The 112,969-nt window shown below is 38.4% G+C and overlaps 14 protein-coding genes and 1 long non-coding RNA gene across 33 annotated transcripts; 10 read left to right on the top strand and 5 right to left on the bottom strand.

Moving 5' to 3' along the window:
* Nucleotides 1–2,924: 2,924 nt before the first annotated feature.
* yellow-h (L-dopachrome tautomerase yellow-h) lies at nt 2,925–5,025 on the top strand. Its single transcript, XM_068296995.1, has 3 exons — nt 2,925–3,569; nt 3,787–4,453; nt 4,528–5,025. Exons 1-3 carry the CDS (start codon nt 3,328–3,330, stop codon nt 5,023–5,025), a joined length of 1,407 nt encoding a protein of 468 aa, XP_068153096.1. The 5' UTR covers nt 2,925–3,327.
* A 1,588-nt stretch (nt 5,026–6,613) lies between these two features.
* LOC137582327 (fibulin-1) lies at nt 6,614–10,419 on the top strand. The gene is made up of 13 exons (XM_068296815.1): nt 6,614–6,757; nt 6,873–7,796; nt 7,850–8,155; nt 8,215–8,297; nt 8,359–8,416; nt 8,476–8,730; nt 8,792–8,929; nt 8,988–9,191; nt 9,248–9,503; nt 9,568–9,700; nt 9,778–9,866; nt 9,938–10,168; nt 10,249–10,419. Exons 1-13 carry the CDS (start codon nt 6,664–6,666, stop codon nt 10,412–10,414), a joined length of 2,937 nt encoding a protein of 978 aa, XP_068152916.1. The 5' UTR covers nt 6,614–6,663; the 3' UTR covers nt 10,415–10,419.
* A 1,557-nt stretch (nt 10,420–11,976) lies between these two features.
* On the bottom strand, nt 11,977–16,088 carry Crk (Crk proto-oncogene, adaptor protein). The gene is made up of 6 exons (XM_068296853.1): nt 15,819–16,088; nt 15,250–15,372; nt 14,988–15,192; nt 14,796–14,924; nt 12,425–12,583; nt 11,977–12,358 (listed from the first exon to the last, which is right to left on the bottom strand). Exons 1-6 carry the CDS (start codon nt 15,848–15,850, stop codon nt 12,098–12,100), a joined length of 909 nt encoding a protein of 302 aa, XP_068152954.1. The 5' UTR covers nt 15,851–16,088; the 3' UTR covers nt 11,977–12,097.
* Nucleotides 16,069–16,418, top strand: LOC137582350 (uncharacterized). The gene is made up of 2 exons (XR_011033280.1): nt 16,069–16,153; nt 16,231–16,418. It is a non-coding gene; the product is annotated as an uncharacterized lncRNA (long non-coding RNA).
* A 2,283-nt stretch (nt 16,419–18,701) lies between these two features.
* Nucleotides 18,702–25,352, bottom strand: Abcd1 (ATP binding cassette subfamily D). Its single transcript, XM_068297690.1, has 10 exons — nt 25,194–25,352; nt 21,062–21,727; nt 20,908–21,006; nt 20,689–20,828; nt 20,453–20,625; nt 19,671–20,398; nt 19,471–19,608; nt 19,315–19,404; nt 19,127–19,252; nt 18,702–19,064 (listed from the first exon to the last, which is right to left on the bottom strand). The coding sequence occupies exons 2-10, from the start codon at nt 21,661–21,663 to the stop codon at nt 18,965–18,967; spliced, it is 2,196 nt and encodes a 731-aa protein (XP_068153791.1). The 5' UTR covers nt 21,664–21,727; nt 25,194–25,352; the 3' UTR covers nt 18,702–18,964.
* Nucleotides 25,353–25,970: 618 nt separating this feature from the next.
* On the top strand, nt 25,971–29,748 carry LOC137582914 (tetratricopeptide repeat protein 39B-like). Of its 3 annotated transcripts, XM_068297691.1 has the most exons (8): nt 25,971–26,105; nt 26,626–26,764; nt 26,826–27,152; nt 27,214–27,371; nt 27,432–27,615; nt 27,669–28,498; nt 28,560–28,697; nt 28,870–29,748. In XM_068297691.1, the coding sequence occupies exons 2-8, from the start codon at nt 26,711–26,713 to the stop codon at nt 28,964–28,966; spliced, it is 1,788 nt and encodes a 595-aa protein (XP_068153792.1). In that variant the 5' UTR covers nt 25,971–26,105; nt 26,626–26,710; the 3' UTR covers nt 28,967–29,748. The 3 variants fall into 3 exon arrangements, with proteins under 3 accessions (XP_068153792.1, XP_068153795.1, XP_068153793.1); XM_068297694.1 differs by lacking the exons at nt 28,560–28,697; nt 28,870–29,748 and having other exon boundaries at nt 27,697–27,836; XM_068297692.1 differs by lacking the exons at nt 25,971–26,105; nt 26,626–26,764; nt 26,826–27,152; nt 27,214–27,371 and having other exon boundaries at nt 27,474–27,615; nt 27,697–28,498.
* LOC137582912 (uncharacterized) lies at nt 29,028–41,219 on the bottom strand. The gene is made up of 4 exons (XM_068297689.1): nt 40,802–41,219; nt 35,417–36,041; nt 35,039–35,271; nt 29,028–34,970 (listed from the first exon to the last, which is right to left on the bottom strand). Exons 2-4 carry the CDS (start codon nt 35,755–35,757, stop codon nt 31,108–31,110), a joined length of 4,437 nt encoding a protein of 1,478 aa, XP_068153790.1. The 5' UTR covers nt 35,758–36,041; nt 40,802–41,219; the 3' UTR covers nt 29,028–31,107.
* Nucleotides 41,220–41,944: 725 nt separating this feature from the next.
* Arl4 (ADP ribosylation factor-like 4) lies at nt 41,945–44,157 on the top strand. Of its 2 annotated transcripts, XR_011033267.1 has the most exons (5): nt 41,945–42,193; nt 42,461–42,558; nt 42,621–42,723; nt 43,025–43,853; nt 43,941–44,157. XR_011033267.1 is itself a non-coding variant. In XM_068296744.1 (4 exons), the coding sequence occupies exons 1-4, from the start codon at nt 42,017–42,019 to the stop codon at nt 43,574–43,576; spliced, it is 930 nt and encodes a 309-aa protein (XP_068152845.1). In that variant the 5' UTR covers nt 41,945–42,016; the 3' UTR covers nt 43,577–44,157. The 2 variants fall into 2 exon arrangements, 1 of the variants encoding a protein (XP_068152845.1); XM_068296744.1 differs by having other exon boundaries at nt 43,025–44,157.
* A 649-nt stretch (nt 44,158–44,806) lies between these two features.
* LOC137582471 (uncharacterized) lies at nt 44,807–54,628 on the top strand. 9 transcript variants are annotated; one of them, XM_068297031.1, is made up of 13 exons: nt 44,808–44,967; nt 45,956–46,016; nt 46,285–46,839; nt 47,368–47,484; nt 47,563–47,643; nt 47,779–48,018; nt 49,388–49,472; nt 49,774–49,962; nt 51,453–51,683; nt 52,093–52,532; nt 52,594–52,690; nt 53,026–53,580; nt 53,736–54,628. In XM_068297031.1, the coding sequence occupies exons 2-13, from the start codon at nt 45,993–45,995 to the stop codon at nt 54,482–54,484; spliced, it is 3,363 nt and encodes a 1,120-aa protein (XP_068153132.1). In that variant the 5' UTR covers nt 44,808–44,967; nt 45,956–45,992; the 3' UTR covers nt 54,485–54,628. The 9 variants fall into 9 exon arrangements, with proteins under 9 accessions (XP_068153133.1, XP_068153132.1, XP_068153134.1 ...); XM_068297032.1 differs by lacking the exon at nt 49,774–49,962 and having other exon boundaries at nt 44,807–44,967; XM_068297033.1 differs by lacking the exon at nt 51,453–51,683 and having other exon boundaries at nt 52,186–52,532.
* A 2,801-nt stretch (nt 54,629–57,429) lies between these two features.
* Nucleotides 57,430–61,267, top strand: dpr7 (defective proboscis extension response 7). 2 transcript variants are annotated; one of them, XM_068297279.1, is made up of 9 exons: nt 57,430–57,694; nt 58,038–58,207; nt 58,277–58,392; nt 60,045–60,255; nt 60,325–60,378; nt 60,448–60,550; nt 60,613–60,800; nt 60,874–61,081; nt 61,145–61,267. In XM_068297279.1, the coding sequence occupies exons 2-8, from the start codon at nt 58,075–58,077 to the stop codon at nt 61,035–61,037; spliced, it is 969 nt and encodes a 322-aa protein (XP_068153380.1). In that variant the 5' UTR covers nt 57,430–57,694; nt 58,038–58,074; the 3' UTR covers nt 61,038–61,081; nt 61,145–61,267. The 2 variants fall into 2 exon arrangements, with proteins under 2 accessions (XP_068153380.1, XP_068153379.1); XM_068297278.1 differs by having other exon boundaries at nt 61,142–61,267.
* Nucleotides 61,268–62,060: 793 nt separating this feature from the next.
* RhoGAP102A (Rho GTPase activating protein at 102A) lies at nt 62,061–69,076 on the top strand. The gene is given in 14 exon segments (XM_068296918.1): nt 62,061–62,226; nt 62,521–64,249; nt 64,252–64,716; nt 64,945–65,111; nt 65,175–65,319; nt 65,393–65,491; nt 65,553–65,710; nt 66,926–67,225; nt 67,284–67,434; nt 67,502–67,787; nt 67,848–67,982; nt 68,042–68,134; nt 68,197–68,390; nt 68,457–69,076. Coding segments are annotated over 13 exon segments (4,131 nt in total). The 5' UTR covers nt 62,061–62,226; nt 62,521–62,526; the 3' UTR covers nt 68,672–69,076.
* Nucleotides 68,781–76,847, bottom strand: NfI (Nuclear factor I). Of its 3 annotated transcripts, none has more exons than XM_068296919.1 (9): nt 76,731–76,847; nt 76,082–76,233; nt 74,183–74,338; nt 73,509–74,115; nt 73,240–73,443; nt 72,956–73,183; nt 72,064–72,887; nt 71,688–71,895; nt 68,781–71,153 (listed from the first exon to the last, which is right to left on the bottom strand). In XM_068296919.1, exons 2-9 carry the CDS (start codon nt 76,160–76,162, stop codon nt 71,098–71,100), a joined length of 2,364 nt encoding a protein of 787 aa, XP_068153020.1. In that variant the 5' UTR covers nt 76,163–76,233; nt 76,731–76,847; the 3' UTR covers nt 68,781–71,097. The 3 variants fall into 3 exon arrangements, with proteins under 3 accessions (XP_068153020.1, XP_068153022.1, XP_068153021.1); XM_068296921.1 differs by lacking the exon at nt 76,731–76,847 and adding an exon at nt 75,745–75,893 and having other exon boundaries at nt 76,082–76,222; XM_068296920.1 differs by lacking the exon at nt 76,731–76,847 and adding an exon at nt 75,815–75,893 and having other exon boundaries at nt 76,082–76,222.
* Nucleotides 76,848–79,405: 2,558 nt separating this feature from the next.
* Nucleotides 79,406–82,768, top strand: LOC137582632 (fatty acyl-CoA reductase wat-like). Its single transcript, XM_068297244.1, has 11 exons — nt 79,406–79,637; nt 79,717–79,935; nt 80,002–80,111; nt 80,178–80,293; nt 80,351–80,409; nt 80,472–80,804; nt 80,861–81,056; nt 81,120–81,229; nt 81,364–81,624; nt 81,693–81,950; nt 82,005–82,768. The coding sequence occupies exons 3-11, from the start codon at nt 80,012–80,014 to the stop codon at nt 82,081–82,083; spliced, it is 1,512 nt and encodes a 503-aa protein (XP_068153345.1). The 5' UTR covers nt 79,406–79,637; nt 79,717–79,935; nt 80,002–80,011; the 3' UTR covers nt 82,084–82,768.
* Nucleotides 82,769–83,283: 515 nt separating this feature from the next.
* Nucleotides 83,284–88,393, top strand: Syt7 (Synaptotagmin 7). 5 transcript variants are annotated; one of them, XM_068296516.1, is made up of 9 exons: nt 83,284–83,295; nt 84,803–84,965; nt 85,042–85,185; nt 85,249–85,330; nt 85,404–85,706; nt 86,085–86,165; nt 86,242–86,410; nt 86,477–86,689; nt 86,754–88,393. In XM_068296516.1, the coding sequence occupies exons 2-9, from the start codon at nt 84,805–84,807 to the stop codon at nt 86,852–86,854; spliced, it is 1,254 nt and encodes a 417-aa protein (XP_068152617.1). In that variant the 5' UTR covers nt 83,284–83,295; nt 84,803–84,804; the 3' UTR covers nt 86,855–88,393. The 5 variants fall into 5 exon arrangements, with proteins under 5 accessions (XP_068152617.1, XP_068152613.1, XP_068152612.1 ...); XM_068296512.1 differs by lacking the exon at nt 83,284–83,295 and adding an exon at nt 83,573–83,668; XM_068296511.1 differs by lacking the exon at nt 83,284–83,295 and adding an exon at nt 83,578–83,646.
* Nucleotides 88,394–96,606: 8,213 nt separating this feature from the next.
* Nucleotides 96,607–101,014, bottom strand: fuss (fussel). The gene is made up of 3 exons (XM_068296784.1): nt 100,916–101,014; nt 98,504–100,531; nt 96,607–96,981 (listed from the first exon to the last, which is right to left on the bottom strand). Exons 1-3 carry the CDS (start codon nt 101,012–101,014, stop codon nt 96,607–96,609), a joined length of 2,502 nt encoding a protein of 833 aa, XP_068152885.1.
* Nucleotides 101,015–112,969: the final 11,955 nt, after the last annotated feature.

Raw genomic sequence — 112,969 nt, 5'->3', positions numbered from 1 at the left:
TGGAAATATTTACATTTATTTATTTATAGTCTGAATTGAACCGAAATTGCAAATTACGGACAATTCTTAGCTATAGCTACTAGGCCTTAAGCTAAAGAATTATGCTAACTAGTAAAAAATATATTTACAGGGTTATAGATGTTTTTTTTTTTTTTTTAATTCGTTTATTTGGTAAAAAAGGAATTACAAATAGGTTAACAAAAAAGAAAACAGTTGGCAACCAAGAAAGATAGGTTTAATCGAAAGAAGGAGAAGAAAGTGGGAGATTGAAGATATAGGAGACTGCGGGACCGCCTGGGGGTATTGCATCGCAGGGTGTGTGGGGGGAGGGGGGATGTGGGCTTCTCAGACCCCGCCTGTATTGCGCTGCCTTTCGCGCGCGCGAAGCTTGCTGATCACCTGTTTCGCAAAGGTGCAAATAGCTGTCCAATTTCGTTGGTTTAACGTCATCAGTGGAACCAGATTCTGTGAAGATAATGGCTCACCACACAGCAGGTTGGCCGCCTGCCTTTCTGTCGCAAACATAGTGCATGCGAAGAGAGCATGATCAGGACTCTCCGACTCACCGTTCCTGCACCAAGTGCATTCCGCACTCGCCTGGTGACCAAATCTGAAGAGATATTCCCCAAAGCATCCATGACCGCTGAGTATCTGTGTCAGCTCGAAAGTTACCTCGCCATGCTTCCGTTGCAGCCACATTTTCAGATCGGGAATAAGCCTGAATGTCCACCTGCCCTTGATCGAGTTCGTCCAGCGAAGTTGCCAAGCGTCCCAGCTTTCCTGACGTGCCGCAGCCTTGACAACCTTTAGCTCAGCAGGACTCGGCGCTGACTCCATCTTGGTGGCATAGATGCGTAGTGCTTCATGTGCTAGCAGGTCGATGGGCGTCATACCTGCTATAACAAGAGCTGCATCGTCTGATATTGTGCGGAAGCCGCAACAGACCCTCAGCGCCGCAAGACGGTATGTGGTCTCTAGGCGTCTCCTATATGTCTTGACCGTCATGGCATTAGCCCAGGCTGGTGCCCCATAGAGCATAGTGGACTTCATGACATTCATCAGGAGCAGGCGCCTACCCTGTTTTGGGCCTCTGCTGTTGAGCATGATGCGGCTAAGTGACCGTCCCAACTCAGCTGCCCTGGCTCCAACAAGCTCCAGATGCTCCTTGAAGGACAGGCGCGTGTCCAGGTGTATACCGAGATACCTGATGGCCCGTGAAGAGGTAATCGTGGTGGCGTCCACGATGATGTTGGCAACCTCAACCGTTTTACGACTACTTATTAGCACAGCTTCCGTCTTTTGTACTGCAAGCTCGAGACCTGCAGAAGCTAGCCAGTCTTTAGCCATTCCCATGGAACGCGCAGTTATTTCCTCGGCTTGTGCCAGATATTTAGCCACCACTACTATGGCAACATCGTCAGCGAAGCCCACCAGTCGCGCGCCACTCGTAAGTTGGATGCGCAAGATGGGTTATAGATGTATATACATATGTGTGTACATTGTTTAATATGTATTAATGAAAATTGATATTTTGGTAACTTTGATCCAGAAGATTATATGAGATGGGTTAGGTTTGGTTCTTGGAGGAATTGTTTAATGGAAAGGACGTTGGAGTTGTTAAGGGAATCGAGGGGATTAGAGGAGAGGTATTTCTTTCTTATTGTATTGTATTTGATACAATCTAAGAGGACTATGTTATGTCTGTTGCTCTGGGCACACTGTGGAGGAAGTTGTCTCTTAAAGAGAAACTCATGGGTGAGGCGGAGTCTTTGGAATTTGACGCAGTCGACCCGTGTGATGGGGTTTTCTATTTTTATTTGTGAGTCTTTCGCTGTGGTTTGACTTAGGTTGACTGACCTGTAATGGTCTGATGTTTTTAGCCATAGATCCCTACTGCTTCCTTTGAAGGTATTCTTAATGCAGTTTATTCCATGTTTGTAATTCATATTGTACATATTTGTAATGAGTCCGATGAATTTGATTTGGATAGTCAAAAAATTAAGAAGGCAATGGTTTTTTCCTAAATTAAGGAAGCGCATACTTACCAAATTTGGTGACTTTAACTTTGATAGTTTTCGAGAAAATCAGTTTAATTTTATTTACGGGGCGTGGTATCTGCGCGCTTATTGATCAAGTATAGATACTATACTATGAGAATCTACAAACCAAATTAGGTGGATCTATCTCTTATAGGTGTTCATACAGACGAACGGGTGGTCGGTTGGGCGGACTTGTTTAGATAGATGACTCCGCTATTGTTCCTGATGAAGACAATATATACTTTATAGGGTATGCCTGTAACATACACTTTGGCAACTGTAATATGCACATTTCACCCTATGGGAAATTTCAATTTGGGAAAACGTTGCTTTCGTCACTTACTGCAAGTAGAGTCCTAGTATAGGTAGTTTCTAAGTATAGTTGTAAAGATTCATCCATTAAGGCTAGTCCAGTATTTCAAGATTGTGCGCGGATGTTGCCGTCCATTGGGAATCTTGTGAGAATTCTACAATCTGTTCGCTGCAGCCCATAACGAAATTGGGGTATCGCCTGTTGCACCGGGATGTGCCTGTGTTCGTTTAATTTGTTTGTTTGCTTTTTCTTCTTGTTTGGCACGTAAGTATCGAAATGGCTAATAAACAGACCTGCACCCTGCAAAGGAGAATAGTTCGCAAGATTAAAATATTCTATTCACAACTGAACAACCAGCGACATTGACGTTTCAAATAGTATTCAGATTGTATTATTGTATCCTAAATTCCATTGTAATCATTACTGTAAATGTAAATCAATATTTCCTCCGTCTGTCAGTTTGGAACCATGTAGAAAATTTGAATTCAACCTTCGTTATTTGGTGCATGGTATAGAGAAGTCGACTACTCACTTATTTACACTGGCACGAATTTTTCAAAGTTCGAACAAAGTTATGGGTGATATTTTCTTATGGTAATCGCACTAACACAAAAGGTATTATTGTCATATAGAAATGATTCCTAGCCGATTGTTTCATAATATAAAACATGTTTGGAAAAATGTCTCACACATTCGTCTTACGAATGATTATCAAAAGTTAAGTGTGGTTACAATATGCGCAAAAACCAAATTATGAATAAAGCCATTATTGAACTGAGCCATATTTGATTTCGGCACCTTTCATTAAAACTACATTCGATCGCTTTGGTTTGCAACGATTAACTAGTTTCAGCTACCATTCAGTGCGATTTGGTTGTTGAGACTGGGAGGTGGTGTCCATCGATTGGTCGATTGCATTTATCCGCAGACTGTAAACGGGTTCGGCGGTTCACTTGAACAATTAATCCAATAATAATGAATCCATTATCTAATACCATTACGACTCTTTGGATCATTGGCCTTGGAATAAGTTTGGTTTGCTTAACCGATGGTACATTGGTTGAGAAAAACTTTGAGGAAACTTTTCCACATCGTCTAGGATTGCCATCCGAGCGAGGATACCCACAACAGCCTCTCTTCACGGTGGTAAATGAATGGAAATACTTGGACTTTGAGTATCCAACCTTCGTCAGAAGGCAACGTGCAATATCGAATGGGTATATTTTGAAAATACTTAATAAAAGTTAATGCTTTCCTCATCCAACGAGTTTAAGTCCGACAAGACTTCAACTTGGCCATTTTGTATCATACATGTGTATGTATACATACATATATGTGTGTGCATATATGTATGTGGTGGTACTGGCCTTGTCTTTCTATAGTTGTGCGTGCTGCTCACAATTTGATTTCGTTTCATTCCCATTCAATTTGCAGCGAATTCGTTCCGAAAAATAACCTGCCCTTAGGCATTGACATGTATCGAAATCGCCTCTTTATAACGACACCGCGTTGGCGTGATGGTGTTCCTGCCAGTCTGAGCACTGTGCCGTATCCAGCAATAGAGACGTCTCCGAACTTGCATCCATACCCCAATTGGGAGGCGCATGGAGATCCCTTCAACCCAGACTGCTCGAAGCTTATCTCCGTGTACCGGACTGCAATAGATTCATGCCAACGCCTCTGGCTCATTGACTCCGGCATTGTAAATGCCACCATCAGCCTTCGACAAATATGTCCCCCGAAAATAGTTGCCTTTGATTTGACTACTGACCAAATGATTGTTAGCTACACGCTACCTCCATCCCAGGTCAAGGAGGAATCGTTGCACTCTAACATCGTGGTAGATGTGCGCGACAGCTGCGAGGACACACACGCTCTTGTCACCGATGTCTGGCGGTTCGGCATTGTGGTCTACAGCTTAAAGAAAGACAGAAGCTGGCGTGTAACCAATTTTAACTTCTCACCTAACCCAGTTGCGTCCGACTTCAAAGTCTACGGGCTGAACTTTCAATGGCTAGATGGAGTCTTTGGAATGAGTTTGTCATTTGATCCGATAAGTAGACAACGTGTACTGTACTTCCACCCCATGGCTAGCTTTAAGGTGGGTGGAGTTCCATTCATATATATTTTATACATATGTATGTGTCTATTACATATACAATGTTACATTTGTAGGAATTCATGGTATCCACCGATCTTCTGTTGAACGAGTCCTTATGGGTGAATGGCACTCAGGATGTTGCCCAATATTTTTTCCCTATCGGCGATCGTGGGTTCAATGGGCAATCCTCAACATCTGGTATTGCGCGTAATGGCGTGATGTTTTACACACAAGTTCACCGGGACAACATCGGTTGCTGGGACACTGCCAAGCCCTACATACGGTCCAACCTGGGATTACTCCTCGATGCGCAAAACTCTTCGACTGTGATTCAGTTCCCAAATGACTTAAAGGTCGACAACGAGGAAGATCAAGGTGTTTGGATAATGAGCAATCGCCTTCCTATTTACCTATACAGTCAGCTTGATTATAGCGATATTAATTTCCGGATTCTGAGAACTGGAGTCGCCCCACAAGGTGGCCTTCCAGCCATATGCGATCCAAACAATAAGCTCATTAGCGGATCATCAAAATCAGCAATTGTTTCCATAGAGGAGGGTCAATGCTATTAGAGAATAAACCAATAAAATGTATTCATAAGGCTGATCCTTTAAAAGGGTTCGTTTTTGTGAATAGGCTTTTAAACCTGAAATCCTTTATTTTACTGACTCTATTACAATTTGGAAACATGCGCCACTTTCAACCGAACTCTTCATTACCCATATTGACAGTATTATGGTGGGTTAAGTTCAGCTTTATACATTTTTTATTTATTTATTATATACACAATATTAGATTATATGTAACGACCAGCTTGATCCGTGTTCGATCCGATTCCGGCATATCACGCAGCAAACAAAACATGCCGGATGGCAAACAGTCTTACACCGACAAATCTACAAATTGAATTTAGTGATGTTACCCTATAGCCTTTTATATTATAAACTCAATTTTAGTTACGGAGGGGTGGCTAGAATTAACCGCACACCAAGCGATTCTAACAAAAACCGGAAGCCTGTGGCGGAGTTTGCATCATGTCATGAACCAAGTGAAATAGTCTCTGCGGGCGGACAGAAGGACTTGGCTAGATCGACTCGGGTGTAAATGTTCATTCATTCATGTTCATTTAGAGAAAGTACGTACATATTTAGATATATAGAAACTTTATGTGTTTTATATCCTTGGTCAGACGTTTGTACCGCAGAGAAGGAGACGTTTTCCAAGTGGATCTAGTCATGACACCCTCAATTGGAAAGCTACTAGAGGAATACTTGGTATCTAACCTCTTTATTGCCTAGTGGAGATCAAGTGATACAACTAGTCGGATAGGACCACTTCCCTAGAGGTCGGCCTACTGTGTTTAGAAATTTCTTAAATTTCCACACAATTCTATACATTGCAAGTACGTCACTGAAGTTTTTGCCAAGTTACACTGAAATTCAATGTACCCAAGTATAGGGAATCTGAACGTTTGGATCACATCTATGTACACATATCTCGTTCGGGATGTCCCTGTCTGTTTCATAATAAATATACAAATGTTCCTTGTGCATACAAATGTATGTCAAATAGTTTATGTACTTTTTTGATAAAAGATTATAGGTAATTATCAAGACAGCAACGTAGTTTATCTTGTTTGTTTGCTTACATGCTAGCCAAGAGCTCATTGCTGTGGCATTTATCTTTTAGTTTTTTTTTTTAAAATCTTAGGAATCGACTTCAGCCTTGAACCCCATTTACCTTTCGCTTCGCTTACCTTCAGAGGTTTAGCGCGTGACGCTTTTATAATCACAAATGTTTATGTAATGTTTATGATAACATATACATACATACATACATATGTGTTACAGATACACACATATCCAAATTTCAAACCATTAGATCGTCTAAAACATAACCGATTTTCTGTAGGGTGTACAGCCAAGCCCAAGTCCTAACTGTTCTTTGTTTTTGTTCTACAATTTTATCTTTCAGCTTTGCTTAGCAGTCTATGTATGTATGTATGTACATACATGCTTATACAGATGCATTTGTATGTATGTATATGTATGTATGTACATAGTATGTACGAGATATCTGTATCTTTTGACAGTGTCTGCGGATGATTGTAGAAAGGCTGATCACTAAAGAATCATTCATAGTTCTTGCGCTGCACGCTTTTGTAGTGGGCTGAATATTGCGCTCCGGGTTTTATTTCCGTTCCCCGCAAAATGCGATCGTCAACGCAGTGTAACGTAATTCACTTTATATTATTGATCGTCGTTGTCGTCGTCGTTCACAAAACCGGTGAAACCCTGGCAGATGGTGAGAATTCAATTAAGACTACAATTGAGAAATAGATTTTAAGCGTTCTCAAACCTACATAGTTAGGAGAAGCAGGGAAAAAAATCATTCCAGCGATAATAATTTTCATTTTTAGAAGAAAAAATTTCCGACTACATACGGAGATGCTGCATCAGTGGTCTCCGGCAAGCGCGAACCGCAAATTCCTGTGCAAACGTCTCGGAGGTCAATAGCATTCCTGCTCTCTGGCTCGGATTGTGCCACTCAACTTTCGAGGTATGCTGCTCCCGCGAGGTTGATCACTTAAACTGTGAACTGGGTCGCTTAGCTGCAATAGAGGGCACTCGTTGTAATAAATTTACGGCAGCTAATGCAAGCTCAACGACCGGAGCATATGCTGACTGCTGTCGAGCCTGCCAAGTTGGATTGGCTGTCAAGGCTAGTCAACAAAATTGCAGAGACCCGTTATTCTCCTTCCTTTCGGCTATTGAATCATATCGCCTCTGTTGTGACGACGCTGAGAGCTATTTTCCCAATTACTCCGGGTCCAAGCACAGGCATCACGATGAGAACATTGTTGTTGATGACGACTCCAGTAACCCCGACAACGACGACGAAGTTGAAGAGGATCTGGAAATCGAGAAGAAAACCCCAGGAGAGAGTACTCCCGATACTGAAAGTGGAGAGACAGGAGATGGAACAATTGTTCTCACAGGCGATAACAATGACATTTGTGGTGAAATTCCGAATCTCTGCGCACAAATCTGTGAGAATACGGTTGAAGCCTACGAATGCAAGTGCCATCCAGGATTTCAACTGGATGAAAATAACGTTACATGTTCGGCTATATCTGAGAAGAAGAATCTATGTCCAAACGGATATCGCCTGGATGAAATACAGGGCAAATGCGTTGACATAGACGAGTGTAAAGAGCAGTTGCATGAGTGCAAAACAACGCAATATTGTCACAACACTATTGGCGGATATCACTGCCTCAATGTGAAGACGAACGAATGCTCCTCCGGTTACCACTTCGATGAAAAGTCTGAAGAATGTGAAGGTGCGAAATTGGTTTTTCTACTTTAGCGTTTTATTGGTTTCCTCACTTCGCAGATGACAACGAGTGCGAGCAATCGCCGTCACCATGTGATGCTGGTCAGGAATGCACCAACTATCCTGGCGGGTACAAATGCATCAAAAGCTTACAACTATCCCCAAGTACTTTAGACAGCAGCCAGTGTGGTAGTGGCTTCTACCTAAAGGACGACGGGAGCTGTGTTGATATTGATGAGTGTGCGCAAAACACGACCAACAATTGTCATTTACATTTGCATAAGGAATGTCGAAATACGTTGGGCAGCTTCTTCTGCCATTGCCAAGCCGGCTACAGTCTGGATGTGACCCAAGATCGATGTGTCGGTATGTCCATTTTCTAATCCAATATTGATCAAAAACGTTCAACAATTCGCACCTTCCAGATATTAACGAGTGCTCCATTAACAATCACAACTGTCTACCAACTCAGAGATGTGATAACACGATCGGATCATACATTTGCACGGTAAGCATTGCGAATAATTTAACGGATACTAGTGTTCCTAATCATATCAATTACCTTATAGCGGCTCCAAAGCTGTGGCACGGGCTACACGTTGAACGCTGAAACTGGAATCTGCGACGGTATGATAGTGTCCTTCATTTTCTTACTCACTTACATTTATTGATTTTCTTCCATGGAGATGACGATGAGTGCGCCCTCGGTACCCATAACTGTCCATTGAGCTACGACTGCTACAATACCAAAGGCTCATTTCGATGTCACAGAAAAACGACAACGAGCACTACAACCACGACGACAACTACATCCACCACAATCCGGCCGCCGCTTGTTGAGAAGCCACCTAATTCGCGCTACCCATATGGAGGGCTGACCTCTCGTCAGCGACTACCATGTGCACCAGGGTTCAACCGAAACCACCTTGGGGCTTGTGTTGGTAAATATGAAATGGGATCGTTGAATTTTCGATACTCCGCTAGCGTGTTGGATTTTCGTAGATATCAATGAGTGCTATGAAGAAAAACCATGTGGCAGCCACGAACGTTGCATAAATACCAATGGCCACTATAGATGCGAGAGCCTACTGCAGTGCTCTGGGGGCTACAAATCAACCCCCGACGGAACGTCCTGTATTGGTGAGTGATATTCGCATATCAGACTAACGCAATTTAAACAATTCTTAATGAAATATAGACATTGACGAGTGCGAGACGGGAGAGCACAACTGTGGCGCCACGCAAAAATGCCTTAATCGCAATGGAGGCTATATCTGCGCTTGTCATACGGGTCATCAGATGTCCCGTCTATCCAACGGTGTTGATACCTGTGTCGACATCAACGAATGTCTGTCCGCCCAGCGTGTATGTCCGTCCAATGCAAACTGCTTTAATACTATAGGTGACTTACGATTGGAGACCTGACAAGAAAGCCTAAATAATATTTGCAACTCACAGGTTCATATTACTGCGAATGTAAATCTGGGTTCGAGAAGAAGACTGACAATAGTCAGGCTCTTGGGGACTCTACCTACCAATGCTTCGATGTTGATGAGTGCGAAGCAATTTCTGGCCTTTGTCAACAGAAGTGTGTCAACTTTTGGGGTGGCTATCGGTGCTCGTGCCACATGGGATATCAGCTGGGACACGATAACCGCACGTGCAACGACATAGACGAATGCGAAGTGCACAAGGACTACAAGCTATGCATGGGGTACATCGAAGATTTAAAGGATCGAAGTAGTCAATGCTAATCTTTTCACTCGGTACTTTTGCAGGTCTTGTGTGAACACTGCTGGATCTTATCAGTGTTCGTGTCCACGTGGATACACCTTGTCGGCAGACGAAAAAACTTGCCGCGACATTGATGAATGTGAGGGCAGCACCGAAAATCACGTGTGCACCGGTCGGGTAGGTCATTTAGCACATACCTATATACAACTAATACGGGATACTATGAATGTAATCTTCATATTTTATGCTTCAAGAATGATATATGTACAAATATACGAGGGAGCTTCAAATGCACAACCATCAACTGCCCCTATGGATATATGAATGATCCCGAACAGAAGAAGTAAGATTAGCGTTAACTATTCAACTTTAAGCCCAGCACTTACGCAATTTCTTGCTAATCCATATCCACAGCAGGTGCAGGCAGAAGGCCACATACTGTGAAGGAGAAGACTGCTACACAAAGCCTTCTGCGTACACCTATAATTTTATCACATTTGTATCCAAACTGATGGTTCCTCCAGATGGGCGCACTATATTCACTCTTCGTGGGCCAAAATGGTACAACAACATTGAATTCGACCTAAAGATCATACGAATTCAAGGCGCCCCCAACATTGAAAGGGCAACCGAAGGTCATTTCGAGTAAGTGTCAACAATGCCACCTGTTGATTGTCTTTCTCCCAATGAAATCACTTTTGATTTTTACCCTTGTTCACTTGCAGTATTTTGAAGAGCAATAACCAAATGAATCTCCTGCTGAAAAGGGCTTTGGACGGTCCGCAGGACATTGAGCTTGAGTTGAGCATGACGGTTTTCACGACAAACGCAATGCCCCGTGGAAAAAGCGTAGCCAAATTGTTTCTCTTTGTATCGCAATACACTTTCTAAAGGACCTTCCTGTGTGTCTTATTAATATTAGAGTCGACGAACAAAAATTCTTATTGGTTCTTTTCGCAAAGATTGGTCACAAAATGTTTTGTTGAGTTTTGTATTCTTAATTTAAAATATGTGATGGATGAATACCTTAAAAGCCTATTCAAGAAAAAAAATCAATTGTGTAAATGTATTTTTATTACCGAGGAGTGTTCCTTTCCGTATGCATGGAAGAGAGAAGGTTTTCACCAAGACATAAGATCGCTTAAAACAAAGTAAGTAAGTACAAAAAGGAAAACACCAAAATCCATGCTAAACAAGACCTAGGATGAGACGGTTACGTTTCAAGATTTCACCGAGGTAAAAGAAAACTTCACATTCGTCAAATTTCACACATCAGAGTTCTTCAAGCTACTTCTTCTTAGTGCCTTTAGTAAAATAAGTTCCTTGTAATTATTGCCGCTTATTTTAGTAAAACCTCTGAATTGTTCACTATCTACTAGTATGGTATAGTATGGTAATCTATTTATTGTTAGTATGGTATAGAGTTCTACTACATCCCCGCTAGGAGGCCCTACGTAAGCCTGGTATGGGGCATTCCAATTGTTCGGGGTATTGGACAATCTGTGCCGATAGTTTGTGGCTACCCGCAATATGCCTGATCTTAGCTAAGACAGGATTTTGACTGGATGGCCTTGATTGCGCCTTTCCACAAATTAGTTCATAGACGACATATGGGCAGAGATATTTTGTCAGAATGGCTTTGAGTTACTTGTGATAACGAGGCCTATCTATAGATCTATAGATCGCAGCCGTTATTGACAATTTTAAATCCTTTCCTCGAACTAGTTCACTGTTTCACAGAGCAAGTTATAAATATCTCTTACGGAAACCTTCTGATAGCAGAATGTGTGTGTGTGTAACGTAGAGCTGTTGGCAGCAGTGAAACAGAGCTCATTTATATTGACTATAACTTGTGCTCTATTTATAAAACTGTCTCATTACTAAACTTTACAATGATTCTCCAACTCCAACTATTTATAAAACTGTCTCATTACTAAACTTCACAATGATTCTCCAACTCCTTTACCAATTTGTCCTGTAGCACGACCCGAATAAATAGGAGGCGTTAAATGCATACGGACCGGTGAACGGAAAGAAGTGACTATATCGAATCAGCTCCTCATGCTCATAAAGAATACACATATATAAAAGGTTCATTCAGGGCATAGTTAGTACAGTAAAGGTGCAAGACATCTAAGAAAATTCATTATTAAACTGAGAAATATTAATTTTCGGCATTTGCTTTGTTGATCAAATTTACTGTTTTTGATCGATCGTTCCTATGGTATATCTGTTTGTAGTCTTAAATGTCTAGGAGTTCGCGTTGATCCAGACGGACGAACGTCCAAAAAAGGGGGTTTCTTTTTCTATTGTTAGATTGCAAGTTTGACAAAAACGAAGCTGCTAATTCAGTTTTTTGACAACAAGGTATAACTTCAATAGAAATTTAAACTTTTCACACCAGCAAATCGAAGTAAACCAATTTTTGTTATCTATAATTTTAGTCGAATATATTGGATAGATTAATCAATATGTTTAATATATTAACAATTGGTATGCACCACCTACTAGCAAGTTTTTGATACATTTGAACTTAATGTTAAATACAAATTACCCAGAGAAATGACATGCGTATTATTGTTCCACCCAATCGTTGCTGGAGGCCGTATTTATCCGAATGTCTGAACAGTTATTGCCTAAATCACAATCATCGACAAACTCAACATGGGTAAATGGAAAGTGACCTTTGCGTCCTTTCAGCTCGCCCTCCCATTGTCCATTGATGTTAGTTTTAGTGACTTTAATAATGTCACCAATTTCCAGTTTCAATGCAGTCTTGTCGTAGGCATTTGGGACCCTTGACTGTTTTACCCGAGCATAAGCCGGCAATTTACGCTAATAAAGGAATCAAAGAATTACAAATTTTACTTAAACTCTTACAGGATTATCTGAATTACTTACATTTAAATCTGTTCTTTTCAAAGTACTGGTAGTCGAGCTGGAAGGTACCATGGGCTGTTCGGAGCTGCCGCTGGACAATAAATTACAGCGCGTTAGAGTGGAGCTGCTACCTCCTAGAATTCCATTATCAAAGCCATCTTCTTCAATGGTGTCTTCATACTGTAATCAAACAAAAAGATTTTAATCAATGTTATAGCTGCCTTTAATTATTTATTATTAACAATTTAAACGCAATGAATATTCAATTTACTCAATTGAATGTTGATGTTGCTCAACAGTTTCCTATTTGAGACCGAAATCAAACACTATGATATAGATCTGGTTGAGAAAGGACACTGTTCGTGACAATGCCGTTTGTATTAGAGCTATATATATTTATAGTCATCCGATTTGGCTAAATCCGCGTTTAAAGTAACGAAGTTATTTTTTTTAATTGGGCACAGTCGTTTGTAGGCGTAATAAACTCTCTAATATGACTTTGGCGTTTGTATGGGAGCTATATGATATAGTGGTCTGATCCGGCAGAATCCGAGATATACAACCCCTGCAGTATATACAAGCCTACGAAATTTCAGCTCTGTAGCTTTTACGGTCTAGGAGGAGTTTGCGTTGATCCAGACGGAAGGACAGACATTGCTATTTGAACTCGTCTCGTCGTACTGATCAAGAATATATATACTTTGTATGGTCGGAGATGCTTCCTTCTATGCGTTGCATACTTCTGACCAAATTTAAATCAAATTCGGCACACTAGTACGTCTTATTCATATCTACCGATCTACAAAATTTCATTAAAATCGGACTAGAAACACGCAAAGTATACTTATAGGCGGTCCAAAAGGTTGGTGTTGGCCGTAGGCTAAGCGAGCGAGATAGCATTTGATACATGTAAATAAATTAATAAACTGCATTTGCCCTTCGAAATTTTATAAATTTGCTTCACATGATATACCAAAGTCGGCGAGACGACTTACTAAGTTTTTTAAAAACATTCTTCAAATATCTTTTAATTACAAAACAAATCTGTATAGCAGTCAGCTTTTTGGTCAGGCGCCTTAGTATCTTCTTTCCTATTGAACTAATCATCACGCTCTATCATTTCATATGCTGTGTATTGTACTATCTACCATAGACATATTTATACCCTTGCAAAGGGTATTATAAATTTGGTCAGATGTTTGTAACAAGGTTTTAAATAAAAAATATCAAAGAAGTTAAATTCGGCTATGCCGAAGTTTATATACCCTTGCAGTCCTTGACAATAATAATTTCACATGTTCAAAATTTGTTTTCTGCAACTCAATTCATTAATATACAAACAAAACAATTTTACTCTTCATACTATGTACAATTTGTTCTTCTTCTTCCCTCATTCCCTAAGCAAAGCAACGCACGCATACACATACAGTTTATGTAGCGTTGCGTCTGTGTGTGTATGCATGTGCTCTGTTGATTTGATGATGACGTAGTAGGCAGCAAGCAGAGCTGCCGGCAGCGATTGAACCGATTTATATAGACTGTAACTTGTGTTCTATTTATCCGATCAGGGTCAAATTTTGGGATCTGAGATTTTATATCAAATTCTATTATATTGGTAAATTTCATGGGGATACTCCAATTTTTGCAAAAATTTTTGTTCCAGAGTTATATGATATAGTAGTCCGATCCCAAAGATTTTCATACTTTATCTCACCCGGGTAAAAAAAAAGCTCCCAAAAAAAATTTCATCCCGATAGCTCTTAAGATGGCTGAGTAAAACGCGTACGCACCGACGGACAGGCGGACATGGCTATATCGACTTAGCTTCTCATGCTGATCAAGAATATATATACTTTATGGGGTCGGAAACGTCTCCTTCTGTGCGTTACAAACATCTGACCAATTTTATAATACCCTCTGCAAGGGTATAAAAATTAAGCCCAAACCTGAGCCCATTGAAAATCATTTGGTTTTCATGAAAAACGAATAAAAAATTTCGTAAGTATGGTATTTCATAGCTCCAGACTGTTCTGGAAAAATGCAATAAATACCACGAGCGATCAAATTTGAACAATCATTAATAAGACTTGCCATACCAAATAATAGTGAACACACTTTTTTCCTGGTATTGAGGTAATTTCATATAAATAAATGTATCGTGTTTCTTCGATATTAGCCTGGACCTGATATAGCCGAAGCCGCTGTACCTAACACGGCAGACCTAAGCTTTATATACATATTTTCTGGCCGCTGTGCTAAGGCATTTGAAATTTTAAAACATGAAATAACAATGTTATGAGACGGTACATAATAAATTGAATAATATTCAGTTCAGACAATGAAAACGACTCTTGTAATGTACGCAGGCATTTAAAAATTGTTTTAAACATACCCTTTGTACATAGGGGACCGGTATTTGTCCAACTTGGCCTGAAGAATTACGGGCTGTCCACCACTGATCTTCGTCTTTTCGGATTACAGTAAGAACCTCGCCCCTTTGAAAGGGCAAGTCGTCCTGATCCTGCAAATAGAAACTTTAATAGAAACAGTTTCTACTGACAAATGGAAAACATTAGGTGCTTACGCTTCCAACGAAATCAAATTTTCCTATCACTTTTTCCACCTTCTTCTGCGCAGGCCGTCTTAGCGGAGTGGTATCCAAATAATGCAGTGTATAAAACGTCAATAGTCGCGGTAGATTCTCAAAAGATTGATCCCCAATACGGTAAACAATTTGGTCCTGCTGCTGCACTTTGTTAATGATATAATTGCTGACCTTGGTATCTTCCCTGAATATAAAGATGTATTAGATGTGCTGGGGATTTTAAAATTATCAGTATACTCACCTAACACACAGAACATAGTCTCCAACTATTGAGTTGCTATCACGGACCAAGAAAACACCACGCTCGCGTTCGTTCATTAACACTTCAGTGGCATCTTGGCGGGACATGGAACCAAAGTACCAGCTAAAAAATAGATATTAGACTATTGTTAATGATCTTTGATCTATATGACAACCGATACATCTTAAACAGACGAAATCAAGTGCTAAGACATTATATAAAATTATCTCTAAGTTCTTTACATGTAAGTTATGAACGCATGTCAGGCGTTGGCCACTCTACTGGATACTCCGTAGGATAGGTAAGAGGAACTAACGGCTTACGTTTGAAGGCAAGTATTTAGATGTTGCTTGATGATGTATGCTTGTTGACACACAGAATTGTTGCACAGGGAATTATGCATACATTGGGTCAGTTTTAAATTGGCATATGTACATACTAGTACCTGTAGGTATGCATGTGTGTACATACATACATATGTATGTATGTATGGATGTAAATATGTACTCGAGACTTTTTTGGTTTAGGCGTCCAGCAAGTAAAGACGTACCGTCGTTGAATTGACTCACCTGCTCCTGTCGGACACATCAAAGGTATCCATTTTAAATTTGGAAGTTGTTTTGAAATGAGGTCCAAATCCAAGTCCAGGTCAGGTCAGCATGACACACATGCAAGCGGTTTGTCTGAATCATCAACCCAACTCCTTGCAAAACGGATTTTGTTATAAAGGATTCCTTAAATATTTTGTTTTCCGGTCATTCTGCTGCACGCTAATAATAAAATATTCAATTTTCTTTTTTTCTTTTTGTTTACGGATACAAGAATTGTAAAAACAATCGATTCTATATCGATAATGCTGCAATCGAGTACTTTCGCTAATTGTCGATTCCTTGTGTCGCTTCAGGTATGGGGCTGCAATCACTATCTCGCTTATCTTAATCAATTTGTTTATACACATTCTTTTTAATATTGCGCTACAAGGGACGGCTGCAGCCCACAGCCAGCACTCTTAATGTAAATGAATGTTGATCATGGAGGAGAATTAAGGTACCGACGACTTTCGTCGTTACATCCGGGAGACGTACTATGCTATAGAATCAGCTAAAATAATTTTTTTTTCGTTTTTGTTATGGTTGCGATATTCGTAATAAATTTTCGAATAACACAAATTATATTTTAAATCAAAACAAAAATATTATAAATTTTGTACTTGTGAAGATTCGCTTTGTAGATCGGCTCTCCTTTTTCAGGAGCATTGCTGGGGATACTACTGCGTTGCTAAGGCGACAGCTAAAAATAAGAGTGGTGATAGCGTAAAATCCTCTGTGCAGGTCCTTGGCACAAAAGATCACTGACAAATACACACACACATCTTAGTAACGCCTTTTGATGCTTACATTTTTTATACCATACACCCATAGGGTGAAATGGTATATTAAAGTCGCCAAAATGTATGTAACAGGCAGAAGGAAGCTTCTCCGACCCTATAAAGTATATATATTCTTGATCAGGATGAACAGCTGAGTCGATCTAGCCATGTCCGTCTGTCCGTCCGTCCGTCCGTATGAACACGCAGATCTCGGAGACTATAAGAGCTAGAGCCACCAAATTTGGTATGTATACTCGTGTATTATGTACATATATTTATAGAGTTAATTGGAATCACATAAAACAATTTTTCTTAAAAAGTATAACAGCTAGAGACATCAAATTTAGTTTGTATACCCGTTTAGTTAGCGCGCAGAAATTTATTGTTCAAACTTTTTGCCACGCCCCTTTACGCCCCCAGGAATCACATAAAACTGTTTTTCTTAAAAAGTATAATAGCTAGAGACATCAAATTTGGTATTCTGACTAGTTTAATAGATGCGCAGAAACCAGCTATTTTAAAATTTTGCCACGCCCACTTTCGCCCCCCGCAAAAAAACAAAACTGATTTTTTCAAAAACGAACAAAGCTAAAGTCACCAAATTTAGTATGTATACTGGCTTAGTATGCGCGCAGAGTATATATATTTTCATATTTTGCCACGCCCACTTCCGCCTCCATAATTAAGAAAAAACCGATTTTCTCCTGTAGTTTTTTGACTATCGCATTCAAATTCGGCAGACTAATTAATCTTATCTATTTCTACAAAACTACCAAATTTTATTGAAATCGGACTAGAAACATGCAAAATATTCGTATGAACGTATTTTACTACGCGGTCCACAAGGCCAGAATTGGCCGTTGGCTAGTAGCGGCGCTAGAGTGCTCGTGTGTTCGTAGAGTGAGCGAGATAGCACATACTATGAAACATGTAAAAACAATTTAATAGACATTGTATGTACATTTGGTTTTCGAAATTTGAAATATTTGTTTCACCTGATGTATGGTATACCCAAGTCGACGAGTCGACTTACTTGCTTCATTTAATTTAGTTTTTTATTTGGATTTTTTTTTTTTTTTGCAACGTCGTTATATTATCGGACCGGATTCTACTGTATGTACTTTATATGGTCATAGATGCTTCCTTCTATGCGTTGCACACTTCTGACCCAAATTTTTATACCCATTTTGTCACTTGGAAATGTTGTCACTGCTTGTAACTGAAACATTAAAGACCTTCACTTCCTTTATTCAAACCACGACAAGCAATTTAGTTATGATCGGATTCAAACTATTCCTTGAACACATTGTCATCCTATTCCTTTTCTTTTTTTGGCTGAAAAGATTTAAAAATTTTATCGTGTAATCTAAAACATTAAAAAAATATCAAAGAAGCTAACTTCGGTACAGCCAAAGTTTACATATATACCCTTGCAGTCCTTGGCCATAATATTTGTACATATTCCGAACTATTTTTCTGTGACTCCACAGACGAATCATTCCAAATATCGTATCTATTTCTTTTTGTTCTTCTTCTCCGTGCTGCAAGCTGCGATTGGCACGCATGCACATAGAGTTTATGTAGCGGTGCGTCTACGTTTGCTCAGCTGCTCTGTGGATTTCAAGCAGTAGGCTGGCTGCAGCGCTATCGTTTTATTTTGACTGTAACTTGTGTTCTATTTATCCGATCTGATTGAAATTTCGGGATCTGATGTTCTATATCCAAAACTATCACAATAGTGAATTTCATAGAGATTCATTTCATTTCTTCATCGATGTTTATTCTATAACTTTATGATATAGTGGTCCGATCCTGATAATTTGCATACTTTATCTGCATCGGGATATAAGTAGCTCAAATATCAAGGTTTATTCCGATAGCTCTTAAGATAGCGGCGTGAAGTTGATTTGCACAGACGGACAGGCGGACATGGCTATCGATTCAGCTACTTATGCTGATCAAGAGTATATATACTTTATGGGGTCTACTTTTAAGCGTTACAAACATCTGACCAATTTTATAATACCCTCCTCAAGGGTATACAAAAACATTGTAAATGCTCTCAAAACTTTCAAGACTAATATTCGTGTACAAAAAATATTTTTTTTTTTTAATAAGGAGCTCTTCTTAGATGTGCTAAAACAGTCCTTTGAATAAATGCATTAAAAAACTTGTTACTCGCAGCATTCTGTGATTTCAATATCCAGATAACAAAAAATAAATAAACTTATTTATATACACGTATATTTTTAGATTAAACTCTTGTCTCAACTTTGTTTAACTCCGGTCCTCAATCATTAAAAAACTTGTCTAACATATACACAGCTATAATACTCCAAACGGCTGTTATTGAAGGAACTGTTCTTTTTGTTGCTCATTGGCGTCCATTTTCCTAAATCTCCAGCTTCCCATCCCGTCAAATTCCAGTATGTGCGTATGATATTTCCTAGTGAGAAGAATTTGTTTTAATCTCGTACAGTTATGTTCCGGCAAAATATATATTCTTACCATAAAGTGGGTCGATGAGTTATTGTCAAAAGCGTAATGCCCATACTTTTGGCTGATTCATAGATCGAACTCTCCACGTCTATAGACACGGCGCTGGTGCATTCATCAAGAAGGGCATATTTCGGCCTATAACAAAAACGTTTTTTAGCATAAAGAGTGGTGAAGTAAAATACTCAGGCGATGCGTACTTATGGTAGAACAAACGTGCAACGGCCATCCTTTGTTTTTCACCTCCAGAAAGTATATCCTTCCAGTCGCGAACAACATCAAAGCTGTCTCTAAATGTAGTAAATGTAAAAGAAAATGTTAGCCAAATATTAAAATGAGGACCTTCTCAGGCTTACCGTTGAGCAATATGCTCCAGGCTGACCATTTTCAAGATGTCTCTCAACTGATTCTCATCGATGTCCTTTCGTTTCATGTCTTCCCTCGTATCTGGGTAGATAATCTGGTCGCACAGGCTTCCTATGGACATATATGGTCTATAATGTTAAAAAAATTAGCATAATGTCCGGACTCGCAATGGGGAAACTTGTAAATTTACCGTTGTGGTATGTAAAACATGCAGGGTTTGTCCTCCACTGGCCGCGGTATATGCAGCTCGCCCGCATATATCGGCCAAAGACCACTTAAAATGCGAAACAGGCTGGATTTGCCACATCCATTTGGACCTGTTATTAACAGGTGAACCCCGGGCTCAATACACAGCGTTAAGCTTGGCACAACGATATCACAGTTGGGAGTCACGACTGGTACTGCTTTCAGACTGATTGACATATATCCAGGATCGTCGGTGTAAATAATGCGGCCCTTGGCTATAGGCTTGCCGTCGCGGAACTCTATAATGCCATTCATGTCGTCGTTCTCGGCTACCGTGACTTTGCTATATATGCCTTGGGCGGTCTCCTCGAAAACGTCCATCATTCCGGCAACCCGGTATGTGTATCCAGCCAGCGCTACAACCTCCTTATAGGAGGACATTAAACGCTCAATGGCGTCCGCTGCCGAAATGAGCAGATTTCTCGCAGTTGTCAAGTACTGAGTACGCTCGCTCACATTAGACTCATTCGCTCCGGTTATCACACTGGAAGACTCAGTGGCACCAGCAGCTCCAGTTAATATGGGCAGTGAAACCATAATCATACCCGTACCGGACCACACATACTTCATGAAAAACTGCTCCAGCATGACAAACCACAGTTTTTGGCTGAATATGTTATTCATTTGGTTAACCAGGCGATTATAGGCTTGTCTCAACTGTTGCATCTCAACCTGTAGATATGAATACATGTTAGGGAGTTTAACATCTGCATTAGAATATCTTACTTTATGTCCGCCGTAGAAAGCAATCTCTTCCGCATTTGTGATTATACGAGAATGAATATGTCTAAGGTAACCATATCGATTGGCTTCCTCAGACACCAATTGACCGAATTTAGGTGACACAATCCTTAATATGTGTGCAGTTAGCGCAATAACGCTAACGGATAGGGCTGGACCTATGGAAAAACAAGAAAATTATGTCGTGTAAGCAGGGCAATCCATATAACTTTCCAACTTGCCTGTAAGAATATTGGCTTTCATTTTTCTAGACGACCGCATTAATGCTAGGCCGATCAGCATTAGATCAAAACAGGGTTTAGTCAAACTGCTGTACAAATGAGCCACGGAGCTTGCGAATACCGATATGTCTTCAGTGAGCCTTTATAGGAAAAATGTTTGTATACTTAATATATGTATGTACCATAGTTAATTTTATATTTAACATTTAACCAGCGTACCTGTGATCCGCATTCTCAATGCGTCCATCCAAATTTGAGACCCTGTAGTAGTTTTGGTTCTTGAAATAAAGCCGATACGAATGACGCACTAAGCGAGTTCTGCAAGTATTGAGTGATATAAACTTAACAATGTGTAAAGAAAATGAATCCTTACCGGAAAGCTAGGGCCAGTTTACTCTCTAGAAAGCGTATCATTGAATTAACAAACGTCGCTGGTATTGCGATTCCAAACCATTTTAGTAGGACAAGAGCAAATTGCTTCACGTCCTTTCGCACAATGAACTTCACGATTGCACCCTCCAAGGCGGCCACATAAATGCTAAGAAAGGTTCGAGATATCAGGCAAAATGTGTGCACAGTAAGCAATCCTGTTTCATAGCAAATGGCCTGCGGTATCATGATTTTGCCCAGCATTGTCAGCTGCTTCATGAACTCCTTATTAAGTCCTGGCTCAACCATTTGTTTGTTGCTTTTTTTCTTCTTCAATTGTTGCTCGACCAACAGCTTCTCGGCCTCCGCCAGTTTTAAGTCTTCATCGGATCCATCGATCTCAGAAGGCGTTAAAACGCCCTTGTTGTTCTTGGATTTTCCCTTCTGACTTTGGGACGGACTGTTTGATATATATGGAATGGTGACTTTTACAGTTAGTGCTAATATTGCACTAGTCACTAAGGCATAGCTGAAGGCGTGCTTGGAGAGCCCGTTCTGCTCGCATTTCTCCGCAATGCGGTCGACGTATTTTGAGAAGACAGTCATTTTAACATAGGTCTTGGTTCGAGCTCAGACAAATACGAGTAATCAGTTTCGGAAAGTGCTGATGCTAGAAAACCAAATGCACAGATAATTACTATTTATTACTAAGAAATCATGACATTTACTAATTAAAGTTCAAATTTCAACTTAAAACGTTAAGGATAAACGGAGCTGAGCTGAGCAATGCAAACCACTAATCGGTAATAGGGTCTGGACACCATTTATCTACATGCAGAACTTTAGGGAGTGTACAAGTCACAGATAGAATGTATTCAATACATAACGATTTCAATTTCGTTGGTAACCAATTTTATTTTATTTTTTAGACCAGACTTTAAAAAAACGGTTGAAAAGTTATTTGGAGAGTTGCCCCAAATACCTTCATTTATATATACATATTAGTCGGATCTTTTAACCGATTTTTAACTTATTTGATGATATTTTATCCATTTGTCCCACAATTCTTTGCATTGGTTTATTCTGTACAACATCAGAAGCTGTTTCATTTGTTAAGAGAAGTAATTTTGTACTTTGGTTTTTAATAATGATGAACAATACCTACATATGTATGTGTGTATGTATGTATGTATATCTGATCGACCACTGATCAATTTAATCACTTCCGGACGATAATATTTACTTGTGAAATCGGAACCGACCGACGAACTCGTTTAAATGTTTAGGTACAAATATGCCTCGTGGCCACGTTACGCGTCTAAATACATTTGTAGATACATATGTACATACATATATCACAAAGAGGTCATTTTTAAAATGAACAATTTAAAATTCAAGGATTGCCGTTACAGTTCAATGCTTCATTCGTGTTCGTCGCGGTTTGAGGCAGAACTAATCTACGTCCAATCCAAGTTGCTTGTTTAAAAACTAACGCACTCGACTAAAAATCGAAAACACGTTCGCTATTCTAACGCGCAGCCAAAATTTTTGATAACGTCGGCTCCAATAATTCACAATCGCAATAATCTCGGCCATTGTAAGCGATACGTCGAAAATTTAACTCTTAAGTGGGGTGCATTTTTTGTTTTTTACCATATCAACATCAATTTGTTAAAGTGTTTTATCTGTAGTGAGGGCAAGGGTTCAGTTCCTTAGTTAATCCAAATACATTCAAAAGTGCGAAATATTCTGAAATCCACACACTCTCACGCCCTAATAATATTGAGTAATCAGTCCACGCGATAAGAGTTTCGCTAATCTACAAGGTAATGTGATTACGGATAGGGTTGGATTAGATTTTAAGTTCTTATATTTTTATATGCTCTTTATTAAAAGTAATTTTGTAATTATAATACAATAAGGATTCTCTAAAAATGTAAGTACATCTGCGTTTGTATGTTCAAACGGCCGTAAACGCGCTTCTAAATCTAATTGAAAATGAACATAATTTACGAAGACAAACCGAATTGACTTTTATCTCTAAAGACCAGGTGTGTGCGGGCCTTTATTTGTATGTAGATACACAAAGTACATACAAATGTGAGTGTGCCGGCTTCATTGGCATTGGTGGCAGTTAAATGGTAACAAAGGTTGCTGAATAATACCCTCCACCAGAGCAAAGTTCACAAACATTGTGTGATGTCAACTTTCCACTCGAACTTCCATGTATTATATTTATTTACGTACATTAAATGTACATAGTATAGAGTGAATCAAGTGAGTATCAAGATACTCCGAATATCAGTCCAGACGACAAACGATTTGATACTTTGTGTGTACATTGTACATACTTATGTTTATATTAAAGTAGGTATGGATTATAATTAATTGCTTATTTGGTATAGATACGTATGTCTACGTCTGTGTTGACAATAACTGTTATAATCCTATTTTACAATCTGCTAGATAAGATTGATTCATGATTTGTCCTGATCTTGTTATTATGGAAAATACATAATTATCTAACGGATACGGAGAATTGATTGAAATTGAGAAATGTCAATATACATACATACATACATATGTTCAGTAGAATCCAGTTATAACGACACTCAAGGGGCCGGAGGCCCTTTCATATAAGTTTGTATTGGGACCAACCAATCACTCATCGAACTTTAGTCGCTATAACCGGACGAACGTTTTAAGCGGAGTCGTAGCCGGCAAGTCCGGTACATCAAGATGTATTTACGTACATAAACGTGTAGAACAAACTTGGTACGAAACCCCTGCTAAACGTTAGTTGTATTTAATCTAGCAGAAGAATTAGACATTTTTTTAAAAAAAGCCAGATATACATATGTATGTACATACTGCTTATAAAATGATTGATTATGGGCAAGCAAGAAATTATGTTTTGCAGGTGTTTATTAACCCACCTAATGGCTTTTGATCTTATCTTAAATTTAGAAAAAATATGAAACTAAGCTAGATTATGACTTCACTAACGTTCTATAATTAAAAAGATAGTACCGGGATAGTACGAAAATATACGTTTTTTTTGGCTTTCTAATTAAAAGTGGATAGCTGCTTTGTCTCGTTGTTGTAGCTCCAGAAATTTTAAGAAACCGCTAAAAACTTCTAAATTGCTGCAGACCTCCACAAGTGTCCCAAATGCGTGTGCGTAGCTGATTAGAAAATTCCGTACAAAACAAACGACTCTTGGGAAAGAATTTTTAATAGATTAACAATGGCGGAAGTCGATAGATTATCGTTTGCAAAGAGACTTTGAAACTTATGTAACAAATATGAGAAATGTTAAGTGCTCTGTTATAATTTCAGATTTAACTATGTGTACAGGTTTGTACATACATAAATACATACATATACATATATTAATTCAACAATTTCATTAATGGTTCTTGGAATATAAAATATTATCATTTTCATAATTATGTGTAACATATGTATGTATGTATGTAAAATGGATTTGTACCAAACTGGTAGAAATCTATTTGAATCTTGCGACTTGTTTTAACACTGTCACGAATCTGGACGTTTATTATTAAAGCATTACTTCAATAAATATTTAATCCTAACCCAGTGTTTATATATGCATCTGAATTAATCTCATTCCAGAATCACTAACAAGACCACACATACATACATACATATGTACATATCAAGTAAGTATCTTTTTTTTGTTTTGAAATTTCAATTGGAACAATAGCAGTTGCACCACGATTACAAAATGTATACACACACACACATATATACACTCACACGAGCAGTCAGACTGCACATTTATGTATTAGTTTTGTTGTTGAAAGCGAAAGCTTAGAGCGCCAAAGGTAGAATTATTAAAAAAAAGCTTTGATATGCACCCACACACATACATACAAACATATGTATGTGGTATTTATACATTTTGTTTATACCAACATTAACAAAGCCATATCCACATCCAAACAAAGGCACATAACTCTCAGGAAGCCTGGAGACGCAAGCCTCGTCCCGGAAATTTTAGAAGTTTGAATATACTTTAGCTGGAGCACTTGATTTCGCGATAATTTCTGCGAGCCCCAAATTGTTGGGTACATATAAATACATACGCAATACACTGACAACAAAGAACTTACACCGTCACAGGAAAAGAGCGCAGAAACCAATCTTCATCTTAAATAGCAAATTCAAAATTAGTCCTACTTTAGAAATACTTCACACACAACGAATTGTTATTAATTATTAAATTGAAATAAAAAAAAATATAAATAAAAAAGGCGACCGAACAACACAAGAGCTTAAAGCTTAATGTACTCATGTATTTCTACTACAAAACACTACACAACAAGTCAACACTTGCATATGCGCGTATCGAAGACTAACCACTAAACTAGTGTGGGATTGAAGGAAATTAATTACGCATGACAATATCAAAAATATCTATAAACATTTTAAGAAGAATCGATGGGAATTTCCTGATTAAACTTGTGTTCTTGAAAGTTTCTTTGGCACAAATACAAATGTTTGTAGAAGAAGGGAGCTTGCGAATAAAATTTTGTAGTGTTGTGTAAATATAACATTACTACTTATGCACCCACATATACCCACTCTATGTATGAGTACATAGGCGGAAAATAAAAAGTATTGTAAGTTGAGACACCGATTTAACTATACCCTGTACTTAAATCAAAGTTTTATTCTTTCCTGATAAAATATAAATCAAATAAAATATGTATGTGTTCACCTCTTTCATTGAATCGCAAAAGCAGATGGGAGGATAAAAAGAAAAAGTCTTCTTAAAGAAGAATATGTTTCAAATTAAGTGGCCACACATTGCTTCAAGAAACCCATTCACCCTTTGCAGGGTAGAAAAGCTTTACTTGTGATACACGTTGCGGCCATATGTTGTAACGAAAACATTCTCTGACAAACACACAAAACGGTTTCCGGAAAACTCGCGTATTTGATTTCGAAATTTTACGATTGATTTCTTATCAACAGATGCCCGAAACTAGTAGATTGGGTGCAGGTGCGGATTTACCACTGAGGTACGGAATATCGTGACTTGTGAATGTGCCTACTGTTACTCCAGTACAAATGCAGAACTACCAGGACTAATCAATTTGTATTTAATCTCTCATCTGCTAAAAACATTTGTGCTAGGGACAATATTTTTATGGTTTTAAATATCAACCTATACAGGTACATTGTATTATTATTTAGATCACTTGTTTCCAAACAGCTCCAAAGTTAAGTTAATTAAGCTTTTAATGTGAGTTAATAATGCAAAATATAATTTTGTATCTTTATTGAAGAGAGATCAATGCAAAACAACACATTCTGCCGGAATACGCGCATTTAAAACAAACTGAAAATCAAAGTTAACAATTATTTAGTTGGAAATTATAATTTTTATGAATTGTTGTTAATCACATACATACATACATATGTATCAAGTTATACACGGGTATATAATATATGTATATATTATACATATGTATGTATACATATATATGTATGTATATTGAAGTGAGCCTTGACCTTGGCCTTAACCTTTTTTTTTATTAGTTACCGGTTTTAACTTAAAGCTTGTTAAAAAGCTATAAAAATTAAATACGTGAACGCAATTTGCAAGTAATTGGATTACACAAACATGGCTGGAATTGACGCAAATTTGGATGTATCGGACAACTCAGATTCAGATGAGGTATGTGCAACCAATTTGTTGGGTTATTCCGTATCCTGTCAACTGAAGTTCTTTCTCGTAGTTTTATGATGCATTCTGTGATTTAGAAGATCAAAATTTCTCGTGCGAAAATGATATGGATTTAAAGACCTCTCTTCAGGATGCCGAGCGAGCCATTGACTATTTCTTCAACAATCAGTTTGAGGATGCACGGAATCTTCTGCATCCATTTGCTCATAAAAGTCTTTATCATTCCATGGGTAATGCAGTATTCGCATTCCTAGAAGCTGTTCTCACCTTTGAGGACATTGAACGGGCTTCAACAGAGCTGAAAAAATGTCTGGAACTGTGTCAAATGCTTCGCAAACGCAGCACCCTAACTGAATCAATTGGCAACACATTCAAAAGGGTGCGCATAATAATTATATAGATTCATTGCAACATCCTTCGAATGTTCAAGTCCTTCACAGAAAAACTTCAATCACTTCACTGACCTGGAATGCCACGCGGAGCTATGTATGGCGGAGGCACTCTTGATGAACGCCCTTCTAACATTCATTGAAGATGAGAATCTGAGTAGCTTGATACGGGGAAGCTTAAAAGTGCGGCAGTGCTACAATAGCTTTAGGTATGTTTTTATCCAGTTATTGGGAACCGCTGTTGTGTGAAATGCATTCTCGTTTTCCAGAGTCTGTGAGCAGATAATGAAGCACCGCATTTGGGAATCTCAGGATGACTCGGAAACGACAAATCTGAAAATGCATTTTAATAGCGGAGTACACATGGGCATTGGAACGTTCAATCTGATGATATCATTGCTACCCGGACGCATTGTGAAAATATTGCAGTTTATAGGATTCACGGCAAATAAGGTGGGCTTCTGATCGGTACCACTCCGTCATTTACTTATTAATTGCCATTCTAGACTGCTGGGTTAAATATGCTTCTTACAGGACATCGGGAAAATGGGTTACGACAAGTCCTCTGCTCACTCACTCTTTTGGGATATCACTTGATGGTGGCATCTATGATCAGCGATCGAAACCGAAACGTCCAACTGTGCGATGATATACTGGCAACGCAGTTAGCTAAATATCCAAAAGGTTTGTGGTTCCTTTTCTTTAAAGGTCGTCTAGAGCTGATCAAGGGCAATTTAGTGGAATCTGAGCTATGGTACCAAAAGTCACTGCGCTCTCAGCAAATTTGGCCCCAATTCCATCTTTTAAGCTTTTGGGAACTGCTATGGTTGAACAGCTTGTTGGGAAAATGGTCAGAGGCCGAACTTTATGCCACATACTTGCTGCAAAAGAGTAAGTGGTCCCGAACGATTTATGCATATCAGTTAGCCGCTGTAAAGATAACAGCCGACAAGGCCAAAAGAAAATCGGGTTACGACTCGCAGCCAGATCCGTCAATCGACGCTCTGATGCATGAGGTACCTGCATTTAAGCAGCGTATAGCTGGCAAATCTTTACCAATGGAAAAATTCATGATTAAACGGGCCGAGCGCTATGGCTGCCAAAACGGCAATCTTGTCCTCCCATTGATTGAACTTATGTACCTATGGAATTTGTTCAAATTTTTTAGTCGAAACTGTAACATAGCTGATGATATTTTACGAATGATTGACATGGAACTTGCTAGCCTCCCGCAGTCCCAATCCGATTCTCTTTATAGTGCGGATAATCGTGCGTTATGTTTGCTGCTGCGAGGATCTTGCTATCGTCAAATGGCAATGCCGGCCTTGGCCCTTCAGTGAGTTACATCTACCAATTTACATAAAAACTAAGACATTGTTACATATCGCATATTAAAGGGATCTTGAGGAATGCATAGCCATTGGTCAAAGCGGATCAGGACTTAAGGAGGACTTATTCTTGATTCCATATGCCCACTTTGAAGCTGCCCTTTGCCACGAAAAAAGCAAAGCTGCGGCTATGCTTCAAAATGTAAAGTAAGTACTAGTTTTCAAATGTTTGGGTTTCTAGCTCAGTACTTTTTAAAGCTTCTGACATACATAGCTTCCATATTATCCATATTAGCTGTTGTATAATGTTGGCTAAAATATGCTGGTGTAAATTAAGTTAAATTTCATAAGTTTACTTCTAATTTACATTTCCTTTTAGGAAAAAATTCTCGGGCTTTGCACTGGAGTCTCGGTTACATTTCAGAATACACGCTGCGCTTATGGACATAAGCGAACCAAATTATGGTAGCCCGTAACATTTTTGGCATGGTGAACAATTGGCTCCTTCTACAAGCACAAAAGAAAGCTGACGTCAAGTTAATATTTTGTCATTTTATTACTGTGGTAATTGTTGATATACATGTAATCTCATATATATATATACATATTTATATGTATATATATATATTCTCATATATATACATATATATGTATGTGTACATATTACGACAAAGGGGAATTAAGCATACAAATACAATCTTATTCAATAAGGGTGTGTTTTTTGTTTTTGTTGTTGTAGTGTTAAGTGCGCATCAATACTATTAATTGAAATATTTCTTCATAGATTTTATAATTAGATTGTTTTCTTAAAAGCATATGTTTATGTTATGTTTATTTTAATAAATTTAATTTAACGTTAAAAAATGCAGAAGCCTTATCTAATCAGTACTATGTATTCATCTTTCATCCATTAATTTATGTTTGAAATCATTTTGTATTTTGTTTCTTTTAATATTATTTTAATTTATGTGAAGCATTTCTGCATATCCGCTAAGTACATTGCTCCATTCGAGATGCAAATATATAGAACATATACATACATATATTTGTAACTATGCATAAAGGGCGGACACATTTGAAGATCCCATCCCAAATCTCTTTTTCTTCATGATTTCATTTCTTGATAGAGCACCTGTGGAACTGCGGATCTCTTTCTTTTTTTAAATCTATCCGTGTTTTTAAGTAATACCTATTGTACAATGTTTGTCTTGCTTTTTATTATTTTTATGATATATATAAATATATATTTATTCCTCAATTGGACTAAATCATTAATGGGGCAAATGGTTGAGTCTCCGTAAAAAAAATTGCTGATGAAAGCGGGTAAATGATGGGATAAGTTTTACAACACAGAGAATCGCGATCTGCTATTCCCCTTGATTGCAAGTCCAACCTTAATTCATCCTCTATATACAGTTGAAAATATAAAATATCGTAATGCTATCGAGAGCTTAATAAATGCGAACCAATTCGACAAATTTACATTTATATCTTAAGATAAATACGAAAATAAAATAGATAAAAGGCATTTCGGTCTACTCTGTTCCCCAGTTCCAGAGTAGAATGACAGACGATTAGGGAGTCGGAGAAAGCAGAGTATGTGGCAGTAATTGTTGAGCAAAATTATTTACACGAATAATATGTACGCATTGGATTAAATTTTGAGAACTTCGACATTGCCGTAGTTTAGATACTCTTACAAATTTTTGATTTGGTACTGAGAACATTGACAACATTGATTTATATATTTCCTAGGGCAATTTTAAAAAAGTAAAATCTATTTTCTGTTTGCTTTAAGGATCAGTTACAGTAAAATATACAGACAAGCACGTTCCATTGCTCAGCTCTACTTTCTCTACAGTTAGTATATAGCACATTTGTGTATGTATGCGGACCAACTATGTAATTAACTAAATGAAGTCATGAGCATTGTTCCTCTCCAGACCAAATTCAATATTATTTCATTGCAAGAGAGCTGTAAATTTAGTTAAATTCTCAATAATCTGAATATGGGTGAATGGGTAAGTTAATATCAAATGGAAGTGTGTAGGTATTGTATGAAATAAATAATTTGAATATGCTATAAATGCACACACATACTGTGGCGTATCTATGTATGTATGTATGTATGTACGTATGATGTGTATGTATATACAATATATGCATACGTTCTAACGAATTCAAACTTAAATTCGAGTATGCCAGATTACTTTTTCGTATTATTAATTTTGTGTATTCGTTATATGTATATCACAAGTTTGAAGAGAGTAGAAAGTGGCGAATTAACTACTATTGGCATAAATCGGCATCGGATATAGAAATTCGATTCATATCGGGGACTCGTGGTATAACAAATTTTAGTTGCAGTAGATATTCTAATGATTAATGAACCACATTTCAATGGATCTGCTTTACTTGTGAACTTCATTTATCACCGGTAGTGCATGCCGGTTACCGAAGGCATTAGAAGGACTTGTACAAAAGTGTTTAGGTTTCTTCTACCGAAGCTGAAATTTATTTTGGGAAAGATCCCTGAGTTCCCGCGATTCGATTCGATCTCAACTAGCTGTATTTAGATGATCTACTTGAAAATCCCTTTGTGTCACACATATTTTTCTTAACAATCGATGCCGTTTATAGTCGCATTGCGACTCTGATGACGCACAGACGACAATGAGGCAGCCGCACCCGGAATGGTTGGGGTACTGTTGGGGTCCTCTAGTGCGCGGAAGCGCAGGAAACCTTGCTCGGTCACCAGCATGCTGTCCGAAGCACTGTTGGAAGAGACCGAGGCCGCCGCAGATGTTGACGAGGATGCAGCAGTATTATTTTGTACATGCAGGTGATGGTGTGCCGAATGAGGATGCGATTGTGAGTGTGGATGGGGGCTGTGGCCAATTACCGATGCCATCAAAGCATTGCCGTTGCCTTCGTTTGGGATACAGGGACCGTTCTCATTGCTTATCAAATTTGTGCACTCTACATTGCTTCCTGATATCATATCGTCATCTTCGTCGTCATCATCATGATCAGTTCTGGGCTCCTCCTCATCTTCATTTTCAGCATCATGAGTGTATGGTTGTTGCTGATGCTGTTGTTGTTTATGATTGAGTGAAGTTGGCACGCAATTGACCGATTCTCTGGAAAATAGAGCTAAGTCATTGGATCGAACGTTGCGGCCTCCACCTCCACCTCTCTGATAGTAATGAGCTCTATCTCTATCTGAGATCCCCAAGGTTTGAACTCCATTGCCTACTAACCGCTGTCCTCCAGCAGAGGCTGATATAGGCACTGGTATGGCGCGTCCAGGACCTCCGCCAGCACCAGATCCATTGGCAATGCTATTAAGGGTGCCACTTTTGCGGACTCCATTAAAATAGCCACGCTCGCAAGTATTGTAACTGGCATATCGTCCTCCTCCGCCTCCATTAGAGGAGGAACATGAGTTGGTCGAGTTGGAGCTGCGCCGTTCTGGATTGTCAAATCCAGCACGCTCTAGTGTTCGCGTGTGACTGTTGTTATTGTTGTGCTTCCTATCACGGCTCTTAGTCAGCTTATGTCTAACATCTCCAGGCCAGCATTCATCATTAGAAAGGGGGCCTTGATTAAGGGTCTTTTCCTTGAATGTTGGACGCTCGAAATTGTTGAATTCATAGCTTGAATTTTCCTGATGCATGGGCTCAGAGTAGCAGCTGTCACTCTGCAATAGAAGCATTTGCTGTTGGGACGTTCCCGATGAACCGGATGCCGAACCTGAACCTGAACCAGAGGCTGAGGCGCCACTGCTTAAAGCGGTCGAGCTGCTGGCCGTATGAAGATTCTTGTTTAATTTTTGCATAGTTCCAGCACCAGGTCCTGTACCCATTCCAGTTGCGCTAGTACGCAAATCAAAATTGGGGTTCTCGTAATGATCGGTTGTGGCGTCTGTCATATAATCGGTGCTCATGTATGCACCCTGTTCATGCAATCGCATATGATGGGGATGGGGATGTGGGTACCGTTGTGATTGGGTCGACTGTGAAGCATAATCTGCTATATTGTGGTTTACAGCACTCCTGATTGATCCTGAACCCGTATCATATGGCCGTTGATACATTGGCTCTTGCAGCTGAAATTCGCTTGGAGTTCCGGCCGTTACTGCTGTAGTCGTTTGACCCAAAGGATTAAGGGCATAGCTATCGTCATATATTAGCTTCCCAGTGCGCATGGTGTAGGTGTGAAGATTTGTGTTGGTGTTACAAATAGCAGGATAGTCTGTCTCGAACTGTTCCTGACTGGAACTCGAGGTGCAAGGCAGAAAGAAATTATGATGGCCTCCACCTGCCCCAGGCTTTTCTCTAGGTATTCCATTGCCAGATCCTGGCGCGCCACTGCCGCCGCTTGATTGCCCGTAAGAGCCCATGCCCAAGCGTAGATCGCTACTGGCAGCAGGTCCAACTCCTCCCACATGACCTGAGGCGTTGTGGCCAACACTGGTCTTCAGACCAGTAACCCACGAAATCAGCGTAATGATGGCAATCTCAATTAACCGAAGCGAAAACTGATAGCCCCACTGTAACCAATCGATTTCGACTATAGTGGCCTGGCTTATCAGTGGCCGTGCCGATGAAATACATATTGCCCCGAAGATTTGGAGAGCAGCCATTAGAACAAAGAGCAGGGCCGTGGCAATGGTGATGTGAATGGCATATGACAAATTCTGATATCCATGTATATAGTTTTGCGATTTGCTGCGCAAAATCCTTTTCAAGATGCGGTACAGGTACAGATAGAGAAGTCCCAAAATCAAGCAAATAAATATGTAGATGATCTGACAGATAAGTGTAAGTACTCGTGGGGGTGGCGGTGGTCCCGACACACTCGCCGATTGCCCGGATTGCTGACTGGGTTGGCCTGGCTGACTTTGGCTCTGCTGCTGGCGGCGAAAATATTGATGCTGGTGTTGCTGCTGGTAGTATAAATGATGATTCTGTAGTGTATATGACTCGACATAATGCAGTGTAATGCAGAGCACAATATGCACACCACAACCTACGATCACAGTAAGGGGGCGTATCAAAGCGGAATAACGGTTGTTCTTGTGGTTCAGTGACTTCAGAAACAGGTAAAGCATTAGCACGGCAAAGGCCACTGTCAAGAATGTGGCTGGCAGATTCAGTAGCAACTCGGCAGCAAAAATGTGGAAAGTGCCGTGAATGTTATAGGCATCGAAGCATAGATAGGAAATGCGCATTATGCAAATGACAATGAGGATGAGATGTATGCAAACGAAGTAGGATTGGGCAAATAGATGAGTCAACTTATTGTAAGTGAGCAGTTTGTAGAGGGAATAAACCGATAAAATTGTAAAGAGTACCACAGACAAATAGATATGCACGTTCCATGCCCAGGTCCATGTGGTGTGAGCTGATGCTGCTGCAGCTACAGATGCACCGGATCCAGTGCCGGAAGTTGTAGTTTCTGCCGAACCGGTGGCTGGCACTCCCATGCTGGATGTGGGCCTGGCCTGGTTGTGATTAGTGGTTGCGTACGAATACGATGTGGCCGCCACATCACCTATAGCGGCAGCCGCCGCCGGCGTTGTCACTGAGGACGTAGACTGGTGATAGCTACTGATATTCTGTCCACCATAGGCAGCGACAGCGTGGTTTACATCGTCTTGTCCACCAGGAGTGTGTTTGCTTTGATTTATATTGGGACTGGCGGCACTTGATGGTGCTCCTACATCATCGCTCTCCCGCTCTGTTGGAGACGGCCGTCGTTCTGAGCCAGTCGCCACAGCGGATGTTCCATTCTCGATTAGAACAATGGGGGATGATGGTGGATGGTGATAGTTAGTGAGCGGACGTTGAGTAACCTGCTTCAATAATACTGCTGGAATGTCACCCTTGCCATTTGAGCCAAGGATGCGGCGTATGTTTGGTAACACTTCTTGTCGTTTCTTCGTATCTTTAGCGGTATCTTTGCCGGACAGATGGGTTCGCTGTTGCTCGCTGCTGCTGTTAGCATAGTCATCATTTCCGTAGGGAGATGATGGGCGCGCAGGTGTATTAAGCGCCTTCTTGCGATCAGCATCGAAAGCCGAAGCGGCACCCTGAGTGCTGGTGGAGACAATGGGATTCTTGGTATCCCCCACACCATTCACATAACTTACATTTGCCATGACATTTGGATCATTGGCCGCTGCCCCTGCGAGATCTGGCGGCCGATAGGGGATCCTCTCATGACCGGGCATCAGGCTAGGTGGTGGGATTGGCCGTCTGTTAATATAGGTCCCAGTGTTGGCCATGAGGCCGCCTCCGCCGCCTCCCTCGTTATTTGTACCACGCAACGTTGGCTTGTCGGCAAATGGGTTTTGATACTCTGGCGGCAACGGCGGAGTAAAAAATGATCTCGATGGCGGGGAGTATGAAGGAATATCTCCTGGGTACATGGGTATTGTCGGCGCCTGACCATTTGTCTTCTTTAGTAAATTTGGAACTGTAAATATGATAATGTGAAGAAAAAACTCAAAAATTAACATTAGGAGGACGGAATTGATAACCTACTTGACGGCATTGGTGTGGAACTGTACTGCATTGGGTGACGGTGACGATCCCTGTCATGCGAGTGATGTCGGTTCGGATTTGGGTAGGTCGGATTATTATTACTCTTTAAAATGTCGGCATTGGGCGCCGACGTTGGCAAGGCATGATCTCTTTCCAGGTCGAGCTCGTAGTTTCTGTGGCGGCCACCGCTGGCCCCACCGCCGTTGCTCTGTTGCTGATGTGACGACTGGTACCTAAAGAATTTGCAATAAAGAATAAAGAAAAAACAGTTATTATAATACCAATATGCATACGGTATGACCATATTGTTGCTTTATTTTGTTAAATGAAATAATTTAACATGTTATATCTTTAACCGTAATGCAATTAATATCTTACCTTTGAGTGGTCAGAAGAGGTGTTGCAACTGTTGTTAGGGCTAACGCATAGCTGCTGTCGGGTATGCTGCGTTTGGTTGTGGATGTCGTCCCATAAGCAACCTTTATTAACACGGCACCCACGCTTCTCTCCAGCTTTTCCATCGTGCCAATGGAAATGGCATTGCTCCGACTACTAGTAGCGTTAGTGTCCGAATTCCCTTTGGCTGTTGCAGCCACGTCATGGAGCTTTGTAGCTACCACATCGGTTTCCTCGACCAAAAGCGAGTTCGCGAAACATATCAATTGAGACGCAATGATTAGCAGAAACGCCCAGCAGATATGTCGCGGACGTCTACGCATAATTAGAGCCAAAAAGCTATAGTAATGCCGTAGAATAGGCTATTGCAGGTTTTGTTCCCTTTCTCCCGCAACTGTGGCTGGAGAAGGCACAAACTCGAGCGATTATACTAGTATCGTAATTGTAACAAAAACTAGCCTTCGATAAAATGATTTAATACTTGTAGGCGATTACGTCTCCGCAGCGTTAAAGTGGATGATGTTTCATTTGGAATTTCATTGATGGCCCTTGGCGCACTTTTAATTATCAAGTAAAACGCTCCTTGGGTTAAAGTTCAAGGAATCAGCTGTGGAGAAATTTAAATATTTTTGAGTGTTGCAATAGTTATAGTTTAATATTTATAAAAAGGCAATAATACAATAACAAATATTAATAAAATTAAATATATTTTTTTGCTATTCAGTATGAAGCTCTGCGTGATAGACTTTGACCTAAAGACAACTGAGAAAACCACTTTATTTTTCCTATAAAAACTTGACCTACTGACGGCATATCTAACTATATTGGTGGCACGGGTTTTCAATCCTTTTTAAAATGTTTCCGTTTAAATTTTTATCGAACTATGATAATTGGTTGGAGAAGTTATTGTCAGGACTAAAGCCATTCGATGGATTTTTAGCCAGGCTCAAGCCTTTTCACAGGACTATAGATAAACAAATCTACCACAAGTTGCGGATTTTGCAGGGTAATACAGAAGAGAAGAAATTACATATGGCCATTAAATGCATTACTGCTACACTTATCACTCCCAACAGCCCAAGTGCTTATAGTCTTAATTAGGAAGTAGAGATATTATCTACATACAGCTGCGAACTTAAAAATAGCACCACTTGCTGAGGTAATGTATTCAAAGGATTCCCTAGGCTTATTTTAAGGTTCTAGGAACATGTGAATATGTTTTTGAACGTAAAATACTTTCTACTAATGGAAGCAGAAAAAAAATTCTATCAAAATCCAACGTTTTCAAAGATTTTTACAAAAAACCTTGATATACTCAAAAAATACCCGAAACTAAAAATAGCACCACTTGCAGTATTTTGCAAAATTCCGTTAAATTTCGCAGAATTGCATAGCAAAAAACACATATTTAACAGTCCCTGGTTCAAAGTCGATTTTAAAAGCAACAGTACTACAAAATATCCGAGACTTTTAGATATAATGGGTCGGGGAAAACACTGCCCCGGGAAAAAAGCGAAACGTCATCCAAAACCAGGTTTTGGAGAAAAAATCGGATCTTGAAGATGGAAAACTGGTTGGTACTTCCAACAGAGTGATCCGAATAGCGATCTATTTGAAACAGAAGCCTTAAACTCGCAGACGAAAGCCAAGACTGAAGCAGCAAGAAGTCGGTCCCTTAATGCGAGAGAGCAATAAGGATTCTGTTAAGGCTGTAACAGATCTTAAAAAGGACTTCAAGCCCCAAACTAGGGTCCAAATTGTTCGCAACTACCTCCGGAAGATCAATTCAAAAGATTCCAGTCGAAGAAAGCCTCCACTTTTGAACGCTAGACATAATGCCAATCGCCTTAAGTTGGTCAAAGATCATGAGAATTGGCTTGTCCAAAACTGGAGGAACGTACAATGGACTGATGAAAATAAAATTGTAAAATATCGTAGAAAAGGCTATAGACCATACGTCTGGCGTCCACAGAACCTGGAATTCAACTCCAAATTCACCCTAGAGTCTAGAATCAGTGTCATTGGTATGGGGCTGTTAGTCTTATTATGGTGTCGGTCACATATCAGTCCACAAATCGATTATGGATCAGCAAGTTCATGTAAATATCTTATAGACGGTGTTGCCACTATACGCTGAGGATAATATACAGCTAATATGACCCTTTCAACAGGACATCAGCCCAAAGCACACCAGTAAGAAAGCCAGGAAGTGGTGCTCAGCGAATTATCTGAATTTAATTGAGTGGCTGGGACAGTCACCAGACCAAAATCTCATTGAAAATCTTTGGTCTGATATTAAAATACAGTTGCTGTTTCATTACCAACAAAAATTGAGAAGTTTTGGGAAGTAATCCAGAAGTCCTGGGCAAAAATAACGGTCAAATGCTGTCAAGACCTGGTTGACTCAATACCAGGACGATGTGCTGCGGTTATTGCCAATAAGGGCAATGCAACAAAGTATAAAGTTTATTATTTAATACTATTTTTAATATCTGATCATAACTTGTTAATGAATTTTGTTTTTTTCTGTTATTTTTTAATTTTGAGTAAATATTTGAAAAGTGGTGCTATTTTTAGTTTCGGGTATTTTTTGAGTATATCAAGGTTTTTTGTAAAAATCTTTGAAAACGTTGGATTTTGATAGAATTTTTTTTCTGCTTCCATTAGTAGAAAGTATTTTACGTTCAAAAACGTATTCACATGTTCCTAGAACCTTAATATAAGCCTAGGAATCTTTTGAACACATTACCTCAGCAAGTGGTGCTATTATTAAGTTCGCAACTGTATGTACATATGTACAAACGGTTGGTCGCATTTATTGTAGAATTCAATATTAACTCACAACTAATATTACTTAATTTGGATGCAGAATAGAAGCAAGAATTTCTGTGGCCCAAAGATTACCTAAACCCCTTGTTCCTGCAATAGATTGTACGAAGAATTCTAAGGTATTTTAAAACCAGAGGGCCGGAGATAACTTCGACCACGTCAAAGTTTGTATACCCTTGACAGTTTTTTGCAACTCTTTTTTTATACCAATGGATTTCAAAGTAGAAATATGTTTTATCTAAAAATTTTAGTGTTTGACAAAGAACGGCCTATAATATTAAGGCTATAGCAAAAAACGAATTTATTCATCAAAGTCACTGTTTTCAACATATCATTAATGTCGTTAATGATCAAATTTAGTCATTAAAAGCTGTTAAACTAAGAAATATAAATTATGACACGTGCATAAAAAGTAACGATGCTATTGACAAAAGTCAGTGTTTTCCTTCGATCGTTCCTATAGAAGCAATATGATATAAACATCCGATCGAATCAACACAGTCCTTTACTGGTGTAATAAACTCACTGATATTATATTTCACGACAATAGATCAGAGAAGAATGAAGTTATTGAGAAGTCACTGTTCGTGACTTTGTATAGGCTGATCCGGCTGAATCTGAGATATACAACCTGTGCAATATATGCAACCCTACATACAATTTCAGCTCTGTAGCTCTTACGGTCTAGGAGGAGTGTGCGCTGATTCAGACGGATGGACGGACATGACTTCTAAAGGAATTAACTTTTGATATATGTATGTATGTATGGTTTCTTCGTAAAATATCTTAGAATTCGTTCTAGAATCCGAGTATGAAGAACGATTGTGACTCTGCCTTTGATTAATACAAATTTACCTGCTTTAATAACCATACATATCCAATTTAAAGTAAACTTACATAGTCTAACACTAGTACAATTGAGCTATATATAGTCCTAGCGCCAATTATAAAAATGTCTAAGTGGGCTAAATATTTAGGCTAAACAACGACGACAACAAATATCACAAATTTATTTGCTTTAGAAAACAACAGCAATACCTCTACCGTTTAGAGATAACTACCAACCACATTTTCAATTTTTTTTTTTTTTTTTGTATATTGTATATTTAATTTTATAAGTTTTTTATACTCTTGAAACAAGGTTACACAAAATTTTGGTCAAAAATGTGCAATATATTCTTGATCAGCTAGGAGTGAAGAGTTTATATGGTCAAGTCCGTCCCTGCGTCCCTATATTATTTAGTCCCCAATCAATCGAAAGTAGTCACTTTTTCAATAAGTTCATTGTTTTCCAAGAGATTGACTTAAGATTTTAATAAACATCCATACTAATGATTGTTTTAAGTTTTATATAGACTAGCTAGTCATAATTACGTACGACATAATTAGTTTAGATATGATGTTTAAACAAAAAAAAAAAACTAGCAAGGAAAAGTTAGCGCATCCCTCTACGTATGTATGTATATCACTTCAAAATGTTATATTTTCGACAACTTCTCGCGGAAATACATATGTACATAGATATGTGCATTTGAAACACCATCGCCATTATTTTAAAAAATTTATATGCTTGTCAAATACATACATATGTATGTATTAATCAGCGATCAACTAAGAATGTGACTAAACGCCTTTAAAAGTCTAAAGTATTAACCTGGTTCTAGGAGTTTATACACAATTCCAATTTACAAACAATAATTTAATCGCGACAATCTATGTACCTCTTACTTAACTATGACTTTTTAGAAACAAACGTAAAAACAGGTGCTGCATACAAATGTAAATTACAACTTTTATGCTTTCTTGTTCTATTGGTAAATAGAGAAACTCATATATTACATAACCATAAAGCGGAAAAGTTTGATAAACCGTTTAGAATAAAGTGTCCACTTATGCATATGTACATATATGCATGTCTAACTAGGCTTCAAGGAGCAAGGCACTATAAGGACGAAAACTCTGTAGATTGGTCAGCCGGCATATGCACGAATACAAAACTTTTTGAAGCTCTCATTTCTTCAATACTCTTGAAAAAATGTTAAACAAAAAAATTAAAATAAAATAAAAAACTGTGGATAAATCATTTTCCTAAAACAAGCAAATACACATGTATTTTTTTAAGATAAATATGCGCACGTACATATGTATATGTACATGTGTATGTGCTAACCCACACACACATGTGTGAATTCACTTGAAGAAAACAAATACAGTGAAACCTCGATATAACGAACTTCGTTATAACGAAAAACCCAATATAACGAATTTTTTGTTAAGTCCCTTGAAAGGACTAAGGTTTTACATTTCAGTACCTATAGCGAATCAATAGATATAACGAATAATTTTGCGATCCCCCTCAGATTCGTTATATCGAGGTTTCACTGTATCGATCGATACCTTCGAAAAATGCACACACACTCACACAATGCACACTCAGAAAAACAATTGTGCCTACGTGATGTACATATGTACGTACATCTTCATTGAATGTATACATACATACGTATGTAAATGCAATTTATGTACATAAATACATACCACTGAGCTTAATATCAGTTGCTGGACGTTTTTCATATCGAATTTATATTCCTTTATTGATGGTTTGAAGCTATATTAAAAGCTGAGCGATTTTAGTGCAATTGTCAAATTTGTATCCATGTTTGTACATCAAACAAGTTATTTGTACTGTATGTACACTATTTAACACACACACACACATGTACACGAAGGTTTGTAGGCAGAGCCAGAGGCAGAGCACCTGGGCGTAGCGTAGATACGCTCATATCATAAATTAATTCGTTTTCACTTTGTTACTGTCCATAATACTAATGTCAAATGCCTCATTCACTTATTTCACTGCATTAGGTTTTATTAAATTAATTCATTTAAAAAATAGAAATCAAAAATGTTGATATTTTATGTATGTATACTCGATTTTTTTTCACAGCTACAACATGACTCGTCAGCACTCGACGTAATGCTTTACGTTATTGTAAATTATCGATAGCCTTACGCTGTTTTGTACTGGCGCAGTCGATTGTGAAATAGGACTCTGGCACTTTTTATAATCACATATAATTTATGATATATACATATTTCTATACTTGAAAATATTTTTCGTACAAAATTATACATTTGCACAATGTCCTCATTACATATTTTAATTTTAATTTAAGAAAGAATTTAAATTTTTAATTTATCGGTGATTTTATCGTTTGCACATACATACATCTGTCGCTGCTGGAACCAACTGAAATATTTGAAATCATTAAAAAGAAATTATGTATGTACATATGTACATATATGTGCCATAATGGTAGCACTTTAAACATTAAATATTTTAAATTAACTAGATCTTCTGGAAATATACATATTTGTACACAAAAAGTATTTACAAAGCTAAAATTCTAGCCGTTTCACGTTCTGAAATATGAAAATATTTTATTTGCAATGGACTAGTAAATACGAAATAATATATTTTTAAAGGATTTGCAAGCCATCAGCTATTTTGTGCAAAAAAATTAAGTCTGGAAAATACAGAACGAATATGAATAATTATTTTTGGAAATAAAGCTAAAAATTGGAATTTCAGTGTGTAGAGACAGACTGTCAAAAGGAATTTGTAAAATGTTTATGTGTAGATAAGAAGAATGTCATAAAAATATCGATGAAATTGTTCATTGACAATGGCCATATCTAGTTCGCGGAATGGGTAGTTTTGGTCAATAGAAAAAAACAATAAAATTTAGTACAATGGGGGCAACGATGGTCAAGAATGGAAATTTGCTGGATGCTCTTCCGTCTCAAGTCGGCACGTTGCACGTCGTGATGCTGGGATTAGACTCAGCTGGAAAAACCACAGCTCTCTACAGACTTAAGTTTGACCAGTATCTGAACACAGTGCCCACGATTGGATTCAATTGTGAAAAGGTAGAAAAAGGGGTCGGAAATGGGATCACCAACAGCTAGATCGAAGGAAATTTTGTAAAAAGTCAAAAGGATATTGAAAAAATAGAATAATTAAGTTTTAAGGAGTCAAATACATATATATGAAAATGCTTAGTCAATATATAAACAGATATACTTATACTAGACCTAGTTTTCATATTAGCGTAACATGGTTTTTAATCAGTCTCTTCTAATTGTCTAAACTAATTTTATATTAAATTTTCTCATAAACTTTTTATTTGTTTATAGGTACAAGGAACTCTCGGAAAAGCGAAGGGTGTACATTTCCTTGTTTGGGATGTCGGAGGGCAAGAGAAATTAAGGCCATTGTGGCGAAGTTATACAAGGTAAAATTGTCAGGTTAAATACTCTTGTTTTTTAACTCATACTATTCCTTCAACCGTTGCAGATGCACTGACGGCATCTTATTTGTTGTAGACTCTGTAGATACGGAGCGTATGGAGGAAGCAAAAATGGAACTAATGCGCACAGCAAAATGTCCAGATAACCAGGTGCGTGCACCTGTAAATTCATTTATACTAAAATTTGCGCAGATGTGTCAACTTGTGTGTGAATGTTGAATGTGATTGGTAGTTAAAATTTGTGTATTAAATATGGCCATTGTACTGTTTGTTAATAAGTCACAGAGGCCTATTTTCAAAAGACAGTATTGAAAACTTGCTAGTGTAGAAATTCTCGCAATTGCGATTTTGAAGGTATACGGGATTGAATGTTTTTTGCTGTTAACTCAAGAGTGTCTCGGGTTTATCTTTATTTCAACGTAATTTCTAAAATGAATTGGTTTCTTTACAGGGAGTGCCAGTGCTTATTTTGGCTAACAAACAAGATCTTCCAAATGCCTGTGGCCCAAAAGAACTTGAAAAGCTCCTGGGACTGCATGAGCTGCATATTTCACACATGCAAAGTCTTCCCCTCGTGAGCTCCGGCTCAACATCAACAGGGAACCTAATGGGCTATAATGCACCAAACCAAAGTTATATGGAGAGTGAAAAAGATCCCAGTAAAAATTCATCACAGATGTCACCAGCCCCCGACGAGGGAGGAACCGTATCATCACATTCATTACATTCCTGCCATGACGTCGATGGCAAAGACAAACCTCTACATAGTACACAGACATCGACATCGTCGTCATCGCCGCCGCTGACAACGACAAATAGCGGTTCCCATTTTACAGTGAAGACTCATAGTATAATAGAATCAAAGTCTGTGCAGCTAAAGGGATGGTACATACAACCAGCGTGCGCTATAACTGGAGAAGGATTGCAGGAGGGATTAGATGCATTATATGACATGATTTTAAGGCGACGGAAATTAAATAAAACGCATAAGAAAAAGCGGTAGTAGAAAAATCAGATAGTGCCTGTCTAAAAGCGTGTACCAATTAAGGATAATTTAGCACAGTTTAATAAACGCATGCACAAATATCGTATGTTCATACATTTATATACATGTATGTACATACATGTCAATGTTTAAAACGAGAGTGTCTCTTTTTTGGCAACTATTTCCGCGAGTGTCTATTCCTGACTGATTAGTCTGGATTAATTTATACTAGTCAAATATCAAAATTATGAACATATGCATGAATTTATCGAAATGTGGATATGTATGTCTTGCTGTAAGTTACAACATATCTAATATGTAAACAGATCATTACATACACACATTCATTAACTGATTTTTGGCAAAATTTTATTATAATCAGATAATAATTTAAATTTATTCATGAACGAGGAATTTAATGCTAAACCATCCATTGGAGAAGACGTCTGCTATCCGTTGAGGATCGTGATGATATCATTACATACATCAATTGTTTCTGTACGGTCAAAGGATGTTCATTTTTGTTAAGTATTTTAAGATACTATCTTGCCTAGTAGATCGAATTTGACACTCGGAATAAAATGACTTGTTGAATCAAATGATTATTATTATTTTTTTAATTTGATTATTCTACTTAACAGGCTACAGCGTATGCAACAAGTAGATCAAATTATTTCCGTTATTTTAAGGGTTACATGTATGTATATATTTATTAGTAATAACAGTTACATATAAGTCTTATCCAAAATTTTATAAATATATTCTAAAATTTAATTTAATATATTGCAATATAAAATAATTGGCAAGATACTTTCAAGAAATTGTGAAATTGTTTAGTTTTGTTCTTCTCTTTTAAACATTAATCTTTAAAAGGGAAAGTTAATTAACTTTCAATCATAAATTGCATTGGACCTTTCTTCTTTGCAAAGGGTGGTCTAGTTTCCCTCATAATTCCTTGGCCAGTAGTCGCTTCTTTTCAGCACTGTATGAGAAACACGTCATCGCCATCTCTTGCAACAATAGGAAATTGGAAACAAAACAGAAACGGAACCACTCTAATTTATATGGTTGGGGTTTTGTGCGTGTATGTACATAGAATATGCGAGTTTTAAATAAAAGTATATGTATCGAATAAGCTTTTTCGAACGAGAGCGTAGACCTAGACCACGACCATATAGTGTGTGTGTGTGTGTAGTAAATAGAGAAAATGTGGACTATGGCGGCAGTGTGGAAGCTATCTTTGATGTGCACTCATATTCTTGAGATCGAACGGCATATATATGTTCTTCTTCATTCGAGGTCATTTTAGTCCGGATAGCATTTTAATTTTATTGTCTTACAATAGATCGGTTGTACTAGATACGTTGTACGAGCTTCAAATTTAAATCGCACAAATACTTTGCAAATTGGTAAGTGTGTAAAATTAATTGATAATTTTATTGTGGCCGTGTCTTATATAAATAATTCAAATACTTACTGGCAAATGTGAATATATCGAGAGTGGAAAGGAATCCCAATATTAAGACGGTGGACTCATATATGTATACTCATATCATATATGTATGTATTGGTTCTTCTTATAAATAAAAACCTCATATACGAATCTGTGTAATTAAAAAAGTCAACCCGGTTAGTTATGTAATGACGCTGATCGAGTCCGAGAAAGTGTATTGAATTCAAATCATACATCTGAATGTATGTAAAAGTCAAAATGCGTATCTCGGTGTTTATGTACATACAATTCTACGTGTGCATGCTGTCAAAAACGAATTGAATTTTCGCACCTGTTGATCGTGTTTATCATTCACACAAACAAGCCTACATACATACGCATACAAATAAATTGTTTTAATACTCTTATATTCTGTAAGTACATCGAAATCAAGACCCTCTGCAATGAATACAAAAAGAGCAAAGAAATAAAATTTGGAATATCTTTGGATGCCCTTGCAATCCAAATCAATCCCAATTGATCTCATAGACTCAAATGACAATGGAATCCGATTTGTGACAAAACCCAAACAATTAATGGCTAATTAGAATATAATTCTATAGGCCAAAGTGGTATGCATGTTAGGATCACTAAACTTGGTTTTCGACAACTCTTGGCCAGAATAACAAGACCAGTTCATCTTGTCAGTCCGTCCGTCCGATTTAATTAACGCAAACTCCAACTATACCATTAAGATTCGATATACGACAGGCATATTATTTCGGACTATTGTATCATATAGCTCCATTGGGGATAACATTTATCGATCCCATCATGGTTAGAGCAGTTTATGGGGTTCAGTAATCTAGCTGACTTGAAGTCAGTGTACATCGATTGGTTAGGTGACTTTGGCGTTGTCTGCCTAATATTTACTATCTCTAATTACATTTGTCTTCTATTATCAGAACGTTTCTAAAAACCGGAGTTGGAAAACATAAGAAAATGGATTCGAGTTCCGAAGTCGTGGTGAGTAGAAACTGCATAAGATTTTGGCAGGATAAATATGTATACAGACATTCACACATGATTTGTCAGTTCATTAGACCAGGTTTTTAATGTATTAGAATTGAATTGTAAATATTTGATACAATGTAATTTGTTCATCATTCGAAAATATCACGAGCCATTGCAGAATATTTGTTTATTACCTATTTAAAAAAAAAAAACAACAAAAGGGTCTAATGTTCGAACAATATATTGTATACCATTAATGTAATTCTTTCCCAACGAAAAGACAACGGTTCCTGAAGTTGAGCCATCGCAGTCGGCCAAGACCGTCGAAGAGAACAAGGAAATCGAAGCACCAAACACAGTCGAGACTGTGACCATTACGACAAAGGAAAATGTCGAAAAGGACGAAGACGACACTCAAACAAAAACCACAACGACTACAACGGTTAAAGTTGCCAAAAAAGAAAACGGCGAAGAGACCACAACAACGACCACGACCACGACAGTGTCGGTGGAAGCACCAAGTCCGGACGATGCAGTTGCTGCTACTGCTGAATCTCAGGAAGTGGAAGTCGAACCAAAAACAGAAACAAAAGTAGAAACTGTTACGGAAACATCTACGACGAAAGCCCCTGAACCCCAAGAGGCAGATGCTCAGACTGAAAAAGAATCCAAGCCTGTGGCGGAGGCTAGTGCTGAGCCCAAAGCTGAGAAGGAGGACACTGTCAGTGTAAAGGAGGACACCCAAGTTGAAAGTGAAGAAATCGAAGAAGGAGAAGAAACGGAATCAGAGGCAGAGGAAGACGATGCTGAAGAAGAAGATAACGATGAAGAAGAAGTATCTTGTATCGTTCACAGTATAAATACATATCCTAAATGCATATATGCGAATATTGCGAATTTGCAAGCTGCTTAATTGGCCTCAATGCTTATGCAGCAGTAGGAGGATGATCTAATAACGTGAACAAAACCATAAATGCTGCGAATCCTTTTAGCTTCTGCTATACGATGATGAGAAACATAGAGAATCATGTCTGCTGACATTTTTGTTCTTTTTGGTATCCATTTTCAAATAATGCCTATTTCACAGGATTGTATTTAACTCCTATGTACATACATATGTATGTATGCATTTCCATACATACATATGTATGTAGGTAGTGCTGTTGCCTCGGCTTGGCTCTTTACTAATCGTCGAACATATGTACATACATACATATATTCATATTTAAGAACCACAACCATACCAATACATACATATACTACTTACATGCTTACCTAAAACATGTTTTCAAAATACGTACCATTTTTATCGAGTTATATGTAAATATTATATATTTTTGCTATGTTCATGTTTATCAATTAGGAAGCTGAAGAAAAATCGAATGTTTCAGTCGACCAACCATCAAAGGATCCGGTTGAGGTCAAACCGGAAACCAACCAAGAATCCGTATCTGTGACTTTGAAAGCTCCCAGCACAAAGGTAAAGGAGAATTCTCGGTTTTGTTTCTTTTTTCCGAACCATGTATTAATGAATCTTCGTATAATTGAATTTGCCTAGACCACTGAAATTGAGGAAAATACAGCTGATTCAGTTGACCAAGCAGATGCACCAACGGATATCAAGAGTTCGACTAATAAGGTAAGTCTGTGGATATGTAAATGTCAGTACATATGTATGTAAATGCATTTCCCCTGTGACTTGTGACTCATTTCAATTTAAGAACGGCTTGGATTAAATTTTCTCTTGTTTCTATTCCATTTTCTCCTTACACAGAAAGACTTCAACGATCAAATCCAAGATATCATTTCTGACATTGATGTCAACATAAAGGCCCAAGAGAAAATCACTAAGCTAAAGGAGCAGGAGCTGCAGCTCATTCAAAAGCAGCAAGAATTGGCGAATCAAATTAGGCAACAACAGATTTTGGCTCAACAGTTGATTGCCCAAAATGAATTGAAGCAACAGCAGTTGAATGCCCAGCAGCAATCGGTGCCCCAGGCATACGATGTCAAAGTACGTACAAAAAATGTAACCTTTTATTTCAGTCGCGGACTTACAGATTGAATGCATTACACCATATTAATGAATAATTTCGAATGCATTCCAAAAACATTTTCTCCAAGAGTATTAGAAAGGCAATTGCCAAAAAAAAACTCCGATCCTCGTTCTAGAAATCTCAGCTTAAACATTTTCCTTTAAGGATAAGAAATCACGTCACACTAATTGACGATTTCTTGTCTTAAACCCGATCACTCTGAGATGTATTTAGAAAAATGAAGTTAAAAGGTCGAAAGTAAAGTTGATCAAAAACCTGTTGATCAATTTCATCAACTCAGTTACTTGAAAATTTTTGAACCATTAGTTATTGACTTTCGAAGTCTCGAGGACTTCTTCGTTACCCTAATCAGGAATATAGAATATAGAACTATCCATTTGTTCCCTGCATATGCTTGTTGATCTGAATTTTTTGAGGATGAGCCATTGCGAATGTGCTGATAAGTACATTTTGCCATTCACTTTATTGCCTAGTATGGATATTGATCTCGTAGACTTGCATTCATAGTCATAAATCCGAAAGAAATTTTGAATAAATCAAGAGCATTCTTTCTGTACAGCAGATATTTAATGTATGTATGTACATATGTACATTTGTATATCGCACTCTGATACCTTGTACATACACATTCTTATATACTTGCAAATGTTTGCTAAGATAACGACTAATGTGCTTTGATTAGTCCAAATTCTCTTTCTCTCTAATGGCATCTATAATTAGCAATAGAGAGAGCTCCGAATGCGATACATAAATACATAGATATACATTTATATGTGCACATAGATATGTATTGTGGGGAGATCTATATACAGACACACACACACACACACAAACAAATATTTTGGGGCTAATGTGTGTATCATCGTTAGAAGAAAATTTTATTGCTGGGCCGTCTTCTAGTATCGAAAATTAGACGGCCATAATGCATTACGTTTACACGTACAAAATCCTCGGACTTTCAGTAAATACGTAAAAGCCATTTGGATATTTTGGATATTTCAAACGATTTTGAATATTGAGAGCCCCAAACATGAATTGCATAGTGGAAAGGAAGCGCGGCTTTCGGCCAAGCGACCTTTGCGATCCGAGCAAACGAAACATTTTACTTCATCTGAGTACACAAATGTGGCAAAGAAGAAAAGTATGTAAATTGAGAACGCAAAATCGAAAGAATACAAAATTCGTATGCCATGAGATTCCGTCAATATAATTAGTCGCGTACTGATCCTCAGCTTTGTAAACAGCTTTGACTTCTTAACACCACAAACCAATCGTCCTTATTGAAGCTTAGTTAGATTGTTTTCCAATGTAATTGAATCCAAATAGGAATCCACAAATGTATCGAAGGCAGTTGATTTGCGCAAAATATTCACGCCAGCCACCGATGCACCTGAAATATTGCCGAAGAACCGTAAGTATCTCGTCCTGAATATGAATAAAATAAAAGGTGATACGTAAAGACGTATTAATCTGCAATATATCCAGACTACCCAATATACCAACACGTTTGATTCATTCGTTCATTCATTCGATCATTCAATCATTTGCCCTTGTAAAATTTCATTCCAAAAGATTGAAGTGCGGCTGCATTAACCACGACTAAAACGACAACAACTGTGGACCAATTACGTATCGCCTTTTAAATAGCAATATTTACTCACAATCTTAAATTACAATTTATGGAACTGACTTTCAATTTGTTCACTTGATAGGAAAGCTATATGCCTCATCGGCATTTTATTCCCCGTCACTGCATCCTACTGTGGAAGATCAGGTTGAACTGGCCCGCCGAATATCGCATTCGTTGAGCGATATAAGTAACCAAAAGTCAAAGGGCCAATCTATGTTTGTCAATCGAAAAAAACGCTCGGTCAAATGGGTTCATGAAGGTTGTGCTCAAGGTAACAGTTGTGGTCAATTGATGCATGCTAATGGTCATTGTGTGTTCAATCGCAGTTACGGGTTGAGTCGGTATAATTAATTCGTGATTTGGTAGCGCGATTTCTGATGGAGACAGTACCCCCCCGTTACAGGTGACCATTTTCAATACCTGTGTGTGTGCAGTCGTTTATAGTTGTATATCGTGCTAGTTCTAATGGCTATTACTTCATGGGAATAATCTAGTCTAGAAGCAGTGTACTAAACACACATCAGTTGTTAAAAACTTAAAGGAAATGCCAAAGTTGTCATCGGGTCTTATGTCTTATGGGTAAAGGAATAGGAACTGTATTTTGTAATCTGGTACTTTTGTTTATGATTAGTACAAACGTTCAAATGGCATGAATCTTGTAGAAATTTTAACTAAAGGGGTTTCGATTTCTTCAGTTAGACTGGACTAGAATGCGTCGTTACATGGAATGTTAGAACCCAAAGAGGATTCCGAAAGTTAGTAATTTAAAAAATTTACAGATGTTTTTTATTTAAGTAATCACTTCTAGAACTGCTAAAAAGCCATTATTTGAGTAAGTGCGAAACAAGAAATTTTTGCAAGATGACGAGGCGCGAGTATATAAGGCGCGATCTCTAATTTAAGAGTTTGCTGGTCAGATTCACACTGAACTTTAATACCTTAAAACATCACTCATAAAGTAATGAAGTAAGTGAGTCGTCACGCCGACTTAGGTATACCAAACACCAGGAAAGCAAATATTTCAATTTGATTAAACAAATGCATTTTCACATGCTTTTTACAAGCATATCTTAGTATCTCGCTCACTCAAGCATACGAGCACCCTAGCGCCCCCACCAGCCAAAATGTTTATATGCATAACTCGACTATTTTTTGTCCGATTTTGATCAAATTTGGTATTTTGCTGGATATTAGTATCAAATTTAAGTGTGCCAGTGAAAAATACGGGAGATAGTTGAGTTTTTTTTTAAATTGCGGGGGCGGAAAGAGGCGTGACAAAAATTTGAAATAAACTTGACCTATTTACATACTACATGAGTCTACATACCAAATTTGGTGGCTCTAGCATTTACAGTCTCCGGGATCTAGGTGTTCATACGGACAGACGGACGGACAAGGCTAGATCGATCGACTCCTGATCAAGAATATATATACTTTATGGGGTCGGAGAAGCGTCCTTCTGCCTGTTACATACATTTTGGTGACTTTAAAATACCATTTCACCTTATGGGCGTATGGTATAAAAAACTGATCGGTCGATCCATGTTTATAGAAAATAAACAAATTAATCGTCGTTTATAATCCTAATCTGCAATGTTTATAATAACTTCAATATTAATGTCACTCATGCCATACAAGTAAATGCTCATTCGCTTTCTCGATTATCTTAACTACTAACACTAACTATTATTGGAACTGTTGTGCGACAGACACATAATACTAGCATAGTTTTCTAATCTATGTGTTCGTGTACATGTCTAGAGGACGATAACGCATTTGAGACTCACAGTTTGTATAAAGAAAACTCAGAGGCAAGTATGACACCGGAACTAACCAAGCTGGAAAAAATGCCGTTAAAGCTAATCATGAATCCAAGAGGCCAAATGCGCGACTACAACTCACTCAAAGAGTCAATCAATATTGAAGCCGGCCTCTTATCGCCCGACAATTGCGCTGAGCTTATCACTGCTCTGCAACTGCACAAGGGACGAGGTAAAATTTCACTGCCACTTAATAATAAATATTTCGGAAATTAACCTCGGGCTGCCGTGGTTACTATGTCCTTCTTAGAACAAGTTCAAATCCTAAACACATTCAACAGTCTGTAATATTACACTTTGGTCCGATCTTGAGAATATTCCGATTAAGTTTGTTTTGAATTGATATTTCTGTAAATTAAAGTTAGTGGAAACCCTTTGGTAAGCAAACTAATTTATTTTGCAAATAATCTAACTCTTTTCTTTCGCAATCGATTTGACCATCGCCCTAAAATTCGCTTTTTGCCATTGTTGACAACGCCGCCATCGCCGCCGCCACCGCCACCGCCATCACCATCGCCTTGCCTCCATCGCCTGTCTCAACTGAACGCCACTCAACAAATAAAATCAAACGCATTAATAAGGAGCTGAATTGTTTGCCAAGCGACGCAAAAAGGCCGAGAATTGGGTAGTCGATGAGACCAATGCCGGCACTCAAAGTCCATCTGGTATTCCAGATTACCAGCAGTATCAGCCGAGGCCGACCACTTCACCGAACATTGTGCCCGCGTATTCGGATGCTGGCAAGCATCGGGTGCAATTGAATATTCACCAAGATCAGCTGATTGAAAAGTATTCAAAGCCGGGATTGCAAGTAGTCAAATCACCCTGGGAGGCAGCTCTTCAGACCGGCTCTGCAAGCTCTGCTTTCCAGGAGGAAACTAGATACCGTAGTCAGACGCCCATTGTGTCAGCGGCTTCGCCATCCAACTACGATCGGGAGGACTTCTCCTACTCGGGGTCCAACCGCCCGTTTGTGCCTCCACCATCGGCATCCGTTCAACAGGAAGTGCCCTATACTAAGGTTTGAAATTGAAATCTGTTTTCTCCAACTTGGAAAATACTATTCCTTTCTTTTGTTTCAGCCGTCGGTACCAACTCCGGTAAACCCTCAGAGGGAGCTCGCTTACAAGCCAAGCGTGGCCCAGGGATGGGGTGGACGTAACGTTGAGCTGCCAAGAGGTAACATTAACTGTATAACTAATAATTAATAACCATCGGATGGGCAGCAGCGTACAGTCAATCAAGCGCATAATCTTTATACCGATTTTTCAAACAGTAGTCCGAGGGTTACTTGAGTCAGTTTGAAACTGAATCTATGCTTTAACGGTCTACGAGTTTGAGTTAATCCAGACGGACGGACACACAGACGGTCGGACTCTTACTAATCAAGAATCAGACCTTTTTGCAAGCCGCGTATACCTAGAAAAGGCATGACTTGAAGGTTTCCCATCCGATGGATTATAATTTAGATTAACCGTATAGGTTATGTGGTTAACAAACCACGCATGTTTTAGAATATAGCGAATACTTTGAGCCTGTGTCATCCGGGGAGGAAGATAGCAATGTCGTTAGGGGGGATATGCGGAGGAGCTCCGATTGTGCTCGAATGGAACGGTGGTGTAATCCATCTCCCGATTTCACAATGGACGTGCAGAACCGATTGCATCAGCTGGAACAGTTCCAACAATACTTTCTGGAGCAGCAAAAGCGAGAGCTCGAGCTTCTCAAACTGCGGGAGAGTATGCGTCTTTGGCGCTCTCAAGCTCATAGGAAAGCAAAGAGTTTGGATACGACTACAAAAGCTCCAGCGAAAGTCATAAGCCAAGAGATCAGACAGGAGGTCGTGGACAATGAGCAGCAAGTGAATGTAAGGGAATTGATATCCTCGTTTGAGCAACAATCTCTTAGAGAATATGAAGAATCCCTGCAATATGTAAGCCGGCAATCACATCCTGTTCCTTTGGAAAAAAACAACTCGTCACAAGCAGATAGGAACGTTGAGAACCACGTGAATTTGGACGCAGACGTTGAGGTTGAAGAACTGTTTGCAAATTCTGAAAATAATGAAGGCAAGACTCAATCCTCAAGTCCCAGTACTCCACCTGTTTTGTGTGTCTAGTTCTGTTTTGATTACTTTCTATGGAGATGCTATCTCGAAGTCATGTGTATTGTTTGTCGCTTTGCTAATGTTTAATGCCCAATTATGTTTTGTGTTTACCCGCAGGTCTCTACATACCCAAGGAGATCTCGTTGGCAAGCTATGTACCTCCTCCAAATCAGTACCAAGCACCGGCTCAATCCCAGTATCAACCAGCTTATCCAGGACAGGGATTTACAAGCAACGATGGAGTCAGTGGTGCCAGCAACTACGCATCACGATTTGCACCCACCAACGAGAGCTCTGCCTCATTCAGTGCTGGGGGCAACGGCGCGTTCCCATTATCCAGGCCAACTTCCGGATTTAACACATCATCTGTGGCTCCAGGAGCTGTTCCTAGACAACAGTTTAACGCACCATCCAGCTATCAAAAGGTCCCACAAGGCTCGTCACAGTCTGCACCGCCGGTTAACTTCAATCCGTCGCCCCTTTCATTTGACAAATTATCCAAGTTCGAGCAGCCCGATCAGTACCAGGGTAACTCATACGGATCGCCGTCTCCGCATCCACAACAACAACGTTATCTGAATCCTCGCTACGGGTCCAATGTGCGCAATACTTCACCCTCTCCATTCGGCTTGGGTGCTTCCTCTCCCGTGGACCCTGTGTTGTCCTCACCCATTTCAACACCCAACTTAGGTCAACAGCAGTCCTTGAACAAATATCAACCCTATCGGCCAGCACCAGCTCAGAACCAGAGCTTCAACAATTGCGCTCGCGGTTGGGGCTCGGGTTTGGGATCCGCCAGGCAGGGTGCTCCTGTTCCAAGAGGCACAATAGCATCAGCTGGTAACCTACCGTACTCAGACTTTTAAATTTTAATTGCAGTTGAAGTTAATTTGCAATCGACACAACGGTTTACGACATGTGTAGAATACTCATATAATATATATATTGCGTTCGTTTATTTGCGTCTTTGAAATAATAATGATATTAAAAAATTGAACACGTCAAAACAAGTTGCTAACTGCTGATTATTCCAAAAAATTATTGTCGTAAGTATTGTCTACAAAGGAGTGAAAAAGGATACTATATTTGCACAAGCTGACAGCCATGCCCCGAACCACAGGCAAAGTATTTGGTAGCTGGTTGCGACCAGCGAAATGTCCAAAATATCATCAGCGATTTTGTTGTAAATAAAAAGGTGAGAGATTGGGTGACAAAGGTTAAAGATTAGCAAGGAACGCGAAAAGGGTGGTAAAGGAAGTAGTTGGTGACACATCTACTAAGATGAATAGGGAAAACGCATCTGGTCAGTAATGATGACTTAACCGTTGATTAGTTTTTAAGAGAGAGAATGCCAAATGAACAAGACTGCGGTTGAGAAAGCAGAATAGGGTGGTAAGCGAAAATTCGGGTTCCAATTAAGACCGCGTAATACAAACTCAAGCAATTGCTTATATACTGATTCACTACTGCGCTGCTAAACATCATACATATGAAAGGGACCCAGGGTCCAGATTGCCTTGAAAAACAACAGGGTTTCCTCGAATTGTTGTTAATAAGGAGAAGCGAAAATGAATCTTTTGTAAGGAGAAGAAAATCTAAAACCTTACTAAAGTCAGTATAAATGATATCAGTTTGAAAGTTTTTACGACAGCCATGGTACAGAAAGACAGTCAGTTCTAAAGGTTGATAAGGGACGAATGGCCTTTGAAGAAATGAGAAGAAATAGTAGATATGCATTAATATTAAAGGGAAGACTTAATAATTTACTCAAATGTAAATTACCAAAAGTTAGGTTGTTAAAAATGTTTTATCAGGAAAACTACATGTATCGCTAGAAATATAGAATACCCGAGGTAAAGGCTTAGATGGGGAAATCGAATCATTAAGTCTAAAAGTGTATTGCAATAGATTCGAAAAAAAATACATCGAAGATTATTTTAAAGGCAACACAATAAGGTGAGCAGGCTGTCTACATACGTATATATTTCCAGAACCACCAAGTTCTATCATCAGCAGATTTTGCTAAAAAACTCCAGAATTGCAATAGCCTCACCATTCCATCAACGCTAAAACTAGTTGGGAATTGCAACTAAATGAAGCGAAACCAGAGGGCCGGGGCTAACTTCGACCTCGCCGAAGTTTGTATACCCTTGCTAGTTTATTTTGTTAATCTTTTCTTACCTACAGCCGTTAAAGTAAAAAACGTTTTATCTAAAAAGTCTAATGGACGGCCTACGATCTCAACCGATTGTTCCTATGGGAGCTATATGAAATAGGCTGAATCCGAGATATACAACCTGTGCAGTATATTCAAGCCTATGTACATGCTCTGTAGCTCTTACGGTCTAGAAGGAGATTGCGTCGATCCAGATGGACGGACATGGCTATTTGAACTCGTCTCGTCGTGCTGATCAAGAATATATATATGCGTTGCACACTTCTGACCAAAATTAATATACCCTTATTGCAAGGGTATAAAAATGATTGGCAAATACTAAAGTCCCCCTTTTTATGCATACCCTTAGGCGCTATGAAAAATTAGTTTAAGAAACTAAGTTTACGACATATAATATCATACAGGGTATTTTGTACCATATAAAAAAAATGTTTTTTTGGGTACGACAATCGTATTTTCAAATTTGGGCTAGACAGAAAGTTTTAGCAATCATAATCTTTGAGTATTTTAACAAGTTACATTTTAAACTTTAGCTTTAGCTTTCTTAGTTTCTGAGAAAATCGGTTTTATGGAAATATTGGGGGCGAAAGGGGGTATGGAAATTTTACGCAAACTTGATCTGACTAGACTTGACTACATACCAAATTTAAAGGCTCTAGCTTGTATAGTTGCCGAGATTTAGGTGTTAATTAGGACAGATGGACATTTGAGAAGTTAACAACAAATAAATTTGCTATTGATGGATGGTTTTCATAAAAATAATCATTAATATTTACATCAATATCTACAGAACTCAACGTTTCAGAACTATACTTGATATATTCCAAATTCGAAGTGACAGAATGGGCTGGTAAAGACATAAGTCTTAGAGAGTCCTATAGAGTCCATTCAGATAGATAAATCCTTCCTTCTATGTACATCCTCGCAAAGTGTATTATCCGTTTTTGTTTAGAATGGCCGAGGAAGCTTCTAATTCGATGCCCTTGATTCTGCTTGGGGGAATTTCCATATTCGTAGCAGTTCTAACCTATTCGTTTATTAGTTTTAATGTTTTCTCTAGTAGTTTAATCATTGTTTATCTGTAATACGCCCTCAGTGTTTACAACCTGTGCCCACTTTACGTAGGGTGATTCGTACCAGGCCAAACCTGGCACCAGGTTGGTCCCTTATTCTGTACTGAGGACGTTGGACGTCTTTTGGATCAATGTGGCCGCTTGATGACTCTTTCTCTGTATTTCTATGGACAACATTGGAATGGTGCGATCTGACAAAATGAGGGTACATGTGTATACATGTATGTATGTATGTATACATATGTATGTATGTACACATACATACTAAAAAATTAAAAGAGATCATTCGTCCAGTTTGATACCATCTTGCAAGAGTTCAATCGGACAAATGTCTTGGACATTTCTATTTGAAGACAATTCATTAATTTCGAATAATTAATTAAGGAATGGTATTTTAAAGGAATGCATAGTTCTCTGTAAATCCAAATATTGCATGCATACACACGAAAAATACTGTTGAAAAGAGCTTTTCAATCAAAGCTTCTCTTCTCAGTGACCCACCACCAAGCAAACCAAGAAAAGTGGAGTTGCGCACTAAACATCAATGTCATTGTGATAGAAACTGCAATTGAGAAAGTTTTCCTTAACACGATTTCAACTGGGCAGTAAAATTCAGATAATTGCATAAACCAATATTGCATTTGAGTTGAATTATTTATATTTCGATAATTCCACCACACCAACATTTAATGTCTAACATAACTCGTCGACAAGTCGGGATATCTCAAGCAAAGTCCCACTCGGCTGGGCAGACAAGCATACAAACAATCCTGTGTACATAATTTTGTAATCGTGTATAAGTGAGCCAAGTCTTAAGCGCTGAACAAGTAAGTCTATTGAACGGAATTCGAATAGAATTAAGCATCTTAGTTTCTCCGTTCTTCTTCATGGCGAGTCAATTTGCATTCTCCACCTACTGTGCCCCTGCCTAGCATTGCAGGGAAAAGTTATGTGTGTACATACACACACACATATGTATGTATAAACATGTAGTAAAAGTTCGCCTGCAGGACCTATCACAAGAGAAATAACAAAATTCTTACAAACGTATGTATGTACGTATGTACATATGTGCATAACAAGCAATAAGATTATAAATTGAAATGGTGCAAACAAATAATCGCGTTTCATAGGAATTTATGCGAAACAAACAAATTTCACATATTTCAGGATGTCAAGGCTCTAAGAAGAATTAACCGATATCATTATGGTCGCGTCGTTCGTAAGACCAATGTGCGCAGCGAGTTCTTTTAACAAGGTCAAACCGATCATATTTTTGATCTTAAATTTTAATATTTGTCTTCATCATATCAATGCATCTTCATTCTTAAATATCAATGGTAAGTACATTCTTAAATGTGTTTTAAGTTAAGGTGAAAACTGTACATATCTTTGTTTTATCCCAATAGATTTGGCAAATGTGGAGCGGCCCTATTTTGATGACATAAGTCCCAGAAATGTTTCGGCTTTTGTGGATGAGACGGCAATTCTACGGTGCCGTGTTAGAAATAAGGGCAATCGAACTGTACGTACCGTCTTTAAAAACAGACATTCAGACACCATTTACTTATAAAAGACAAAATAGTATATAATTATTATTTCCCGAACTCCTAAAGTCAATCAACAGCCATTCGAGCCAAGTCCGTCCGTCTGTATGTCCGTTTTAACACCTAGATCTCGGAAACTATGAAAGATATAGCCAAATTTGGTACGTAGACTCATGAAGAATATCCGTAGGGCGATGTTTTGACATTTAGCTCCGGATCTGTACCTTTAAAATATATACATGGGTTTTTTTTGTGTGTGTTTTTTATATAAAAAGTACCAAAACGAATGAAGCTGTTGCTCGGAAAAGTCTACATTATACTATTTGTATCATGATCTTCTGATCATGATCTCATGATCAATGTCGTTACCTCGAAAATTAATGATACTTGGTACTTTGTGAATTTTTAAAAACTTCAAACTTGGGGGCAAAGTTTTCCTTGTTTTGGTTTTTGTGTGTTGTCAGATTACCAATTTAATAATATTAAACAAAATCGGTTGACTACATCATAACCTTATAAAATTAACGATCTGTCTGACAACAACAAGTTTCTTATAAGGTTCTCATATTTATTTCTATTCTAATTTGAGGCCGTTGATTCTGAAAATTACGCTACTTTTTAGTTTAGCTCTTGTTTTCGAAGAAGCAAACCTAATTTTTCCAGAATCATGTTTTCAATACAAACTACAAATACCAAATGAACAGTTAACCAGAGGGTCGGGCATAACTTCTGCCGGGTCGAAATTTGTATAACCTTGCAAGTTTTTTTGTTTATTTTCCCTCTCCTATAACCTATAGGACACTTAATGCAGCTTTCATGTCTGTAGAAGCCAAGGTGTCTGTCAAAAGACCAAAGATATTGCGTGTAGAAGACATCCTATAAAGTCTAAATGTTCGAAAGAACAGCCTTAAAGCTTAGGCTTAAGCAATCCGGCACATGTGGCCTGCTAGTTTATCGTTTGTTTATATGACAACTATAAAATATAGTTACCCGATTTCGATCAAATTCGACCCAGTCATTGAGAGATTTGTTAAACTTCGGCGTTGCTGAAGCTCCTGTCCTCTGCTTAACCTTTGAATATTTTACTATTCGAATAGAATTGCCTAAAATGTTCGATATCCCCCAAGAAACTCAGGTAAAGTTTCGGAATCAGCGACCCCAAATTACACTAGAAATAAATATGAGAACCTAATAAAAGTCTTTCCTTAGGGAAATAGTTAGGCTATAGGAACTTCGGTACGGAACGGACTTCTCGGTTGCCGACTATATTATGAAATGAGGCAATATTATGAAACAAAAGAAAGCTCACCAAAATTTTGACACCATACTACAAACAATAACTACTTTGTGCTTTATAAAAGTCAGATCGTTTCTTTGGAACTACTATATTATATAGACGTCCATAGCCAGCATACAGAATTTCCGCATGGTCTGCGAGTAGTTGGACGGAAATGGTTCATCTATGTGTTGCACAATTGCCCAAAAGCCACCCTTTTTACCATTTTATAAAAAATTCGTTCCTTTGGAATAATGTCCATTCGCAAGCATTATTCCACTGCCAAAAATAAAATCTATAAATTTATAAATAAGTCCATGGGGTTGAACGAAATTTATCGTATTTTGCATGTAGGTGTCCTGGATGCGAAAACGTGACCTTCACATTTTGACAACCAACATCTATACTTACACGGGCGATCAACGTTTTTCGGTTATACATCCGCCTAGCACAGAGGATTGGGACTTGAAAATTGACTATGCACAGCAACGGGACAGCGGGGTCTATGAGTGTCAAGTAAACACGGAGCCAAAAATAAACTTGGCAATTATCCTGGAAATTACAGGTACGGGATTTGAGAATTTCACCAATCCATGTTTATGAAAGCTCATCAATCTGAATATTCTTTCCACAGCTGAAAGCGACAATAGAGATGGAGGCTCGGAGCGCCGTTACTACGACGCAAAAGGTTGGCTAAAATAATAGACTTAATTCAGGCCATTGTTTAATTATCTCTTATCTAATATCTGTACCTTAGCGGCCCGAGCCAAGATACTAGGATCGACAGAAATACATGTAAAGCGAGACAGCACTATCGCTTTGGCCTGCTCGGTGAACACTCATGCTTCCTCTGTCCAGTGGTAAGTGGAGACTAAACTACAATATTCGCGTCTTTATATGATCGAACAAAAACAAATTGCAGGTATCATGGCTCTTCCATTGTCGACTTCGACTCTCTTCGAGGTGGGATCAGTCTGGAAACGGAAAAAACTGATATTGGCACTACCAGCCGGCTAATGCTAACGCGGGCTTCCTTGCGGGACTCTGGAAATTACACTTGTGTGCCCAATGGAGCTATTCCTGCATCCGTTCGGGTTCATGTGTTAACAGGTTAGTTGCGATTTCTCGTGCTCATTAGTTGGGGGCAAAAAAAAAAATCCAAAATGGATTTACTCGATTTCAGGAGAACAGCCTGCGGCTATGCAGACGAGTGCTGCATCTGCCCCCGGTCTGGACTTAAGAAGACTCACCGCCATGATAATTATAATTACGTGCTTGATCATATCAGAAGAAACGTTGTTGAATATTTCAAACTTAGCCCAATACATACATCGAATGCAGAGATGACTAACTTAGATAAACTAGCAATAGAGTGAATAAATATTTTTAAGGTAAGTTTATGACTTTGAACATTGTTGATGGATTCTCATCGTTCTATTCTCTAATTACAGCAGCCATATTCCAATGGAACGATTGTAAGAGAACGTGTTTACAAAAATATTCAATATAATTCCTATAGTCATATGTAATAAAATTATTAATAAACGTACTATATGTAAACAGTTTTGGATAACAAATTGGCGGCTAAAAGGAGATTACATTTCCTCACTAGCTGAACTCAAACAGGAGAAGAAAGACCCTTCTACGATTGTTTATGGATTTGGGATTGAAAATTCAAGTACCCCGTTCCGCTGCAAGGGCATGACTAGACTGGAAACATTTGATTTGTAAAGAGCTTTACAAGCCAGAGGCACACATAATTGACGATCGTCTGGGATGGGTCTGGGTGTAGTGGTATACATACATAAATTTCAGGCTACACGTATGTGGGTGTAGATCGTTTCAGTGTGTGTGTGTGAGAGAGTGTTCTCACAAGAGTATTTATATATATGCACATACATATGTATATATTCCGATGGATATGGATACGCACATGTATGAATATGTATGTATATAAATACATACTACAATAATTTCTCGAGAAAATATCAGAACTTTTTGTTCTTGTGTTCTCGAGAGTGTATTCCAATTTTTTATACGTGTTCTCAAACATTCGATGTTATTCTAGCGAGTTGGTTTTATTGATCGGTTTGAATCGTTGGGGCTGGCTATTCCATTGGAAATTATTAAACGGAAAATTCATCACGAACGGAAAATTATTGAAAAGACGAGTCGCCATGTTATCGACGTTTATAATGGATGTTATCTACTTATGACAAAATATCGTTCAAAGACTGAGAACAGAAACACACACGGACTATATGTGAATGTCGAATGCTGATGTGAATACTCAAAATTTTATAAATAACCGCGGGTGTATACATACATACATATATGTACATTGCCCACAAGAATACCAACATACTTATATACATATCTAGCCATGCCTAAGAGCATCTGAGCTCTACAGCTACAGCTTTTGGTGGTCTCTAGAGAAATTACATTGCAAGTGGGTTTATAATTGATCCGCATTTCGCTTTAATCCAAAATTTTCAAAATGAACAAAATCGCGCTGGAAAAATGAACTAAGTCGACTGTGAGTATCAAAAATGATGGCGAGACGATGATGGCAACAACAAGTGCGAATAACTAGGAGCAGGCAGATGTACATACATACATATACATAGTACATGCAAGCATACCACGCACAAGTGTGTATGGATATAATGGGTCGGGGTCCAGAAGTCCACCACACCCATATTTGTAGTACTCACCTTGTCTGGTACATACTAATTAATCAACTCTCACGTTAATGGCATTGAATTTGAATTTGACTGTGTATGCTGTGTGTGCTTGTGGAAATTGATATAAATTTATGGTTATATTTCAGTTTCAGATGGCATCCCACATAGAAAAGCCAAGTATGGAGTTAAAAAGAGATGCGAAAGAGAGTGTAAAAATCAAAAGTCCGTCCTCGAGAAATAATGATAGTGCGGGATCGGGATCGGGTTTGAGATTGGGAATGGAGCAACAGCCACAGCTGTCAACTCTTCGCCGCCCTGTCGCAGTGGTCAAGAAAAGATCGGGACCATTGGAAGATGTACTCGATCAGCTTGATCGGTCGACAGATGCTGACAAACCGAACTCAGCCGAAGTGAATCAACCGATTTTGGTAAATCGAATCAAGACACCTGCTCCGACAACGGCATCAATACATCGACGCCGCTGCAGTTCTAAGGACAAAGATAAGAAACGGGAACGTTGGCTGCTTACTCGAAAAACATGGCGATATATGACTGATGCAGGACGAAAGCTCATTCCCGATAGCCTGCAAAATGCTGGTGTAGATAGTATTCCCATCATTGAAGCACAGTTCCAGCGTGCATGTGCTTCCGAGCCCCGATTCATATTATGGCGACGAAAGTCCTCGTTTCCGGGAGCCTATAAGAGTCCAAAGCGGCGTTTAAAACTTCTTTCCCGTCACACTCGGGCAAGTGGGAGCGGTGGAGGAATAGGTGGCTTCGGTGGTCACGCAAACCAATTATCAGATCAATATGCTAACGCCGATCAGACTATTGAATTATTGCAGTCGTACTTAAAAATCCGTGATGCCTTTAAGACAACCACATTGCTGGGATCTAAGACGGTTCGTCCTGATCAAACTTCTTCGCCCAGCGCACAGCGTCCGATTCTGATAAATGCAAGCAAGTCGAGCACGGGTGTTGGATCAACTCCAGCTGTATCTGCTGTTTCGAGCTCCACTGCAGAAGCAGAGATCTTGTCGCGTCTTAAATTGCTCTCTCAAAACTCTATGCTGGGATTGGATGTGGGAAAGATATCAACCGATATACTTGAGGATAAAGTACTTCTTAAAAAAATTTACAATATGCTGAAAAAGCAACAACTGCATAGGATGTTACATTCCACTGAGCCCCCGTCATCGACATCCGGATCTTCTTCAAAATATGGCATAAGCCGGGCTATCTCGCTGTCGAGTCTAAGTAGTTTGGGTTGCTACGAAAGTAACTCTAATAGAAATCCTAGCACATCCAAGGATGAAATTAAAACCAAACCCGTCTTTGATATGGATAAATATCTAAGAACGAGCCCAAACTTGAAATCAATGGAATCCTTTGACCTCAAGAAGAGGCTTCGCAAACCCCCTGAAACACTTGATATAGTTTCTAATAAAACATTAGGTATTGGGCTTTTACCACCATTGTCGTTTTCACCAAGTCCACAACCAACAGCACCGACTGCCCAGCCGAGGTCAAAGGTCAAACGCGAAAAAAGCGTGAACACATGCGGAACGCAGACATCGTTCATCCAGCTCTGTGAACTAAGGTATCTGGCTGAACAATACGAACTAATGATGGAACACTGTAACAGCAATTCCGCGTCGGCTGCATCTGAGGAAGAGCAAGAGAAGCAATCCAACGCCTTTTCCAGTCGACGAAAGAGTTCCATTGATAATGAAGACATATCGCAATCGGTTAGCAATACAATAAAGCGGTACCTGAGAATGGCTAGGAAGAAAAGTGTGCATGACACCGACGCGAATAGGTTCAAGTCGATCAACTATGACAGAAATTTGCGCAATATTAAAGCAAAGGGTGAAATAAACCCCCGGGAATGGACTGCGGAACAGATAAGGCGATACAGACATTGGATGCATGGCCAGTCATCGCATTGGAGTACATACGAGGCAATGAGAACTCAAAGGCTCTTCATAATGCGCATATCGAATGGCAGAGGGCCCTAGATGAGCGCATCAGGAAAAAACTGGAGTGGGAAAAGAGTCAAAAGAATAAAGAAGAAGTCGCCACGACCACCGATAGAAAGAGTGACTTCTTGTCTAATTCTAGCTCCAATCTTAGTTCTCGATCGACATGCACGTCGGCTCCCAATTCGCCCACAAACTACTCAAGGGCCATAAAAACATCCACTGCCAGTGGCTTGCTTACGTCCAGCTCTCAATTTCTCTCCAATATTTGGCACGGTCACGGTAATCCGAACAGCAATACCGATACTTCTCACGTACAAGTCCCCAATGCGAAAAATGGCAATGTGAATAAATCGAGCTTGAGTAAGTACACATACATCAAACAATGCCATATGCTTGGTTCGATCCTTGATCGCATCTCCTTCGAACGTACGAGTGTGTATGTATGTACAAATAAAGATATCCCCATAAACGAAATTAACAATCGCATACGACTGCATCCGCTCATAGGTTAACGCCTTCTAATTGCCTAAGCTCAACTCCATCCCAAATACCTCCTGGCAATAGTATTTAAGCACATCTTACTTTCAGATGCCCAACATGAGACGAGCAATATGCAGAAATCCAAGTCCCTGTCAAACGTTGGCCAATTCGTTACGAAGAAAATTTGGCGAAGCCGCTCAAAGAGCCAAAATAGACCAAACAGCTACCAACACCATGAGTTCGCCACGATACCTTCTCAGAAGTGGTCGCCGTCGGTAAGACGCTAAATTGAAGTGGGAAAACGTAGTGATAACTAGATGTCTTCTTTGCATTTACAGGATAACTATATCTGGGTGTCCGAGCACGGCGACAAATTTCAGATAAGTGACACGTCTTTAGAGAAGCTTTCAGAAACAGAAGCTGATTTAATCAAAAATATTGCAGTAGAAAAAATAAAAGAACTGAATATTGGCGGTAACATAGGTATGTAATCGGATTGTAATCGGATATTGTCAAAATAGCTACCCATTTCTATAATTTGTTTACCTGAATCTAGATTTTGATAGAAAATCTAATAAGCGACGTATTATTTCCAAGAAAAAAGCGCTAACAACTAGTTTTTTTGACATCGGGCGAAAGGATAAGGAGGAACATAGTAAGATTCTTAAAATATATGTACATGCCCAATTGTTTAGCTAACTTTGATTCGACATCAGATGGCCGGGAATTGTTGTTTGGAACCTCGTTGGAATCATGTCTCTCGAGAGACAACAAACCCAGAGGGGAAGGATTAACGCGACCAAAGCACTCCCTGATTCAATCGGTATTTCGAGGTGGCGGAAATGGATCTGCCAGTGCGAAACTTAGCGATAACGTAAGTGAATATAAACCATTTAACGCATTTTTTTCTTTAAAAATATATTGGTTTGCAAAGAGCAGTGCTATTTTTAGAGTATATATGAGTACATTAGAGTATATTATTCGATCATTTGATCAGCACGACGAGACGAGTTCATATAGCCATCTTCGTCCGTTCGACTGTCCGTCCGAGCAAACTCCTCCTAGATCGTAAGAGGTGTACAGCTCAAATGTAGGCATTTCATGTCCCGGATTGAGACGGATCGGACCGCTATATTAAACGGCACTCTTAAGGCTTAGCTCATACTTTAGGGAAAAAAACATATTTAAATCACTTTCGGTTTTCATCGCCTACAAGACTATCTTAAAACTTTCGATCTTGGTGCCAGTAAAATTTATTTAATCCTAACACTACCAAATCACAACTCTACTCAAATGGTCACTAATTTTTTAAATTATTAGTATCAATGATTTTGGTGTACTAATGGAGCATAAATTGTCTTTTATCTCCCATCGCAAAGGGGATGGGGTTCTAGGTTTTATTTTAAAAGATGTGTCAAAAGATTTGAATGATCTATGCACAACTAATATTATTTTTGTTTCGCTTGTTCGTTTTAAATGGAGAAATATATTCGTCTGAGTTAATGATTCAGATTAGTCTGTCAGTACCATGTAGCCGAAGTATACATCCTTTTCACACTAGGCCGTTGTTTTACCATTTATGATTTCCATGAATCTGTTATGGACATTTGATCTGATTACAAGTTCTTCTGTAACCTGCTGAGAGCCTTCTATTTCTTTATTGAAATAGAAATCTTCCTTTTTATTCAGTAGTTTATATATAACAATTTGTTTCTCTGTTTTTCCCATGTGTATTTGTCTACGTGATTCGTTACTTGATATATACGGATAGTCCCTCCGTCGTGTGGGAGGTGGTCAGCTATCTCCTTGGGCTCTCGTGTAACAGGCTCTGTCCTGGTGGTTTATTGACGTCGTTATATAAAAATGACTATTATAATCCTTATCAAAAGACTTTCTTGTGCTCTGGTGGCTACTAGGCAATCCATTCTATCCGAACTATGATTCAACAGTAAAATTAACGTCAGCATCCAATCCATTTACAAAAAGACTTTTCAGTTGTTACCAATATTCAAGATAATTAAAATCTTATAAGATTTCTGCTCATTCTATACATCCTAATTCTTCTATGTATATTTTAACATACTTTCAGGTACGATCATGTGAAAGCTTGCCCACAAAGTCCTTGGAATTCGGTTGTAATGACGACTTCGCGAACTTGAAGAAACCGACATCTACGGCATCCATGCAAATGTCCCAGAGCCAGTTTGATATGAGGCATAGTGAACTAAATTATGAAAAACCACTGTACGGTGAATCCAGCAGACCGGCATCGTACTCCGGTCTAAATGTACCTGCTTTCATATTGCATTGTATAGAATATTTAGAGGAGCATGGACTGCAGAAGGTCGGCATCTTCCGAGTCAGCACATCCAAGAAACGTGTGAAACAAGTATGTTTTGGTGAATAGCAAGTCCACCTCCGGTAATTTATAACTTTATATTGGTTAGTTGCGGGAGGAGTTCGACAGAAGCTGCCAGATGAGAATTCCTGAAAATACATGCCCACATGATGTCGCTACTCTGCTGAAGGAGTTCCTACGTGATCTTCCGGAGCCACTTCTCTGTAGTCACCTGTACACAACATTTTTGGAAACTCAGAGTATGTATTCCCATGAGTCCACTCAACAAGTTTGGTTTTAAATACTTAGTTTTCATATTTCTCTCAGGGATACGAAACCGTCGCTTACAGCTGGAGGGTATTTCGCATTTAATTAAACTGTTACCTATTCCGCATAGGGATACTCTATTCGTTTTGCTGCGATTCCTGGCTAATGTTGCCGCCCACAGCGATGATGTGCAAGACCGAGAGGGCTGCATGGAGATGACTGGCAACAAAATGGACAGTAGCAACCTTTCCACAGTTTTTGCGCCCAATATTTTGCGTGGCGCAACTCCAAACAGTGCCGAAGCAAAAGAGCAGGAGAATATGAGTGACGCAATTAATGTAATAAGGTGGGAGATCTTGATTATATGTGCTAGAATAAACCAATAATGTTTTTTTTCTTCATTCAGAACCATGATTGATCACTATGAAGAAATCTTTAAAGTTCCTAGTGATATTCTCGACTTGGTTTATTCACATATGTTGGACACATGTCCGGAAACGTTATACGATCTAATAACTAGAAAAACGCACGATACAGAATGGTATTATATTGAGATTGATTAAAATACCTGTTCGTTTTTATTGTTCTGTTTGTTTTTAGGGAACTTCATCATGTAGAGGAATCGGCTATGCAATGCAGTGATCAGGCCAGTTCCTCAGATGAAGTAATTGAGTCTCCAAAGGAACCAAAGCGGTAAAGTTTACAGAAAGAATTCCAAAGTTTCGCTCTAGATATATGATTGTTTGTATGCCTAGGTATGGATCGACAAGCTCTAGTAATAATATTGTGAGTGAAAACATAGTAACTAACAAGGCGTCCTCCCATGAAGAAACTTTAAAACAGCCCAATAGCAGGCGGCAATCAACTCCAATGGTATTGGAGAGTTCCAATGTCTTTACGGCAAGCCTGCAAATCTCAAAGCCGGAACAGTCACTAATTGCAACAAAGGGTAAAAATATTATGCGACCCGATTGTGATGTTTTTAATACCAATATTTTGTCTTTATTCCTATTAGGCCAATATATACAGACTCTGACGGCATCGGAGCCCAAGCTGCCTCCAAGCATCTCAAATATCGGAGGGGCGACCTTAAGTGCAAAGACGGCGGAATTCGAGAGAAACTCAACTAGCATGTCCAATGGATCGCCAACTCAGACCCAGCCTGTACCCTTAAGAAAGAAGCCTCTGTATAAACGCCAGCAATTGATATCCAGCTCGAGGCGAAATTGAGTTGAATGCCAGTATATTCGTAGTTAATGTTAAGTACCTAAACTATTAAGTATTAGCATATACTTGTGTATATTTACCTTATATCTGATAAAGTATACTCTTTGATCCGTTGTATCGTTGTTGCTCCTTGTTTATTTAAATATGTAATTCGTCTTAGTATATAATTATAATATGTAATATATATATATATATTTGTTTATAATATATAGGCGTTAATAATAAGCACTTGTAACACTGAGCAACAAATTTCAGGTCATCGTTTTCCTTCCGAATGGCCCTAGTGCCAAATTTAATGGGTGTTAATTGTAAAGTTGTGAAGTCAATTGTTATGCAAGCTCAAGTTTAATTTGCTCCGATTTGTGATAATTCTAATAAGTTTTATCATTTTGCCATTTATGCTTACTATTGTATAATGAACCAAATAAAATTGAACCCAATAAATTGTTTTCCTTTGACAGACTTTGAGGTGCAGAGAGTTTGAGGTCTGCCATTGGCCACTCGATTTCTCTTGTTGGGCGCTGGTGCCATTCGGGAAAGAAAAATGTGTTACTCAGTATAGAGTATGATACTAAATTACACTTTAGCATTAGCATAAGATTATATTCACAGCCAATTCGTAAACGTACTATAAATATTATTATTACATTTTTTCGTTTTTGCACATGCCCGTTGCCCGTTATCTTCCTCTCTTATGACTATTATTGTACTAATACATGGTTAAAATATTACTCGATATCGAGAGTTCGTTTTCTCTAATTCGTGTGTACATAGGATGGAAATTCTCGCAACCTTTGCTGATATCAATGAGCTCTGGACTGAAAACTTTTTTGAGATAGGCTTCTCTCAAACCGTGGGCTGTATTACATGATGACCTGAACTGGCCAAGTCTATTAAAGAAAGAATCTTGAGAATCTTTATACATAAGTCATCTGGTATTTTTGAAAGACTAGCTTAGTGTGAAGAAAGACGAACAGATTCGCTGGAGAGTTACGGACATTTCAAAAAATTGTTGGCAAAGATGTGCAAGGTTATGCTCGTGTCCTGCTCGTTTTGATATCAACATATAGAAAATTTGCCAAAATTTAAATATTTATTGTAGTATACGATGTACACGCTCTGTATAATTAACCGGCTAACACTATTTAGTCCAATAAGTCTAGTTTAATACTAATTCTATGAATTGTATATAAGATCTTGATGTGCATACATATGTACAAATGCATTGGATGTATGACATACATACATATGTACATTTCATTTTGCCTTCAGTTTCAAATAAATCGGATTGAAACTTCATTGTTAAAGGAACATACATACATAAATTTATAGCCTCAAATCGACCAAATTGTTGGCTATGTTGAGCATGTACATATGTAGGCACATTCCAATCTCGGATTGGGTATTACTATTTAGATTAGGAAAACCATTACCGACAGTAGTGTCTTCAATATCATTAACAAAAGAGTTAGTTTAGTTAGTTTCTCATAAAAACAGAAATGAAATCAAAATCAGAAATATTGTTATGAAAAGGGCACAGTTCCATCTGTATAATTTCATCTTCAGAGATCCAATTCCAAATTCTACTCCTTTTTTTAAGATATCCAACGATTGAGTTCGTTGTTCAAGGTTTTACTATCCATATACTTATTTGATGTGAATTCAATTCAGCTTCATTACGGTTATTTTTTAAATTAATCTACTATTGTCCGCGTAGTTTTTTTTCTTTTTATCAAATATTAAGTCTTCACAGTTATTTACTATATATAGTAACAGATAACCTTACTTCGTTTTGCAATTTGCAACTAATTGAATTCTCAATAAAGTCTATAGCATTTCAGTCGGACCGAGACTAAAACCTTGCCATGGAAAATATTGAGAATTGCTTGCCAACCAATAACCAGAATCGACCTAATAGTTCTTACAAACAAACCTTTTTAACTAAACCTTCAATGAAACAGAGGTGCGTATACAAATTCGAAGGAAGAAAGATATTCGACCATGGTTCAGCGTGAACATATCTTCATTACTTCAAGTTTGTGTAGGCACTAAAACTTTCATATGTCAATCAATTCATTCGATTCCTGCTGTTTTTAGTTACGGTAAAAATGGGTTCTTCCCAAGGACCCCAGTCTATGAGAGTTTAATGGTTTTTAGTTCAGGTGCAGATACCAATATACAAGAGTTGGATTTATGACTGGTATGTTTTCAGTGGCGGACGTTTTGAACATAACTAATTCAATTCAGGAAAGGGAATATGCCTTGCTTGAAACGTTTCAAACGAATTCATTCCGCCACAGACCTGTTCTGGTTAAGGGGAGTACATCTAATTACTTATATTCAAATCTAATGTGTTTAGTGAATAGTTTGGCATGCCCAAGCCTTAAGAGTGTAAGTTTAAGTCCGCTTCACGATGTCTTGACGTAGGATCATGAGACATAGTCACGATTCGGATTAGCAGAATACTCATCGATGTAACGACTTGCTGCAAGTAAATGTGTACATTTAATATAAAAATTAGTCCAATGAAATACGAATATTCGTTTTACTAGACTGATAATTCATGCATAATAACCAATAATCAAGAACTATGTAAATGGTTTCCCTACAAAACCCATCATTACTGATGTAAACACAAGACATTAACAGACGGACATACGTACTAGAGCATTCCATGAATATATTCAAAAGTATTCAAAACTCTAAAAATGAGTACGTTTGAGGTTCTAAAATCTTGGAGTCAATAGAAAGAAAAAGTTCGTGCTTCTGCTCGATCATGAATACATTCTAGTTATTGTAGTACTCGAATATTCCTCATACTTGAATACATTCTGAGTATTCATCTCGGCTATTCAGTGTTCTGTTCTATACTTGTTGGTTTTCCCTTTGATGTTGGGGCTTGATTAGACATTTTACGCCTGTTATTAATTATGTATTATCATTCTCGTAGCAGTTTCTTGCAATTATGTCTGTTTGGGTTCTATTTCCTACAACTTTTTAATTAACAGTTTTTACTTACAATCCTCCATAAGTATAACCTGCGTATTTTCTATATTTGTACTAGATACAGAGTGTGGAATTATGTTGAGCTCGTCTTCGTTCCATCGGGTCCGCGTTCCAGGGCGATGAGCAGAGGTTACAGCCATGGTTGGGGCAGAGTAGAGGCTTAAGTTTGTTGGGCTTATAACGCCAGACATGGTGGAGATGGATCCAGCGTATCCAAGCAGCTAGAAATAAGAAGGTAAGGGTAAATTTTAAATATCTCAAAAGTCAACTTAGGAGTGAAAGGGGATATGACGTTTCAAAGTTGATCACCCTACAACTACCCGAGTCTGGTTAGCTCCCGAGTTTTTGGCTTATCGTTATCACGAACATACTCTGAAAAAGTAACTTACCGACGTTGGCTGGGAATGAAAATGATTGAAAAACTCCCGACCGTTTGATGTAGGATACATTGGGGCAGCAATTCGAGTTAACGAACTGGAGCTGGCCGAGCTTGGTGATATTTTACATCTGCCGGTTTCAATGCAAACTTGGGGACTTGTTGCTTCCTGGGACTGAGCTTGCGTCGGTGAAACTGCCGCTACGACCAGAGGGGTGCAACTGGCGTTATGTGCTCCAGTGTCCGTGTTTAGTGGACTGTTTGTGCTTTCAATAGCATTCGCATTATTCTCATCGTCGTCCAAGGCACTTTTGGGTAGACACTGGTTTGCCACTGAAGAGTCGGATGATGGGGGCGGTGACTGAACCATTGCTAGGTCACTGCTAGATCGGATGATGGCTACAGGCCGGGCCATAGGTGGAAGCATGGGTGGCAACATTTGATAATGTGGCGATGCAGATGCCAGTTTTGAATTGCGCAACTGTTGATGGATTTGAAAGTGAGACGGGTGCCCATGCGAGTGTGTGGAGTGTGCATGTGAGTGCGGATGGGAGTGCTGAAACGAATGGTTTTCCGCAGAGCTCGCAGCCGCAATTGTTGTGGAGTGACCACCATCTTGGCAAACGTAGGTGACAAAGTCAGATATATCATGCGACTCCGGCTCCGTCGAGTATTTCTCGGCGTGGTGGTGGTGCTGCTGCCCTTGGTCATCCTCGTTTGTTCCCGCAGCCGTTGTTGGCGACGGACGTGGGTTGCTGCAGTGTTGCGGGTAGTACAATGTGTTAACAGGGCTAGCAGATGTCGCTAGCAATGCCGAGCAGTTGTGGTGGATTAATCCTGAATATTGAACGAAAAACGATGTCATTTGACATATGTACATAAGATATTGCTCTGCAAGCCCTTACCCTCAGTTGTGCGAATCTGTGATAAAGGCCTGCTGTTCAACGAAGTATAGCGATGCAGCGAAATGACCGAGTCCGATGTAGGAGTCGAGTCTCCAGTTGAATTGTTGCTGGCACAGTTCTCGGTGATCGAAGTGCTTGGCCGAGATGTAACGTTTACAGTGGGCGGCGAGCTGCTGTGGTCAACTTTGCAGACCTCCCCCGACCCGTTCCTTTGATCCACAAAGTCAACTGTTTTATAAGGAGGCAATAAGAATTAATTGGTAGAAATGTTAGCACTTGCTTACTGCTGTAAACACCAGAAATTGGATTGGCAACAACAGCTCCAGCCACAACGCCGGTACCAGCCTGGCCTATACTCTGAACACCGCCGGAAATGGGGGAATCGGAAGTCAGGTGATATGTATTGCAGTCGTACGCAGCTCCCATATTTTCCCTCTTGATTATGTTCGAGTGCAAACTATTAGTGCTTGCCTCATCTAGAATAGAATCTGTGATGTTTCGAAAGGATGTCAACTCATTAGCAAAGGATTAGACTGTGGCAATGAACACTCACCCTTGGACAGCGACCAAAGTTCTTGAGATGAAAACACCCCGGTCGCTAGGATAATATCGTTGCACACTACACCATTGTAGGGATTGTGTCGCAGGACTTCGTTTTTCATTTCAATGCTATCGCTATCGTCTTTTCTCTCCACTAACTGGTGATTTCCGCTGCGGTGTGTAAATAGCGTCAACTGTGGAGATCTGGTGACAATTGCTGACGGATGCTGATTAATCGTTGAGTTGTGTGTGTTTATGAAATTGGCCAAGTACAGGTCTAGCTCTCGTACCGAGACGTTTATGTGATATGGATTTACGCAAAGCAATGGGTGTAGGCATTCTGGGTTCTTCTCCAAGCGTTCTCCATCGGTGCTTTCCAGCGGAATGGCCTTGAACAATATGACCATAACCAAGTCAAGCCGCCACACCTTGTCCGCTTGGCGAAGGCAATCGATACGACGCATTTTGCCCTTCTGGTCCGGATTGGAAAGAACGCAAATCGATTTACGTTTCCCGATTATTGACTGAACGAAATCCTCCCGACTCTCCTGCGTAATATCCTTCCGCAGTTTTCCCAGCAGGCGCGAAGCCCATTTTTGTTTTACCTCTGTCTTCTCATTCTGAAATGCGAATAATGCGCTTGGTCAGTGTTCAGGTTGTTGCAGTAGCTTTGGCGTGAGGATCTACCTGTAATTCGTCCTTGCAGTGTCTTTCTTCTTCCAGCGACATGCGCTTTTCATGTTTTTTATAATATTTCCGCTTGGCTGCTTGCAAATTGAACCAGGAGTAGGAAAAGGACTTGACGTACGGCAGCAGCGCCTCAATGAAGGGGTGAAATTCATCCTGCATTAGAAAGAAATGAACCATCTAATATATTTCGTTTTATATTCAATTTCTGAAGCAGCAAATAGAAGCATTCACAATAGCCTGGCAGTTTCATACGTATCTAAATAACATTAACATTAATGGAATTAGACTGGAATTAGACAATTGTTAGACTGGTGAATTAGCAGAGCCGTCGCGGCCATTTTAGGCCATTTTGTTCACCGATCATCAACAGCTTTGAAACTGATGATTCATTATTAGGATACAGTGTATGAATTTGCCGAAGCCAAGGTGCTATGCGAATCCTTCCTTTTGCGTCATTGTTCCATGAAATATACACTAAAACGGTTTAAAGTAATATTGGTAGATATAATATGAACAGCAAACACTATATTATCATCAAGCATTCAGAAAGGAAAGAACGAAATGTACATGTACAAGTAGGAGCAGGATGAAGTGATGCAGACAAATCAAGTGTACATATGTGTGTGTGGAAAATATGAAAAGTTCGCTAAGTAGACAAGAAAAAACATATAGATATGATAGTAATTTGTTCCATTCTTGTATTTTGTTAAAAAATTGAACATATATGTTAGTTAAGAGGATAAAATATTGGATCAGTTGCGAAAGTTGCGAGTATTTGTACATTTTACAGGTAATATAAACTCCTTGAGTAATGACTTCTATCAGACTAAATTAAAAAAACTGTGTTTAAATTAAACCATAAAAAAAAAAAACGGAAACAATTAGTTTGTCCTATCCCTTTGTTTATGTTTATTTTTTTTTTGTACAAACTGGGCGAACTTTTTATAAAATTTGTTCATGTGTTTTTTAAGGATAAGGAGCAGGAACACACAAACACACAAGAAGATTTAAAAAGAATGAAAATTGAGCACAATTAAAATAATTATTAATATCATAAATACAATATAAAATAATATTTTGTCGTTGGTTTTTGCCTTCATAGTGGAAAACAAACATACAAGATAGATAGCGTTGATTGTAATGAAGTTGGCTAACGAAACCTGATACCCGTCATACTTCAGTATATCCATCCTACTGACATACAAACATACATACGCACGTACATAGATACAAACATACAAAGTTACATACATAAATCATATGTAGTAAGTATTACACTAACAGTAAGAGAATGGTAATGATACCCAAATAAATTTCGATGGGACTTACAGTTTAAAGGAATGATAACTAAATGTTTTGGTTCTCAACTTAAAACAAAACTTGGAAACGTTTGTTACTGTGCCGGAAATTTGTTTTGGTATCATTCCCTATAAGAGACACTTTTTGCAATGGGCGTGGAAGTGAAGATGGAACTGGAACAGGAGTGGATAACAGTAAGATGCAGTAGTGGAGTTTGATGATGGTGTGAGGAGATTTTGTAAAAATTATGGTATACATACATATATTCAACATAGAGACATCAAGATTTAAATTTGAAAACCAAATATTATTATTAAAATTTTTAATTACATTTAAAGTATGTTTAATTTTTGATGGACTATGGTATGCACGTTTGTTTCCTAAACATCCGGAGCAATTTCAATCATACCTAACGATAGAATTAGTGAAGTTTTTATTAGAACTGGTAGGATTAGTTGTTGAAGGAGGTGGTTAATTACAAATCAGCTGGAACTGGAAATTGAGACGCTGAGAGTACAACCCCATTTAAGTAAATACCTAAGCATGTACAGATACAAATCTCGTATATAGTAACAGATTCAATTCTCAATTCTTTACCTGTCCCGTCGATGATGTTTGTAAATAAGAAGATACGTCCGTCTCGATCATACAGCTTCTTAAAGTATCTGGTATGAACATACCTTGGGCAGTCTATTTATCATTGAATTGTTTATTGTCTGGATTCGAACTCCAGCGACAAGTATTAGAACCTGAAATACACATGTATACCGTTTCATTTATAAATGCATAATATAATTAGAAAAGGATGCAGATCCTTTATCTTAATAAACGCGACGGCAATGGGAGGAGGCGAGGCGAGAGTTAGGCGTTCGTTAGGCTTGGCATTCGATAGAGTTCTTAATCATATTCAGCAACCTTTGGAATTCAATGCAGACTAAAAATATAAGAAAGTCCCCGATGAATGAACAAACCGACGTCGTCGTTGTTGTCTACTCTCTGTTCTCCATCTTGTTTGTTTGTTGTGACGTTGCTCGGAGTCTCGTCCTCGTCCCTGCCACTTTAAAGCTCAATTGTGATTTTAGATTTTGCAGACATTACACAATTCGATGAATATTTTTACGCTACTATGACGGCTACGGGTCGAAGAGTATTACACAATCTTTAAGCGGATGCGGATAGGTATTTACATATACTTATATATACATATATCTATCTATATCTACACATACATATATAATGCACATACATATTTTTCTGAACCTCCCAACACGCAACCGAGTGATGACAGAATGGTAGGTGCGTTGTGCAAAGCGAGTACCTTTAGACTAAATTTAAAATTGGCAATCCCACTTCTACCATCCCCGTTTCTGCTTAGAAAACAAACGAAATCGTTCTAAAAATGGATTCTCCAATGCGGCGTCCGACTAGACAACCAGAGACAACGAGAAAATTGAGAGAAACAAATGCATGTTGTGTGTGCTCATTAATATTCGTAGTGCGCATGTGCCCCATGGATGGCCACGACCGAAGAAAGAATTGCGCTTTGAATTGCAACAAAGAATTGGCCATGACATCACAAATCTTTAGAAATCACAAACTTTTCCTGATTCAAAGAAATAACAATCAATGCCACTGTAATCTTTTCTCTCCTGATTCAAATCTCGTGTCTACCATAGACCACGTGTTGTTTGAATTTCCCGCCAACGCTTTTTGGCTGACTGCTGTTATGTTGGCGATGTTCTCTACTTCACCAAGTAGATACAGCAATATCTACACAGGCTTAACTACACGAGATTTTAAAGTGGAGATGACACCTAGGAATCAAAGTGATGGCGGGAGACTTTACCATTTAGTCAGCGCGGGTCTTTGCAGCAAGTCGAACATTGTTCCACAACCTCACAAAAATATATTGTGCATTTGTAAGTTAAATAAACCCGGTTTACTGGCATCGGACTCTGTAAGGAAATGTAAACATATAATTGACAGCTGTTTCTCCACTATGGTAGTTCAACAATGTACTTATAAAATTATTTTCCTTAAAACAGTAACATGTTATGAAGTTAGACTTGAAGATTTTCATTGACGTTGCACCCTAATCTCAGCTCATTCCAATGAAAGTGAATTCAATTGCATTATGCATTGACCGGTAACGACCTGGACTTGTATTGAGTATCCGGTTTGTGAAGTGAAAGTGTCCAACCAATTTGTGAGACAAAAAAAATAAACAGCAAGCTTTTAAAAGTGCTTTTTTGCAATTTTAAAAACAAAAATCAGAATTGTAAAACATTATGCAGTGGCATTGCAAGAGATTAAATCACATATTCTGGATTGGAATCGACTACAAACCAAAACAGAATTCCATACCAACTTTGGCTAACCGAATTTAACACATTACATGTACATATTTGTATATGAAATTAATAAGCTTCATGGAACCGACTTTCTTTAGTTTCAGAACAAAAGCGGAAGGGTTAAAACAATCGCGCAAAAGATGATATTAATATTAAATTAGAAGCAGAAAAAACTAAAACGACATAAAAAAGTTTTAAACTTATAAGAAGGCAATCGTTTTTTGTTTCTACAGGCTTCTAAGGGAAAAATCCTGATTGTGACAACAAACTTAATGTTGTGGCATTAACTACAGTTTATAAGCTAGGACAATGAAATAGATAATTCGCATTGGTATCACTTAGGGGGAATTTCGATTTTCTTTGTTATCATTATCATTATTCTATGCGTCCCTCTAAAAATTTGAAATTTTGTCTCGTATGCATACTTTTAGGCTGTCTTTTATAATTTTCAGGAAACTGTTTTAAGCCGTTAATTCAACTAGGCAAAGTGCACGAATCAATTGACTAATGAGTCAAGTATACAAGCATTTTGTTACCTAATGAAAATAGAGGATATTAATTGGTTAGTTCGTAATATATGCTACAGTATAACATATCGAAAAGATTAGTTTGCTAAGAAATCTAGATACATATATTGTAGATTTATTAAAAAAATATCAAAGAAGTTAAATTCGGCTATGCCGAAGTTTATATACCCTTGCAGTCCTTGACAATAATAATTTCACATGTTCAAAATTTGTTTTCTGCAACTCAATTCATTAATATACAAACAAAACAATTTTACTCTTCATACTATGTACAATTTGTTCTTCTTCTTCCCTCATTCCCTAAGCAAAGCAACGCACGCATACACATACAGTTTATGTAGCGTTGCGTCTGTGTGTGTATGCATGTGCTCTGTTGATTTGATGATGACGTAGTAGGCAGCAAGCAGAGCTGCCGGCAGCGATTGAACCGATTTATATAGACTGTAACTTGTGTTCTACTTATCCGATCAGGGTCAAATTTTGGGATCTGAGATTTTATATCAAATTCTATTATATTGGTAAATTTCATGGGGATACTCCAATTTTTGCAAAAATTTTTGTTCCAGAGTTATATGATATAGTAGTCCGATCCCAAAGATTTTCATACTTTATCTCACCCGGGTAAAAAAAAAGCTCCCAAAAAAATTTCATCCCGATAGCTCTTAAGATGGCTGAGTAAAACGCGTACGCACCGACGGACAGACGGACATGGCTATATCGACTTAGCTTCTCATGCTGATCAAGAATATATATACTTTATGGGGTCGGAAACGTCTCCTTCTGTGCGTTACAAACATCTGACCAATTTTATAATACCCTCTGCAAGGGTATAATTAGTTATTTCAGGGACTGATGCATATTCAAGAAAATGAGCTAATATTGCCTCCCTGTTGCTGTGTTTCCAGATTGACTTTGTGACCCTTTTTACCGCTTTAAATATTTGAAATTTAAATTAAGCGTAAGCAGATAAAGGACAAAGAAAGTTTTCCAAGTGATGGATATAGGATATAGTTGTAAACAATCAATGTAACTTGCAAAAGTAAGTGGCAGCTCGGCTTAAACGAGAATCATTAAGTGGCCTAATTGACTTGCTCACTCAGAAGACTTATCTACCGAAGACTGCACTTATCGAATTTCGAGTTTTTCAGTTTACTCAAAAGCGTTTACATTAGTATTCCCTGCATTTATCGTCAAAATGTTTGTAACAGAAAGAAGCAAGCCTTTCCATTATATATATATTACACAGCACAACGGAATGGTGTGCCACCAAATTTGGTACGTTGATTCTTGTAGTATGCACACTGATCAAGTTTATCTTTGCAACGCCTGCCCTTCTTCCCCACGCCGTTCCTAGAAATGTTTCTTTACTCTCAATCAAAAGATCGCAAAAGCTGACAATATATTTATGGTTCAGAACAAACTTAGGAGTGACCAACATTGAAGAATCATGTTGAAATATTAGTGTTGCGGAGTTAAGGGTAGAGCTTTTTGGTTTTCTCATTTTTTCCTATAAGGGCACATATGCTGACAATTTTTTGCTCATCCCGCTCAAGTGAGCTTGTTACTCTGTTGGGTATAGATCCTTATAAGTTCCATCAATATAAGAATAGTTTTAATATAAATTTAGTTTTCTTTTCAGTGGAACAAAAATGACAAGTGGGAGACAAGATGATTCACTATCTGATATTCAACAATTTTTCTATGGAGCAAATGTTTTTGTCACCGGAGCTACTGGATTTTTAGGAAAGAGTGAGTGGTGACTCTGTAGAGGTTATCATTTTAATTGACCACTTTGTAACATTTACAATTTTTCAGTTTTACTTTACAAATTGTTTGCATCCTGTCCTGGAATCAATGCAATCTATATACTCATACGGAACAAAAAAGGAAAGACAATGGATGCACGTTTGGAAGAAATATTTAATGATCCGGTAAATATTGGTGGAATTTTCCAAAACCATACAGTTTTCATGCTAATTATTTAACAGGTTTTTAACAAAGCGAGTCCAAAGATCCGGTATCTCATCAAAGGGATTTCCGGTGACTGGTAAAACTTATGCAATAAGAATAATCGAAATGAGATTCAAAGTGATACTTTGTTTTTGATAGTTTAAAACCTGGATTGGGGTTGAGTTCTGCGGACAGAAGGATGTTGGTCGACTGCGTAAACATTGTTTTTCATATGGCAGCGACGGTACGCTTCGATGAGAAGCTCAGAACTGCTCTGCGCATCAATGTGAGTGGGGCATATGAGATAATAAAGCTTTGCAGGAACATGACGAATCTCAGGAGCGTGGTACATGTGTCAACAGCTTACACGCAATGTCCGCTTAAAAATATTAATGAAAAATTTTACCCCATGCCAAATGGAACAGAGGTGAAAAGACTTTTATTGATGACAGAGTGCATTCCGGATAACCTTTTTGAACATGTAACGCCAATGTACGGTTTTCCGAAATAGCCGTGAAATCAGTAATAAGAAACTTGATGCATTGCAGATTGCTGGGAAAGTGGCCGAACACTTACACTTTTACGAAGGCTGTTGCGGAAGACGTTGTAAGAACTTTTGGCGCAAGGCTGCCAGTTGGCGTCTTTCGACCAGGGATAGTGATTTCAACGTACCAGGAACCAGTGGGTGGATGGATCGATAACTTTTATGGACCAACGGGGGCGATTGCAGGGGCTGCCACAGGAGTAAATCGACAGTTTCTCAAAAACGATTGGGAGTTCATAACATAATTGTATCAATCTTTCCAGATAATCAGAACCCTACGCTGTGATCCACATGCCGTGGCCAACATGGTGCCCGTTGATATGTGTGTTAATAGCCTGATAGCTTCTTCCTGGGATATTTTTGAAAGACAAAGGTTAGTACCAATATTAAATCCAACGATTCGGATACGATTTCTGTGCTATAAGTTGTTTATTTTACTTCAATGTAATTTGGTGGAATTTTCTAGTGTTATAGTTTTGTAAATTATTTCCATTCTCATGTTGGCAGATCTGCAGGATCTGAACAAGATGCACTAAACATACCGGTATATAACTTCTGCGCTGCGCTAGAGAACCAACTTACCTGGGGCGATTTCACATCTAAGACGACAAAGTATGGACTTATGTATCCAACAATGAAAGCAATTTGGTATCTCTGTTACTCTAATACCCCGAACAGGATAGTGCATGGCTTGTCAATAATATTCCTGCATTATCTGCCAGCTCTGATGTTTGATACGATCTGCCTTTGTTTTGGGAGAAAACCTAAGTAAGTCAATCAAATCGTGCAAGAGATGTGGAATTGTATATCGGAAGTTGGGGCCTCTTCAATTTCAGATTGATGAAAACTTACAAAAAGATACACCGCTTTATGGCAGTAATTTCATATTTCTCCCTACGTGAATGGAACTTTCAAGTTCACAATGTTCAAAATCTGTGGTCCCGCATGACAAAAACGGATAAAGAACTGTTCTTTTTTGACATGAGGCAGCTGGACTGGGATCTATTTTTGCAGCAATACCTGCTCGGAATACGCCAATATCTATTGCACGATCCCCTGGAAACCATACCAAAGGCACTTGTTCGATGGAATCGGTAAGTACCTCGTAATTAAAGTCGTTGCTATTGTAATTTTCGATATTATTGCAGATTGTATTGGTTACATTGCGGATTGAAACTGACAATTATTTGTATTATTCTTTATCTAGGATGGCGACTAATTTTATAACGAAATATTTAATGTTTAAGATAATTTTGTTTGAAGAAACTTTTAGACAAATATCCCAGCCGGGAATCGTCAAAGACGTTTTTGAATCAATGAAATAATCAATATATTGCGTAAGTTTTGTGTGCCGATGTAACTTTTCCTTCTCCACCGTCAGCAATGTAAGAACTGATGACACACTCAAAATTGTAAGTCATGGATCAGAATATATAGTATTCTATAATAGGCCTACCGGAATATTGTAACCACGGACCGAGATCTAATACAAAGGAGAACTGCAGAGCGCGGCTGTTCCCTTCCATATGGGTTTGTTCCTGCTAAGACTGATCATCTGTTTCATCGTTTTCGTTTTATAAACAAAGGTTTGCCAACGATTTAGATATATCGTCTACATCTTCAGGTTCCTCATAATCCATGAATATTAGTGACTTATCCTGATGAAATATGAATTGTCGAGTGTTTGACCACATGAAGTCGAATTACCGCGAATTATAGAGGTTTGAAATATCGCATGTTGATTTTGTTTTGTTTTGAAAGTTCTGTTCTGTGTTGTGTGCTTGTTCACTGTTACAGGAGCACACTGGCGCCTCCAACGGCAAATGTCTACCTCCACTCTTACGGATTACATACAAAGTGAAACTAATTAAACTTGGATATTTTATTATTTTTATTTTTTGTTATTTTTAAACAAAAAGCGTTTAAAAGTTAATCTCTTTTTTTAAATAACGGTGGCAAAAGTTTGAAATTAACTTGATCACTCTACATGCAACACTAGTCAACATACCAAAGTTGATGGTTCTAGCTTTTATACTCTCCTAGAGCTGGGTGTACGGACAGAAGGAAAAACGTACATGGATCAACTCTGTAGTTGATGCTGATCAAGAATATATATGTACATATTCTATGGGAAAAGCATTTTTAAGCCTGTTACATACATTTTGGCAGCATTAACATGCCATTCCACGCCACAGCGCACCCACAGGTGCATGGCATCAAAATTTGACTTGTAAAACTTTATACTTGTAAGGAGAGGTCTGATAAACGAAGCTTCCGTAGTATTGACGCAACATAAATTACATAAATACGTAGGGAGAGATAGATATAATTATATAAGTATATACATTTGGGTATGCGTATGAGTGCCGTTAAAGCTTTGCAATAAACTGGTGCTTTCTAATTAAACTTTAAGTTCGATATCAAAAAGTAACTTTCGATGTATGTATCCGAGATTAGGAGCATATTTTTATTAATATTTCTTGAAGTGTGAAATTTATCGGGGTTTGGAAAATGCGATGAAAGTATTGAAACATTGTCAGTTGGAGTTTAGAGTTAATCTCTGTTCCTGCCTGCTCCCAATTGATTAAAAGAAGGGTATACGAAAACACTACGTATCAGGACATGCGCACTAGGTCTATCTGCATCCACAACTTTAACGAGCTTTCCTGTAAAATATACGATGAGAACTCTTATAAAAAAAATATCTATTCAATGTGTTTTCTTTTGGCATAAGTAGCTGACTTTCATCTTTTGCTTAGACATTTCAAATTTGGATTGAAAAATAAAATTGTTCGTTCCTAATTAAAACCATGTAAACCACGAAACCAAGTTTCAACTGATTGATATTAGTGTTGAAAATCCTTTTTTTTCCTGTATCTGTGTGTTTGAAGCACAAAATATTCAATGTATTTAGTGAATGTACTAATAGTACATATCCACATCACATACACACACATTTCATGCTTTCGATAACATTCTCACCTACTAGTACACGGAATCGCATTCGGATTCGAGTTTTTGAGTTTCGCCCATGGTATGAGGCTGCTCCGCCCTATATTCGCTTATACACACATAAGTAACATAAAGAGAAAAGAGTGTTTTGGAAAAACAAATAAAACAAGCACTTGAAGACGACAGTAGATCAGTACTAATATATGGATTATACATATACGTATATAGCAGAAAAAAACTAAGTAAAAACAATGAATAAACCAAATGCTTCGAAGCATATGGAGAAAATATAATTCATATGACCAATACTAAGTAATGTGCAAACGAAGTTATGTATAGATTGAGTCACATACTCCGCTAATCACACCCACACACCCACACAAACACACACACACACAAACAAGCACAAATACTACGCATATATCCATGTGGTACGGCTAAGTAAATTCCAATAATATAATGATCGATAGAAATAGCCGCGAGGACCCTTTTAATAATTACATACCTACATTTAATGTGTGTCGTGTCCTGAAGTGGCTTCGAATCAATTCTGAATATGTGTCAATACATTTACGTATATACATACATACATACATATGCTCGTACATATGAATGTACATACATACATTGGCGCTTGCATAACCGAATTGTCGTAAAGGATTTATGTGCACAAAGGTGGAGTCCTGCCGAATAAATTTGAAAATGAAAAGTTACTTGTGCAACGTTCAAAACTGAATGAACAATTTCATAACCGCAGTGTCCACACCATCTGAATTATTCTCAACCCACCGGTTGTTACCGTATGCCATTCCTGTGGCACAGTCAAGGTCCTTGTGCAAGGAATTTAAGAAGCCGCGTCTGCCTGAAAATATGTACCTGTCACTACATGAGTGAATGGAACTATTGATAGATATATTTAAATTGTGAAAACAGGATTTGCGAGAGAGTATGAGTGTTTGTTAATTCATTTGTGGATTATTGGTTTCGGTTTCAGATATGGCGAGCTTAATATTGATAGCTTGCCTTGCTATTTTGGGTCTAATCATTGCAATAGCATTGTTCTTAGCCGGTGGCTACTTATGGTGGCGTCACAAAAGGTCACAGCTTCAGTTTATTGAGCCCAATGAAGACGAAGAATCCAGCAGTTACAGTTTAAGGTGAGTCTCGGCAGTTTGTACTTAATAATGACGAGAAAATCAGATGACTTGATGACATTTCGTTCTCATTGATCAGAGCTGCCCAAGACATTACCGAGTCCGGAAATCCTCCAAGTAAACCGCCTCCAGTTCCAGTGGCGCAAGCCATAACCACTCCACTACAAAACAATATTAATCGAAAACTTAATGGATTCTTAAGTCTTAGAACTCCGCTTATTGGGTACGTACAATTGGACGTTCAAACGATATTTACATGCAGTTAAATTTCAATTTTGGTTATTAGAAGTAGCTCGGCTGCTCAGTCAAAAACACCAAATACTTCCACAAGCGGAAATGCAAGTGATGGTGGGGCTAAGGATTCAGCGGTATGTTGATATACCCTGATATATATATTTCCTCTATATAGTGGTATTTCATGGCTTATACTGATAATTTTAGAATAAAAGCATTTCAATGACGGATATGTACCTAGATGGCGCCGACTCCAATGAAAATGTGGGGCAAATTCATTTTTCCCTAGAATACGATTTCCAAAACACGACTTTAATATTGAAAGTTCTCCAAGGTAAAGAGCTACCAGCCAAGGACTTGAGCGGCACCTCTGATCCTTATGTCCGTGTAACACTATTGCCGGACAAAAAGCACCGATTGGAAACCAAAATTAAAAGACGTACTTTGAATCCGCGATGGAATGAGACATTCTACTTTGAAGGCTTTCCAATCCAAAAACTCCAGTCACGTGTAAGTATTTAGTGTTTAATTTTGATTAAGAATGAAAATAAAAACCAAAATATACATGGTAATTTTCCGGCCAATTAAGTTCAGAGTCAGAATTAACAGCCAAGTAACTCTCTTTAGCCTTATTTTGATGTTCCATCAGAAATGTGTTTTGGAATAGAGGACTACTATCCGCCCGAATGGGCTTTATCATGAGTTTTCCTCGTTTTGTAAACTAATTTGGCGCTTTTAAAAATGACTTGGTTATAGGTCAACCATCTAAGCTTCTTCAGGAAGAGCAATTACTTGGGGGTTAAAGTTCAATATTAGAATATTTAAGAAATTTGAATGCTTTAAGATATTTTTATGAAAATTTCGAAAAATACATTTTGATTGTGAAAGGTCTTGCACTTGCACGTCTTTGATTATGATCGATTCTCGAGAGATGATTCCATTGGAGAGGTTTTCTTGCCATTGTGCCAGGTAAGTGCATGGAAATTGTATTGAAATTGTATTTCTCCAATAGATATGAAAAATACGTATTCTTTGAATCCAATAGGTCGACTTTGCTGGAAAACAATCATTCTGGAAGGCATTAAAACCTCCAGCAAAAGACAAATGCGGCGAACTTCTCTCTTCACTGTGCTACCACCCCTCGAACTCCGTGCTTACATTGACATTGATTAAGGCGAGGAACCTGAAAGCGAAGGATATTAATGGAAAGTCAGGTAAAGTGTTGATCGCATATAATGGAAATGAAAATGTTTTATGAGTACTACTACCACGCACTTTAGATCCTTATGTGAAGGTCTGGCTACAATTTGGGGACAAGCGTGTGGAGAAGAGAAAAACTCCTATATTTACCTGCACGCTAAATCCCGTTTTCAACGAGTCGTTTAGTTTCAACGTTCCATGGGAGAAGATTCGTGAATGCTCTTTAGATGTAATGGTAATGGATTTCGATAACATCGGGAGAAACGAGCTAATAGGGAGAATACTGTTGGCTGGTAAGTACTGATCCGCGGATAGTAAAAACATTGTACTCAACTCACAGTATCTTTTCAACGGCAGGTAAAAACGGTTCCGGTGCTTCAGAAACAAAGCACTGGCAAGATATGATCTCAAAGCCCCGACAAACAGTAGTGCAATGGCACCGCTTGAAACCTGAATAAGCTTAGGGGTTTAGTAATGTCGATCTGACCATATGTAAATGTGCATGTATTAATATGAGGATTTATACAAAGACAAATTATCTTATTAATGAAAAGAGCAACTGCAAAACAATTTGGCAGTATTCTGCAACACTCACACACCGGCACACGTACACGTACACGCACACGCACACGCACATACACCCACCTGCACACACATAAAAAATATACACAAATACAATTGGAATATTTAATATTTAACGCAAACTACAGATTAGGTTCAGGCATACGCTAGGAATACAAAAATCGCATCTGAAGTATGAACGAATACTTTTATTGCTCACGTTTGAGCGCCAGTTTTATATGTATACATATGTATGTATATGCTTATATGCTGAAATTGAGGAGATGCGGTCTTGATCATGGATATTGAATTCGATATCGAAGAAGACAAGAATATAGAATCAAGGTTCGGTTCTAGTGACTTTGTATTTTATTCAATTTTCTAGTTTAGCTTGATTCGGTTTCGCTACGGCAAAAGTGGTGCACACCGGTAAACGGTTAGATGCAAACTGAAACTCATAGATATTGTTTCTTGCCGAAATGGATTGGAGGTGGGGCCCGCTTAACCGTTCATACCCGGACCGAAGTTTGTTTTGGTACGATTCTCTTTACCAATGTTTAATGGATTGTCTTTAAATTTCTAGCATTAATTTAGAAACCACAGCACAAATCAGAGCAGATCCATAGTCATACAAGATCAGATACTTTTATATTGAATAACAGTTCGTTTAGAGGAACACAGCAGCTGAAGCAAATAGTGAAATTAATAGTGAAAGAGGGACATTATGGTAATTCGTCGTAGATTAATTAACTAGGTGAATTATTTAAATTTGAATAGGTTTGTGTAGCAATGCTGAAAATACCATCAGATACCTTGGTTTGATACTATAAAAGAACGGCTAAGGAGGTACCCCACACACCAACACACACTAAGTAAATGTATATAATACAATTAAATTGTTACAAATTATTAGATTTACAATCTAACTCGTAAAACGACATTGTTACCAGTTACTTAATGCGAATTGTTGTTTCTTTTACAATAAAAGAAAATTAAAGTGCGAAAAAGGTCATATTAATCTTAAACTTAATCTTAAAACGATAAACTATTTAGTATGATAGGTCGTAGGATATAAAATATATATTTGATTAGAGAGAGCGTTAGTAAACCAACCAAAACCAAATATATAAACCAAATAATATTGAACATTTTTAATAGTAGCTATAAAGAAATTAGCCAACCATTGCCGGAACAAGCGTCTACTGGGAAGAAGTGCAAACATAAAACATAAAATGATGTATGAGATGAGATTGACATTAAGAGTTAAACAATAATTGATAAATTGAAACTGAGTTTAAAAAACGAAAAATCGAAAATTCAACCCACCTTGAAATTACATATTTGTTATATACCTGTTATAATATTATTAATTATTACAAATAATTTACGATAAAAATTACATACATAGCTGCAAATAAAGCATTTTAAACCTAGAATTTATTCGATCGATTCCATGCAATCTTCATGCTATGCTCGATTTCTATTGTAAGTATATTAACGACAGCAACAAATGACGATCTACCTTGATAACTTCAAACATATAGTACATGTGTACATATGTTGAGTGAGTAATTTAAAAATACATTTGTCAGTTTATACTGTTATATGAGATCGATTTTGGTTACGTATATCTAAGTGGCCCAACTGAACAACGAGGATCCAGGTTTGAATCCTAGGCTAGTGTATGGATGTAGTTCTCGTCTTAGCCAAAGGCCCTAGTTGCCACAGTTTGTTAAATAAGTTAGGTTGATAGTTTACATCTATATCCTATAACTATAATAATAATAAAATACGTATATATATCCAGATGGTTCTTGGATTTTGGCCACACAACCGCAGGATGCAGAAGATAGCATGATGTACCCAAGTAGAGCTTTAACTGTGACATCGAAGAATACGCCTCTAATTGTAGGAAGTGCTATCAGCTACCACTTTTGCATAAGAGCCAATCCCTTCTCTGTGGACGCCACCAGCATCAGCAAGGATTATGTTTTGACACCTTAGTTAACGCCACTGTAGACAGACAATACCTTCCCTTCCCAGACAAGCAGTGACTGGCCTAGCAGTGGATTTTTCAGTTATTTGCCAACCTAATTCTTATAAACAGGAGACGTCCATTTCACCATGACCAATTTTCCGATTTTAGTAGCAAAAACTCCGAAGAAGGAACTTATTTGTATATGTAAGACTAGGAATTAAAACCTTTGAGCCGCAGGCCACCATTTTAAACTCTTGCTAAAAGAATACATATTGATTTTGGTCAGAAGTGTGCAACGTAGGGAAGAACAAATGAAGTACATATGTATATTCTTGAACAGCACGACAAGACAAGTTCATATAGCCATGTCCTTCCGTAAGATCGTGTGACTGCTCCCATAGGAACGATCGAATGAAAAAAGTGACTTTTGCCAATAACTTCGTTACTTTCTACTCAAATTTTAATTTCTCAGTTAACCAAAAATATTAATGAATGTGCTCAATTTGATCAAGATCGAGTGACTATATCATATAGCTCCCATTGAAAGGATCGGTCGAAAACTTCGTTAATTGCTATGCTAAGATTGTAGGCCGTTCTTTCGCAAACATTAAAATTATTAGATGAAACATTTTTCCACTTTAACATTTATGAATAAGGAAATAGCAACAAACAACTTGCAAGGGTATACAAACTTTGACGCGGTCGAAGTTAGCAGCGGCCCTCTGGTTTTTATATCATTTTTATACCCTTACAGAGGGTATTATGAAATTGGTCAGATGTTGGTAACGCACAGATGGAGACGTTTCCGACCCCATAAAGTATATATGTATATTCTTGATCAGCATGAGAAGCTGAGTTTATGCATTTTACTCAGCCATCTTAAGAGCTATCGGGCTGAAATTTTTTTGTGTGCTTTTTATTATCTGGAGCAGATCAAGTATGAAAATTGTCAGGATCGGACCACTATATCATATAACTCTAGAAGAAACATTTTCATAAAAATTTGAGTATCCCCATGAAATTTACTACGATGATAGTATTGAATATAAAAACTCAGATTCCAAAATTTTATCCGATCGGATAAATAAAACACAAGTTACAGTCAATATAAATCGGTTCAATCGCTGCCGGTAGCGCTGCTTGCTGCATACGTCATCAACAAAGCACACAGACACAGACGTAACGCTACATAAACTGTATTTGTATGCGTGCGTTGCTTTGCTTAGGGAATGATGGAAGAAGAAGAAAAATTGTAGTAAAAAGAGTAATAATGTTTTGTTTGTGTATTGATGAAATGAGTTGCAGAAAACAAATTTCGAAATGTAAAAATATTATTGCCAAGGACTGCAGGGGTATAAAAACCTTGGCATAGCCGAAGTTAACTTCTTTGATATTTTGTATATGTCGCATAATGGACGTACTTTGGACACTGTACGTGTCTGTCACATTATGAACATACTTTGACCACTGTGCTTGCCAGAGCAAGCTGTGCAATGAGTTTGGGATATTGGGAAGTGCTTCTTAGAATTTGACTATAGCGAAGAATATTACTGGCGCCTAGGTACCGTACGAGTGAGGCGACGGCTTTGTCGAGCTGTCGCCGAGTGTAGCCCAGCTTTGCGTCTAAAAAGAAGTAGATCGATGCGTGATCGAAGAGTGCGAGTCAGTTGCGTTCGGACAATTGTATGCGTCGGTTGGAATTCACTTCACTCTTAAAGTTTCTGAATAAATATGGCAGACCAGCAGATAGAAGCAAACGACCCTGCGACACATGTATATGTACATATCATTTCATTGCACACTGGTAGGAGTTGGCAAAAAAGTGGGTCAAAAATTGTATGGATGCAAGTAATAATTATATTTCAGTATATTCAAACTAGACTCCCTAAATAGGAAAAATGTATGATCGCGTTAGCCAAACATGCAACCCTGTCATTCTGATCAAGCTTCAAGGTCAGCTGATGCATGCGAGAAAGTTGGCGGAAAATTTTGATACACTTTGAGCGCTTGGCAAGTTCACAAAAAAAATAAGATATTGTAATAAATTAATTTTGGAGGCCAAGGTATGTAGATTGGATAAAACAAAACAATTTGGTGTCCAAATTCATTATATATTACATATATACATACATATGTATGTACTGTTTTGTATTGTACAAAAATATAGAAAACCAAACAAATGTGTTCGTCTTCTGTGGAGTAAAAACTAAACTTCTGGGTGTTTCTGCGATGTTACAATGTATGTGAAAATTAAGTACAGAGTGTGTATTAAAAGGTAGTAATAATCTAGTTTGTGGCTCAAGCGGAACGTATGGATCGACAGCGGCCGCAGCTCTGCCTTCGGTTGGGTAGACCAAAGCTAAATTATGATAAAGCAGATCCCCGTCTTAAAAGAAAACTAGCTGCCGATATTGCAGTAAACAATAATTTTCACCAACATAAGACTTATTAGATAACACCTTTTTCCCGTTGTCGTCGACGCTAGTTCTTTACTAATAGTTCAGATTAAAAAAAAACCAGAGGGCCGGGGCTAACTTCGACCGCGTCAAAGTTTGTATACCCTTGCAACTTTTTTGGTAACACTATCCTTACCTATTAGCCATCAATGTGGAAGAACGTTTTATCTAAAAAGGCTTAAGCTTGAGAAAGAAAGGCCTACAATCATAGGAAATAACGAAGATATTGATCAAAGTCACTGTTTTCCACCGATCGTTCCTATGGGAGCTATATGATATAGTCACCCAAACTTTATCAAATTCGGCACAGTCATTAACATATATATTAAATTAAGAAATGTTTAATTTAAAAGCAATCGCGTTAAAAGTAACGAAGTTATTTACAAAAGTAAATGTTTTCGACCAATCGTTCCTATGGGACCTATATGATATAGTCACCTGATCTTGATCAAATTTGGCATAGTCGCTTATAGGCGTAGTAAACTCTCTAATATTAAGTTTCACGACAATAGCTCAGAAAATAACGAAGGTATTGAGAAAGTCACTGTTCGTGACTTGGCCGTTTGTATGGGAGCTATATGATATAGTCACCCGATCTTGATCAAATTTGGCATAGTCGCTTATAGGCGTAGTAAACTCTCTAATATTAAGTTTCACGACAATAGCTCAGAAAATAACGAAGTTATTGAGAAAGTCACTGTTTGTGACTTGGCCGTTTGTATGGGAGCTATATGATATAGTCACCCGATCTTGATCAAATTTGGCATAGTCGCTTATAGGCGTAGTAAACTCTCTAATATTAAGTTTCACGATAATAGCATAGAAAATAACGAAGTTATTGAGAAAAGTCACTGTTCGTGACTTTGGGGTTTGTATGGGAGCTATATGATATAGTGGTCCGATCCGGCTGAATCCGAGATATACAACGCCTGCAGTATATACAAGCCTACGTGCAAAATTTCAGCTCTGTAGCTCTTACGGTCTAGGAGGAGTTTGCGTTGATCCAGACGGACGGACGGACGGACGGACGGACATGGCTAGTTGAACTCGTCTCGTCGTGCTGATCAAGAATATATATACTTTGTATGGTCGGAGATGCTTCGTTCTATGCGTTGCACACTTCTGACCAAAATTAATATACCCTTTTTGCAAGGGTATAAAAAAACCTGCAAGGGTATACGAACTTCGGCACGGCCGAAGTAGGCCCCAGCCCTCTGTAGCAGTTACGGTCTAGGAGGAGTTCGCGTCGATCCGTACTTTTCAAGGATATATGTATGTATATACTTTATATGGTCGAAGATGCTTCCCTCTATGCCTTGCAGATTTGTAAGGAGCTGAGCTAGCAATGAAATATTTCGTATAAAGGGAATTCAGGTTGTTGCAATTATAATGTACAAGATGGGCAAGAGCACAGCAAATTAGAACGGGTGGGACTTCTGGCTGTCGACTTTGGGGGGGTTCTTTGGACCAGCATTTCTCACCAGTACTACATAAAAATTGTTTTTCGATTTTCCGTGAGCCCCTAGTCCCGACCGTCTCGGATAGTCAGGCTCCAACTGTGGTTGAACGAAATTAACCAAAAGGATATTAGTATCACACGAATATGAAAGCTACTACGATATTATTATAGATTCGCGTCTTCCAACCAATGATCCTGGCAAATTAAAAAAGTAGGCAGTGCCTAGTAGGCACGCATACAATCAAAAATTAGGCTTTGCATTTGTGTGTGTGGCAACAAACACGAAGTAACAGTATGGCAAAAAGAAATATATCTTGCTGAACAGCAACTGATTTGTGTGTTGCAACAAACACGAAGTCCGAAACTTTTTTTTTATTTATTGTACTGAAAGCAAATAACGCATCGCACATCGAGTTGAAATTGTCAATCAAAAGAAAACAAATTTTTCAATTTGTCAACAAACATGTTTTTAAGTGTAGTTTTGACATGTGCACCAATTTGTTTTTTTTTTAAATCTTTTTTTCTGACAAGCACGAGTCGAATTGTTTCCGAAGTGCCATTGCCGTCCCGACACGAGCATTTACAGTGTATGTGAGACGACAGCGCTGCGGCAGAGCTAGGCCCTAGTCCGGGAAATGGGCCGTGCCGACCACTGTTCTAAATGGTTACACGTATGTGTGTGGATCATATAAATGAAGATAACAGAGATAACTTTGGTAGTGTTAGGATCCACTGTGGGACTTATGTTAATATGGTTAGGTGATGCCTACAACTCGGCCATCCTGACCAGAGAGCTCCCGATCTCTTAGCTATTTGAATTACTTAACCATGGCCGTATGTTTCCTATGGCCCATACTTCTTTATAAGGAGGTCTGGTTTGCTGAAATCGCTCAACATCCTCCAAAAAATATCTGTCATTGTTTTTATACACTACTATATGTGTGTCGAAATTCCTAAACATCGCCAAATCGTCTGCCTTATACTTAACGGGATCTTTTCTTTTGGAGTCTAGTTTTAACTTGTTATAAGTTTGTACTTTATTTGCGTGTAACACGCGTAGCAGGCTCCATATTCGCACTTCGGTTTGTTGCAATCGGCCTCAAAATCTCCGATTGAGTTACAGTTGAAGCATCTTCCGACCTTAGAAGAACCGTTCTTGACAACCATCCTTGATTTTTCTATAACCTGCGTGTGCTTACACAAACTATCTTTATCAAAAGCCTGCAATAGATGTTGAGTCGATGATATTGTCGATTAATTCGTCATCATTCATTTGGATTTCTGCTGCCAGAAGAATCTTCTCTTGAAATTTGCCGACGCAACATTATTTTGCTTTCCTTAATTTGAAAAGCGTTTGCCTTTTGATTCAACAGCTGTGTCACCGACATAGTCAATAACGATTCGTTGGAGTATAGCCAGACCTGGGCACGATCTTTTACTTTTGACATAATAAGTGTGCGCGAACGATTTCGTCATTGGGATCGAACGTCTTGGCCACGGCGTTCAGCTGAGTAATACAAATATTAAGCCGTCGAATATTGGGATCATTTCCTTTACCATGACGAATTGAGAGTTTTCCCTTGAAAATAAGTTCGCAGTGTTGTTGTTATCAACTTCAGATACGGCAATATTGTTTTGCTCACTGATGGGCTGTCTAGTGCCGACAACGCTGTTGTGACCAGTGTTGGATAACAGAGTTTGGCAATTTGGATACGGTAACACTATCTCGCATGTTTTCTAATTGAATGCGTTCCAATTGGCGACGCAAGAGTTGCAACTCTGTAACCGATTCACACGCGCTTTTTTGTGACGCTTCTATCTTTCCGTCTCGCTCCTTCGGCTGCTCATCAACAAATTCAGATTCGGCGCCTTCGATTTCGTGTAGATCTTGCTGGTCGGCTTCTTCGACATCTATGTATGTAGGTATTATAGCGAGTAAAACACGTCTGTCTTTGGTGAGCTCTCCATAAAAACTGAACCGCTCTCATTCTTTTCATTTAAATCTCTGTTATTTTCTATAAAGTGAGATAGCACGCTTCTCGTACTGTACCACCGCATAAAACTTAAAACTAATTTGTAACAAAGAAAAGAGTAAGATATACTTAATTCTAAACATATTGCACCGGGGGAAAGAGTAAGATATACTTAACATTAATACATACATATTGCTACAGTATGGTTCCTCCATGCCATCCGGAGGTGGACACGATCCTGGACTGTTCCGAATTTGAATTTTTCTTTGTGTGCATTTTCGAACCAAATTTGATGCGTCTAGCTATTATAATCTTTAAGAAAATATAATGCTTTTTTAGATTGCGGGCGCAGAAGAAGGCGTGGCAAAAACTGTTAAATAATTAATGTCTGCGCGCCTGCTAAAGGATGTTATGTCTTTAAGAAAATCGAATTTGTTAAACTGGGGGACGCAGCTCTAATAGTCTCTGCGATCTACATATGTAGTTGTTCATACGGGCAGACGGGCATATCTAGATCGACACGGCTGTTGATCCTGATCAAGAATATTCTTTGAGAAGTTCCCTCCTGCCTGTTACAAACATTTTGGCGACCTCAATATAGCATATCACCCTATGGGTGTATGGTATAAAATCAGGAGGCAGTGAGAGAATCTTTACCAAATTTACTAATGAGATAGTGTTGCACGTAAAGATTCATTTCCCAAAATTTTTAATAAGATCTGGGAAATGGAACATAAGTTACAGTCAATATAACAGCTTCTTTGATATTATAAATTAAAATTTAAATTAAAATTGAAATTGAATGGGCCTTTGACTCTTGAGATTCATTTATTAGTCTGTGGTTACAAACAAACTCAAAAATGAATATTCGTAACCTTTTGTTTGTACTCAATTTGTCCAGTGCTTCCATCAAATTCGCACTTTTCACCAAAATTGGATTATTGTCCGAATCGTCCTTTATATATTGAATAACTTAACTCTTAAGTTGCAAGTGGATAGCCAAGCGAGCTCTCTATGGTCACAGCCAACTAGACACTACAATTGCTACCGTTATTGAGAGATTATTGTTAGGTGATACCCGTAAAACCTCGCGGACCGCATTCACTACACGGCTCTTGGACGAAATCCTGTGCAGTAAATTGGGGGTAGGTGACATATGAAACTGATCGGGGACAAAGAGAAAAGCCGTGGCGTTGGATCATGAGATGCACCACAAGGGTTGGTCAGCATTACATGCATCCTTTTGCTATTTTCAGTAGAAATGCATAACTATAAATAGTATGTCAAATTCATTGCGATAGTCGTCGAATTAAGAGCGGAAGTGGACGTGGCAAAAGCATTCATAACCTGCGCGTATCTTTAACAAGTCCACATAGCAAATTTCGCTCTGATTAAGGTGTTTAAAAGGCTGAACAGACATACCGACGGACTTGGCTAGATCGCATCGGCTGTTAATCCCGATCAAGAGTATATATACTTTATAGGGTCGGTAAGGCTTTCTTGTGCTTGTTACAAACATTTCGGTGACTTTAATATACCATTAAACTCCTCAATTTATTAAATAAACTTACATTAACATCATACAGCATAAAACACCCTCGTGTTGTTATTGAACATAAGCACAACTGAACCCAGATTCATTCATACTTTCATCTTTACCTTAGACATTGCAGAGAATGTTAATGCTAGGTCTGTACTTACTCATCAAAATTCGTATCAAAATTAATTTCGATAAATGGTTTTCATATATTTGAAAGAACTTATATATTTTTGTTTTATCAGTTTATGTTTGCTTAAAATCAATACAATTCTCATTCGCCTTCGAGGTTGTTTCGTAACAATAAAACTGCCTAATACTTCCCAGTGGATAGCTCCATTTATTGGAGGAGTCGGCAAGAGTGCTCTGGCTCAAAGTTGCTTGTCGGGCGTGCTGATGACGGAGAGAATTAACCTGCGACTTGAGAAACACTGGAAATGTGACACTTTGCTGTATATGAAGGCCTGGTTGTGCGGCCTTTATAGACAGGGACTTTGAAACAAATTTATCATTCATGAATTTCGATGCTGTTTTCTTTGAAATTTTCCGTTCTCGCTCCTTTTGGCCCTGGCCTTTGCGTCGAGCCATATTCTTCAATTGTCCACTCTCATCTGTTGCCTCCTATAAAGATAAAGATGTGGGAATGGAAGTAATTTAAGTTTAAAACGCTGTAAGTAGACTTGTATTAATTTGGAACTGCTGAGTTAGTATTTGTTTTGTTTACTGGGAGGTTTGGCTTTCTTATCATACCATATTCAATAGATCGCCTATTGCATTAAGTCTATTAACAGTAAGCAAAGTTTCTAGTCTAATAGTTTAATCAATTTGTAGCCAAAGTGAGTGCTAAATCTAGCGCATTTTATAGGTAATAACTTCATGAGAGACCTTCTTCACCTAATCGATTTATAATTGATGAGAAGTTAGAAAGAGTCGTGACGCTGACTAAAGTATGTTCTTGCAATTTCTCCACTATTAAATTTTAAATAACTTACAGTACGTAATGCACCACGTAAAAACTGTTGTAAATTACATACCGGGATACAATGTCGTCGCCATTGGCCAACGGGAAATCCGCCCTTTTGGTTCAGTTAGTGAACAACGTAAATAGGCATAATGTGAAATATGTATGTATACATATATTGCACATCCTAAACAGCTCTAACAGTTTCTGAAATCTTTGTTTTCAAACAGACGGGCGAGGATGGACTCAGAGACTAAAGCCTCCAAGTTTGGTATGTATACCTGTTTATATTTGACAAATATTAATTTTAATGTGTATGCCTGCGTTGCTTTTCTTAGGCAATGAGGAAAGAAGAAGAACAAATTGGAGTAACCAGAGGGCCGGGGCTAACTTCGACCGCGTCAAAGTTTGTATACCCTTGCAACTTTTTTGGTAACTCTTTCCTTTCCTATTAGCCATCAATGTGAAAGAACGTTTTATCTAAAAAGGCTTATGTTTGCGAAAGAATGGCCTACAATAATAGGAAATAACGAAGATATTGATCATAGTCACTGTTTTCCACCGATATATGATATAGTCACCCGATCTTTATGAAATTCGCCACAGTTGTTTATAGGCGTAATAAACTGTATAATAATAAGTTTCACGACAGCATACAGAAAATAAGCACAGAAAATAAATAATGTTCGTGACTTTGCCGTTTGTACTGTACTTGATGATCCGATCCGGCTGAATCCGAGATCCAGACAGGGCAAGCTCGACGAACGAAGTTCATGTGAGATGATCAAGAATATACATATATAAAGTTTGTGTGGTCGAAGACGCTTCTTTCTATGCGTTGCACACTTCTGATCAAAACTAATATACCCTTTTTGCGAGAGTATAAAAATTATAAATGTGTGGCCATAAATTTACTCATATTTGACCATTTTTATTGAAAACATTACCAAAACATTCTTAAAATAAACTTTCTTAACTTTATAGTGCAGCAAAAACGTCTATAAGTTAAAATTTATATCCATAGCAATTATTCTTACTCATCTTGACTAACTCTTATGCTTATATTAAGAACTTCTAAAAAATTTCTTACTATTTCAGATGACTTTTATACACAAAACCTTAGGAAATTAAAACATTGCTGCTCTTATATATTATTTTGAGGTATATATAGGCGTTACGTACCTCTTTTCCTTTAGATTCATTTTGGCCCATTTCGTTTTGGGTGCTTAGAAGACTTCCCGTCATCTTATCATCATTGTAAAATTGGGCGCTGGAACGGCTGTTATTGTCATATGAGCAAATATTCGATGTAAGGTCAAATTGATCTTCTGCATCAGTTGTAAGGCCGTCCACATCTACATCTACATCCACATCCACATCCGCATCTGCATCGGAGTTGGCCGATGACTGCAAGTGAGCAGGGGAAATTGAATGACTGGGTCGAATGAGACAAGTCGGCAATTGTTCTTTTAAATTTGCCACTTGAGCCTCATCTTCGGTGGTCTCAATGTCCACCATTTCGTCATCTTCATCATCATCATCGTTTACTGCCTTGGTCTCAGCCTCACTACTCCTGTCGGTATCGATTGAGTTTGCATTTTCCTGACCAATTTCAGTTGATATCGACCTATCAGAATTTTTCCTAACATGCGTTGACACAGATTCCAGAGATGGAAAGTCCAATTGCTCACTTTCTGCTCCGCTTGGCAATGTGTCAAGTATTTGTGTGAAAGCAGTCTCTGATCCAGTAGCAGCCACTGCCCCTAATGGCAATGGTAAATGATGCGACGCAGTTGTAATGCTATTGTGAGTCAAAACCCCTGTTGTTCTTGTGGTCTGTCCAGGAGTAATGTACACATTGGTGTTGGAGCTCGAGTCACAAGAGCGCGTATACAATGACGTAGAAACAATTGCCGCCGAAGCAACAACTGGCTTGAACGCCGAGCAACTCAATATGGATGGGATGTTGTAGTCCGACAACGATAGCTCACTGCTCTTTGTGGGGTCCGGAAACTTGCGTCCCTTACTGTATATACCCAAATGGGGTTCGCTCTTTATGTTGACTACCGGTGATGACTGTTTCTGATGCTGATGCTGCGTGCTCGTTCCCGTCGGCGACGGCGTGGGTGGTCCATTGGCTTCCGAGCGAACCCAAGGCATGGGACAGCCATCGAAGCCGAGAGCTGATGCTTCGCCGCAGGTTTTTTTAGAGTGTTTCTGATGCTGCTGCTGCTGTTGCCACATGTAATCGACAACAAAATTGCGGGAAAGCGGCATTATGGATAGATCGTGTTCGTTGCGTAAAGATTGTAAGGGCGACAAAACCGATGAGCGGTGCAAATTAAATGGGACGCCTACGGTAGCAGCAGCCACAGCCGTCACTCCCACTACAGTGGCTGCAGCGGCTACTGTACTGTAATTGTATTGCTGATCCAAGGACACGGAACGATCTTCACCCAGCGATTTCAGCTTGCCATCAGATTCACAATTCACTGGAGAGCTACACGAGCTCCCTGTCCCCATTGCCAGCATTCCCGACGTTGAAGATGTTGGCGAGGCAGTGTTCTGGGTCGGATTCCTGCTGCTGCTGTTGCTCACGAGTCGTTTTCTTGTTCCGCCGTTAAACATCGCCTTAACATCTTCCCAGGCGTGAATGATTTTCTCATCCTGGGCGTTCCCATTCAATGTCATGTGCCGTCGCCAAGAATTAAAATTGGCAGCGTCGGGCTGCACGTACCTATCGTTGGTGGTAATGCGATGAGAATGAAATATAAACTTGTTGGGCGAGAAAAACATGCCGCAGTAACTGCACTTGATACATTTGGCCCGGGAGGAGTTATAGCGGGACGGCAGGAATGAGCCACGACATCCCCAAGCACACTTGTGCTGTACACTAAAGGCAAAGTCGTCGGGCAATCGGGGCGGTGAGTTGTCACCCAAGAAGCTCTTACAAAGCCTTTCCGCCTCTCTCCGGGTGATCATGCCGCAGCGTCGTGAGCTAACTGGCATCGCACCGGCCCTCCGCAGGATCTCTAACTGAACAGGGGTGCACTGGACGCAGGTAATGCCGAGGGCAACGCGCCGATTGTGTATTTCATTGTAGCTGAACTGCTTCAGTAGCGTATTCGATATTTGTGCTAAGCAGAGTCTCTCCTGCCCTTCAATATACAAGGAGACGATTGGAATGCCATAGAGCAGCACGGAGCTCACCTGAAAAGAGATGCATTTTAGGTAAACGAATGCCAAACCAACAGCAGTGCAAAACTTGTCAGGAGGTAAATCTTTATTTGGAACTCTAAAGTGCTATTGTACTCTGTCAATTTGCTGCCAACTTTTTATGAAACTATGAACAAGTCCGGGCACGTATCCAAAGATACCCCTGGGGAAGCATTTATCTGGCCCGGATTTGTTTTATGTTCGCACCCCGTAATGTGCATTTCGCTTATTTGTCTTGATTATTTTCCACACGATTTGAAAAAGTTTATGCATTTAGGTTCTTGTTTCTATGTGCTTAGCCCAATGGTTAATTTTGGCCTGACATTTGCCTAAAATCGCTTATTTATTTTTCTAACTCAATCTTTTAAAACAACGTACGTGATTGGACCTCTGAGACGCTTGATTCTGATTGTTTTCCAAGCCATGGGGCGGCGTTGAAGGTGCAGCCGCTGCTTGAACGGTCTCGGGAAACGCCATTTAATCACCAGTTCTAAAAGAAATAAAAAGAGAATGACACTTACTAATCGATAAGTATAAGTAGGTCTCAGCGAGTTTAAAACATTCACCATCAGGCATTGGAAAAGGAGATAAGTAAATGTTCGTACATACATCCATAAGTCAATGCAACAAAACATTCATACACATAAATGCTTCTTTGAGAGAAAACACAAAGAGTTGTGTTACATACATATGTATATTTCTGTGGAGATTTCTCGACGAGGGTACAAATCACAAACAACCACATTGAATGGTTCCGATTGCTTTAACAAAACACAAAATGCGCACACATTAGTTTTCGCATCTGTGTAAATCAACGCCCCCGTCTACATACATAGAATATTATTATGTAGTTACAAATTTATTCAATATAAATTGGTATAAGACTCAGCCCCGCTTTATGTTGTTGGTGTCGTTCAAGCCCGTAACTGGACTGAACGGACTCGGACCAGAACCCGGTCCCCTTATGTGAAAAGCCCTCATTCAATTATACAATGCGTGTGAATGGCATAATTGAAAAGGAGACTGTCCCTAGAGACAATTCGTTAAAGATAATAAGGTTAGCAAAAAAGTTATAAAGTACAGATTGTTGAGCTTAATGCCTTTGTTATTACATGGTCCTGGCGGTGAAAGAAGCGAAACAAATGATTACCAAACTTCTTAGACAGCGAGGGGAGACAGCAGGCAGGAGGCAGCGAAGGACGAATGGTTACACAGACATACAGATACAGGGTTGAACGAATTACAAACCAGTGAGGTAAATAATGACAAAATTATGTTGGTATTTAGAAAAAACAGCAGATTGTTAACAATCTGGCAGATGTACTTAACTAGTCAGACAAAATCGAAATACAGCGGGGATGATTGCCTGAGGTTAAGGCCACGGGAACGCCCAAAAGAATTTTTATCGGGGTTGTTTCCTGGCCACCAACAACCTAAAAGTTGCACAAATGTAATAACATAAGCTCTGTAGCATATACAAATCGATTGGAAGGTGAAAATCTGTATTTTGCATGTTGCCATTTCCTTGCTCAGAAATCAAAAGCGAAGCCAACGTTTCACTTAATTAGTAATTATTTATTGTGGGTGAGTGGTAAGACATACATATGTATGTATATACATGTTTTTAAACCCGTATGTATGTGTGTGTTTTTAGAGGTTGTAAGAATCCTGGGATTTGTATTCAATGGAAGGACCTCAAAAATAAATTCGTTAATTGCCGTTAGCAATGATTTGGATTATTAATATGCTCGTCCTTTGGATTGCTCTATACAATCCTAAAAGAGGATTGTTATTTAAATTAGATCACCTAGATTTAATATCTCGTCTAAGCATTAACATCATTAGTTACGTAAAATTATTACATCTTACGTTACATTTGAAATCCTTGTTTAAGTATATAAAGCAAAAATAAAAATTTCGTTGCTCTTATCACACTTTGCCATGGCTCTAGCTATACAAACCAAATCCCACCATTTGAACCTTAATATCCCGGCGTTCAAATGATATCAACCTATCACTCATTGAACTTTAGTCGCTATAACCGGACGGACGTTATAAGCGGAGTCGCTATAACCGGGTGTTAATGGTTTTATCCTGGGTAGAGGTTATAATAAATTTCAGATCCTTATTTTAAAATTTGTACATGTGTCACTTTTTGGTTTATCACAGACTTAGTAACACAACCAAATCTGTCTAAGTAAATGCTTTTGAAATGCTTAATAGCTACTTCTGGACAAATATGTATATCGCTTCCAACCATGAGCATTCTAGCGGCGCCACTGGACGGTGGGGGTCACCTCTCTACTGCTTCAAAAAGTGGAAAGTGCACCTACATATGTATAGGGTGAAATCACCAACCATACAACGAAAACTAACACAACTAGAACTATCAAATTTTGAATGTAGATTTGTATTTAAAATTTTGCCACGCCCACTTTCGCCTTCATAATATACATAGATAAAACCGATTTCGCAATTTTTATACCATACACCCATAGGGTGAAATGGTATATTAAAGTCGCCAAAATGTATGTAACAGGCAGAAGGAAGCTTCTCCGACCCTATAAAGTATATATATTCTTGATCAAGATGAACAGCCGAGTCGATCTAGCCATGTCCGTCTGTCCGTCCGTCCGTATGAACACGCAGATCTCAGAGACTATGAGAGCTAGAGCCACCAAATTTGGTATGTATACTCGTGTATTATGTACATATGTATATAGAGTTAATTGGAATTTCGGCCACGCCCCCTTACGCCCCCAGGAATCACATAAAACAATTTTTTTTTAAAAGTATAACAGCTAGAGACATCAAATTTAGTTTGTATACCCGTTTAGTTAGCGCGCAGAAATTAATTGTTCAAGCTTTTTGCCACGCCCCCTTACGCCCCCAGGAATCACATAAAACTGTTTTTCTTAAAAAGTATAATAGCTAGAGACATCAAATTTGGTATGCAGACTAGATTAATAAACGCGCAGATATTGGATATTTAAAAATTTTGCCACGCCTACTTCCGCCCTCGTAAATTAAATAAAACTGATTTTATCAGAAAGTAACAAAGCTAAAGTCACCAAATTTAGTATGTATACTGGCTTAGTATGCGCGCAGAGTATATATATTTTCATATTTTGGCACGCCCACTTCCGCCTCCATAATTAAGAAAAAACCGATTTCCTCCTGTATTTTTTTTGACTATCGCATTCAAATTCGGCAGACTAATTATTCTTATCTATTTCTACAAAACTACCAAATTTTATTCAAATCAGACTAGAAACATGCAAAATATGAGTATGAACGTATTTTACTAAGCGGTCCACATGGCCAGAATTGGCCGTTGGCTAGTGGCGGCGCTAGAGTGCTCGTGTGTTCGTAGAGTGAGCGAGATAGCACATACTATGAAACATGTAAAAACAATTTAATAGACATACATTTAGTTTTCGAGATTTGAAATATTTGTTTCACCTGGTGTGTGGTATACCCAAGTCGACGAGTCGACTTACTTGCTTCATTTGACTATCAAATGCCAACCAACGAAATTTTATTAAAATTGGAGTAGAAACATGGAAAATATACGACTTTAACTAGGCGGTCCATAAAGGCGGATTTGACCGTAGGCTAGTGGTGGCGCTAGAGTGCTCGTGGGTTTTTGTTAGAGGGAGCGAGATAGCATATGCTAATGGGGCATGTAAAACCAATTTAATAGGCATACATTTGCATGGTATACCGAAGTCGGCAAGACGACTAACTGACTTTATTATAAAATTGGTCAAATGGTTGTATCGCATAGAAGGAGACTCTTCCGATCCCATAAAGTATATATAATCTTGATCACCATGAGAAGCTGAGACAATATATCCATGTCCGTCTGTCAGCCTGTCCGTTCGTGCTTATGCGTTTTACTCAGCCGTCTTAAGAGCTATTGGGATGAAACTTGGCATTTAAGCTACTTATAACCCGGAGCAGATAAAGTATGATCAACAGGATGGGACCACTATATCATGTATTGCTAGAGGGAACATAGGTGAAGAAATTGGAGTATCGCCATGAAATTTATATATGTATGAGATTTAGAGATGTATACGTAGGTGTTCATAATGTTAATGCTGATGTAGAATTAATGTTGTATCTATACATATGTATGTATGTACGTATACTTTATACCTTTATATACTTTATAAAGTATATGAAGTTTTAAATGGCCGATATCGGAGCGATTGCAAATGTTTGAATTTATAAAAAATTATAAATTATAAATACTTATAACTTGGCTGTGTTCACTCCGATTTTGATCATTAAGTGCGATACAAAAAATTGGTGAACGCCTTCAGTAGAAGTATCTTTAAGACAGTTTAGTATGTAAAACATCATATTCCAAAATTTTAAAATCGGCTCTACTCGAACGCTGCCAGCGGCCTACGACGTCATTGCTCGAAATCAACAGAGCAGCAGACCAAACACACACGCAGGCGCAAAGCATTAACGGTATAACCTGTTAAAAAGTTTACCCATGGATAACCTGCGCGATACATCCCAAATTCACACTTTTGTTTGAATTGCGGGGAAGGGAGGAATTTGAAATATACTTGACCACTTTACATACTACAGAAGTCCATATATGTACCAAGTTTGGTGGCTGTAGCTTTAAAGTCTCCGAGATCCAGGTTTTCTATTATATAAATCATAGCACATAAAACCTCGTTTATACGTAGGTATATTTTCCATGTTTCTAGTCCGATTTTAATAAACTTTGATAGGTATTAATAGGGCTAATAAGTGTGCTACTTAGATTTGGGTTCGATAGTCAAAATATTGCAGCAGGCATATGCGTGGTAAAAATTTATCATCTGCGCGAATACCAAACAAATCTACGAACCAAATTTGGTGACTCTAACTCTGTTAATTTTTGGAAAAATTAGTTTTATTAAGTTTGTACTAAGTACTAAGCACACATTCCAAATTTGATGTCTATAGCTAGTACAGTCTTAAAAAATATCGGTAGGTATTGAACAGCGTAAGTATGACAGGATTTTAGGTGCCAAATTTGGTGACTTACTCTTACAGTCTCCGAGATCTAGTCGTTTATAAGGACAGACGGACATGGCTAGATCGACTCGGCTGTTGATCCTGATCAAAAGCTGCGAACTTAAAAACCACATGCTGAGGTAATGTGTTCGAAGGATTCTTAAACATCATTTAAGGTTCAAGAAACATATGCATACGTTTTTGAAAGTAAAATATTTCCAACTCTGGCCTTTTGGAAACGTTTATATGCATAACTTGGCTATTTTTAGTCCAATTTCGATGAAATGTTATTTTGCTGGATATTAGGATCAAATGTGCCAAATTTGATTGCACGAAGTAGAAAATTACGGGAGATAATCGAGTTTTTTCAAATTACGGGGGCGGAAAGGGGCGTGGCAAAATCTTTACACATACCAAATGTGCACATTCTCTAGCTAAAATAGTCTTTGATATAAACGTTTGTCTTTTAAAGGGAAAGGGGCGTGGTAAAAATTTGAAATAAACTCGATCATTTTACATACTACACGAGCCCACATACCAAATTTGGTGGCTCTATCTCTTATAGTCTCCAAGATCTACTGGTTCATACTGACAGACAAACGGACATGGCGAGATCGCCTCGGCTTTTGATGCTAATCGAGAATATACATACATATGTAGTTTAATGGGGTCGGAAAAGCTTCCTTCTGCCTGCTACATACATTATGGCGACTCTAATATGCAGTTTTACTCTATTTCACATTTTATGTAAGAAGTCTAATGGTTGCAAAAAAAAATGAAGCAAGTAAGTCGACTCGTCGACTTGTGTATACCACACACCAGGTGAAACAAATATTTCAAATTTCGAAAACCAAATGTACATATGTATGTCTATTAAATTGTTTTTACATGTCTTATACTATGTGCTATCTCGCTCACTCTACGAACACACGAGCACTCTAGCGCCGCCACTAGCCAACGGCCAATTCTGGCCTTGTGGACCGCTTAGTAAAATACGTTCATACTCATATTTTACATGTTTCTAGTCCGATTTCAATAAAATTTGTTAGTTTGATAGAAATAGATAAGAATAATTAGTTTGCCGAATTTGAATGCGATAGTCAAAAAAATACAGGAAGAAATCGGTTTTTTTCTTAATTATGGAAGCGGAAGTGGGCGTGGCAAAATGTGAAAATATATAAATTCTCCGCGCATACTATGCCTGTATAAATACTCAATTTGGTGACTTTAGCTTTGTTAGTTTTTGATATAATCAGTTTTGTTTAATTTGCGGGGGCGGAAGTGGGCGTGGCAAAATGTTTAAATAGCCAATATCTGCGCGTCTATTAAGCTAGTCTACATACCAAATTTAATGTCGGTAGCTATCATAGTTTTTAAGGAAATCAGTTTTATGTAAATTCGGGGGGTGGAAGGGGACGTGGCAAAAAGTTTCAACAATTAATTTCTGCGCGCTAACTAATCGGGTATACAAACTAAATTTGACATGGCTAGATCGACTCGGCTGTTGATCCTGATCAAGAATATATATACTTTATAGGGTCGGAGAAGCTTCCTTCTGCCTGTTACATACATTTTGGCGACTTTAACATACCATTTCACCCTATGGGTGTATGGTATAAAAAGGACTCCCTTTTAAGAATAGTCACCCGATCTCGATAAATTTGCAATAAGCATTAAGAGCTATGTCTGTATGATCCGATCCGGGAAATACAACCTGTGCAGTAGCTTTAACGGTCGAGGAGGAGTTTGCTTTGATTCGATCGGACGAACAGACATGACAATCTGAAATCGTCTCGCCGTGCTGATCAAGAATATGTATTTGGTCAGAAGTACTTCCTACTACACTTCTGACCAAAATTAAAACCAGAGGGACGGGGCTAACTTCGACCGCGTCAAAGTTTGTATACCCTTGCAACTTTTTTAGTAACTCTTTCCTTACCTATTAGCCATCAATGTGGAAGAACGTTTTATCTAAAAAGGCTTATGTTTGCGAAAGAATGGACTACAGTCATAGGAAATAACGAAGATATTGATCATAGTCACTGTTTTTCACCGATCGTTCCTATGGGAGCTATATGATATAGACACCCGATCTTTATCAAATTCGACACAGTCATTAACAGATATATTAAACTAACAAATGTTTAATTTGAAAGCAATCGCGTTAAAAGTAACAAAGTTATTTACAAAAGTAACTGTTTTCGACCGATCGTTCCTATCGGAGCTATATGATATAGTCACCCGATCTTTATCAAATTTGGCACAGTCATTAACAGATATATTAAACTAACAAATGTTTAATTTGAAAGCAATCGCGTTAAGAGTAACGAAGGTTTTTGCAAGTCACTGTTTTCGACCGATCGTTCCTATGGGAGCTATATGATATAGTCACCCGATCTTGATTAAATTTGGCACAGTAGTTTATAGGCGTAATAAACTCTCTAATATTAAGTTTCACGATAATAGCATAGAGAATAACGAAGTTATTGAGAAAAGTCACTGTTCGTGACTTTGGGGTTTGTATGGGAGCTATATGATATAGTGGTCCGATCCGGCTGAATCCGAGATATACAACGCCTGCAGTATATACAAGCCTAGGTGCATTTCAGCTCTGTAGCTCTTACGGTCTAGGAGGAGTTTGCGTTGATCCAGACGGACGGACGGACGGACGGACATGGCTATTTGAACTCGTCTCGTCGTGCTGATCAAGAATATATATACTTTGTATGGTCGGAGATGCTTCGTTCTATGCGTTGGACACTTCTGACCAAAATTAATATACCCTTTTTGCAAGGGTATAATAACCTTCTTGAATGGGTCTAAAAATCTTGTCAATTACATTGCGGGCCAAAAGAAGGTGTGTAAAAGTACTACACGAGTCTAGATACCAAATTTGACTTTAGCTAGGATAATCTTCTATGTGAAAACCCGAAAATTGCAATCGAGAAACTTCTAGAAATAGAATGCTGATGAACAAAATACTTATGTACATATGTATTAAAATCCCTTCTTGTCGACTGATCGTGCTACGAAGTAAATTTGATATCTCCTAATTACAAGTTTGTTATTTGGCCGACTAATATCCGCACTTTTATAACCATAATGGAACTGCTTTAACTGTATTTCCGAGCGAGTACTTTGCATGTCCACTTCAGTGCAATTTGTGGCTTACTCCGAGATCCATGCCTTGGAGTTTAATTCCATTTTACATATGTATGAATGCATTACATATGTACATACATATGTATGTACGTATGCATATATGACTGGTTAATTGATGAGACAAAGTGGCGGTAGAGGCGGAGGCGTAGGTGGAGGTGCCAACAGACACTGGCTCTACGATTATACCAATGCAATTACCTTAAATTAATTTGAGTGCTTTGTTGATATAGGGCGGCTGGCCGTACACAGTACATTGTACACAGGCGCTCCTGTTGCTCGTCCGGATCTCATATTTCGGTTAACAAAAAACCGAGCATAAACACACTCATGCACGATGGGCTATTGAAATTGAAAACGAAAACGATTACCGTGTCGCAGAAGGGTGGTTGAAATTTGAAAGCATATGCCCTTTGACGAATACGAATACAGATACAGATACAAATACAGATGGATATAGAGATAGATACAAACTCACACACACACAAATGCAGGGACATAGACAGAGGCAGATAAAGACTAAAATGCCCACTGATGAGTTGGCAATAATTCGCTTGAGTGGTTGCTGTCAACAGGCAAATAATAGGTGTTCTATTTGGGGGCGGGCGGATTTTATTACACTGCTTGGCCCGGCTGGGTGCTGGTGCTGGTGCTCGTGTTTGTGTTGGTGCTGATGCCGTTGAATGGTCTTTTGTTTACACGTACAACACCATGCATATTTAATTGGGTTAAATTGCTTGGCGATTAACGTTTGGAAATGAAATGCGCGGATAATTGAGTTTACTTTGTCTAATTACAACAGTTCTTATATGTATAATGCTTGCACAGTTCAGAGTCCATAGAATCCATAGAAACACAGATCCAGATCCAATGTAGCATTTAGTTAATGGTGGCGGAAGGAAATATGTATGAACCTAGGATGCAAAGTGTCTCTGCGATAAACATTTCCGATGGATATGGAGGCAAACCACGCCGTTATTAGAGCCGTTTCTCTGGTATTTATGGTGTTCAAAAGGACATTCATAATAGTCTGGCCCAACTAACCAAACCAATTACAAACATAAATGCTAATGTAGTATCAACAGTGTAATGAAATCCGCTAAAGAAAGTATTTTAACCCCGTCGCCCGATGTATGTCCTGAGAAGGACGTCGAATTGTTTATCAGAACAAAGGATACTCAACGGAACTATATACCAATTTAAGTGAATTCAGCTCTCTAAACCTTGTGAAATCCGTCATTCAAAATGATACATTTTAACACTTATCAGCCGAGATCTATCGAAGTGACAAGACAACAATTTGGGTGTTACAGACGGTTGATAAGGAGCAAAGTGAAACACCACTTTCGTATCCATTTTTTAACTGCACTTTTTTCTAAATACTGAAATACTGAGTACATACTTATTGATTGTTTAGATTGGTTTAAAAAGCTTGTCGCCGTTGCTTCATTTTTAGATTGTTTTTAGTTTATTGAGAAATATCAGTTCGCAATACAATCGAATCTCGCGCCACGAAACATTAAGGAAAACTGAATATGAAAACCATTTTCAGCTGACATTGACACCGACACACTATGAGCAGCCGCTGCCATTCGCAATCCGATATCTAATGCCGATACAGTCCAGAAAAGTCCAATAGAAGGACGAGCTGCGTGGGCATTACCCAATGAAAATCGTTTGTTGAATACCACGGAGAATGGGGAATTTTTCCTACCCGACTTCAGAGCATGGACTCACCAATGGAATTCGCGGTGAAGGGCGTTTCCGGTCAATTGCGCCTGCGCCTCCGACACTCGAGTAAAGCTAACCTCCGCCCACTACCTCCTCGACGATTCCCATTTATACTTACTGTCCCCCCCCTCATGTAACACGTACTTTGTATTCAGAATTCAACGAACTGTGAATATTGCTTTTAATTTAATTAACTTTTCCAACAAAATTGTGGTATGAAAATTAAATTAAGCTCTTGTTTTGAACGACAGGGACAGGAGTGTGTCTCCATGTGTGCGTTGTGATTTTAATTATTTTCACTTGCCTCATGAAACATAACCAGCTTGTTCCTGATATACAAATTCTTAGTCAGTGCAAAATTGTAGCCAATAGCAGTTCCAGGAAAAACGTATTAGGATCAATTACTGTTTTAAAGCTTTGTCTCGGTGACTTCCAGAACATCGATTTTCCTATATGTGGCTTTTCTCTAGCCATTCAGTAAATATTTTAAAATTGGCGAGTTGTTTAGCTATGTTTAAGAGCATCTTGGATAATATTGAATAAGAACTTAAAACAATTGTTCAGAAAGGAGTATTTTCATTGTATATTATTTATTTATTAGCTTTAACAGTCTATCGTTCTGTCAGAGCCGTTAGGTTTGGTATATCAAATTAAATTTGACGCCAAAATATTTGCAAAATGTTATGCATTTTAAGCTAAAGGCATTATAGTGCCGGAACCGCCCTTCACCGTATCTAAATTTTCTCATATTATTAACTAATTGCAAGATTAAACTAAACCAGAGGGCGGGGCTAACTTCGACCGCGTCAAAGTTTGTATACCCTTGCGTTTTAAAGGGTTTCTTTAAACTCTAATGTTTGCATACGAAAAAACGAAGTTATTTATCAGAGTCACTGCTTTCCGCCTATTGTTCCTATGGGAGCTACATGATATAGTCAACTGATCTTTATCAAATTTGGCACAGTCAATAACAGATATATAAAACTGACAAACGTTTAATTTCAAAGCAATCGACCAATCGTTCCTATGGGAGCTACATATATGATACAGTGTTCCGATCCGCCTGAATCCGAGATATACAACCCCTGCAGTATAAAGAAGCCTATATGCAGTTCTGTAGTTCTTATGGTATAGGAGAAGTTTGCGTTGATCCAAACGGACGGACGGGCGGACATGGCTATATGAACTTGTTGTGCTGATCAAGCATATATATGTATACTTTATATGGTCGGAAATGCTTCCTTATATGTGTTGCACACTTCTGACCAAAATGAATATACCCTTTTTGCAAGGGTATGAAAAGCGCCGTCACTAACACGACTTTAGACTTACTTTTTTTATATCCCATGTCCTATTTTTGAAAGATGTCTGGATTATATTTAATGAATATCCCCTTTTTATTTTAAGCTGTTAATGTTAAATACTAAAGTAGTAACTAAATTTGTATGTGTTAATGCAGTGAAAACTGCACTGGAAAAAATGTCGTGTGAGTGACTCAGAAGAATCATTTCTGAAAGAAGGTCGAGGCCAATATGGAAAAATCTTAGGTCTATAAATAAAGCTTTTCCTTTTTAATTTATCCAAAAAATACTCTAAATTCAAAATTCTCACAAAGTTCGCAGAGTTTGGCGATTGTTAGCAATTATATACATATTTGATGTCGTGTGAGTGACCGTTTTTTTGGATCTTTTTTCTAAACAGATAAAAACAGGAGGCCCTTATCTTTTTCTACAATTGATAGCACTCTAAAAAGACTTTTAAAAAGACTTTTGAATTGCAAAACAAATTTGTTCTGCTTCCAATGCCCACATTTATTTTGAATAACGAAAATGAATAATTAAAGGAAACTAAAGCAATTAATTAATAGTTATTTAAATACAATAAATATATAAAATTGATTGTTTTATATACTTCATTATTATAGAAAATTAAATTAATGAATCATTTTAAAGCATCCACAAGAATATTGTCTAAAACAAACAAAAATTAATTAAAAAGTAATAAATCTTAATTAATAAGTAATAAATCTTAATTAATTAATGTGTTTTTTCCAAAGGGTGCGCACATTTCAGTTTTTATTTAGATTTTCCTTAGAGAAAATTTGTAATTTGAATACAATTATTCAAATTGTCCATAATTATATAACTCACTCTAAACCTACTTATTTCCAGGACCTCATTTCGCCGGCATGTCAAAAAAAGCTATGTACAAATCCTAGGTACACCAAAAACAACAGTTAGGCATCGTGGCATAAGCATATTGACACTTGCATGCTTTTTTTGCAACTCCGTTGGCCCTACCCAAGTGATAAACGGAATTATGGATAGATTTGTTTATGTAGATATATTAAGAAATACAATGGGACCATGTGCCAGTTGGGAAATGACTAGAAAATGGACATTTCAACAGGATAACGATCCGGAACGTTCCAGAAAGCTTGCGAAAGATTAGTTTGCATCCAAAAAGATCGATGTTATGCTATGGCCACCTCAGTCCCAAGAACTTAAATTGATCGAGGAC

This window comes from Drosophila tropicalis, unplaced genomic scaffold (genome assembly GCF_018151085.1).
Source record: "Drosophila tropicalis isolate 14030-0801.00 unplaced genomic scaffold, ASM1815108v1 contig_859, whole genome shotgun sequence".
Lineage (NCBI taxonomy): Eukaryota > Metazoa > Arthropoda > Insecta > Diptera > Drosophilidae > Drosophila > Drosophila tropicalis.
This window is presented reverse-complemented; position numbering and strand designations above follow the sequence as displayed.

Bases quoted from the DNA above. Each gene is read 5' to 3' on its own strand.
- LOC137582327 (XM_068296815.1), top strand. From the start codon at position 6,664: ATGCGATCGTCAACGCAGTGTAACGTAATTCACTTTATATTATTGATC. The intron at 7,797-7,849 runs GTGCGAAATTGG...CTCACTTCGCAG, and splicing joins AAAGTCTGAAGAATGTGAAG to ATGACAACGAGTGCGAGCAA. The intron at 8,930-8,987 runs GTGAGTGATATT...AATGAAATATAG, and splicing joins CGACGGAACGTCCTGTATTG to ACATTGACGAGTGCGAGACG.
- LOC137582914 (XM_068297691.1), top strand. From the start codon at position 26,711: ATGGCTGGAATTGACGCAAATTTGGATGTATCGGACAACTCAGATTCA. The intron at 27,616-27,668 runs GTGGGCTTCTGA...TTGCCATTCTAG, and splicing joins TAGGATTCACGGCAAATAAG to ACTGCTGGGTTAAATATGCT. The intron at 28,499-28,559 runs GTGAGTTACATC...CGCATATTAAAG, and splicing joins ATGCCGGCCTTGGCCCTTCA to GGATCTTGAGGAATGCATAG.
- fuss (XM_068296784.1), bottom strand. From the start codon at position 101,014: ATGGCGTTTCCCGAGACCGTTCAAGCAGCGGCTGCACCTTCAACGCCG. The intron at 100,532-100,915 runs GTACGTTGTTTT...ATCTCTTTTCAG, and splicing joins CGTCTCAGAGGTCCAATCAC to GTGAGCTCCGTGCTGCTCTA. The intron at 96,982-98,503 runs GTACGTAACGCC...TTATCTTTATAG, and splicing joins ATGAATCTAAAGGAAAAGAG to GAGGCAACAGATGAGAGTGG.
- LOC137582912 (XM_068297689.1), bottom strand. From the start codon at position 35,757: ATGCGTAGACGTCCGCGACATATCTGCTGGGCGTTTCTGCTAATCATT. The intron at 35,272-35,416 runs GTAAGATATTAA...CAAATTCTTTAG, and splicing joins CCTCTTCTGACCACTCAAAG to GTACCAGTCGTCACATCAGC. The intron at 34,971-35,038 runs GTAGGTTATCAA...TCATATTTACAG, and splicing joins TTCCACACCAATGCCGTCAA to TTCCAAATTTACTAAAGAAG.
- yellow-h (XM_068296995.1), top strand. From the start codon at position 3,328: ATGAATCCATTATCTAATACCATTACGACTCTTTGGATCATTGGCCTT. The intron at 3,570-3,786 runs GTATATTTTGAA...TTCAATTTGCAG, and splicing joins CAACGTGCAATATCGAATGG to CGAATTCGTTCCGAAAAATA. The intron at 4,454-4,527 runs GTGGGTGGAGTT...TTACATTTGTAG, and splicing joins ACCCCATGGCTAGCTTTAAG to GAATTCATGGTATCCACCGA.
- Arl4 (XM_068296744.1), top strand. From the start codon at position 42,017: ATGGGGGCAACGATGGTCAAGAATGGAAATTTGCTGGATGCTCTTCCG. The intron at 42,559-42,620 runs GTAAAATTGTCA...CAACCGTTGCAG, and splicing joins TTGTGGCGAAGTTATACAAG to ATGCACTGACGGCATCTTAT. The intron at 42,724-43,024 runs GTGCGTGCACCT...GTTTCTTTACAG, and splicing joins CAAAATGTCCAGATAACCAG to GGAGTGCCAGTGCTTATTTT.
- Abcd1 (XM_068297690.1), bottom strand. From the start codon at position 21,663: ATGACTGTCTTCTCAAAATACGTCGACCGCATTGCGGAGAAATGCGAG. The intron at 21,007-21,061 runs GTAAGGATTCAT...CAATACTTGCAG, and splicing joins AAACTGGCCCTAGCTTTCCG to AACTCGCTTAGTGCGTCATT. The intron at 20,399-20,452 runs GTAAGATATTCT...TCATATCTACAG, and splicing joins CTTTCTACGGCGGACATAAA to GTTGAGATGCAACAGTTGAG.
- LOC137582632 (XM_068297244.1), top strand. From the start codon at position 80,012: ATGACAAGTGGGAGACAAGATGATTCACTATCTGATATTCAACAATTT. The intron at 80,410-80,471 runs GTAAAACTTATG...TGTTTTTGATAG, and splicing joins AAAGGGATTTCCGGTGACTG to TTTAAAACCTGGATTGGGGT. The intron at 81,230-81,363 runs GTTAGTACCAAT...TCATGTTGGCAG, and splicing joins GATATTTTTGAAAGACAAAG to ATCTGCAGGATCTGAACAAG.
- LOC137582471 (XM_068297031.1), top strand. From the start codon at position 45,993: ATGGATTCGAGTTCCGAAGTCGTG. The intron at 48,019-49,387 runs GTACGTACAAAA...GAATCCAAATAG, and splicing joins CCCAGGCATACGATGTCAAA to GAATCCACAAATGTATCGAA. The intron at 52,691-53,025 runs GTAACATTAACT...CGCATGTTTTAG, and splicing joins TAACGTTGAGCTGCCAAGAG to AATATAGCGAATACTTTGAG.
- Syt7 (XM_068296516.1), top strand. From the start codon at position 84,805: ATGGCGAGCTTAATATTGATAGCTTGCCTTGCTATTTTGGGTCTAATC. The intron at 85,186-85,248 runs GTACGTACAATT...TTTGGTTATTAG, and splicing joins CTTAGAACTCCGCTTATTGG to AAGTAGCTCGGCTGCTCAGT. The intron at 86,411-86,476 runs GTAAAGTGTTGA...CACGCACTTTAG, and splicing joins GGATATTAATGGAAAGTCAG to ATCCTTATGTGAAGGTCTGG.
- NfI (XM_068296919.1), bottom strand. From the start codon at position 76,162: ATGTTCATACCAGATACTTTAAGAAGCTGTATGATCGAGACGGACGTA. The intron at 74,116-74,182 runs GTAGATCCTCAC...TTCGCATTTCAG, and splicing joins ACTGCAAGGACGAATTACAG to AATGAGAAGACAGAGGTAAA. The intron at 71,154-71,687 runs GTAAGTAAAAAC...ATTTACTTGCAG, and splicing joins GGTTATACTTATGGAGGATT to CAAGTCGTTACATCGATGAG.
- Crk (XM_068296853.1), bottom strand. From the start codon at position 15,850: ATGGATACCTTTGATGTGTCCGACAGGAGCAG. The intron at 12,584-14,795 runs GTATGTTTAAAA...GTTTGATTACAG, and splicing joins CGGTCCCCTATGTACAAAGG to TATGAAGACACCATTGAAGA. The intron at 12,359-12,424 runs GTAAGTAATTCA...TTCCTTTATTAG, and splicing joins TGAAAAGAACAGATTTAAAT to CGTAAATTGCCGGCTTATGC.
- dpr7 (XM_068297279.1), top strand. From the start codon at position 58,075: ATGGTCGCGTCGTTCGTAAGACCAATGTGCGCAGCGAGTTCTTTTAAC. The intron at 58,393-60,044 runs GTACGTACCGTC...TTTTGCATGTAG, and splicing joins GAAATAAGGGCAATCGAACT to GTGTCCTGGATGCGAAAACG. The intron at 60,801-60,873 runs GTTAGTTGCGAT...ACTCGATTTCAG, and splicing joins TCGGGTTCATGTGTTAACAG to GAGAACAGCCTGCGGCTATG.